The sequence below is a fragment of the Budorcas taxicolor genome, chromosome 23, assembly GCF_023091745.1.
Source record: "Budorcas taxicolor isolate Tak-1 chromosome 23, Takin1.1, whole genome shotgun sequence".
Taxonomy (NCBI): domain Eukaryota; kingdom Metazoa; phylum Chordata; class Mammalia; order Artiodactyla; family Bovidae; genus Budorcas; species Budorcas taxicolor.
Genome location: NC_068932.1, coordinates 30,805,932 through 30,950,110, shown reverse-complemented (window position 1 = coordinate 30,950,110; position 144,179 = coordinate 30,805,932). Strand labels below are relative to the sequence as shown.

General features: G+C 40.8%; 2 protein-coding genes across 3 annotated transcripts; both read right to left on the bottom strand.

Annotated features, from left to right (window-relative positions):
• Positions 1-32,665: 32,665 nt before the first annotated feature.
• On the bottom strand, positions 32,666-34,072 carry ADRA2A (adrenoceptor alpha 2A). Its single transcript, XM_052661144.1, has one exon. It carries the CDS (start codon positions 34,070-34,072, stop codon positions 32,666-32,668), a length of 1,407 nt encoding a protein of 468 aa, XP_052517104.1.
• Positions 34,073-60,868: 26,796 nt separating this feature from the next.
• SHOC2 (SHOC2 leucine rich repeat scaffold protein) lies at positions 60,869-143,401 on the bottom strand. Of its 2 annotated transcripts, none has more exons than XM_052660992.1 (9): positions 143,355-143,401; positions 113,443-114,367; positions 86,637-86,774; positions 71,998-72,128; positions 68,848-69,036; positions 65,642-65,764; positions 63,270-63,407; positions 62,613-62,730; positions 60,869-61,113 (listed from the first exon to the last, which is right to left on the bottom strand). In XM_052660992.1, the coding sequence occupies exons 2-9, from the start codon at positions 114,143-114,145 to the stop codon at positions 60,905-60,907; spliced, it is 1,749 nt and encodes a 582-aa protein (XP_052516952.1). In that variant the 5' UTR covers positions 114,146-114,367; positions 143,355-143,401; the 3' UTR covers positions 60,869-60,904. The 2 variants fall into 2 exon arrangements, with proteins under 2 accessions (XP_052516952.1, XP_052516953.1); XM_052660993.1 differs by lacking the exon at positions 143,355-143,401 and adding an exon at positions 142,802-142,848.
• Positions 143,402-144,179: the final 778 nt, after the last annotated feature.

Genomic DNA, 144,179 nt, shown 5'->3' with positions numbered 1-144,179 from the left:
CAGGACTGAAGCAACTTAGCACACACACACACATAATTAAAGAGAAAATGAACACGCAGTATAGTGGCACAGAGCTCAAGCCCATTAAAAGCTTTTGGCTACCATCATCTATATGCGTACCAGATTTCTAAGGAGTCCATGTCAAGTAAGATATAAATATTAATAAATCTCATATCCATTGATCCACATGGTAAAGGCAACTAACCATAAAACCACCAGAAGAACAGTCAATAAAATTGAGAATAGTCTCCCTGGAGAAGAATAGATGTGGTAAGGAGGTAGAAGGGGAGTGGAGGCAGAAAAAGGAATGCTTAAGGGCTCCCTGAACACACTCGAGTGTCAGTGGAAATGAAATGAGAATGAGCCTACAAGGCTCCTGAAGCTTAAACAAAGAGCAAGACACAGATCTTCTGGGAAGTCAAGATGGGATCAGTAAAAGAACTCGAGAGAAATTGAAACTGCCCAGAAGTAAAGCAGGCTGCATGCCCTGAGAGATCCATCCACCACCAGAGCTGGACTAGCGAGCTGCACCGCCACCCCTCAGTCCCATGCTGAGAGCCTGGTGCCACAAATCCACGGGACAATTCCTCAAACCCTCCAGGAGCTTCTAGAACTCGGAGCCACTGACGTCGGTGGCTCTCTCTGGGAATGGTCTCCAACGCGTAATTGTGGAGCTCCAGTCTGCTATCCAAGGGCCTCTCCTGGGGGACACTTGGCACATTGCAGGCTTAGTCATGACACATCAGACAATTCATTCAGATTTCTTCAATTCCATTATCGTGCCCTTAGGGAGCCAAACAGGAAAAAGAAACCAGTCCAAGTGCCGACCAGAGAAGCTGCCGTGCCCAAAGAGCCCTCCCCAACCCATGAAACCACAGGCTATCCTCCTGAACCTCCCAGACCAAGGGTGCCATGCTGACAGGATGTTCAGGCAGCCATGCTGCTTGGCTGGATGTTGGAACACCCTGTATACCAGTTGAGACAGTTCCCTTAGTACCCTCTGCCCCAGCCCCCTACCTTAGGCTTCCCTGGAGGGCCAAATGTCTAGCAACCAAAGGGTTAATGGCAGGCACATCAGAGGTCTGGTCTGCCCAACAGGCAGTCACCAGCTGTGGAATAGTTTGCCCATCATTCTGAACCTTCTGGTTATGCTCCCAGGACTCACGGGCCGCAGTGGTGCTTGCCTCTTGCCCAGGGGCTGAGAATTCTCTGCATGCTGAGCACAGCCTCCTGAGAGAGAAACCAATGCTTCCCCAAAGACAGGTGGCTCCATTCAGCCTTATATTTTATCTCCTGCCTGCCCCCCCATACAAAGGAAGACAGCTTAGACAAGAAAGAGGATGAAGAGGACAGAACCAGGAAGGGGTGGGAATACCTGGGCCCAGCTGGTGGGTTGAGTGTTGGACCATCTAGGGAGACTCGGCCCCAACACAGGAAGGAACATTCCATGTCCTCCTTCCCCTTGGAGATGGGCACTTATAAGTTCTTCCTATGGGGATAGTGAACCCCTCAAGGCCAAGGACAGATTTAGGGGTCAAGTAGATGGGCCTAACCTCAAGTCCTGACCCTGCTTCTCACTACCTGTGTACTTGTGAGGTTAACTAAACCTCTCGGAACCTCATTTTTTACATCTGTAAAATGGGAATGGGGCTTCCCAGGTGGCATTAGGGGTAAAGAATCCACCTGCCAATGCAGGCGATGTGAGATCCCAGGGTGGAGTAGGTCTCCTGGAGTAGGAAATGGCAACCCGCTCCATTATTCTTGTCTGGAAAATTCCATGGGCAGGGGAGTCCGTGGGGCTGCAGAAAGTCCAACACGACAGAGCAAAGCGACTAAGCAAAATGGGAATAAGGATAATACCTGCCCCACGGGGATGCTAGGAGGTTAAAAAGACATTAAAGCGCATAAAACACTTAGCCTGATCCTTGACATTCTGTACTGAATAAATGTGGGAGTTACACCTCCCTGGAGATACCCTGGCCCCGAAGCCTGGAACAGTGCGGGCTCTGACTAAATGCCCATCAAACTGAATCAAGTTAGATTCTGTCAGGAATACTCAGCACCGCCCAGGTCTGTCCTACAGTGGATTCCAAGGGTAGAGGCAACTGTCTCCTAGTACCCCCTCTCCTAGGTCAGCAGGAAGCAAGGCCAGGGAGATGGGGGCATCCCCATCCCCTCACTTCCCAGGGAAGACAAGCCCTCTGCACTTTATGGCTCATGCAGCTGCAGCTGCTTCAGAGTCACAGCTCCTTCCGCCCAGGGTTTGGGGGGTGCAGGAAGGGGCACCGGGCCAGCAGGTAGAGACCTCCCAGGAGGACTTGCTCCCATCTCTATCAGGCCCAAGCAGCTTTCGCCTGAATGTTCTGGCATCTCTCTGTCTGATGCCCTCCCTGTCCTCTGTTAAAGGGCCTCCTCAGCAGGGGCTTGTCGCAGTGAATCCAGAAGGGAGTTGGACATGCCTGTCACATCAGGCCCCAGCGGGCTCCATTGACTGCTTGACCAACCCACAGAGACAGGCCCACAGGCCCCTGTGGTCTTGAACACTAACCCCCAGCTGACCGGGGCTCATGGAGCTGGGCCAACTCAGACATCTCAGTTAACAGTCAGGCATCTCTTGTGTGCCAGGCTCTCTCCGCTGTAAGGGGAGAATGGGCACTCAGTCTGTGGAGGGAGGGAGGCAGCGGGATGGCTGCTCCAGTGCCCATCATCTGAGGCCGTGATGGACAGGGCCATGGGACCTCTCACAGATTTGCAGGTCTCCTGGGATGATTCAGGGGAATCCAGGACTAACACCCCATCTTCAGAGAGGTGCTCACAGACCAGTGAGGCGTTCCCAGGGGAGAGGACAGAGACTGCGGGAGAACATGGGTCGTTCCTGGTGAGGTGGGGGTCACAGGAAAAGCAGGCATGAGTCCCTGAAACACAGGGACACTGAGGTTTGCCCCTGGGATCCCGGGGTGCTCAGGGGAACACTGACATGGACGGAAGGACACCCACCTGCAGAGGTCAAGAGCTGGAGGAGAGAGCCCTGGAAGCTCTCACATGCTGTTCCCACTTCCATGGAGCTGGGGGTGACTTCAGACCCTGGAGAACCCCAAGTACTAGCGCAGGTACCCATCTCTGCAAGAGGCTTCTGAAGAGGCCACGCCCTAAGAACCAGGTCTGATTGCTTTCAGCCAATCATGGTGGTCCTTTGGGCTTAGATGGGTGATTCTGGCCAATGAGATGCAAGCCTGCTGGAGGGCCACTGGGCAAGGTTTCCTTGCCTGTAAGTGATAGCCACCAGTTGGCAAGCACATGGATGTAGCACCTGGAGATACTGTATTCGTCCAGTGATCCTGAGGAGTATCATTCTGGAGGCAGAGCTGACAGAAACTCAGAACAAGTGGAGCTGGAGTTCAGGGGCCACAGGGGACTCCTCCCTGCCTCTGGACTCCTCATTATGGGCAGAAATAAATGTCCTTACGCCCAAGTCCATCTGCTCACAGTTTTGTTACTGGCAGCTGTGGACCTCCTAAGAGATTTAAGGAACCCTTGTCCTCTCCTATCCCCACACTCTGCTTGAGGAACATCCAGAGCCTACCCAAACTATGATTGCCAAATAAAATGAAGGTTAGCAAGTAAAAATACATGACACCCAGTTAAATTTAAACTTCAGGTAAACAATGAATAATTTTTCTAGTATAAGTATGTCCTGTACTATAGTGGGCACATAGTTATCCTAAAAAATTATTCATTTTTTATCTGAAATTCAAATTTAAATGGGCATCTTATATTTTACCTGCAACTCTACGCCAAATCCATCATCTTCTCTTACCTAGATGCGGACTATGCTCCAAAATGGTCCCACTGTCCTGGGGGGCTTCTGGATGGCGGAGAAAGCAATTTGGGGGAATATTGGCTGAGAACTTCAAGCACCTGGGCCTCCTAAAAAGGAACTCCAGAATTAGACAAATCACCTCCCCAGCCCCAGGCAGCCTGGGACCCTCCTGTCCTACTGTGGGTGGGGGAGGGGAGCTGCCATTCCCCTAACTCTTAGCAGGACCAAGAAGAATGAAGATTCAGGCAAGAGGAAATGATGGAGGTCATTTCCCAGACTTCCTCATCAGCTCAATCCTGTCCGCTTTCCTCCCACTCTCTCTCCACCTGCCTCCTTGGGAGAAGAGGGGTTTGGAGTATTGGACTGACAGGTGGGCCTCCACTGGAAGGGTCAACTGCGTGGCTGGAGCCTGCCCACTTCAGCAGCTCTAGGGAGCCCCGTCGCCCCCACCAGCAGCAGGCCGCTCACACGAGTGCCTCTTAATGACAGGGCCTGGGTCACGGTGATACTAATCAAATGAGCCTTGACTAACAGCTCACTGCTAATCTCTCTGCGATTCAGTTCCCTCTTCTGTGAAATGGGGAGAAGAAAACCCCTTAGTTCACAACCACAGTTCACCACAAGGCAATTAGCACAACCGACAGAGTGTTCCTGGATGCCCACCTGTGGGGTCACATATAGAGAGGCTTCCCGGAGAAAACTCACAGAAGGCGGGGGGTGTCCAAAAATGAAAACAACAGAGGATAGGAGTGAGCCCTGGCCGTCTGTGGGGCAGAGAAGAAACCTTGGTGCCTGGGTCCACCAAAGGGTAGCAGGGATGTCACGGAGGGAGCTCTCCTTATACTTGCTGGGGTGGAGGGAAAGGAAAAGAAAAACCATTAAGAGTGTTTACTGGTTGCCCACTCATCTCCCAGCCCTCTTTTCCAACCAGACCCAGATTGACACTGGGATAGCCACCCTATATATATAAACACCGTGTGTTTTGGAAGAATTGAAACCTATAGCCCCAAGAGTAGGTTTGAGTTGGGCTAAGCTATTCAGTACATTCCATCCCCTGGCCAAAGTCATCGGTCCCATGTGACCAAAGCCCACATGACCAAAGCCCATCCAATCAGAGGAATCCCTGAGACTGTCACTTGGGGCTATGAGCCCCTCAGGCAGCCAGCAGTCACTGTGCATCAGACATACGTGGAAAGAACCTGGGTCCCTGGCGACATCATCAAGGCCCTGGATCAACCTGTCCTGCAGCCAGCCCACCTCCAGACTTTCTGGTTACATGAGCCAAACGCCACCATTCACGATTAAACCTTTCAAGCTGGGTGGGTGTTCCATTCCTTACAGTGATGGCAAAAGTTGTTACACATCTAGTTAAGTGCTGGGCCCTGAATTAAGCTCTCCTTACACACTGTGCAATGCTGGAATTATCACTCACACTGCACAGAAGGGAAACCTGAGGCTCAGGAAGTGCAGTCATCAGCCCAAGGTCACACAGCTGGAAGTGGCAGAGCTGACTCCAGGGTCGGGCTCCTGGCGCCTTCCCACCAGTTCCTTTAGGCCCCGGGACAAGCCAGCACCCTCACTGGACACTGTTGAGGCCATTCCAGAGGGAGGATCCTGAGGACTTTGTCTTTTTCAGGAAAAGTTGGATAGGGCAGAGGCCTAGACTCTGGGCTGGTGGAGCCCTGAATTCCCATCCTGGCATCCTAATTAGTGGCTGTGTGACCTTGGGGAAGGTGCTTCCACCTGCTGAGGCTTAGTTTCCCCATGTGGGAAGTCAGGGCTGAAATACGATCCCATTATATCACCTGTTTTTTGTTGTCCAGTCACGAAGTTGTGTCTGACTCTGCGACCCCATGAACTGTAGCACCCCAAGATTCCCTGTCCTTCACTCTCTCCTGAAGTTTGCTCAGACTCATGTCCATTGAGTTGGTGATGCCATCCAACCAGATATCTCATAACCATCTTATCCAACCATCTATTACTTTAAAATACTTAGGTTTGAATTGTTGTTCAGTTGCCAAATAGTGTCCAACTCTTTGCGACCCCATGGACTGTATAGCCCACCAGATTCTTCTGTCCATGGGATTTCCCAGGCAAGAATACTGGAGTGGGTAGCCATTCCCTTCTCCAGGGGATCTTCCCAACCCAGGGATGAAACCGCCATCTCCTGCACTGCAGGTGGACTCTTTGCTGTTTGTGCCACCAGAGCAGCCTGGTGTCTACCATGTCACTTCCTTCCTTCCTGTCCAGAGTCTGGGTCTCTTTCAGGCTCAGCACCCTGAGCACACCTCAAATAGACCAATGATAATCCAATGAATGAACAAGTACTGAAAGCTTTCTAAACCCAGGGCTGTTCTAAGCCCTTTGTATGTATTAACTCCAGGTACCATCCCTGTTTGTCAGATGAGGAAACTGAGACACAGAGGCTAAAAATAAAGACTTGCTGAAGCCTTTGAGAGAGAGACTGCCATTCAATCCGATAACTACTCTTGGATGCACAGCTACTGAGCGCTAGAATACGCCAGTTTGAATCAGGATACACTGTAAGTGCAAAATGCACTGTGGTGCAAAGCATTTAAAAAAATGTAAAATAGCTCATTAACAATTTTGTATTGATTTTATGTTAAAATGATAATATTTTTGGTACATTGGACTAAATGAAACATTATTAAAATTAATTTCAATTGTTTCTACTTACCTTTTTAATGTGGCTACTAGAATATATTCAATCATGTTTGTAGCTCACACTGTTTCTACTGGATAGCACCGCTTTGAGGCATAAATTGGGGGAACAGGGCATGTAAACATTTGAGTCAGGCCCAACACTGTTTAGAGGCTTCCCTAGTGGCTCAGCTGTAAAGAATCTGCCTGCCAATGCAGGAGGTATGGGCTCAATCCCTAGGGAAATCCTCTGGAGAAGAAAATGGCAACCTATCCCAGTGCTCTTGCCTGGGAAATCCCATGGATAGAGGAGCCTGGTGGGCTATAGTCACAAAGAGCCAGGTGCAACTAAGCGACTGGACAGCAACACTGTTATGAAGAAACTCGTTTTGTGTGACTTTCTGAGGGTGTATCTGCTTCCCAGACCCTGGAGTGGTGGTATTCAAACTGTGCATTGGTTGGCCCTCTCTGTTGGTCTTCTCTCTCTCCTGAGCCCTGAGAACTTGGAGGAGAGGCCTTGAGGGTAAAAGCCAGGGCATGGTGCTGGGTGCCCAGCAGGGCTTCCGCTAAAATCAGTGGAGGATGATGGTGACCGTGACCTAAGTGAAATTCTCACTGCGTCCCTTTGAGGGAGAAGCCAAGAGGGCCGGACCAGGCCCCGTGAGGTGTCAGCCAGCCCAGTCATATGCAGGCAGGTGAAGGAGGGCTCCAGAAGCACTCACGGTGCCTGAGCTGTCTCTCTTCTCCTGCTCAGCTCCGAGGGGCCTGCGGACCCCCTCCCTTGCTAGCTGCAGTCCTTCAAGCCCACCTGCCACGCTCCAAGATGGGATGCGATTGTAGCTTTGGGGGAGTTGCTTTCTCTCCCTGTCCTTCCAGTAAGTAGGAAAAGCTGGGTGTGAGAATGAAATGGGCCCAGAGCCCACTCAGCTCCAAAAGATACCACATGCTGCACAGACACACGTTAAGTGTAAAAGCTCCCCAAGAAAGGAGAAAGAGTGCATCGGCACGCTTCCCATGTTGCTTCCCCAATAGTGGCCAAGCCCTGCGCTGAGCACAGGCTGGGGCTCAGCCTCGCAGAGCTGGCGTCTGGCTGAGGAGGGACACAGTGGAGCACTCCCAACCCTGTGCGGAGCTCCAGGTGTCCTGGCCTTTCACACACACGGCCCCGGCCCCCACACATGCTGTTCCTCACCTGGAACTGCAGCCCCACCTGACAAGCTACCCCTTCTTCCCTCAAGCCTCAGCTGGGTTCAGGCTCCCCCTCCTCTAGGATGCCATCTTCCCCGTCCCCCGGTGGCAATGGCCCCTCAGCCTCAATCACACGGCCACACCCCGTGCCCCTCTCCACCCATGCCATCTTGCCAGCCCCAGGCTCACCAGGGGAGGCCTAGAGACACAGCCCTGCCCAGCAGGCTAGCTCAGCTGTGATGCAAAGGTAGGAAACCAGCCCCGTTTTATCTCAGCCATCCCTCTTTTCTTCCAAACCCGAACTAGAGGGTGTCTTATCAAGCACATTTAATCACTGCTCTTCCCCCTTTCTCTCATTACAACCAAGGTGATTTAAGCCCTGTCCTTGGCAGGTTGGAACCAATGGGACTGGAAACTCAAGTCACTTTACAACACAGCCTCGAGTTCCTTTATCATCATATCCAAATTCACCACCATAAACCTTCACCCAGACCTTTCCGTGAGCCAAGGACCCGGCCACACTGCAGAGTCACATAACCGTCCCCGCTCTGTGGAGCCTCATGGGCTCATAAGGGAACAGCCGCTGTATCCTGAGCTGTCCGTAACAGGGAACTGAACAGCAGGCTGTGGGGAACAGATGATGGAGAAGCTGAGTCTGTCTGGAGGAATCAGGGAAGACTTTACAGAGAAGGTGACGAGGAGCCATGCTGGGTCAACCCTCCCATCCGTGATCACCCCGCAGGCCCATAAAGTGATGAGCAGGTCATGTAGGACTGGGACTAGGGGGAGCTGGGTCGGTCTCCCTCCAGCCTTGGCCTCTGGGTCAGTGGGCTTCATTGCACATGATCACTGCCCAACACTCCCCTTCCTGGGTCCCCTGAATGCCTGCTGGGGTCCCTCTTCCTCTCAGTGTGACTGGGTCAGACCCTGCAGCTCGGCATCCAGTTGGAAAATTCCTGTACCATCTGCCTGATACAGGCTGGGACTGGCCACACTGTTGAACGGCGCAAAAGCAGGAGAGTCGTATGCCCAATGCCTCCCACTTTTCTCTCTTTCCAGCCCTCCTGCTACTGCCCAGACCCATGACAGAGAGGCCACTGCACCCCGTGGAGAGGGGGTCCCCAGGTTTCCATGGAGAGCCCTCTATGATGCCCACAGCAACTGTACCTTGAAGCCCAAGGCCTGCACTGCCCTGGCAGGTACCAAACAGAGCTGACCCCAGGTTGGCAAATCATTAGGTACCCCTTAAAAACTAGTTCTTCCTGAATTCAGAGGCAATTAGAGAGGACCTGGGATAGTGATCCTCAGCCTTTCCTCCAATGTCCTGAACCATTCAGTTCTGGCCCCAAACCTACCCAGCAAACTGAAAGCTCATCAGAGAGGTGTCTCCACCCTGTCTAGGGACCATCTGTGTTCTCGGCACACGCCGAGAGGCCATCCGCCATCCCAAACAACCTACCCCAAATCTCCCAAAAATCACAGGACTTGTCCTGAAAGCAACTCCATTAAATATTCTCCATCACATTAAATTTCCAGTGGGATTCTTGTATTTCCTACAGATAGGGCTCCAGGCAGCTTCCTGGCTGGTCACATAGCAATACTGGTAAGGTCCCAGGGGAATTCCCTTGGCACCATAGCTCCACAAATGACAGTAATTATCTTGATGAGACCAGATCAGACCCTGGTCCATTGCAGCCACTTTTCTTCATTGCCCTTCACTGCCGAAAGGACAAATGATGTCTCTTGACTCATCTAGAACAAACCAGGGACATCTACAGCAGGGCTATGTCTGTCTGTGTCGTGACTATTGAAAGAATTAGTAGTTCCCCGCCAGCCTCCTTGACAGCATGTTGAAAGACAGAAAAGATGGGGATGCTAAGGTAAAGAGGAGGGTGGAAGATTGTGAAATATATAGAGAGATGGTATATTCGCTATGAGAAATAATAGTATTATTAATATTACTGACAGTTACCATTCACTGTGCACTCAATACATACCTGGCACTCAACTCACACACAGCATTCATTATCCCATTCCACCCAACCTGTGAAGGGATAGTATGATTCCCATCTTACAGATGAGGAAACTGAGGCTCAGAGAAGATTAGTGACAGTGCAGACATTCAAGCAACAAATGGAAAAACTTGGATACACGCCCATGTTTGACTGAACCTCAAGCTCGCCACATCCGTCTGGTTGCAGACACCAGTCCTGGCTCCATTGCTTCCTAACTTGGTGGGGTCCTGGGCCCACCTTTCCATCCCTTTCTGTTTCTTCAGTTGTAGCAGGATGATTCTGTGATTGATTAGCAATGCCTGTGATGGACACAGACAATGACATGAAGAGAGAAATGATAACACTTGTGCTAGCCCCTATTTGAGGGATTAACTTAAATTCCCCACTCCCACCTGTCCAGGCTGTAGCCATTAAACCTTTAAAATAAAAGGTCAGTTGTCTCACACAGGGGTCCCATAGGCTGTGCCCAGCACAGCCCCCTATACACTCCAGAATGGTTCAATCTCTATTCAGATCCCAGAGTGAGCTTCCTGCAAAATAGACGCCAACAGCTCCCCACTCCCTCCAGCAACACACATGGCTGTTCAAATCCTGGACCCAACTTCGCCCTGGTCTCCTCGGCACACGGCCTTTCGTGCCTCCTTGCGCCTGCACATGCTGTTCCCTCTGCCTGGATCACATCTTCCTTTCTTCTTAGGCCTGAAGACACAGCGATATGTCACCTCCTCTGTGAAGTGAGATCCCTCCAGACTGACTCAGCCCCTCCATCCTCTGTTTGCCCACAGCTTTGTGTACAGTTCCTTGTTGCAGAAGCACACGTGTGAACACACAACTCAAGAAAAGCATTTTGTAAACTGCAGAGGACTGACTACTGGGCAGCTCCTAGTTCCTGATGAATTAGTGAACTCCTCCAGTGGAGAAAATCACCCTCTTTGCTCCTCTCGGTCTAGAAGGCACTGGTTCCTCCTCTCCTCCTTAGAAATGTTTTCTGAAATAGACAAGCTCTGTCTCGAGCTCCAGTGGTACCAACTTCAGGCACTTCGAACCCTAAGTCCTGATGTTCTTTCATTCACGGCTGCCCCCAAGTGATTCAGAACAATCACGTGTCTCCTTGAGAAAGAAGGTTACACGGGGCCCCAAAGTGGGAGATGGCTGGATTTTTCCCATGTGAACGAGTGACACAAGATAGGAAAATAGAAATGGACAGAGGACTCCACCCCACGGCTGACTGGCCTCACTGAGCTAAAAAGGAGAACGGGGTTTTACGACCCAGGCAAGAACAACAATGAATTGGCTGGTGGGGAGGAAAAGAGATGGAATTTTCTTGAGCTAAAGGGACTAAAAATAGTGTGAGGTTTTCCAAGAGGCTGTCGTGGTACTTCAGGATGTGGCTACAAAGCATTTACTCCAACAGCAATCGGCAAGCTCAAAGCCAAGGCCATTCCCTGAGACAGTCACAGTGCCGGTGACAGGCTGCTCACCCAGCTCCAGGGACCAGCAAGAGCTACACCGCTCCCATCTCCCCATCTTCTCATGGGTGCTCCCCCTGGAATTCCCTCCCTTCTCCCCTACACTGAATATCTTCCCCCCAAGCCCTGAGTTCCAGCCACTCCTCTGAGCCCCACTTCTCCAACATTTTCCACCAAAGCACCCCCCAGAGCAGAGAAGAAACTGTAATGGAAAGTTGGAGTGGGGAGAGGACAGAAAGCTGAGAATTGCCTGTCAAGGTCTCCACAAGCATGAAATGCCCTCCAAATCTGTTTTATCCTAAGAATGTGCAAAAGAACTCACTCTTCAAAAAAAAAAGAAAAATAGTCCAAGTTTCACTAAGTGTTTAAAAATCAATTTGTTCTCTGATCTCACAGTTATAGTGTCACCCCAGAAAGGAGAGCTGTGTTTACCTGTGACATCAAGAACTCAGTGTGGCCAGTGTGTGGTACCCCACAGCAACAGAACAAGGGCCTTCACTGAGGACCTCAGCCTCAGCGCTCCTTCAGCCGTTGAAGTAAATCATCCATCCAACTGTCCTTTCATCCATCCGTCCTTTCATCCATCCTTCCATCTGTCCTTTCATCCACCCATCCTTTCTTCCATCCATCTATCCATCCATTCATTCGTTCAACAGGCCTTTACTAAGCTCGTTTTAAATGCCTAGAACTAGTGATGAAGCCAGGAGGGTCTCAGGCCTCCAGGAACTGTCTCATAGAAGAAACATGAGATGAGGCATTTCACAGCTCTGTGACAAGCGTCCTACCAGGGAAAACCAGAGGTTTGGGGAACAGGGGGATAGGGATTGGAAAAGCCTTCGTTCTAGGGAAAACACAAGCCAATCTGCACCCCAGCCTAACAGCTGAGATCCACGTGTCCTTGGGAGTCAGTGAACCACTCCGTTTCCTGGCCTGTGAACTGGGTATAATAGCTTCGCACGGTTTTCACTGGGACTAAATGAGTTATTCAGTGCAAAGCACTTCCTCCTAAGTGTTCAATAAATATGATATATTAAGCTGAGGCCAGAAGAATGGATGGAATTGGGCTCAGGGATGGGGCCGAGATAAAGGAGCAGGGAGAAAAAGAGTGTGTTCCAGACAGAGGGAACAACATGTTTAAGAACAAATATTCAATAAATATTTGAACTCATAAATTCTTTAAGGGAAGTGAGAGTAATACAATCTCCGTAAGCCACGTCCTTTATCTATTGTTCCCCAGAATGAGTGTTTATGTGTTTGCGTGTGAGTGTGAGTGTGTGTGTGTGTGTGTGTGTGTGTGTGTGTGTGTGTGTGTGTGTGTGTGTGTAGCTGGGTAGCACCACAGCCAGGCAGCCACAGGCCAGCCCACTGCATTTTTCTAACCAGGTCGTCAGATTCTTAGGGGCAGAGATTGAGTCTTCTCCTCCTGAAGTCTCATAGCCCAGAGCCTTTAACTCCCCTGGTTTCTCAGTGTCCCTCTCTAACCCTGTTGGGGGCCCCCACCATTTCCCTAGTGACTGTTTAGAGGCCAGGGGCCTATTATGGTGGGGAAGGGAGTATGGATGCAAATAATGTGTTTGACTGATCACCACCTGCCCTCCTGCAAAAACAGATGAAGTTTGAAGGGTCAGTAGGCAACTTGAACTTAAATCCTGGGAAGTCTCTCCTCTGCCCCCTCTTTCTGCTCCATCACCACCACTTCCATCCTGGGGAAAGGCCTTGGCCAAGAACACTAGAGAGAGCTCATGGATGACATGAGAAATACAGGCGGGGGGCAAAGAGGCTTGGACTTTTGGTCAGAAGGCCTGGACTCCAGTCCCCGCTCTGTCAGCTGACCGCCCTGTGACCTGGGGTGGGTCTCCTGGGACTCCAGTCCAGAGAGCACGCTGGGGTCCCACACAAACTGGTTAGGGGAGCAGGGGTATGCAGTAGGGAAACCAACCATTCTGGCTTTCCCAGGACCTAGGGATTCCCTGGGATTCAGGACTTGCATGCCAAGGCCAGGAAAGTCTCAGACGCACGGGGATGAGATGGTCGCTCACAGCCTTGGTTCTCTCTCTTGGTTGCGCCTCCTCCCCTCCCCAGACCCAAGTCACACGTCAGCACAGAGCGGCCTCTGAGCCCTCTGGCCCCACGGCTGACCCACGGGACCCCATCTATGCGGGAGGGAGGCAGCGGAGGAACGAGACTTCTGAGTAGCCTCCATCGGGATTCCACAGGTTGGCGTCAGTCCATTGCTTGAGACGGGAGGGTGGGTAGATTCTCTTAGAGACTCAACGTACGACCAATCTAGTCTAGCCAGGTGACCACAGCCCCGACATCAAGGAAGGCTGGTCCACGCTGCTCTCCAGAGTCTTGGGGAGATGGGATTCATGACAACACCAGTTGGCACTGAGCCCTCTACTCCTCCCCACAAGAGCTTATTGGGCTCATCAATCTGAGGCTGACCCAGTTAGTCAATGCAGGGGCGAGAGGCTGCAGGGTGGTCTCAGCTGGGCCCCCACCCCACCACACCGGGAGCTCCAGGAGAGCCCCCCGGGCCTCTGCTCAGACCCACACAGGTTGCCCTGCCTTGGAGATCACCGCAGGCACCCTGCCGCCCTATCGGAGAGACGTGCTGTGTTTTCAATTACAGTCCCTGTTTCTTTCCTGGTTCGGGCTCGAATGCCAGGCTATATTAGGTCATGCCGAGCCGGCCCTGTTGTGCTTTCTCATTAGCCGTATCACATCGTATTTTTAGGGGCAGCCAAGACCAAGACAATGCCAGAGGGCTGCTTTTCTTCCTGAGTCCCCAAACACTACCTCCATAAAAAGATTATACTGGGAGGTCTAAGGGCCCCCGTGGCTGCTGCTGCAGACATCAGAGGCACTGGCTCTGAGACGAGGGGCAAGCGACTGGATGGACCAGAGGCAATGAGGGAAGTGATCCCTCTGCCTGTCTTTTTGTCCACTTCAGCCACCTACCATTACCACCCCAAAGCCATGTGGAGTTCATGGTTTCTCGTACCCTAGGACAAAAGGACAGAGATCCAAGACTCTCGTGAGGACAAGACTGCCTTCCCCAGAGCAGCCTCTCCTGTTCCTCCCATCTTTTTGCAGACCCAGGGCACTGCAATGTGAGGTTCCCATACTCCAGGGTCTTCCCTGTCCCTCACCACTACAGCAGGAACATCAAAGCTTGCAAAGCTCTGCTTCCTCCGTAGACTCATCTGACTTACCTGTGAGGGTGGTATTAGGATACCTATTTTACCGATGGGGAAACTGAGGCAGTGAAAAGGGAGGTGATGTGTCCTAGCCACAAAGGAGTAAGTAAAAGGGTTGGCCTCCACGTGGCCCCAGGGGCTTGGCTCGGCTCAGAGCCAGACCCAGATGCCCATTTTTGTCCACACACTGGAAACCAGGGAGGGCCATTGTTCCTTAGTTTCCTCTCCCTGAAGCTCACTACCCACCTGCAGAGCGTGAAGGGGTCCCACAAGTGCCAGCACTCTCTACACCTCACTCCCAGCCCAGCTTCCTCGAGCCAGAACAGTCACCTTCCAGGGGGCTGAGGACCAGGGAAGCAGAGAGAAAGCAAGTCCCACCTGTGAATTTCCACTTGTCTCTGCCCTCTGTCCCTGTCCAGGCTTAGATCAGTCTCTCTCCCTCCTTACACACAGACACACACACACGTGTGTATACAGATGCGTCTGGGATCCAGCATCCGAGAGAACCCCATGCCATCTCAGGTTGGAGGGGGAGGGGTAAGCCTGTTCCTCCAGGGGACTTTGCATGGAGCCAATGCGCAAGGCCAGAGGTGAGGGGTGGCTCCCAGGGAGGGTACAGTGGTCATCATGGGACCGAGATAATAGGAATGAAGGCCCATTTCAATGCAGCTGCTTGGAGAACAGGCTTCCCTGGTGGCTCAGATGGTAAAGAATCCACCTGCGATGCAGGAGACCCAGGTTCCATCCCTGGGTTGGGAAGATCCCTTGAAGGAAGACATGGCAACCACTCCAGTTTTCTTGCCTGGAGAATCCCCATGGACTGCGGAGCCTGCTGGGCTATAGTCCATGGGGCTGCAAAGAGCTGGACACGCTGAGCGACCAAGCACAGCACACACAGCTTGAGAACAGGGCTGCTGCCTTCAAGATTCCTTCATCCACGAGACCCTCAGGATAAGACTGCAGACAGAGAGCAGCAGGAGCTCCTCCAGATGTGTTCCAGGCTCTCTGAGCAAGCGGGGCCAAGGCAAACCATTTCCCCACAGCTCTCTGGCTTCCACCCCCTTCACGTCAATCACAGGTCCTGGGTCAGGACAGAGACCACCCAGCAGGGCTGGGTGCCCAGGGAAGGGCACCAGACCAGCAGGTCAGTCCACCTCGTGTAAGTGGCTGCAGTCACTTTCGCTTCCACCTCAAGCCATGAATCCAGGCTGACTCTTTCGAGGCGCAGTGCCGCCCTGGGGCACCTAAACACACACTGGACCACAGAGCAGGCGTTTAGCCTCCCTCTTTCACTGGCCACGACTTCTTTCCTCTTCTGGCTACTCCCCTCCCACACCCAACTTCTGCCCTCAGACTCTTCCTTCACAGTCAGTGGCCACTCCCACCCCGCAGAGAGCAAAGGCCCAGGACCAAAAGGCCCTACTAAACACTTTCTACATGCCGGGGCTGCAATAGATGCTAGAGGGGTAGAAGGATTTGCAGAGAACTGAAGCACAGTCTTAAGCCTACCCAGTGGTTTCAGGCTAGTTTGAGAGAAAGTAAAGGCTCAGAGACCCACCCCCTATGAAACCAAATAACAGGGCAAAACAAATATCCAGAATTCATCCCTGTACCTGGTGGAAGCAACACAGAAAAAGATCCTAAGTGAGAAAAAAACATGGAGGAATTTTAAGAGTTGGTGAGACCCCAGGATATCTAGGAAAGAAGAGAGGACTGTGGTTCCCAGACACTTCACTCCCTCTGGAATCGGCGTGTAGGGAACACAGGTCTGCAGACCCCAGTGTACGTGCTCTTGACCACAAGGCTTCCTCATTTTTCACTGGACTCACCTTCACACATTATTGGCACTTACAGGATTCATGCCCAATCACCATTGCACAGTTTTGAAGGCTGATCATCTATAAAAATGTGAAAACAGGCAGAACGTAAATGCAGAAAGTTGGAAACCCAAACGGCCCATGCTCTCAGCTCATATCGTTTCATTTTGCCAACTAGATCAAAGAAGAATATCCTCAAAACTCAACACACAAAAATATACACGCATTCCAACAACTTCAAAATCCTTTTCCTGGAAGGCTTACCCATGAAATAAATCACTGGGTGGCCATAGCTCCTGTTCAGAAACAGTCAGGATGTGGGTCATGAACTCGGTTGCCTTCAGTGCTGATGACTGGGTTGCAGCATTTGCTCAGCCAGGGAACTGTTATGAGAACACCTGCTCTGTCATCTTTTAGCAACACATGGAGAATAAGCTGGATCCTGGAAGCCCAGATGACCAAGAATCTTCCACCTCCTACCCTCAGCATAGAAGAATTCCAGGAATCAATGGATGATTGAAAGTTGCTCTTCACTCATCCAAGGAGCTGTGCCAACTCGTCTTATACATTCAACCAGTTGGCTCCCATAAAACAACAAACAACAAGTGGGTTATGGGCTTCCAACTTTCAGACAAGTTCAAAGAACTGATTAAGGCTATTGAAAACCAAACGCAATGTTATCAACCCAGTTTGGATTAGACAGTGTTGGATCCTAACACAAGGACCAAGTGACACCCAATTAAAGAAGCAAAACAACTAAATGCCCTTCAAAGTCAGGCAACCTTCGAAGACAGAGAGAACATACTTGTGGACACAGTGGGGGAAGGAGAGGGTGAAGCGAACTGAGAGAGCAGCAGGAAACATACATATTACCATATGCAAAATAGAGAGCCAGGGGGAATTTGCTGTGTGATGCAGGGAGCTCAGCCCAGTGCTCCGTGACCACCTAGAGGCAGGGAATGGGAGGGAAGTTCAAGAGGGAGGAGACACATGTATTCCTGTGGCTGATTCATGTTGCTGCATGGCAGAAACCAGCACGATATTGTAAAGCAATTATCCTCCAATAAAGTTTTTTTTAAAAAATCACATAGCCTTTGAGAATACTGATGAGGTGACTTTGACCCGAAGGTCACAAGGCTGGCTCCATTAGGATTTTCTTGGTGGCAGGTGACAGAAAACCCAGTTGAGATTGGTTTAAATAAAAGCAAGGGAATTTAATTGCTTATGAAAAATTTTTTTAAGTCTGGAGGCAGATCTTACTCCATATTCATCTGGATTGAGGGCTAAACCGATGTCATCAAGATTCCATCCCTCTCAGACTCTGCCATCTACCATAGTGAACCCAAGTGATAAGTGAACTCAGCCAGTCCCAACAATACTAGCAAGTCTTCTGTCTCTGATGGGTTCAGAGGTAGGACCATGACTACTGTGTTCTGAATATTTGCATCCACTCAAAATTTGTATGTTAAAATTCTAACCCCCAATATGATGGTATTCAGAGCTGGAGCATTTGGGAGGTGCTCAGGGCCGAAGAATTGATGCTTTTGAACTGTGGTGTTGGAGAAGACTCTTGAGAGTCCCTTGGATTGCAAGGAGATCCAACCAGTCCATTCTGAAGGAGATCAGCCCTGGGATTTCTTTGGAAGGAATGATGCTAAAGCTGAAACTCCAGTACTTTGGCCACCTCATGTGAAGAGTTGAGTCACTGGAAAAGGCCCTGATGCTGGGAGGGATTGGGGGCAGGAGGAGAAGGGGATGACCGAGGATGAGATGGCTGGATGGCATCACTGACTCGATGGACGTGAGTCTGAGTGAACTCCGGGATTTGGTGATAGACAGGGAGGCCTGGCGTGCTGCGATTCATGGGGTCACAAAGAGTCGGACATGACTGAGCGACTGAACTGAACTGAACAGGGCATGAGAGCAGAGCCCTGATGAATGGCATTAGTGTTTCTCTAAAAAGGACCCTGAAGAGTTCTCTTGTCCCTTCTACCCCAGGAGGATACAAGCCTTAAGCCCAGAAGAGGGTCCTCACCCAACCACATTGACCCCTGGATCTTGGGCCCTCTGGCCTCCAAGTCTGTGAGAAATAAGTTTTTGTTGTTTACAAACCACTCAGTCTGTGGTGTCACAGTCCACGTCACAGCAATGTGAAGGGACTAGGACAATGACGGTGATGTGCAGAAGGTCAAACAAACCCCAGGAAGGGCTCAGACTTGGAGTCTCACAAAAGGTACCCTACATCTACCGCCTCTCTCCACCTTGCGCCCATGGTCCTACACCCCTCCACTCCCCCACCATGGGAACTGCCCAGGTTCAGTGGTGCACATGAGCCCAGCAGAGAGTGAGTCACCCCTGTCAGCATCCTAGTAAGGCCCCAGGGATTGGGTCAGGGAGGCATGCCCAAGACATTCTGCACATGTTTCTGGGACAGAGAGCAGGCATCACTGTCACTGAGCAAGTATCAACAAGAGAAGCCAAGACCCAGAGGACAACAGCATGTGCCCAAGCCGAAAGAAAATGAATTGAGAGTCAGTGACCACGTTGGCTGCCAGGACAGCCAGAAGTCAGACACCAGGGCATAGGCAAGTGAGCTGCAGGGAGTGGTTCAGGACCAAGACTGTGAACAGCGAGTACAGCCAGAGCTGCTTGTGGGTGAGCAAGCGTGATGATAGGGAGGCCCAGATCCTGCCAGGTGCAGACTGCATGACAGAGAACCCAGAGCAGCTACTAATCCGGGCCCAGCGTGACCCAGACTTTGAGGCTTCCTCTTGCAGTCTCCATGGAGAGTGGCAGGGAGCAGCTGAGTCACCCAGAGAGCAAAGGCAAGGCTGGTGTCTCTGCTGCACACACAAAAGACCATTGGGATGTGATTGGGAAGCACTGAACCATGTGAGCTGATCAGTTCTGAGCATTTTTCTGGTCCTTCCCTGCCAGGTCAGGGCCAGTCTTAATGAGCCGAGACCACCTTTTGTGTTTGGGCTAAAAGCTGGGGCAGGAAAACCTACCCCTACTAACTCCACTGTCCCGAGTACAGACAAACTTCTAGATCACCATTCTGTTTTAACCTGTCTAAAATGGGTAGTTAGGCTCAGCTAGTAAAGAATCCACATGCAACGCAGGAGACCCCGGTTCAATTCCTTGGTTGGGAAGACCCCCAAAGAAGGGATAGCCTACCCACTCCAGTATTCTTGGGCTTCCCTAGTGGCTCAGGCAGTAAAGAATCCACCTGCAATGAGGGAGACCTGGATTCGATCCCCGAGTTAAGAAGATCCCTTGGAGGAAAGCATGGCAACCCACTCCAGTATTCTTGCATGGAGATCCCCATGGACAGAGGAGCCTAGCGAGCTACAGTCCATGGGGTTGCAAACGGTCGGACACGCCTGAGCAACCATGCACATAATGGTTATACACACACACACACACAAACATATATTTGCAGAATGAAATGGCTAGGCCACAGTACCCAGATATCTGATTCAGCATTATCCAGGATGTCTCTGAAAAGGTGTTTGGTTTTTTTTTAAAGATAAGATTAACATTTAAATCAATAGACTTTGAGTAAAGCAGACTGCCATCCATAATGTGGGTGGGTCTCACCCATCGGCTAGAGCCTTAAGGGAAAAAGACTGACCTCCCCCAAGCAAGAGGGTACTTGGCCGGCAGACCACCTGCCAGGAGCCAGCACGGGAGATCCCACCCATGACAAGGTCATGCAGAGAGGCCTGATGGGCAAGGCGAGTCAGGTCTCAAGGGGTCCTGTGTCTGAGCATCTACCCCAAAACCAAAATCTGTCTGTTTACTGTCTGCTATACTATACTCTTCTGACATAACAGGGGGCTATCCCCGAAAAAGTTAATTCAGAGCTCCAGTTAACAGTCTCCTGCATATAAAAAGAATGTCTCAGTTTAAACCCCTTTGATGGCTTTCTAACTTATCTGACTGGTCTGCCCGGACTTTACAACTTGTGGATTGTTTACAGCCCCCAACCGTGAGAGGCACGAAGCTCAAAACATCTTAAAGATATAGAGCCTTTTAGAGTTAAGAATTAGTTGGTGAAGAGTTTGTTGAGTTAATGTTTGTCGCCAGGCCTCCATACCCTTTGTCTTTTAGGCACCTGGGAGGATATTAATCAATGTAATCGGGATGCAGAAATAGGAATATAGTAGTTTTGATGTTAGCAATACTAGACTTTTGAGTTAATTAATTTTCTCTTTGTTATAAATCACTGTACTCCATTTCTTGTTATAAATTGTTGTATCCTTGCTATGTAAGAATGTAACTTTATTTAGTGCTTTCTGAGAGTGGCACCAGACTTTGGGAAGAACAACACTATTACCCTTATCAGAAAAGGGCCGTAAGATGTTAATTGGCCTTCTGGCCAGAAGATGATAAATCACCTAAGACTTGTGTATACAACTAGGTATGCAGAGAGAAAGCCTGGTCTCGATAAGAGTCAGGGCAGTTGATACTGCATAATTTTGTATTATCCATTGATCTCTAAAATCAAGAGTATATAAGGCCTTTCCGGACAATAGAGGATGGGCTAGTCACTGGACTGGTTTCCCCCGTGTCTTTTCTTACTCTATTTTCTGGCTGAATTCCCATCTGGGGCGTGGAGGCTCTCCATGTCTACTTACTTGCCCCGGCTTCTAAGATCCATGAAAGAGGGAGCCCAAGGCGGGGCACCCTCTGCTATTCAAATGGGCACCAGTGGCCTAACATAGATGGTGCAAATCTCTTGTCCTGAGGTTTTATTAGTTCTCCACGTAAACCAAGTTACTCAGCCTCTTTTCTCCACTAAATTTTCCTACTATACTATTTCCTCTTAATTTCTTTTATATTTCTAAATAAATAAGTTTTTCCTCGCCTACTCTGTCTCCCCTTCGAATTACCCTGGATCCACCGGGGCAGGACCCTGACAACCACCTGTGAACTCAAACTGCAGCTCTTTGATGGGCCTCCAGCCTGCCAGCCTACCCTATAGATATTGACCTTGCCAGCTTCCACAATTGTGTGAGTCAATTCTCTAAATTAATCTCCATAGATAGGCGGCTGTATTGTGCTTAATCACTTCAGTCATGTCCAGCTCTTTGCCACCCCATGGTCTATAGCCTGCCAGGCTCCTCTGTCCATGGGATTCTCCATAGGTTGGAGCGGGTTGCCATGCCCTCCTCCAGGGGATTGTCCCAACCCAGGGATCAAACCCAGGTCTCCTGCATTGCAGGCAGATTGTTTACCATCTGAGCCACCAGGGAAGACTAAGAATACTGGAATGCGTAGCCTATCCCTTCGCCAGGGGATCTTCCTGGCCCACAAATCAAACTGGGGTCTCCTGCATTGCAGGCAGATTCTTTACCAGTTGAGCTACCAGGGAAGCCCATAGATAAGCAGATATATAGGTAAATTCAGATACAGAGACACACACATACAAACATCGTACCGGTTCTGTGTCCGGAGAACCCTGACTCATACACCATCTCTCTGGGTTTAAAAGCTGAAACCCTTTTTCATATTCCCAAGCACTCATCCTACTGCCAAATGAGAAGTATATAGATATATAAAGACAAATGGATAGACAGACAGACAGACAGACAGACAGATAGATAGATATTGGGTTGGCCGAAAAGTTCATTTGGGGTTTTTTGTAAGATGTTATGGAAAAACCCCAATGAACTTTTTGGCCAATTGGTAGGTAGGTGGGTGGGTAGATAACAGATAGAAGAATGGCACCCACTCCAGTACTCTTGCCTGGAAAATCCCATGGACGGAGGAGCCTGGTAGGCTCCAGTCCATGGGGTCGCTAAGAGTTGGACACGACTGAGTGACTTCACTTTTACTTTTCACTTCCATGCATTGGAGAAGGAAATGACAACCCACTCCAGTATTCTTGCCTGGAGAATCCCAGGGATGGGGGAGCCTGGTGGGCTGCCATCTATGGGGTCGCATAGAGTTGGACATGACTGAAGCGACTTAGCAGCAGCAGCAGATACTATTAATAGAGAGAGAGATACAGTACTGCCCTCTGTGTCCTCCATCACGTCACACATCATTCACTCACTGTATCTGACAAATGTTTACTGGGTACCTGCTATGGGTTTCAGGTGCCGAAGATTCAGCAGATAACATAGCTCCTCCCCCTTTGGAACTTAAACTCTCAAACATATAAACCATGATAAACATGTAGAAATGAAATGATAGCCAGGCTGTGACATTGTGGGGAAAGGTAATATTTTACCCATTTCTCAGAGGACTGTGAGGTTCTGGAAAATGAAACTTGTCCAAATTGATACAGACAGCCAGAGATGGAGCCACTGTGTAACTCCATGTCTAACACCAGTGTCCAAGTTCCTCTTATCCAGGTGCTGGAGAGGTTGGGAGAACTTTAGGCGAGGGGATGCTGAAAGAGGAGAGATCATTCCAAAAGCAAAATATCCACATTTCTCATGCTTTCCTCTTGGTTTATGTCTGAAACTCTTCTGACAAAAGTTCCCCCGTGAAGTGGGTACAGTAGAGTTGGTGAAGACACCAGTCTTTGGACCCAAGCCATCTGAGCAAGAAGAAAGAGTGGTAGAAAGATGCTCCCTCAGAGCCTTGGAGGATGGGCTGGGCTAAGGGCAAGTCCAGGAGCAGCCCCTCTGATTGGCAGCATGATACCCTCCCCACATACCCCTACTGGCCACCTTCATGAGCAGGGAGGGATATTGAAAAGGAGTCAGATCCAAGGTTTAAGCCATGAAATAACTGTTGCCAAATCCCAGGTTCCTCCCACTACTAACGTTAAAGAGTGCTGGGGTGTAGCTTGGTTTTAATGTTTAGATGTGATTTTGCTAGGCAGCCAGGGAAGGATGGTGTGGTTTCCCACTTGTAGGAGAAGCAAAGTTATGGAGACAAGGGCAGAGTGCTATCATCAGAACACAGTAAACCAGCCTGGAGGGCAGCAAGGCAGGAAGGAGCACCAACCTGGCCACCAGGAGACTTCGGTTTCAGAGCTGCTTCAGGAGAAACCATCGTGGTCACTATGGATCTGGTCTGGGTCTTGAAGTTCGTCCAGTCCTACCCTCTTGCTCTAATAAAGAACACAAGGTCTTCCTTTCATCCGGCTGGAAAAAGAGAAAGCTAAGAGCCTGACACGTCAAATTACCATCACAAATCTCCCTAAAACAGCAGTTCAGAAGGCATGATGCTGGCACCACCCAAACCAGCCAGCCCAGCCCGGCTCAGCTTAGAGTAGCTTCACAAGCGAAAACAAGCCTCCAGCTTCCAAGCTGGAGCAGAAAAGACTGGCAGTATTGGTTTCTACGGGCTTCCCAGGTGGCACTGTTGGTAAAGAACCCACTTGTCGATGTAGAAGACGTAAGAGACAAGGGCTCAGTTCCTGGGTCAGGAAGATCCCCTGGAAGAGGGCATGACAACCCACTCTAGTGTTCTTGCCTGGAGAATCCCATGGACAGAGGAGCCCGGTGGGTTATAGTCCATAGGGTTGCAAAGAGTGAGACATGACTGAAGCAATTTAGCACACACACATTTGCCTCAGCCCTACGTGAGCACTGGCCTGGGCAATTGACTAAAATGCTAGCAACCATTATCTCCAAGTTACAGGTGGGGAAAACAAGGTTGGTCATCTGCTAAAGGTTAAAATCAAGGGGAGGTGCTGGAACCAGGATTATAATCAGATCTTCTGACTCCCAAGTCTTAACTTTAAAGTGTCCTTCTCAGAAATCCCAGCTGTTTCCTCCAAGACCCAGACTCGTTCTCTGGGAACTTCTGGGAGAGACAGGTCACTGGCAAATAATAAGCACATGTTGAAAGCATAAGGACTAGATTTCAAGCAAATGATCAGGTATGGAGTATCACAGGGAGGGGTGCACAGGCGCCATGAGTCTGCAGCTGAAAGTACCTCATGGCAGGCAGAGTAGACAGGTTTGCCAAGTTACAGGTTTCCTGAACTTGCAAACAGAGGGCTTTTCTCCTGGAGTGGCCTGGTTAAGCCTAGTGCAGGAATGAGGTGGGGGCGAGTCCCAGATTTCTGGATTATCGAATCTTCTGGTCCCAAGCAGAATCCACAGGGTGCTGAGGGCCTCCAACTCGCATGCTCTCGCATTGCCAATGAGCCTTTGGGGGCTCAGGGGACACACAGACCTCTATACTCATGGCCTCCACTAATCCTGATTGTGGTTAAGACAAGGCATGTGTGTGCATGCAGTTGCTCAGTCCTGACTCTGCGAACCTATCGACTGTGGCCAACTAAGCTCCTCTGTCCATGGGATTCTCCAGGCAAGAATACTGGAGTGGGTTGCCATGCCCTCCTCCTCCAGTGGATCTTCCTGACCCAGGGATCAAACCTGCCTCTCTCACGTCTCCTGCATTGGCAGGCAGGTTCTTCACCACTAGCGCCACTTGGGAAGCCCCAGAGATAAGGCTGCTGAGGTTCAAATCACACGGGGAGTCAGAGCAGGTCCTACGACCAGATCTACAGCCCACCAAGATGGACTGAATTAACCCTTCAAGATGGTTTCATGTAATCAGAAACAGGGAGCTCTGCGCCTGGGACTCACCCTCTAGAGATGGAAATCCACAGAGGGTAGGGGCGGTGGCGTACAGTATTTTGCCAGCAAAGACTTCTCTGAAATCCCAGTGTCTGGGTCTGCACCGTCTGCCAGTGCCTTCGGGTGACCTCAGGGGAGGCAGGAGCCCTGGACTTTCCAAGCTCCTATCATCTTTTTGCTACTGCTCCTGAGACGCCTCACCCCATCAGTCCCCACCCAGCAGCCAGAATATTGTTCCAAACAAAAACCCTCTGATCACTCTCATCCTCAGCTCCGAATCCCTCCAGAGGCTCTGCATTGCCCTCGAGATGAATCTTTCCAAGTGGCTGTGTGGCCTGGTCCCAACCCTCTCCAGCCTCTTCACCTTCTGTCAGTCTCTCAGGACATACGGTCCAAGCAGGGTGGACTTCATTCAGTGACCTGAACAAATGGTGCCCCTCTCTCACCGCCAGCCCCTTTGCCAGACCTACCTGCCCATCCCTCTGTTCTCATGCAGCGGCCATTTGTTGTTGTTTGGTCATGAAGTCATGTCCAACTCTGTGACCCCATGGACTATAACCTGCCAGGCTCCTCTGTCCATGGACTTCTCCAGATAACAACACTGGAGTGGGTTGCTGTTTTCTCCTCCAGGGGATCTTCCCAACCCAGGGATTGAGCCTGTGTCTTCTAAATAGGCAGACAGATTCTTTACCTCGGAGCCACCGGGGAAGCCTCCTCTGGGGCTAATGGCATGAAAAAGCATCCTGAAGGTGTGTATCTGTGAGCAGGAAGGCCAAGGGGTGCCCTCAGGTGCTGCGTAAGGAGCAGCCATGTCCCCAGTGTACCCAGGGCACAGATGGGGTCACTGACCTGGGCCAGTGCCCACCCCTCTTCACCGAAGCCCCAGTCTGATGGTCATCACTGCCAGGCAGCCCAGTGTCTGCTTCCTGGCCGCCTGAGCTGGGCCTCACAGGCATGAGGCCAGTCTAGAAGCGTTGGTCAAAGGGTGCCTGGGGCTCTCTCTCACCGGATGGGCCAGCTGGTGGTGTGTGGGTCTGTGTGTCGGTGTGTGTGCCCAGTCTGATCTGCTCATAACAAGCCCGACATACACCCTCCCGCCCATGAGGTCTGCCCAGCGGCCCACAGAGCTGGCCGTGGATACACTGAAGAAACGAGGTACTGGCCTCCCACCAACCTGTCTCCCCCAGAGTGGCATCGCTCAGCCTTTCTCAGATGGTGGGTTATGGGCCGGATGGTGCCCGCCTACCCCGTGCCTACTGCCTCTGCCGTTGCCCTCCTGCTCTGAGCCCGGGCCAGTGGCCGGTGCATGTGCCTGGGTTGAGGGCAGAGGAGGTGCTATCCCCCAGGCTCTCTCCATGCCCACTGGCTACAGTGACCCTGACCAAAGGCACCTTCCAGACATCCTCCCTGCAAACTGCAGCTCTAATATTTGAGTTGCAGCCTCTCCCCTCAGCCCCCTGACCCCTGGCAGCTCCAGGGTGTCACTGCCCATTGGTGCTTTAACCCTGATGTGCCTTGTACTGAGTGCCCTCTTAATCCCTCATCACTTACCTTCTCAGCGCACCATCTTGTTTTTCTCAGATGCAAATTCAAAGAGGGCCAAGTTCCTGCCCTTGAGCAGAACTGAAAGAGCCTGACAGGCCACTCCCAACTGGCCTTCCACACCCTCCTGAGCTCCCTGGGGTCAGACTCCCCTTCCATGGAGAACAGGACAGCGCTGCTAAGGAAACTGCAAAGAACTGCCTCTCCAGAATGGCCCACCCTTCCTCCCAGTCTCCTCCTCTGGCTCAGCTCCACTGCCTGGTAGGGGAGAGGGACTGCAGCATGGGGGTTGGGGTGGGGGGACACCTCACATCTGAGGCAAGAACAGGAGAGAGCAAACGCTTAAAACCCATCAACAGAAAAGTCTGATGAGACCCCTTGGCCCAGCAAGATCCAACAAGTATTTCTGCAAACACCATTCACTGAGATGCTCCATAAAAAAAAAATGCAATTCTGCAGTCCACGGAGTTTTGGAAGCCTAACACACCATATCATCTCCTCTCGGAGAATCACAATCCACACTGGCATAGTCAAGGCTGAGAAGACCTAAAGAAAAAGTACCTGTTAAAGACTGCTTTTTGTCTTTGCTTTCTTTCTGGCCACGCTGCACGTCAGATCTTCGTCCCCCTGACCAGGAATCAAAACCTTGCCCCTTGCATTGGAAGCGTGGAGCCTTGACCACTGAACCCCCCAAGGAAGTCTCGAAAAGGTACCTATTAAAGGTCACTGAACCAGCATTTCATCAGCTATTAATAGATGATGTGGATGGATAGACAGAGAGGCTGAGGATAGATGGGAGATAGAGACAGAGATTAATTTTTATAGTTATATAAGTACAATGAAACACAGTTTTAAATAGCAGGGATCCAGACCAACCATTTTCATTTTATAAATGAAGTCATGGGGGCTCAGAAAAGCTTTTACCCAAGGTCACACCACAGCACTAGAATCCAGGCCTCCTGATGCCTAGTCCAGGCTTTTTCCAACAGGCCTTGTTTCCTTTTTTTGCTTGACTCTAAACCCCAGGACTTCTAGTAATCAAAGAGATCGATTCTATTTTCAAGACAGACCCTGGTGTTTGTGATTAATCTCAGTGACTTCACAGGGCTTCCCTTGCAGGCATGCCCTCTGCTGAGGAAGGCGCCCTTTCCTGCATCCCAGACTCCAGGTCAACCATGGCGGGTGGCAGGGCCCAGGGCAGAGGCCTGCAGGTGAGGGTGACATTGAGCCCTGACTCTGGATACTGGGTCCTGCCACCCTGGTGGTTCAGACAGTAAAGAATCTGTCTGCAGTGCAGGAGACCTGGATTCGATCTCTGGGTTGAGAAAATCCCCTGGAAGAGGGCATGACAACCCAACTCCAGTACTCTTGCCTGAAGAATCCCCATGGACAGAGGAGCCTGGTGGGCTACAGCCCATGGGGTTGCAAAGAGTCAGACACGACTGAGCAACTAAGCAAAAAACAAAAACAAAAACAAAATCTTTAACAGGTACTTTTTCTTTAGGTCTTCTCAGAGTCTTGGCTAGGCCAGTGTGGATTGTGATTCTCCGATTGACACACTCAGCTTGGGTTTGGAAGTGGGCTTCTTGACAGGTGTTCCCAAATGGGAACAGACATTTGACAGGACATCCACAGGGATGAAGTTGGAGACACAAAATCTGGGGACTGACTTAGGCCTTGGGGCATATATAGGCCTGGCACTGTTCCACAGGGCTCAGCTGCTAGAATCAGAGCTGCCTTCCCACCCATCCTCCCTAAGCCTAAGTCTTGGCGTCTCTGAGCTCCAGCATCTTACTCCCTGAGCCCCCAGCTACAGCCATCTCTCCCACACCGCACATTCACAGCACAGAGGTGTGTGTGTGTGCACGTGCTCACTCAGTTGTCCGATTCTTTGCAACCCTATGGACTATATCCTGCCAAGCTTCTCTGTTTATGGGATTTCTCCAGCAAGAATACTGGAGTGGGTAGCAATTTCCTCCTCCAGAGGAGCTTCCTGACCCAGGGATTGAACCCACATCTCTTGCATTGGTAGGGGATTCTTTACCACTGAGTCACCAAGGAAGGAGCTGCCAATGCCAGAGACCCGGGTTCAATCCTGGTCTGGGAAGATCCCCTGGAGAAAGAAATGGCAACCCACTCCAGTATCCTCGCTGCAGAGGATTCCACGGACAGAGGCGCCTGGTAGGCTATAGTCCATGAGGTCACAAAGAGTCAGACAAGACTTAGTAACTAAATACACACACACCAGGGAAAACCCTCCTCCAGCCCTTTAGCAGAGAAGAAATTGAACTGAGAGTTTCAGGAAAGACAGACCCTTGGGGCTTAGGCTCAAAGGAGGCTGCCCTCCCCCAACTCCAGGCACTGGGTGGGAGTGAACCTGGCAAGACATGCTTCAGAGCCCAAAGCCAGTGGCTTTTGGTGCCCCAACCAAAGTCATGTAAAATAGAAGACTTCACCACAAAAACAGACCCAAGTAATCAGGATCAGATATAGACAGGAAGCCCTAGACTGACAGGCTTATCTCCTCATCTTTAGACTGAGATCCTTAAATCCCCACCCCCACCCCAGACCTATTGGACTGTGGCTCGAGGCCCCTGCAGTGAACAGTGGTGCCTCCAGCATCCTAGCCTTGGCTCCAGCCCTCTCTCCCCTCCCTTCCCCAGGCCTCATCCACCTCTGGGGCTGCTCTGCCGCTGGGGTGGGGCGGGGAGGGCCTGCCCCACACTTCCCCTTTCTCAGAGAGCAGGGCCGCTTCCCTGAAGACAGAGCAGGAACATCGAGCAGTGTTTGTATCTGCCCCTGTGTCTGGGACACAGCCCAGTCTGAGGGCCTGTCGGGCTAGCCTATCGTCTGGCACTGCTTGCCTTTGGGGCAATGGGTGCCTTGAGCAAGCTGGGAGAGAGAAGGCTGCTGTGGGGGTAGGGAGCAGGGCACAGCCCCAGACCAGGCAGCCTTAATGCCTAAGGCTGTGGCTTCTGAAGCTCCAGGCAAGGGTCGCTGGAGCCAAATGCCTGTCCACTGTCCTGTCTTCAGAGTCAGAGCATCTGATGCTGGAGGACACTCCTTCCCACCTCTAATAAAACCCCTCAGAAACATGGTCTTCCTCCTTCTAGGCCTCTCAAAGCCCAGATCCCTTCTAAGGGCTCTGCACCCTCCCACCTCTGCATACCTACCCTGACCCCTGTGCTGTGCTGTGCTTAGTTGCTCAGTCATCTCCGACTCTTTGAGACCTTGTGGACTGTAGCCTGCCAGGCTCCTCTGTCCATGGGGGATTCTCCAGGCAAGGATATTGGAGTGGGTTGCCATGCTCTCCTCCAGGGGATCTTCCCAACCCAGGGATCGAACCCAGGTCTCCTGCATTGCAAATGGATTCTTTATCACTTGAGCCACCAGGGAAGCCCAAGAATACTAGAGTGGGTAGCCTATCCCTTCTCCAGGGGATCTTCCCGACCCAGGAATCGAACTGGGGTCTCCTGCATTGCAGGCAGATTCTTTACCAGATGAGCTATGAAGGAAGCCCACCCTCACCACACCCCCACCCCAAAAAAGTTAATAAGGAGATATTGCAGGTGCTGCCCAGGGGGAACACCTGGAGGTGAACTGATGATCTGCTTCTGGGGCATCCAGAGCTGGGCTGCATGTATGTTTTAAGTGGCTGGTCTTACAAACCCGTCTACCCCCAGACTTGGACCTGTGGCTTGGGATTGCCCCTCAAACCCAGCTCCTGGGATGGTGACTCTCCTTTACCAGCACAGCCTTTTATAATACACACATGAGAACTCTTAATATTCCACTCTTGGTCAGTTGCTTCCAATAGAAGGTCACCCAGAGCTGTGGGACCCTGAGCAGGTCACTTCCTCTAAGAAGATGAGGGGTTAAATTCCTGGATTTCTAGACCATTCCAGCTTCAAAGTGCCATCACCATAACCACAGGGCAAGGGTCTTAAACCCTCCTAGACATAGGGACAGAACTCAATATTACAGGAATGCAACAGGAAGAATCCCAGCCTTTGGCCAGAGACAACTCAACTGATCAAATAATATGTGGTTCCGTTTAGGTTTATACCACAATTGCTTCATACACCATGCATGCATGCTAAGCTGCTTCAGTCGTGTCTGACTCTGTGACCCTATGGATTGCAGCCCACCAGGCTCCTCTGTCCACAGGATTCTCCAGGCAAGAATCCTGGAGTGGATTGCCATGCCCTCTTCCAGGGGATCTTCCTAACCCAGGGACTGAACCCTTGTCTCGGGCATCTCCTGCATTGGCAGGCAGGTTATTTACCACTGGCATCACCTGGGAAGCCTATACCATACTATGGGCTATGTACCACATGTTGTATATTATTACATTGTTAGGTCTGGTACATATTTTGGAGTATATGGCATAATTTGTGCATCTACCACACTTGGGGGATGTATACATTTTGAGGAATAACACATGTAAGGGCATAAAGACACCGCAGCACGCACAGACTTTGTGTGTATCTACACACTCGGAATATATCCAGTGCTCTGTAGATACAGCACACCTTGTGTAGAGACCCCACTGCTGGGAGCATTCTGCAAAGTGTTAGTGATATAACTCTGGCAAAACTCTGGGGTGAAGAGTACAGACCCTAAGACCTGATCACCCTGCATGCAGTACACTCCCCCAACTGTGGTTAACCTTGAATAAATCCCTTGCCCTCTGAGACTCAGTTTTTTTCACCTGTTAAATGGGGATCATAACAGTCCCTACCCTCATGGGCTTTGGGGGACAATTAAATGAAACAGAGCTTATAACAGACTCACCATCGCATCTGGCAAAGAAGAAACAGATGATAAATGGCAGCTTTGTTACTGCTTGGCCTTTTAAAAGTGTTTTATAATGCATAAGTATTTTTTAATTTCAAATATACATAAATTCAGATGTTTCCAGAGTCTTAATGCTTTTGAAAACTCAGATAACAGACAGACCATTTAATTCATATTTATTTCACATTTGATCTGTAAACTTTTTGTTAAAAAAAATCCACTGTCATTAGCAACATGTGCTGACATTAATTTTTCTTTAGTGAAATATGAGCGCAGGCCTTAAAGAGTCTCTGTCTAAAACATAGGGCAACTTGGATGTAAACAAGGTCTCCGCCCTTCTCCCTTGACTTTGGGAGTTTATCAATGACTTGATCTCAACCAGAAAAACAGGGAGGAAAAATGGACAACACTTTGATACTTAAGAGCTCTTGGGGCAAGAACTGTACAGTTGGGCAGGCCCATTTGTCTCTTCACACTGTTTACTTTGGGCAAATTGTATCAGGTTTGCTTCTTCCACATAATTTCCACTTCTCCGTGTCTGAAAACAGCAGGTAAAAGATTTCCCACAGTCAGCACTCTGAAGGAGGGAGTGGTAACACATACATCCAAGATGGAAACATACATATTTTTCAAGCAGTGGCCCCAGAGGAAGGGAGGAAGGGGACACTGGAAAGAGAAGGTTTTAAAGTGCAGTACTGGAGTGAAAAAGGGTGCATCCGAGAATCATGGCTTTATACACAGGGCTGCTGCAAGGCAGAAAGGTTCATTTACTTCTGTCTTGATCCATCTTTGTAATATTTACATAGGACAAGGCAATTATGCTGCTAGGCACAGGGGTGGGGAAATGGACAGAAATGTTTTCCCCCTCAGGAAATCTCATCGAAAGTCCAGTCCCAAGGGACAGTCACCAGTTGCTGGTGAAGAGGACACAGAGAGGGTAATGACACCAGAAAAGGGCTCACTTTGCCAAGAGGCTCACCCTGAACTAGACACAATGAGTCTGCCTGGAGAGCACCTCCAGTGGCCAGGATTCAAACATCAAAAGCCAAGAGACATTTGGGACTCCACCCTACCCCCAAGTACTATCAAAAATAGTGTATATTTACAAGGGGTGGGGGGACGGGAGGGCCTGCAGGGCTGCCCTGAGCATTTGTTTAAAAATAAGAGTTGGGAAAGGGGGAAAGCAATTAGCCAGGGCTGGGTAACCCCCACCCCCACCCCATCTGTTAACCCTTTGGGAGCCATCCATTCCCTCTGGGCTCTCGTGCTTGCTCTGAACGACTGTGACAGCTGGGCCCAGGGGAGGTGAAAATACTTTTAGGAAACAATACTGATTTGGGGCTGCCCAAGAACCCAGGAAGATGGCTCTGAGTGAGGAGCTGCCCTAACAATAATGAGGGGGTTGGAGTAGGGGTGTGGCCCTCGCAGCCAGTTCTTTTCTCAGGTAGGAGAGCGCAGATGCCCGCAAGAAGCGGCAGAGCTATCCTGGGGCCAAGAAACTAGGAACAGGCTGGACCCGGGTTTTGGCAGGACCACGTAGACGCGCCCCCTGGATCCCAGCTGCCTGCAGTCAGCGCAAGTCTGTTCTCCGGGAGCGGACTCCGCACTCACACGATCCGCTTCCTGTCCCCCCGGCAGAGGATCTTCTTGAAGGCGCGGCGGAAGTCGTGATTGAAGATGGTGTATATGACCGGGTTCAGCGAGCTGTTGCAGTAGCCGAACCAGAAGAAGAACTTGAAGAGCGTGGGCGGCACGGGGCAGCCGATGGCCGTGAGCGTGTAGGTGAAGAAGAAGGGGAACCAGCACACCACGAACACGCCGATGACCACCGCCAGCACGAAGGTGAAGCGCTTCTCGCGGTTCTGCCGCCCGCGCCAGCGCGACGCCTTGGCGGCCCCGCCGGAGCGCTCCTCCGCGGGCCCCGCCGCGGGTGCCCCCGGCCCCGTCGCCCCCGGCCCGCGCCGCGGCAGGCTGTCCCCGGGCTTCACCTGGCTCGCCCGGGCCTTGCCCTTGGCCCGGGGCCCGCGCTCCGACCTGCGGGACCCCGGGGGCCGCTCAGCGTGCTCAGACGAGGAGCTCTCCTCTAGGTCCAGCGCGTCGGCGTCCGGCCGCCCTGCGGGCCCGGGCTCCCCCGGGGCACCATTGAGCTGCACCTGCAGCGACTCGACCTCGGCGCCCACGGGGCCCACGCCGCCGCGCTCCGGGCCCAAGCCGTTGGGCCTGCGCTCGGCGCCCCCTGGCAGCTCGGCGGCGGTGGCATCGGGACCCCGGCGACTGGGCGGCACGCGGGTGCGGCGCTTGGCGATCTGGTAGATGCGCACGTAGACCAGGATCATGATCAGGCAGGGCGCGAAGAAGGAGCCGATGCTCGACGAGATGACGTACCACTTCTGGTCGTTGATCTCACAGCGCGGTTCGGCGGACGGCTGGCCACTCCTGCCTCTCTTCTTCTCGAAGGAAATGAGCGGGGGGAAGGAGATGACGGCCGAGATGACCCACACCGTGACGATGATGGCCTTGATGCGGCGCGGCGTGCGTTTCAGGTTGTACTCTATGGCCTGGGTGATGGACCAGTAACGATCCAGGCTGATGGCGCACAGGTGCACTATGGAAGACGTGCAGAAGAGCACGTCGAGCGCCAGGTAGATCTCACACCACGCCTTGCCGAAGTACCAGTAGCCCATGACCTCGTTGGCCAGCGAGAAAGGGATGACAAGCGTGGCCACCAGGATGTCCGCCGAAGCCAGAGACACCAGGAAGAGATTCTGGGGCGCCTTGAGCGCGCGGCTTGTGAACACAGCAATGATGACAAGCACGTTACCGAACACCGTGAACAGCATGAGCAGGCCGGCCAGGCACACCAGCGTCAGCGTCACCTGCAGGGAGTAGGGGGTGGCCCGGGCGCCGCCCCCCGGGGCCTCGGTCCCGTTCCAGCTCGCGTTGCCCGCGTCCGGCTGCAGGGAGCCCATGGGCGCGAAGCTGCCCTCGGCCAGCGGCTGCTCCTGGCGGAACATGAACGCGGGTGCCCACTCGCCTGGGCCTGCTGCCAGCTGCCTTCCGGCCCGGTGCCCGTGGGTCCTCCTCTTCCTCTCGCGCCCCGCTCGCCCCGCCGCACCTCACATGGAGAAGGGGCCTCAGGGAGGCCGGGCCCCGAGCTGGGGGACCGCTAGCGGCCCATGGGCCCGGCTCCCGCGAACCGCACCCGGTCCGCGCGCTTCGGGCGCTCGGGGTCGGCGCCTTCTCGCTCCCAGCTCCTAGATACAGCCAAGTTTTATTTCTAAGCGGCGGGAGAGAGTAGGTCGAACCGATGGCGAAAGAGAGATTTATTCTTCAAGAAGAGAGAACAAAAATCATCGGTGGCCTGATGACTTGGAAAGATAATAGGAAATTAAATATATCTGTTTATATATCTTTGACTCTTGAGCCTGAGCGAAAGCAAGAGGTCTTACCGTGTGCGGGGCCCGCCCCCAACCCAGGAGGCAGCCGAGGGGTGCTGATGCTGGCTTGGGGTCCTGCGTCTCTCTCCTTACATCTCCGAAGCGAACACCGACTCTCTCGCTTCCCCCAGACGCGGCGGGGCCGGCGGGGCCCGGGTTGGGGCCACGGTGCGGACTCTGCCGCCTCTCGGAGCGTCGCGGGACTTCCAAAGTTGAGTGCCCTGCTGGGGCTGGGGCGCAGCGCGCGGAGCTCGGAGGCGGCGGCGGCGGTGGCGGTGGGATGATGGGTGTGGGGGCCGCATGAAGGCGCCCCCGTCCTCAGGCAGACCCGGGCGGGTGGGCGATCGGCCCTCCAGGAGCCGCGACCGAGGCAGGAGGTCTCCTGGGCGTCGGCCCGGCGAGCTTCGGGCGCTGAGCGCGACGGGACAGGCTGGGGTCCGAGGGCAGCGTGAGTTTGGGGCAGGAGAGCAGGGCTGGGGAGAGAAAGGTGCTGGGGGTGGCCGGGCGGAGGCGCGCCGGCTGCTAGGCGTCTGCACTGAAGCCCGGGCCGCTGCTTCTCCGCCGCACTAGCCGTGGACTGGTTTTATAGCCCCAGGATCAAGCCGGCGTTGCTGAGCAGCCGGCGTCAGCCCCCACGTGGGAAACCGACCCTCCCCCGCCCCTTGCACCTCCCCTCCGCGGGTCTAGCGCCCTCGCCCAGCGCGGGACCCACTGGAACCCTGCCCCCCTGGTGAGACGGGCCCTTTGGGGAGGCGGATACCCTGAGCGAGGGATTTAAAGGGCGTGCCCGGGGAGTGCCTGCTGGGAATTGGCCAAGCATCTCTGGGCGCGCCGAGCAGAACACATTGGGCACCCGGGAGTGGCCACATCGAGCTGAGTGGGACTTGGGAGGAAAGGGTGTTGAGGTCCCCCGGATGAATCCGGAGAAGCAATTACCGGTACAGGTCGCATCCGGAGCAACCCCGCCCTGGGCCGGGCCACACTTTTCCTGCAAGTGCTCCGGGCGGCGGGGCGAGTGGGGCTGGTGAGAGGAAGGCGCACGTTCAGATCCAACCCCTTTGGCGGAAAGGGAGGCACCCCCCACACACACGCGCGGAGTGAGCTCCGCCAGAGTTAAGAGCTCCACTGTGGGGAGAAGCGGCCATTTGTGGTCCCAGCTGCAGAGCTGCTGCGAGACCCGAGCAGCCTGGGTCTGAACCGGCGCCCCCTAGACCACGGTGAGGAGGGGTCCTGGAGTGGAGGCGGCGCGCGGCGGCAGGGCGAGGGCGCACTGACACCTGCCGGCCGCACGCCGGCACCGCTGCGAGTCTACCCGCGGGCGCCCGGAACCTACTCCCGCCCCTGCGACTGCCTTTTCTCATCTCAGGGCAAGTTTGGGTCCAAGCTCGGGGACAGAGAACCCAGATTTTTTATTGCACTTTGTCATATTGCAGAAATCTTCCTAACGCGTACACTCTTGTGTGGCTCCCTCTCCCCGGCGAGAGTGAGGCTTGGGCTGATGAAGACACATCAGGAAGAGGGCTCTGATGCCTGCAGAGCTGGCAGCCCACCCTGCCGATACAGGGCAACCCACGTTTCTCGCAGATCCCGGAGGCCTGGATCCTGCCTGACTGGTTGCTCTGCTCTGGTCTTCTCTGAACCATTGTGTCTTTGTTGAGGCCGAAAGCTAAACTTCGCCCCCCACCACATCCGCATTTCAGAGCATGCTGCCCGAGAGAAAAGAGAATGTTTTCCACGTTACCTCTGATAGGAATAGAATGGAGAGGGGGTGAGTGCAGTGTTCCTCTGCATGCTCGGTGTCCTGACATAGATTTTAACGGTTGCTAGAGTACCGGCTTGTGTTATCTGCACTTTTCAAATAAACAGTAGGCAGTTTAAGGGCAAGGCCCAGGAGGATGGGAACTGTCAGCAGGAGAGAGATGAGACCTAAAGAAAAGTTATCTTATTTAAGGGCCTACTAAACCAAAATACCTTATGCAGTCAATCAAGCTGGAAGTTCTAAGGATGGAACAGATTGCTTCTCTGCCCAGCAGGATTCAGGCTCAGGACTGAGGACTAAATTAAGGACCTTGAGCATCAAGGCTGAGCATCACTTTCAACACCAGCTGATGTCTACAGTCTCCGCCAGTGATACAGTAATCAGTGTGGTTGCTCTTGAGGTAGATAGTCCTGAAGTCTGTGCTTTTCAAAGTATTTCACAGGTGTCCCCATGCAATCATTCCTCCAACTGGATGATCTCCCTTTCCAGATTTAATTCTGGACATCAGCTGGTGTTGAAGGTGATGCTCAGCCTTGATGCTCAAGGTCCTTTCTAATCCCCTTTTCTGGAGCACCTGAAGAAAGTTAAGGCAATCTTTCCTCCCTCTGTTAAGTCCATTTTCCATCTTCTATCCAAGTCTCAGCTCTGCATCTCCTGAGAGAAGAGATATGGAGAGATTGCATGAGACTCAGTTGGAAATGTGGTCATGCTCACCTCTGTACAGAAACTAGGAGCCCCAGACCTCAAGTATGAATGCTAAGAGAGACAAACATGAGAGCCCATGACAATCTGGGCTTCCCTGTGTTGGTCACAGACCTTAGGGCCGGAGTTTTCATAGATCATCACCGCCTCTCTCCACACCAGCTGCTGACACACATCTCTCCTTCCCATCTCATTTCAGGAGCAAAAAGGGAAATGAAAATAGAGGCCACAGGGCTTTCTTTTCTTGGAATCTCTGCTGCTGGCCTGTGTATAACATCTCATGTCACATTTTCTAAATGCTTCCCAAACAGCCAGTCAGCAGGCAGTCAGCTTCTTAATTCCTGGGTTTGGAGTCTTTTCTCCTAAAATGGAAACAGTCTTTTCAAGGAGCTAGGGTCTTAGAGTCCAATTCAGGACAATTATTAATAATAATGATGGCTGTCTTTTGCTGAGTTCCTAGTACATAACATGTCTAAGGCTGGCTACAGAGCCTCTTTATATGCAGAGTTCTTCCTCTTAACATATGTGTTTGTCTCTCCGTTGTGTTCAACTCTTTGCAACCCCATGAGCTGTAGCTCGCCAGGCTCCTCTGTCCATGGAATTCTCCAGGCAAGAATACTGGAATGGGTTGCTGTTCCCTTCTCCAGGGGATCTTCCTAACCCAGGGATCAAACCTGGGTCTCCCACAGTGCAAGCAGATTGTCTGAGCCACCAGGGTAACACATGTATCTATCACCAAAGGCTCTGGCTCCTTAGCTTGACACTCAGTGTTTGTATCTCTGAGCTTCAAAAGGCTATGTGGATGCTATTAGTTTTTTGATAGAAGATTTAGTGCTGTGCTTGCTGAGTGAGACAGCACTGAGCAGAGAGATATCCACAAAGACAATAATTTCTATCCAGGCCTGTATATCTGCATTGCTTGGGAAGGTGAAATTGACTTACTAGTGCTCCACCAAGGTAATTTTGATTCATCAGGGCTGTGATGGAATGCAGACTGTGTATTTTAACAAACCTCCTTGGGAGATGCTAACATGCACACTCAGTGAAGATTCACTGCTCTAAGTAATAAATAATAAATCTCATTGGGGGCAGGCATGATGAGCAATTGCCTTGGGGGGGGTGCATAAAGGTGGTGTCTAAGGAAGGGAGAGCTGCCAAGGATGGGCTCCAGATTAAGAATAACTGTCCTGGTTCTTCTGGGTCAGCTAGGAGGGTGTCATATTCTTCCAGGAACCAGAGGCGTCACAAACAGTTGAGAGCCACTGTAAAGATGGAAGTTGGCATTTCTGGCCTAAGGAGAAGTCACTCTAGGGCACACAAATGGAGGTCCACTATTATTTCTACTATTAATAAAAATACATACTACAGAGGAGCTGAATTTTCCAAAGATGGCATACAAAATGGGCAACAGGCACATGAAAAGATGTTCAACATCACTAATCATCAGAGAAATGCAAATCAAAACTACAGTGATTATCACCTTACACTGGTCAGAATGCCATTCTCAAAGTCTACAAACAATAAATGCTAGAGAGAGTATCTAAAAAAGGGAATCTTCCTACACTGTTGGCGGGAATGGGAATTGGTACAACCACTATAGAGAACAGCAAGGAGGCTCCTTACAAAGTTAAAATAGGACTACCATATGGCCTTGCAATCCCACTCCTGAGCATATATCTGGAGAAAAACCATAATTTGAAAAGATAATGTACCCCAGTGTTCATTGCAGTGCTATTTACAATAGCCAGGACATGGAAACAACCTCAATGTCCATCAGCAGAGGAATGGACAAAGATGTGGTGCATATACTCAGACGTAGAAAAGAGTGAAATAATGCCATTTGCAGAAACATGGATGGACCTAGAGATTATCATCCTAAGTGAAGTAAGTCAGGCAAAGGAAACAAACATCATTTGATATCACATATCACTTACATGTGGAATCTAATTTTTTTAATTATATAAATGAACTTATTTACAAAATAGAAACAGAAAAAAAAAAAAAGCTTGTGGTTACCAAAGGGGAAATGTGGGTGGGTGGGGGGATAAATTATGTGTATTAACATACACATATTACTATATATAACCAACAAGGACTTACTGTATAGCATAGGGAACACTATTCAGTATTCTGTAGTAACCTATATGGGAAAATAATTTGAAAAAGAATGAACATATGTATATGTATAACTGAATCACTATGCTATATACCTTAAACTAATACAACATGGCAAATCAACTATACTCCAATAAAATTTATATATACATTTATATATCCTATATGTATATATTACATATATGTTTAATATATAATTTACCATGACTTATCAGGTTGTATTGGTTTCAGGTATATGGCATAATGGGCTTCCCTGGTGGCTTAGACAATAAAGAATCCACCTGCAATGCAGAAGACCTGGGTCTGACCCCTGGGTCAGGAAGAGCCCCTGGAGAAGGAATGGCTACCCACTCCAGTGTTCTTGACTGGAGAATGCCATGGGCAGAGAAGCCTGGCGGGCTACAGTCCATGAGGTCGCAAAGAGTTGGATACGACTGAGCAACTAATACTTTCACTTTTTCGTATAGCATAATGATTCGTGGCAGCATTATTTACAGTAGCCAAGATATGGACGCAACCTAAGTACCCATCAATAGCTGAATGGATAGAGAAGATTTTATATATATAATGGACTATTACTTATCCATAAAGAAATCTTGCCATTTGTGACAACACTGAGGGACCCTGAAGGTATTATGCCAAGTGAAATAAGTGAAAAATAAATTTTGCATGATTTCGCTTATAAGTTGAATCTAAAAAACAAATGTATCAACGTAACAGAAACAGAGTTATAGACACAGAGAAAAAACAGGTGGTTGTCAGAGGGAAGGGGCTGGAGGAGGAGAAAAATAGATGAGGGAGATTTAGAGGTTCAGGCTTTCCAGCTACAAAATGATTCACTGGCATGAAATGTACAGTGTGGGGAATTTAGTGAAGAATAATGCAATATCTTTGTATAGTACATGGTAGCTAGATTTATTATGATCCTTTTGAAAATCATAGAAATATTGAATCACCATGTAGTAAAACAGGAACTATCATAGCATTGTAGGTCAGTTATCCTTAAAAAACAAACTCATAGGAAAAGAGATTAGAGTTGTGGTTACCAGAGATGGGGTAGAGAGAGAGAGAGATCGGATGAAGACATTTAGAAAGTACAAACTTCCAGTTATAAGATAAATAAGTACTAGGGATGTGCAACACGAGAAATATTGAATTGCTGTATGTTATGTATGAAAGCTGCTGAGAGTAAATCCTAAGAGCTCTCCTCATAAGGAACATTTTTTTCTATTTCTTTAATTTTGTACCTGTATGAGATGATGGATGTTCATCAGACTTACTGTGGTAATCTTTTCATGTTGTAAGTCAAATTATTGTGCTGTACATCTTAAATATACACAGTGCTATATATCAATTATATCTCAATAAAATTGGATCAGTAAATACTGTTCATTAGCACTGACCCCATATCAGGCATAATGCTGAGCAGTTTATATACTCTATATTATTTTATGTAATTCCCAAGACCACCCTCTACTGTAGAGGTTATTATCTGCCTTGACAGATGGGGAAAATAAGGCTCGGAGAGGCTAAGCAGACAGCCTAGCTAACAGAGACCAGGATCGGACGTGGACCTTGTGTTTCCTGATTATAAGCCCAGTGAACTTCCTATGTCCCTTTCTGGGGACCTCTCCCTCTACCACCCTGACAAAGCAGAACCTGCAGAGGTTTATCAGAAGTGAGAGCACCATTGGCCTGGCCCACCCTCCCTGTTTTCCTGTCCTCCCAGTTCATCTGTGGCTACTAGAGCAGGACAGTACAGGGCAAGACACGTTCCTTTGTCCCACCTCTGATGCCTGCGGTATTGGAGGAAGTGTCAGGCACACTGCACAAGACTGAGCATTCCCCAGCATGAGGGAGAGCTACCTGGCCGTGAAGCCCAGGAACAACTGGCCTCCCCTTGGTAGAATCAACTGCTCCTTCTCATGGCCCCATACATATTTTCTCCAGAGTTTGGGTGAGCCTTCATTGCCCAAGTTTACCTGTTCTAGTAAATGGCAACCCACTCCACTATTCTTGCCTGGAAAATCTCATGAACAGAGGAGCCTGGTGGGCTACAGTCCATGGGCTGCAAGAGTTGGACACAACTGAGAGACTAAACTTACCTACCTAGTAAGGGGAAAGTACTGTGCTATTCATCTTGGCATTCCCATAGCATACCTAAAACAGGCTTTTTAACCATCAAATTTATGCAACCGACCCCTTGGGGATCCAACAAGACTCAGGAAGGACCTAGGCATTTACTTGTAGCTGGAACTTCCCTGATGGCACAGATGGTAAAGCGTCTGCCTGCAATGCGGGAGATCTGGGTTCAATCCCTGGGTCAGGAAGATCCCCTGGAGAAGGCAATGGCACCCCACTCCAGTACTCTTGCCTGGATAATCCCATGGACGGAGGAGCCTGGTAAGCTACAGTCCATGGGGTCGCAAAGAGTCGGACACGACTGAGCGACTTCACTTTCACTTTAACAAATATCCGAGTAATCCAGTAAATACCAAAATGTAAGACGCAGGAAGTGACAGTTAGAACTGGACATGGAACAACAGACTGGTTCCAAATAGGAAAAGCAGTATGTCAAGGCTGTATATTGTCACCCTGCTTATTTAACTTATATGCAGAGTACATCATGAGAAACGCTGGGCTGGAAGAAGCACAAGCTGGAATCAAGATTTCCTGGAGAAGTATCAATAACCTCAGATATGCAGATGACACCACACTTATGGCAGAAAGTGAAGAGGAACTAAAGAGCCTCTTGATAAAAGTGAAAAGAGGAGAGTGAAAAAGTTGGCTTAAAGCTCAAGATTCAGAAAACGAAGATCATGGCATCTGGTCCCATCACCTCATGGGAAATAGATGGGGAAACAGTGGAAACAGTGTCAGACTTTATTTTGGGGGGCTCCAAAATCACTGCAGATGGTGACTGCAGCCATGAAATAAAAAGATGTTTACTCCTTGGAAGGAAAGTTATGACCAACCTAGATGGCATATTCAAAAGCAGAAATATTACTTTGCCAAAAAAGGTCCATCTAGTCAAGGCTATGGTTTTTCCAGTAGTCATGTATGGATCTGAGAGTTGGACTGTGAAGAAAGCTGAGCACCGAAGAATTGATGCTTTTGAACTGTGGCATTGGAGAAGGCTCTTAAGAGTCCCTTGGACTTCAAGGAGATCCAACCAGTCCATCCTAAAGGAGATCAGTCCTAGGTGTTCATTGGAAGGACTGATGCTGAAGCTGAAACTCCAATATTTTGGCCACCTGATGTGAAGAGTTGACCCATTGGAAAAGACCCTGATGCTAGGAGGGATTGGGGGCAGGAGGAGAAGGGGACGACAGAGGATGAGATGGCTGGATGGCATCACTGACTCGATGGACGTGAGTCTGAGGGAACTCTGGGAGTTGCTGATGGACAGGGAGGCCTGGCGTGCTGCGATTCATGGGGTCACAAAGAGTCGGACACGACTGAGCAACTGAACTGAACTGAACTGAACTGAAGATGTATTAGCATAGATATTTGATAAGTATTTGTATGATGAATGAAGGAAAGAAGTTGTGAATGAATGGATACAATTTAAAACTAAGTTACCCAAAATATAAGAAGTCCAGAAAACGGTGGCTAGATTCCAAAATAAGGATTTAGTTATCTTAACTAGTGCGAGATAAAAAAACATAGATGCTCTCATTTTCTATCTCTAGCTCTACCTCCCTTTCTATCTATATTTTTTTCTGGAAAGGAACACATAAGTATTGGAAGATGACCTATTTATGACTACCAGCCAAGCAAATTACCAATACATGTAATTTAGCTTATACTAAATTATCTGTTTTTCCTGGAATTACATCTATAATTAAAGTGCCAGGTAACATTAAAATTCTTCTTGTGTGTATGCACGTGTGTTCAGTCGTGTCTGACTCTCTGCAACCCCATGGACTGTAGCCCGCCAGGCTCCTCTGTCCGTGGGATTTTCCAGGCACGAATACTGGAGTGGGTTGCCATTTCCTCCTCCAAGGGATCTTTCCAACCCAGGGATCGAAACTGCATCTCCCATATCTCCTGTATTGCAGACAGATTCTTTACCACTGAGCCATGGGGAACTTCATCTAAAAAGAGCCAGAAAACTGGATTGGAGATGATATTATAGCATATTACTATTTTTTGAAGACTAAGAAAAAACTACATCCTCATTAGCTTGGACTCCTAGGCTCTCACAAATCAAAGTTCAGACACACAAACACAGGCCACACACCCATGCATATGGACCATATGGGCACACACACTCACCCATCTGAACATGATGGACAGGTGGGGAACACAGTGTTCCCATTGCCGCCCATGCCCCACACACAACTGGAACGAAATGCTGCGATGTTACTAACATCTGTCAAGTCACTAAATTGCTGACATGGTGGCGGGGAGGAGGGGCTGGCAGTCACTAGAAAAAAATCCATTGCTTCCTCTGAGATATTATTTAATTCTTCTACTTTCTTGCTGCCAGTGCTGGAGCTCTTTGCAAGCACATTGTTCCTGAAGGTGAATGGAATCCAAAAGAAAAGCATCACTTTCAAGAGTGTTGTTGGAAGGACTGGGCTTATTTACCACCTTCCATGTTTCTCATCACTGACTGTTAGATCTATCCTGCTATTCCCATGGAAACAAGTGTGAAGTCTGAGCATCACCTTCATCTTTTTTTTTTCCCCCTAAGGTGCTAGCCCATCCTGCTTCCACCTGGAAGATGAAGCCAAGTGATTTCTGCCCCTACTGGGCCTTCTGGCCAAGACCCAAGATAATAGTCTGTGCCAGGATCACCTCTATCTTAAGAATGCCCAAAAAGGTTTGGCTCTCATCTGGATCTTTGCTGCTGCCGACCCTGCAAGATAAATGTGTGTTTCCACTAAAACTTGACTGCTGAGGGTGGTGCACACACATGAAACTTACCACTACCTCCTGAGTTTTCCAGGTCAGTCCTCGCAAATAAGGGCTCTTTCACACCACATTCAGGTGCATTGTCTTGCCTGCTTTGTCCAAAAGCATAAGAAAAAGCACGCTTGAATCAGTTATGGCCAGTGATGGCTATTTATGGCACGTGGCTATTTATGGCACAACAGGTGAGCTAGAGCCTCTGGCCCTTGGGGATAATGGAGATATTTGTGACCAAACTTAATAACTTTAAACTAACATTCGTTAACCTAATTAAGTAAAGTGAATCAACCTTTCACATTTTCACAAAGAAACCATGGAAACCCCATGAACACACACATACACCACACACACACACACACACACACACTGTTTAAAAGGTAATCTGGTCATTCTGCTCCCTGGAAATGATTTCTTTTTTCCATTCTCCCTAGTTAATGATACCAGCAAAGCACAAGCTTTTCCCTCCTAAAGGGGCCCCTGCCTGCCAGCTCCAGGGAGTGAAGTCATTAGGAATTCAGGCTTTGGAGTAAGATAAACCTGGGCTCTGTTCCTACTTCTGTCATTTAATAACTGTATTAACTTACTTAACTTTCTGGACCTTGGTTTTCTCATACAGAAATGGGGAAAATAGTAATAAGCATCTCAGGTATGCTCTTAAGTGAATGTTTAATAAATGAATACCTGGAATATATATAACACAATGTTCAGTATTTAATAGATGTTTTGTTGCTGTTCAGTCACTAAGTCGTGTCTGACTCTTTGTGACCCCATGGACTGCAGCACCCCAAGCTTCCCTAGATGCTTGACATACACTAAGTGTATTTGTTTATTTGGCAAAACTTTCTCCTTTATTAACCTGATTCTTTCTCAGACAGATGCAAAGATACTTGAAGATCTGCCCCTTAAATTTTGATAGTTAATACATTGGTGTGAAAAATAAGAATTAAAAACTAAATAAAAGTAGGAACATGTGACTTCACATTTTAACAGATATTTATTCCTTTTTGTGTATGTGAACAGCCAAGAACGGGGAGAAAGTCCCTTGCCTTAAGACTATACCAAACTGAAAAGCTTCTGCACAGCAAAGAAAGCCATCAACAAAATGAAAAAGCAACCTACAGAATGGGAGAATATATTTGCAAATCATGTATCTGATAAGGGGCTAATATGCAAAATATATAAAGAACCCATACAACTCACTCACAAAAATTTAAATAAACACTCCAATTTTTTTAAATGCAAAAAGGGGATAAATAGACATCTTTCCAAAGAAGACATGCAGATGACCAACAAGTATGAGAAAAGGTGCTCAAAATCACTAGTCATCAGGGAAATGCAAATCAAAACTACAATGAGTTATCACCTCACACCTGTTATAATGGCTGTTATCAAAAAGAAAAGAAAGGGAACCTTGTGCACTGCTGATAGGAATGTAAATTAGTGCAGCCACTATGGGAAAAAGTATGAAGGTTCCTCAAAATATGAAAAATCGAACTGCATGTGATTCAGCAATGCTGCTTCTGAGTAAAACACTAACTCAAAAGGACAGATGCACCCTCACATTCACTGCAGCATTATTTACAAAAGCAAGATATGGAAACAGTCTGTGTCCATCAATATATCAATGGATTAAAAAAAAAGTGGTATGTATATATGATGGAATACTACTCAGTCATAAAAAATGAAAGAAATCTTGCCATTTGTGACAACATGGATGGACCCTTACACCATTACACTAAGTAAAATATGTCAGACAGAGAAAGACAAATACCATATGATCTCACATATTCATGTGGAATCTAAAGAAAACTCAAGCAAACAAACAAAAACCAAGTGCATAGATACAGAGAACAGATTGGTGGTTGCCAGATGTGAGGAATAAGGGGTGAACAAAACGGGTGAATGGGAAAAGGTACAAACTTTCAGTTAGAAAGTAAGTCAGTCATGATATGGAACTGGTACAAAAATAGAAATGTAGACCAATGGAGCAGGATAGAAAACCCAGAAAAAAAACCCATGCACCTATGGTCAGTTAATCTGTGACAAAGGCAAGACTATACAATGTTGAAAAGACAGTCTTTTCAACAAATGATGGGAAAACTGGACAGCTACATGTGAAAAAAGAAAGAAAGAAAGAAATTAGATCATTCTTTAACATCATACATAAAAACAAGTTCAAAATGGATGAAAGACCTAAATGTGACACTGGACACTGTAAAATTCCTAGAGGAAAACATAGGCAGAACACTCTCTGATATAAATCAGAGCAATATGTTTTCAATCTGTCTCCCAGAAAAATGGAAATAAAAATAAACTAAAGGGGCCTACTTAAACTCAGAAGCTTTTGCACAGTAAGAAATAATAAACAAAATGAAGACAGCTCACAGGTTGGGAGAAAATGATGCGACATACAAGGGATTAGCCTCCAAAATTTACAAACAGCTCAGGATGATTAGCTCATTTCACACGCGAGCAAGGTAATGCTCAAAATCGTTCAACCCAGGTTTCAGCAATATGTGGTGAACTGAGAAATTCCAGATGGTCAAGCTGGATTTAGAAAAGGCAGAGGAACCAGAGATCAAATTGCCAATATCTGTTGGATAATAGAAAAAGCAAGGGAATTCCAGAAAAGCATCTACTCTGTTTCATTGACTACGCGAAAGCCTTTTGACTTTTCCAGCAAACTGTGAAAAATTCTTAGAGATGGGAATACCAGACCATCTGACCTGCCTTTTGAGAGACCTGTATGCAGGTCAAGAAGCAACAGTCAGAACCAGACATGGAACAACAGACTGGTTGAAAATTGGTAAAGGAATATGTCAAGGCTGTATATTGTCACTCTGCTTATTTAACTTATATGCAGAGTACATCATGTGACATGCCTGGCTAGATGAAGCACAAGCTGGAATCAAGATTGCCAAGAGAAATGTCAATTAACCTCAGATATGCGGATGATACCACCCTAATGACAGAAAGTGAAGAGGAACTAAAGAGTTTCCTGATGAAGGTCAAAGAGGAGAGTGAAAGAGTTGGCTTAAAATGCAACATTAAAAAAACTAAGATCATGGCATCTGGTCCCATCACTTCATGGCAAATAAAAATGGAAACAGTGGCAGATCTTATTATCTTAGGCTCCAAGATCACTGTAGACTATGACTGCAGCCATGAAATTAAAGATGTTTGCTCCTTGGAAGAAAACCTATGACAAATCTAGACAATGTATTAAAAAGCAGAGACATCGCTTTGCCAACAAAGGTCCATACAGTCAAAGCTATGGATTTTCCAGTGGTCATGGATAGATGTGAGCTCCTGCTGCTGCTGCTGCTAAGTCGCTTCAGTCGTGTCCGACTCTGTGTGGCCCTATAGACGGCAGCCCACCAGGATCCTCTGTCGTTGGCATTATCCAGGCGAGAATACTGGAGTGGGTTGCCATTTCCTTCTCCAATGGATGTGACAGTTGGACCATAAAGAAGGCTGAGTACCGAAGAATTGATGTTTTCGAACTGTGATGCTGGAGAAGACTCTTGAGAGTCCCTTGGATAGCAAGGAGATCAAACCAGTCAATCCTAAAGGAAAACAGTCCTGAATATTCATTGGAAGGACTGATGCTGAAGCTGAAGCTCCAATACTTTGGCCACCTGATGAGAAGAGCTGACTCATTGCAAAAGACCCTGATGCTGGGAAAGATTGAGGGCAGGAGGAGAAGGGGGCTACAGAGGATGAGATATTTGGATGGCATCATCAACTCAATGGACATGAGTTTGAGTAAACTCTGGGAGATAGTGAAGGAAAGGGAAGCCTGGCATGCTGTAGTCCATGGGATCACGAGAGTCACACATGACTTGGCAACTCAACAATGCCTCTTTACTTCTGATAATTTTCCTTGCTCTCAAGTTTGCTTTGTCTGAAATTAATACAGCTACTCCAACTTATTAGTATTAGCATGGTGTATCTTTCTCCATCTTTTGCCTTTAATCTTTATGTATCTTGATATTTAGAGTGTGTTTCTTGTAGGCAACATGTATTTGGTCTTTTTTAAATCTACTGTGACAATCGCTTTTCATTGGCTGTTGAAGTGATCATTGATATAGTTATATTAACATCTAACTTCATTACCATTGTTTTTTTGTCTTCCATGCCTTTTATGCTTTGAATGGAGCATTTTATGATTCCATATTCTCTTAACATATAAAGCATATATTTAACTTTTTTTAGCTGTTGACCTACTGTTTGCAATATTTATTTACAACTAATCCAAGTTCCCTTTCAAACAACACAGATCACTTAATGGGTAAGGCAACTGCTTTATAAGAGAGTATTTCCAATTCCTCTCTCTCATCCCTTATATATAATATTGCTGCCATTTCTCTTATCCATAATCTATAGTCTCCAAATATATTATTATTGGAACAATTATGTTAAATCAGTAAAGAAAAATGAAAGATTTTACCTTCATTTATTCCTTAATGCTCTTCCTTTGTGTAGATTGTTTCTGACCTATATTACTTTTCTTCTCCCTTAAGAATTTCTTTTAGTAATTCTTGCAAGGGAAGTACATTGGTGACAAATTCCCTAAATTTTAGTTTGTATAAAATTATTTCTTTTGAAGGATAATTTCAGATACTACAGAACTCTCAGTGGTTGTTTTTTTTCTTCCTCTCAACACAGACAGTATTTTACTCTACTCTCTTTTGAGAAATGCAAAAAAGCAAAATCACTGTCTGGGGAGGCCTTACAAATAGCTGTGAAAAGAGAAGTGAAAAGCAAATGAGAAAAGGAAAGATATAAGCATCTGAATGCAGAATTCCAAAGAATAGCAAGGAGAGATAAGAAAGCCTTCCTCAGCAATCAATGCAAAGAAATAAGAAAACAACAGAATGGGAAAGACTAGAGATCTCTTCAAGAAAATTAGAGATACCAAGGGAACATTTCATGCAAAGATGGGCTCGATAAAGGACAGAAATGGTCTGGACCTAACAGAAGCAGAAGATATTAAGAAGAGGTGGCAAGAATACACAGAAGAACTGTACAAAAAAGATCTTCACAACCCAGAGAATCACGATGGTGTGATCACTCACCTAGAGCCAGACATCCTGGAATGTGAAGTCAAGTGGGCCTTAGAAAGCATCACTACAAACAAAGCTAGTGGAGGTGATGAAATTCCAGTTGAGCTATCTCAAATTCTGAAAGATGTGTGAAAAGAGCTGCACTCAATATGCCAGCAAATTTGGAAAACTCAGCAGTGGCCACAGGACTGGAAAAGGTCAGTTTTCATTCCAGTCCCAAACAAAGGCAATGCCAAAGAATGCTCAAACTACCACACAACTGCACTCATCTCACATGCTAGTAAAGTAATGCTCAAAATTCTCCAAGCCAGACTTGAGCAATACGTGAACTGTGAACTTCCAGATGTTCAAGCCGGTTTTAGAAAAGGCAGAGGAACCAGAGATCAAATTACCAACATCCACTGGATCATGGGAAAAGCAAGAGAGTTCCAGAAAAACATCTATTTCTTCTGCTTTATTGAATATGCCAAAGCCTTTGACTGTGTGGATCACAATAAATTGTGGAAAATTCTGAAAGAGATGGGAATACCAGACCACCTGACCTGCCTCTTGAGAAACATGTATGCAGGTCAGGAAGCAACAGTTAGAACTGGACACGGAACAGACTGGTTCGAAATAGGAAAAGGAGTATGTCCAAGGCTGTATACTGTCACCCTGCTTATTTAACTTATATGCAGAGTACATCACGAGAAAATGCTGGGCTGGGAAGAAGCACAAGCTGGAATCAAGATTGCCAGGAGAAATATCAATAACCTCAGATATGCAGATAACACCACCCTTATGGCAGAAAGTGAAGAGGAACTAAAAAGCCTCTTGATGAAGGTGAAAAGAGGAAAGTGAAAGAGTTGGCTTAAAGCTCAAGATTCAGAAAACGAAGATCATGGCATCTGGTCCCATCACTTCACGGGAAATAGATGGGGAAACAGTGGAAACAATGTCAGACTTTATTTTGGGGGGCTCCAAAATCACTGCAGATGGTGACTGCAGCCATGAAATTAAAAGACACTTACTCCTTGGAAGGAAACTTATGACCAACCTAGACAGCATATTAAAAAGCAGAGACAGTACTTTGTCAACAAAGGTCCAACTAGTCAAAGCTATGGTTTTTCCAGTGGTCATGTATGGATGTGAGAGTTGGGCTGTGAAGAAAGCTGAGCACCAAAGAATTAATGCTTTTGAACTGTGGTGTTGGAGAAGACTCTTGAGTCCCTTGGACTTCAGGGAGATCCAACCAGTCTATCCTAAGGGAGATCAGTCCTGGGTGTTCTTTGGAAGGATTGATGCTAAAGCTGAAACTCCAGTACTTTGGCCACCTCATGCAAAGAGTTGGCTCATTGGAAAAGACTCTGATGCTGGGAGGGATTGGGGGCAGGAGGAAAAGGGGACGACAGAGGATGAGATGGCTGGATGGCATCACCAACTCGATGGACGTGAGTCTGAGTGAACTCCTGGAGTTGGTGATGGACAGGGAGGCCTGGCGTGCTGCGATTCATGGAGTCACAAAGAGGTGGACACGACTGAGCGACTGAACTGAATGAAATTTCCCTGCGATCTCAATACTCGGAGACAAATCTAGTAAGAGTTGTTTTGTTTTGCTTTGCATTTGTTGTTAGGACATAGTGAAAACTTCCGAGTTCCTTACATGCAGGACCAGAAAACAGAATTTTGGTTGTTTTGTGTGTGTGTGTGTTTTATGGCATATATCAGCCTCTAATAGAAGTTTTACTATGTTCACCACTTGCCTTACTCCTCTAGAACATAAGTTTCATTTACTGTGTTTTTTTCACTAATATATCCTGCACCTACATCAGTGACTGGCATGTTAGTGAATACTCAAACATTTGCTGACTGAATGCCCACCATTTTTTCAAATCCAAGTCTAGGGTATAGAAAAACAAAGGAGCTTGAATGCAGAATCCTCTGTCAACCACACCACAAAAAATAATTATAAGAACTTTAATTTGGATTTATACCTTGCAGGCTACCTGGATTCCAAATGGTCTTGGAAGCAAATGAAATGTGGTTGCAACACCTGTCACTCCATTATTCCCTTGGATTCAATTAAACTTATCAGGATGGCTAGCCAGGAAGCCACCTTTCTTAGTTATTACTCACAGAGCTCCAAGCATTCAGCTCTCAGAAAGCTACATCTAGAAAGGGTAATGTGTTCACAGATAAGCATACATCACAAAGTCAACATGATTAAGAGTCAAAAGAACACTGTATTAGTAGAGGTAGTCCCTAGTTCCACTGCAGTATGTATTAGTTGACTTAACAACCTCTTTGGGCTTGGTTTATCCTTAAAATAGGTAATGTCTTACCTACCTGAAAGGGAATGGTCCACGTAATTTCTTTGAACCCCCAACTCTAAAGTCATTATTAATCCTTTATTTTGTCCAAAACAAATATTTTGTAATATTCACCTAAGATCAATATGAAAGATTACCTATACAAAAACTGTATCAGTTAAGTATATAAATTACACATTACAGACCTAAGACTGGTACTTGGCCTGTGGTTTGTATCCTACATTTGGTTTGAAAGGATGAGAAGTGTGGGACTCAATCTAAATTATTCAAAATTCTGACTTACAATGTATGATTTTTCACATTAGTAGATTCTAATGGAGAAAAAAATGTTTGATTTGGCTTTCTTACACATTATAGACTTAAAGTCTGGCACTCTGTGGCTGTATCCTGCATTTGGTTTAAAAAGATGAGCAAAGGAACTCAATCTAAACCGTTCAAAATTCTGTTATAATGTATGATTTTTCAAATTAGCAAATTCTTAGTGGAGAAAAAAAAATGTTTGCTTTGGCTTTCACCTGCTTATCTTGTGTAAATCAAGGCCTCACTTTAACAGCTTTCACTCAAGTAACCGATTTCAACTGGGACGGCGCAGATGATGTGGTTAATGGGGAGCTGAGTAGGAAAAATACCAACTAAGAAGTTAGAAGACCCGGGCCCTAATTTCAATGTTGACCTGACACTCAATGTATAACTCATTTAATTAATTACCTTGTATATTCCTTCATCTTGAAAATAAAGATAATGGAGTCAGATTTACATGAAAACTAAAGAGCAGCAAGGGAATAATGAAATTAGCTTACTTAAAGTGACAGCAAACTGATCCTTACACCCAAGTATAACCACAACCAAGAAAGTGGGAAGCATGATTACCAGTGTTATTAAGATACAGAAGCTAAATCCTTAATAAAATTGAATCCTCAGTAAAATTCATAGCCCATGGAATTGTAGTAATTCAAATTATTTCAAGATTCACTGCTGGATAAATAATAGCGGAGAAAAGTTATAAAATAACGGCCATGGCAGTTTGGTATAAGCAAAATCTTCTTGATGTTAAAATTTGCTTTAAAGATTTCCCTTGAAAGAATTATTTGTATGTTTTAAAATATTTTTAAAAGCTGGTGTTTGCTACCTGGTATTCAAGCTGGAGAAATGTCATCTTGACGAAGACTGAGTGGGCTGTATGTGTAAGTGCACGTGTGGTATGCATATAAAATTTAAAAAGTAAACCCTAATACTCCTACATCTCACCTATGATAGCATCTAATAATGTAATGATGAATTATGTTTTTGATAAGACATAATTGGGAAAAGTAACATAGGCTGTTACTGTAGAAAACCACAAAAGTAGAAAAGCTTTGCTTTTTGTTTTCATCTGCAATCCAAATTAGGAGTTACTTAGAGTTCTTGACTGTACAGGGTTCAAGTTGACATCAAATATCAAAATGTGTAGCTTACTTACTTATATCTACACTGATGTTCGTGGAAAGAAAAAGAAATCATCGAACATTTTGAGGGGAACTGGTAATCATTCCAAACCTAGGTTCATTCATAACTCCTTATGTTAATATTTTATTCTCTATAAAGCAGCCTATCAGTACTTTTTAAAAATGCAGTTCGTGTTCTCAATTGCCTTAGGATAGCCTTTATTCAAGCAGTAACAGGAGGTGCTCTGGAGGTTGGAAAAATTGAACTCTCAATGAAATCAGCTATTAATTTTTTTTAAAGTAGATTACTCAAATAGGTGTGAAATTCATTAGACTGCAATCACAAAGGCAAAAATTTGTGTCTGTAGTGTGTGTTTGACAAGATATATGATAAACATTGCTTTGTGTCAAGAAACAGTGCTAGTTAAAAGGCATGGAACCTATAATAAATAAAAACATAACAGGGTTGAGTAAAACATAACCACCTTCCAAATCAAGAAAAAACAGAGAACTTCTTTACAAATCAGTCACCTGCCTGAGTTAAAAGTGAACATAAAGTTCACTTCATTTGTTTTCACCATTGTGCTTTCTCATATTCATAAATATGTGCTCCCATACACATATATATGACAAGTGTGATTGAGGAGTTAAATTTGTATTTTAATCTAAATTTAAATAACCACATGTGGTTGGTTAGTGGCACCTATTTTGGACAGTGCAGGGTCCTAGAAAAATAAGCATAGTAAGTAAAATGACACTGAAACAGAATACACTGAGAGGTTAGAAAAACTAAACTGAGTGAAATTGACTATTGTATTTCAAAAATACCATATTGTTTCCTTAACACTTTTACTACAGCTACTTCTCAATTTCTGCAAGTTCCTTCCTGTCTGTGCAAAAGTAATTACCACTTATGTGCTGGATCATCTGTTTCCAGGCCTGACTTCTAAGCATTAGATGTATCTAATTGCTTACTTGACATCTCCACTTAATATCCCACAGGTACTAAAACACATCTTCCCCTTACATCCAAACAAAGAAATTAGCCCTCCTGCAAAGTTCCATAGTTTAGTAAACACAAGCAGGTACTTAAGTCAAAATCCTAGAAGTAACCTGTGATTCTCTAACCCACTTTTTCCAACCAATCATCAAGTCTTACTAACCTTTCTTCCTTAGATTTCCTTAAATGTTTCTTTCCATCCCCAATGCTACAATCCCAATCAAAGCCACTGTCATCTCACCCAGATTACTCAGCCAGCCTCCCATATGGCCGCTTGGCTCCTAGTTTTGATTCCCGCCAAAACCATTCTTCTCAAGGTAGTGAGTGATGTTTTAAAAACATGTATCAGAGAATGTTAAAAGATGACAGTTAGTCACATGGTACACGGGACTAATATTTATTGCCTTCCCCGATAAGTTTTCTTCAGCCAATTAAGTAGTTCCCACTGGGTAAGTTCTCTTTTACCCTTAGCATTTTCATTTTCATGAACATTTGAAAACATAATTTAATGTTCTTTAATAGCCAATGTTAAAACTTCTTCTAGGAATCCTATACTATTTCCACCTTTTAATTACCAAGATATCTTAAAAACAGCAGTTTTTTGTGAAAGGTTACAAAACAGAACAAAAACTATTTTCTTCACAAAGGCTCAGAGAATGGGGGAATTACCTCATCGGTCAATGTCTTCACCCACAAGCCAGTCTTCTTTACGAGATATATTCATTATATACTCTAATTGTTTTGTTTCTTAAAAAATCCCCCAAATCCTGTAGTTTGGGATTTTATAAATAAATAATAAATATGAACAGTTAAATAACTATACTGAAGGTCACTATTACCATAAAAAATAATTTGTTGCATTTTTGTGCAGCTATTTTTGTATATCTTATGCATGCCATATGCTTTACTAAAGTTTTCCAGAAGATTCAATGGTAGTGAAGAGTCATATATCTTAGTTGCACATTTTTGTGGTTCAATGACATTGCAAAGGCTGATTTCATGTCCAACTTCAGTTAAACACAGGATTAGAACTTAAAAGATTCAATAGCAAAACATTTAAAAGTACATTATTTATATTGAATACCTTACTACATAATGACTAAAAAAGTCAGAATTTTTATGTAGTCAAAATAAACAATATAATTCAGGTTGAAAAGTACATTTTCTGAAGACTGTTTCTGCCTTTTAGCCTAGAATCATAACTCAGAATAGCCATGTATTTATCACAGCATAAACCATGTTAAATATCAGTGAAAGCCTGACCTTTACTAGAAGTCAAAATGGTTAAATATTGTTTTCAGGTATCATTTTTGTGGTGTTCTATTCCTTGCAAACTATGTACTATGCAAATTATCATGTATTTAATTTTAAAAAATGTACAGATCTAATGTACAGATTAAAACAGAATCAAGAGACCATCATCATATAAAATACTTTCATAACTTTTTCTGAACTCTGTTAAAAATGAATTTTGAGGTGAGATATGAGGTTCCAAATAGGAAAAGGAGTACATCAAGGCTGTATATTGTCACCCTGCTTATTTAACTTATATGCAGAGCACATCATGAGAAACGCTGGACTGGAAGAAACACAAGCTGGAATGAAGATTGCCGGGAGAAATGTCAATAACCTCAGATATGCAGATGACACCACCCTTATGGCAGAAAGTGAAGAGGAACTAAAAAGCCTCTTGATGAAAGTGAAAGTGGAGAGTGAAAAAGTTGGCTTAAAGCTCAACATTCAGAAAACAAAGATCATGGCATCCGGTCCCATCACTCCATGGGAAATAGATGGGGAAACAATGGTAACAGGGTCAGACTTTATTTTTTGGGGCTCCAAAATCACTGCAGATGGTGACTGCAGCCATGAAATTAAAAGATGCTTACTCCTTGGAAGAAAAGTTATGACCAACCTAGATAGCATATTCAAAAGCAGAGACATTACTTTGCCGACTAAGGTCCGTCTAGTCAAGGCTATGGTTTTTCCAGTGGTCATGTATGGATGTGAGAGTTGGACTGTGAAGAAGGCTGAGCGCCGAAAAATTGATGCTTTTGAACTGGGGTGTTGGAGAAGACTCTTGAGAGTCCCTTGGACTGCAAGGAGGTCCAACCATTCTAAAGGAGATCAACCTGGGGATTTCTTTGGAAGGAATGATGCTAAAGCTGAAACTCCAGTACTTTGGCCACCTCATGCGAAGAGTTGACTCACTGGAGAAGACTTTGATGCTGGGAGGGATTGGGGGCAGGAGGAGAAGGGGACAACCGAGGATGAGATGGCTGGATGGCATCACGGACTCGATGGATGTGAATCTGAGTGAACTCCGGGAGTTGGTGATGGACAGGGAGGCCTGGCGTACTGCAATTCACGGTGTCACAAAGAGTCGGACATGACTGAGCGACTGAACTGAACTGATAAAGACAAATATTAAAATAAATGTTTTGAGCCATATATGAAACATTCCCTTTGGTACTGGAATGAGATTTTATGTGCTAGCTAGCTAGCTAGACTTATTGAAAAATAATTCCTACAAAATTGTGAAAAAAAATGATATAGATGACTCATGCAAATGTTATTTGTATATTAAGCCTGATCATAATGGAAGGTTAAATTCACCATATATATATAATGCCAGAATGATAAAAAGTAAATAATACATGGAATCTAAATTATAATGGTAACTGATGAAGCATCTACAGATGCTGATTAATTAGATTTTTAGAGTAAGATCCTTTTTAGTAGTACCTATAACAAACTGATTTTATTGTCATTAAAACATCATCTGTTAGGATTGTTAGGATGGAGCTCTAATAATTTGCATCAAGAGATCAGATCTCTCCACTCTCCCAACCTAGTGCCCTGTACAAATGGGGGAGGGGGGACGGAATGCCCCTTCCTCAAGATTCTTTACTTCCATCTGTCAGAAATTTGACATAGTATCATGATTGTTAAAACAAGACACTTTACTGCCATCTGCTGAAAAACTGTCAGAATAAATACACAAATCTATGACTTAACTAAATTCCCCTAACATGCAGCAGTGTTGTATGCTGCACAACATGCAAAATTCATACTACTTTCAATAGTGGACACTATTCCTCCTACCAAACTTTAAAAGGCCTCCATCTGAAATACTAGAAACTACTACCCAGTTGAAGTCTTGACCACAAACAGGTATTTATATTCAAAACAGTTTATATTTAGAATGTATACTATCAACAGGATAATACCAGGTGTGTAAAGAAAAAGTGTTTTAAAGGTACTAAGGACCAACTACAGTTCAAACCTTATTTGTATTTTAAAGTTAAAAATTAAACTCACAAATGTTTCCTTACTGTTGGCAGGTTTAAGAAGGCATTCTATTCACTAACAAGTACTGATATCTGTTTTATAAAATTGTCGTAATACTTTAATAAATAGTATTCAAGATACTCTCTTAGACATCAGATCAGTATCACAACTCTTACATATTTAAATTCTCAGAGATTTGACAATTAACCAAAGATTGTCAAGTGTATTCCAGTTACCCAAATTGGCTCTTAAAGGCTAAACTAACCAAAATGAAATAAGGCAAAAGTTTTAGCTAAAGATATGTGGTATATCTTCCCTGATGGCTCAGCAGGTAAAGAACTCGCCTGTCAATGCAGAAGACACAAGAGATGTGGGCTCAAATCCCTGGGTTGTGAAGATTCTCTGGAGGAGAAAATGGCAACCTGCTCCAGTATTCTTGCCTGGAAAACCTGATGGACAGAGAGCCTTTGATCTACATCCAAAGGTTCACAAAGAGTTCGACATAACTGAGTGATAATACATGGACTGGATGTGGTATATCATCTTATACCATCTTCCAGTATAAGCAAAAGGACATCTTTCTTCACAAGTTATTTAGTTAAATCTGAAAACTGTAAGAATGTATTCTTCTGCTTTTATGGGTTATGTCATTTGCTTTCATCTAATTTTTAATCATGCAAGAATAACCATATACCCTGGTTTTCCAGAGACATTTCTGATGTATGGTTATTGATAGTGCCCCCTTTCCATTTCCAAGTGTCCCACTTTATACCCTTTAACCTTGACCCCTTCTTACTCATGCAAAATGACAAATTCTGCAAGCTGAAATCTGAACTCAATATGTATGAATACCTTAGCAATAACTGAAATGAAAAGCAGAAGTCACCAGAAAAGTTATCAGAGAAAGACTAGATAAATTATGATGTATAACAGTTTATCTATTTTAAATGATTCATTCATCTGAAACTGTCACCACATTGTTAACTAGCTATACCTCAATAAAAAATTAAGTTTTAAATTCAGACTTTACAATGAGATAAATTACAAATATGCAAATATATTTATAGAGCTCATTCCAATTGCATCCAATTGCATCATCCACCTTTCAGTAAAAGTACAGATAAATATTTTATGTGTTTTTCCTCCTGCAAGAATTTCTATCGTCTATTGTTTTCATTTGTATCCATCAAATCCATAAATTACTTAGCATCTCTCCCTTCTTTCTGTATGAAATAATCATTTGGGATTTTAAAAGTACTAAACTACCACAAAGGAATTTTTGACATTGTCACTGTCAATTTGCTACTATCTATATTAACAAAAAGCAAAGTTTAGAGCAATATTTTTTAAAATGTAACATTCTATGACGTTCTTTTATTTACTGAGCCTCACAGAGAGATCAAACCTAATTTCTTTAAAAGAAAGGACCATTGCTGGAGATGGCAATTAGTCCCACTGCAGTTTAGGAAATTATCAGCTTATATGCTGATATCATTCAATAATATCCCTTATTATATTCAAACTATTTAAATATTAAATATCCTGACTGCACAAGGAAAATTGGGAAATTAAGAGTCCATTTTAGCTTCATGTTAGAAGTAATGAAATCCACAAGCTCTCCAAGGTGACAGCCATTCATGTGACACACTTTATGCATCTTAAAAAAATTGTAATTCCTTAGCTATAGATGGTTTGTCTGTGACTTCTACATGTAGGGTTGTGATCACCTTGCATTTCTGTTATAAACTAACATAAATGAATATAGGGGAACAAAAATATTTCAAAAACTGTATCTATTTTCATTTTTAAGAAACAATACCCATTAAAAAAAAAAAAGACATTCGGTTATGCCTTTAAAGTTCAAGTTCCATTATCTTAAGATATAAACACACTTTGATATGAGATTTTTATAAAAACCACACATACACACAAGCTTCAGGTAGAGCTGTAATAAACAAATTCCTTTTATAAACACAATTTTAACTGAAAAGCCACAGTAGATGGAAAAAAAATAGAAGAAAGGATATTACCTGGTAAAATCCAGTGACATCTACAATAGTTTTACAGCACATTTAAGCATTCTACGGTTTTATATCTTTACCTGCCTTCCATTTCTTAGTTGCTCCTTAAAAAATTGCCAATTACGACTACAGGTTCAACTTCAAACTTAGTCCTGATTTTGAGTGCCAGGAAAAGCAAAACAACATTCCAAATTTCCATCTTAATGTTATAACCTCACTTCAAAAATGGTTTTAATTAAATTACAATGCCCATCTAAATAGAAAGAAAAAAAGAAAACCAAGCAGCAACATGTAATTATACATAATAGTTATTCCTTATATGGGAAGTGTTTTTTAGGATGGTATATCTAGAATGCACTTGCTCTGTGTCTTTTCAGTAATTAAATTGACTTAGACCAACACTATCAAAAGTAAGAGTACTGTAATAAGGGGCACACATTTACAATACTGCTAGCCTTAAAAGCAGTAAAGCAAAAGAAAATATACCAAATAGCACATGCATATCTCACAGAACTTCCACTGAACTATCAATGACTTTTATGCAATGTGCTCTTTTCTGTAACTGTATTAACAACTACCAAAAAAGGAAAGATGAGACTGAAATCAATGGTACTGAACTGAATTGTTTGAAGCCAGTGCCCCATTTGTGGGGAAAAGTGCATTTAATTCAGCAGCAATATAGCACAGTGTGAAGATATTGTGCTTAGACGCAGATATTCCAGAACTGAAAGATGTACAAGGCAAGTCAAGATATAAAACCATAGTACACTGTTAAATAACCTTGAAACATACATATTGCAGTGTTCAAAGAAAAACATTCATTTCATTGTACAAGGCTAGGGAGAAATCCTTAAAGTTACCTATCGTAGTTTATGATATAATAAATACATATCTATATAGCATTGTATATACATATATAGAATGTGTTTATGTGTATCTTTTTCTTTTTTTGCCAAATTATTCTGTTAGTTTCTGTGGATCTGCGACTTTCAGGAATGAAAACTCCTTTGCACTACAAGATTCTGTTCCCCTAAGCTTCAGAAAAGATATTTATACTAGAAAAGGTATCAATACTTTCCCCCAACCCAAAGACTTACTTCAGACATTTTGCTTCACAATTGATCAGAGAAACACAATTAAAGGAATTCAAAATTTTTTGACTGTTATCTTTTCACTTTGCCAGCTGTTTCAACAAGCAGATATCTTTTAATATTTAAATCAGCTGATGCAAATTCTTTAGCAGAGGATATAAACAAGATTTTGCTGATCAAAACAGAGCAAATCAAAACCAAAAAAAAAAAAAAATCCAGTGATTTACTCTGACTGTAAACAATATATAAAATTCAAATCTCAAATTTCAAAATAAGTTAAAAGAAAAATTCTACCTTCAGGGCCTATAATACTAAAAAGATCTGACAACTGGTAAGGGGAAAATATATATGAAAAGTTCCAACAAAATTGCTTGCCCAGAATTTTTGCTAAGAAAAAGTATGTCTAACTATACTACCTCTGGCCCTTAAATTTAATAATTTCATAATTTGTTGGCAAATGTTTTAAGCAAACTGGCATATCATATTATACAACAGAAAAACATCCATCAAGTTCAGCAAAGAAAACTTATATAAGCTTTTTGTACAGAATTTAAAAAAATCTAAATGGCTATGATTCCTCTATTAGCAGAAACACATAAACATAGTCTTTATAAATCTGCCAAATATATCAATATCTACATAAATAGATACAGATATAGATATGAAACATTAATGGCAGTCTATTTTTGAACAGTGTGTGGGACCAGCAGATTTGTATCAGACCATGGCACGATATGGACCCTGCATCTTTAGGAACTGAATGATAAAAGAAGGACCCCCAGCAACAATCTGAGGTGGAAGATGGCTGAGTGGACAGTTCTCAATACTCATGATTGAAAGCTTGCTGCAAAGAGCCAGCTCAAAGGGAAGGCTATGCAGGTTGGGGTTGTCATTCAAATACAGTTCTTCTAGATTCTCCAGTGTACCTGTTATAAAAAATAATTTTTTAAAAATTAGTTATTATTTAAAAAGCTCAGCTGAGCACGATCCTTATCCTGGGTTATCATGCATACTGAACACACAGTGCCTTTTAATCTCTTTTAGTTTTAAAACTCTCTACAACCATGGATCTCAAACTTTCCTGCTTATTCAAATAAACAAGAGATTTTTAAAAAGTGATATCCAGGTCACATGCTATACCAATAAAAATCTCTTCCTTTATGTTTGGTTTTCAAGCTCAGTTTCTTTGAAAAAATATATACTATATCTCCAGAGACTCTGTTCAGGATAGCTTGGCATTCATGTATTTTAAATTCCAAAAATTATATAATCAACTTACATAGTAAGTGCCTATAATTACTCTCATGTTGAAGAAAATGTGATAATCTCTCTTAGTAATAAATTTCTCAAGTGAAAGGTTTTGTTACTTTGTATAAATCTTTTGCTAAGAGAGTTACTATATATCTGCCAGTAAGGCAAAAGTCAATTTATGTAATCTTTTAAAATTTTTCCTTAGACCATCTTAGGATACTCATACTTTCTAGGCAAATAATCTCAAGCAATTGTATATGGCCAGCTGGATAAACACACTAAAAATAAGTATATACTTTATGAGTTTCCAGTTTTTAAATTTCAAAATTGTAATATTTGATAGTGGTATATAATAGAACTAATTTAAAAAGTCACTAGATATTGGATTTGTTTACATTAAGATTTTATGTATTATTCAGAGCAACCTTACAGAAAGTTACTAGAATCCATATTTTATAGATAGGAACTTGAACCTTAGGGAGGTTCTGTACCTTATTCAATCCAACAAAACCAGAAGCAAGTAGAGCCAGATTTTGAATTGGCTATTGTACTCCAAAACCATTCTTAATCACTAATCTATAGTGCCTCTGAAACAGCATGGTATAGATGAGAGAATAACAAATGGGATTACTAATTTTAGTACTATGTGACTGTAACTGATTAAAACTCTCTGTAACATGAAGCAACTTGCACTGCATAAAATTCAAGGTGTTCATATTGACAGTATGAAATAATGGATATGAAAACACTTGGAAAATTCTAAAGTAACTCTCAAATATTAACATTAATCAAATATTAATATCAATCCTAAAACCTCACAAGGGAAAGTTCTTTTGGCATAAGAAACTAATTTAATTCAAGCTTGTGTAATTTTTAAATTTGGAAGAAAAAGAACTCCTCCAAATTAACATTAAATCTACTGAAATACAAGTATGCTAAAACATTCTCAAATATTATGTTAAACTCAATTCCCCATGAGAAAACCTAATAAAAACTAACCAACTACTACTACTACTAGTGCTCTATAAAAAAAAAATCTTTAGCTTGATGTATGTAATTTAAGTTGACAAAAATAGATTTGTTTTATTTATCTGAAACACTGCTTGAACACATGTTCTAATAACTAATAAAAGCATGTTATTAGTACAGAGTCAAATATCCAAAGGGTTCATACCAATTTCCTCAGGAAGATGAGTAAGTAGGTTCTCTCCAAGGCCTAGATGTGTAAGATTGGTAAGGTGACCAATGCCTCTGGGAAGAGTGGTCAGTTGGTTGTTTGTCAAGACTAATTTCTAAAAGGTTAACAAAATAAAAGACAGTTACATGTATGTTTCCTATACCTATAACTAATGTAAATTTTTTAAAACTACATATACTAAACCAGCAAGATAAATTTACAGGGAAATGAGACTGACTAATATTATACAGTAGTAGTGTAATACTAGTCACTCAGTCGTGTCTGACTCTCTGCAATCCCATAGACCGTAGCCCTCGAGGATTCTCTATCCATGGGATTCTCCAGGCAAGAATACTGGAGTGGGTTGTATTCCTTTCTCCAGAGGATCTTCCCAACCCAGATATTGAACCTGAGTCTCCTGCACAGCAGGCAGATTCTTTACCGTCTGAGCTACATATTATATAAAAATCACTAAATAAGTTTTTCTTTCAAACACTATCATTTGTTAGGAAGACAAAAGCAGCCAGGTTACATGAACATAAAATTCAGTTCTAATAGGAAAATCTATTTGGTCCAAGAATTAAAAAATGTACAATTTGGAATGCATCCCCAAAACTTTAATTATATACCTATAAAATCATCACAATGTTTTACCTGCAAATCCTTAAGATAAGCAATTTCGTTTGGCAAGGATTCTAATTTGTTCTCCTCTAGATCCAATTCTCTTAACTTCCTGAGGTTTCCAAGGCCATGAGGAAGCTTCTTTAGAAGATTGTTTGATAATATTAAAACCTAAAGAGAAATTATTGATAATGTTTGACAACTCACAAAACAGAAATATATTATCATCGTGTGCCTTAAAATTAAGCAATGTTAATTTTCTAAACAGTGAATATTAAGGGTAATATCTAACTATATAACAAGACATTAAACTTACTATTCTAAAAAAAATTACTATAGTTACTGGAAACAAAATAGTTTAAGTCAAAACTAATGAAAGCAAAAGGAAAGAATTTAAACTAAATTACAAAAAATATGAAAATTATTAACTACTCACACTAAGATTCATACAGATAATGGTATTTTGATACTGAATAGTTACAAATATCTATCTAATAGGAAACCAATTATTTATTCAAAACTCCTTACAAGCAAACCATCATTAAAGGTAGATAACAACTGACTTCTAAACTGCCTATATCAATCCACTAGTTATTATTTGTAGTAAATTTATTACATTGCAGGGCATCCTACAGTATCTTGAATAAGGAGGGGAAAAAAGGTTGAAGAAGATACAAGTCTTCATTCTCAGAGAAGTTATAGTGGAGGGAGGTTAGGTAGGGAAACAATACTGAGTATGGGGATAGTGAGAAGAGTACTAATGGAAACATCTAAGTAAGGTTCTAGCTAAATTTTTATGCCCACTTATTTCTTCCAAAGTTATACTACACACAATGAAGTAAATATATTCAATAAGACCAAGAAAATGACAATAGTAGCTATCACTGAGTTTACTACTATTTGCATGCATGCCTGCATGCTAAGTTGCTTCAGTTGTATCAGACTTTTTGTGACCCACTGGACTGCAACCCCCCCAAGCTCCTTTGTCCATGGAGTCTCCAGGCAAGAATACTGGAACGGGTTGCCATGCCCTCCTCCAGGGGATCTTCCCAATCCAGGGATTGAACCCATTTTCCCTATGTCTCTTGCACTGGCAGGTGGATTCTTTACCACTAACACCACATATTAAATGAAAAATGTGCATTATTGCATTTAGTCCTAATTACAATTCTATGTGGAGAAGGAAATGGCAACCCACTCCAATATTCTTGCCTGGAAAATCCCATGGATGGAGGAATGTGTCAGGCTACAGTCCATAGGGTCACAAAGAGTCAGACACAACTGAGCGACTTCATCAGCACTAGCACAATTCTACGAGGAATATATTACTATCCCCATTACTTTCCCCAGCTGAGGAAACTGAAGCTTGGGTACATTAAATCCATAAATAGTTAAAAGTGGAATTGTACCCAGATCTATTTGGCTTCAAAGTTCCTGCTATTAGCCATTACACCATACTTTTTCACCTTATTAAATACAATAATAAAAGAATAGAAAAATTAGAATTTTTTAAAAAATATGAGGACAATTTTAGAAATTTTACTATTAGTAAGTTTTTTCATCAAAAGAGTGAAAATGCTAGGGACTCAGAGGCAGGAGAAATCTTTGCCTGAGGAAGTAACAGGAAGATAGATCTTTGTTGTTGTTCAGTTGCTAAATTGTATCTGAGTATTTGCAACTCCATAGACTGCAGGGATCTTTAATTGTGAGAAATAATTTTAAAAGAAAAATTTTAAGGGGATGAGAAAAGAGCATTCTAGATATTGGGAACAATAAAGGTACAGAGCTAGAAATATGCACACGTTGCCAACAAAGAAACCAATCAATTCAGTTAGTAAATAAAAGAGGAGGTGGGTAATTAGGATGAAGAAGTAGGTCAGAATTATATGAAGGGTACTGAATGCCAATATGAGGAACCCAGAATTATTTTAGAGGACAATGGTATAGCATTCTTAGAAACAGAGTTAAGAAAAAAAATACAAAAGATGCTGCACTTTAGAGACCCTTTCTTTCAAAGATACTTTATAGTATTCAAACCGACTGACTTTTAGTGGGCAAGAGTAATTCAAAAGCATTGAGCCCAGATAAAGTCAACACCTCATCATCCTAATACAGCTGCATGTTTAAGAGAGCACTACATTTCTTTTTTTAATTGACTGAATCTGGACTATTTATTTATGACCATTTCACGTGGCATACAGGACCTTAGTTCTCCAACCAGGGATCAAATCCACACCCTCTGCATTGGGAGCGAGGAGTTTGAACCACTGCACTGCTAGGGAAATCCTGAGAGCACTAACATTTCTAATTATGATCTTCAATTATGAAACTGTTTAATTGGAAACTTCATGAGTGAGGTAACTGTGGAAAAGTCTAATGAGTTCTAAATGCTCTTTTATACTCACCTCAAGAGAAACAAGACCAGACACATCCTCAGGGATCTTTGTGAGCTGATTGGTAGCTAAATTCAATTCTACCATACTGGTCCAAGTTCCAAAATCCAAGGGAAGTGATGTCAACTGATTGTCCTGACAGAGATAAAATGAAGCATTCAAGGTAAAACCACAAAAACAAAGCTCCATATGTAACTCCCTATAGAAAGAGAATTCTTAAACAGAGAAAGACATTCCTTTTTTTAAATATCTTAATGTAGAAAGAAAAAAAAAGGAAAAAAAAACTCACCCTCCAAAATTTTCCACACAGTTAAGTTTAGTCACTAAGTCGTGTCCAATTTTCATGACGCCATGGGCTACAGCACGTCAGGCTTCCCTATCCATCACCAACCCTGGAGCTCAAAATGATGCCCATCAAGTAGGTGATGCCATCCAACCATCTCATGCTCTGTCGTCTCCTTCTCCTCCTGCCTTCCATCGTTCCCAGCATCAGGGTCTTTTCCATGGAGTCAGTTCTTCACATCAGTTGGCCAAAGTACGAGAGTTTCAGCTTCAACATCAGTCCTTCCAATGAACACCTAGGACTAATCTCCTTTAGGATGGACTGGTTGGATCTCCTTGATGTCCAAGGGACTGTCAAGAGTCTTCTCCAACACCACAGACCAAAAGCATCAATTCTTCAGCACTCAGGTTTCTTCATAACCCAACTCTCACATCCATACATGACCAATGGAAAAACCACAGCCTTGACCAGATGGACCTTTGTTGACAAAGTAATGTCTCTGCTGTTTAATATGTTGTCTAGGTTGGTCGTAACTTTCCTTCCAAGGAGTAAGCGTCATTTAATTTCATGGCTACAATCACCATCTGCAGTGATTTGGGAGCCCAAAAAAATAAAGTCAGCCACTGTTTCTACTGTTTCCCCATCTATTTGCCATGAAGTGTTGTGACCGGATGCCATGATCTTAGTTTTCTGAATGTTGAGCTTTAAGCCAACTTTTTCACTCTCCTCTTTCACTTTCATCAAGAGGTTCTTTAGCTCTTTACTTTCTGCCATAAGGGTGGTGTCATCTGCATATCTGAGGTTATTGATATTTCTCCCAGCAATCTTGATTCCAGCTTGTGCTTCCTCCAGCCCAGCGTTTCTCATGATGTACTTTGTATATAAGTTAAATAAGCAGGGTGGCAATATACAGCCTTGACAAACTCTTTTTCCTATTTGGAACCAGTCTGTTGTTCCATGTCCAGTTCTAACTGGTGCTTCCTGACCTGCATACAGGTTTCCCAAGAGGCAGGTCAGGTGGTCTGGTATTTCGATCTCTTTCAGAATTTTCCACAGTTTGTTGTGATCCACACAGTCAAAGGCTTTGGCATAGTCAATAAAGCAGAAATAGATGTTTTTCTGGAACTCTCTTGCTTTTTCCATGATCCAGGAGATGTTGGCAATTTGATCTCTGGTTCCTCTGCCTTTTCTAAAACCAGCTTGAACATCAGGAAGTTCATGGTTCATGTATTGCTGAAGCCTGGCCTGGAGAATTTTGAACATTACCTTACTAACGTGTGAGATGAGTGTAACTATGTGGTAGTTTGAGCATTCTTTGGCATTGCCTTTCTTTGGGACTGGAATGAAAACTGACCTTTTCCAGTCCTGTGGCCACTGCTGAGTTTTCCAAATTTGCCGACATATTGAGTGCAGCACTTTCACAGCATCATCTTTCAGGATTTGAAATAGCTCAACTGGAATTCCATCATCTTCACTAGTTTTGTTTGTAGTGATGCTTTCTAAGGCCCACTTGACTTCACATTCCAGGATGTCTGGCTCTAGCTGAGTGTGAGTGATCACACCTTTGTGATTATTTTTGTCGTGAAGATCTTTTTTGTACAGTTCTTCTGTACAAAATGATTCTTGCCACCTCTTCTTAATATCTTCTGCTTCTGTTAGGTCCCTACCATTTCTGCCCTTTATTGAGCCCATCTTTGCATGAAATATTCCTTTGGTATCTCTAATTTTCTTGAAGAGATCTCTAGTCTTTCCCATTCTATTATTTTCCTCTATTTCTTTGCACTGATCACTGTAGAAGGCTTTCTTGTCTCTTCTTGCTATTCTTTGGAACTCTGCATTCACATGGGTATATCTTTCCTTTTCTCCTTTGCTTTTCACTTCTCTTCTTTTTACAGCTATTTGTAAGGCCTCCCCAGACAGCCATCTTGCTTTTTCACATTTCTTTTTCTTGGGGATGGTCTTGATCCCTGTCTCCTGTACAATGTCACGAACCTCCGTCCGTAGTTCTTCAGGCACTCTATCAGATCTAGTCCCTTAAATCCATTTCTCACTTCCACTGTATAGTCATAAGGGATTTGATTGAGGTCATACCTGAATGGTCTAGTGGTTTTCCCTCCTTTCTTCAATTTAAGTCTGAATTTGGCAATAAGGAGTTCATGACCTGAGCCACAGTCAGCTCCCAGTCTTGTTTTTGCTGACTGTATAGAGCTTCTCCATCTTTGGCTGCAAAGAATATAATCAATCTGATATCGGTGTTGACCATCTGGTGATGTCCATGTGTAGAGTCTTCTCTTGTGTTGTTGGAAGAGGGTGTTTGCTATGACCAGTGCGTTCTCTTGGCAAAACTCTTATTAGCCTTTGCCCTGCTTCATTCTGTATTCCAAGGCCAAATTTGCCTGTTACTCCAGGTGTTTCTTGATTTCCTACTTTTGCATTCCAAGTCTATGCCCCAACCAGTACTGCTGAAGAAGCTGAAGTTGAACGGTTTTATGAAGACCTACAAGACCTTTTACAACTAACACCCCAAAAAAGATGTTCTCTTCATTATAGGGGACTGGAATGCAAAAGTAGGAAGTCAATAAAAAAAAAGTTTGTTCACTACAAATTAAATCGCTGGACAAGCCATTTTTCATTTCTTTATTCCTTTTGCAATAAAATTTATTTTCCTTACTACAAATGTGATTCATTCATGGTAGAGAATATAGATAAGCAACAAGAAACTAAAAATCACCCACTGGGAGAAAATATTTGCAAATCATATAACTGACAAAGCATTTACATCCAAAATATATAAAGAACTCCTGCAACTCAACAGTAAAAAAGAAAAACCCAAACAATGCAATTAAAAAATGAGCACAGCATCAGGAAGAAACAACTGCCCACTAAAAGTACTAGTTAAAGTAGTTATTTTCCCCTAATACAAATAGAGGCTTACCTTCATATTCAGCTTACTTAATACTTTTGCTCTGGAGAAAATTCCAAATGGGATTTTGTTGATTCGATTGTGTTCCATGTTGAGGGAATAGATAGTGGAAAATTGAGATGGACCACCTACTGGATATAACTGAAAGCAATTTCTAGCTAAGGTCAAACTATTCAGTTTCACAAGACTTGATAAAAGACTCTGTTAAAAACAAAAATGAAATAAGCATAAGAATTAGAACTATAACAACACTTACTCTGTAGAACATAGAGCAGCAGTACCAAACAAATGCCTGGGAGAGTCTTGCAGGTAACAAATGACAGAGCTGGTTGGGCCGGTTCTGTAATGCCTCATCCAGAAGGAAAGTCACTCACTACTCCCCTCTAGCTAATTGTTACCTTGCAGGGATGTGTAGCCAGTATAGTCAGATTTTCAGAATTTAGGAAGAAACAGGAAATTCATTTACTTATATTAAATCTCCTTTTATTCTTTGGCTTTATTTAAAATACTCTACAGGGTAAAGATAATGTATCTGTGTGTAAGAGGTGTTTCATGAGTGGCCAGTTTGAGGCCTCTCATACAGGACCTTACAGAGGACTGGTATCAGACAGTCCTGGGTCTGAGTCCTAACTCCATCACCTGCTGTGTAATCAGTGCTATCCAAGTCTTGGTTAAGTATCTATCTCTAAATTATTATTAAGATTAATATAATACCTGACACAGAATAAGGTATCATTTAGTAATTTAAATGTTCCTTTTAGGAATATTAAATTCAGAAGGTAACAATACTTTTTTTATATTATATAATACATTGCTTTTCCATACTGTAAATTTCTGAGGGAATATACATCTATCAAACAAGTATTCACTTAGCACATAACCCCATATTCCCTCTTACTTCAATCCCCCACCATGTAACCACAGTACTAGGTGTTTAGTATTATAAAAGGATCTCTACCATCAGGAAGACTAAATTCCATTTCGAGAAATAAAGCACACAGATAGGAAAAAGAAAATAATACACAACTCTATAAAATCAATAATAAATTATACAGAATAGGCTCTTGCTATTCAAAGTCTGGTTTAAGGAAGAGCAGCATCCTTATCCCCAGAGAGCCTGTTAGAAATGTGGACTCTTAGGCCCCACCTCCACAGAATCATAATATGAATCTTAAGATTTCCAGGTGATTTGTATGTTCATTAATGTTTGAGAAACATTGGTTCAGGCTATAAAAGTTTTAGATCCTGGCCCCATCTTTTAGTTGTTCGTTACTTTGAGCAAGTTATCTCTCTGAACCTTTGTTCTATTCATTTGTAAGAGGATGTTGTCTTGTTTTATAGGTTGTAGTAAAGATTTTTTAAATAAATAAATATATATATAAGTAACTTTATAAGTCACTTCTTTATTTAAATTCAAAGAAAAGGAGAAATACTGGAATAACTGGAAAAGCAGAAGACAGTTGAAAGTGAGTCAAATCTTAAAGGATGAAAAACCATTTTAAATACTCAGAGAAGCAGAGAACATTTTGGATTGCTGTAAGGCGGTTCTCCAACCTTTCCATTCTAAGGTCATACTGTGAAGCTTTGAGGTTGCTGACCATTGCTGCAGAGGCAAACACAGCTGGGTTCCCATCTTAGGTCTTCTACTTACCAGCCTTGTAAGCTTCAGTGAATTAATTAATCAATATATCTCTCACTATATCCCCAGAAAAAAATATTTCAGGGTGACAAATTTGGCCAAAAACATGACTTCTCAAGTCTTATTTCTCTATTTGATGAGACCACTCCAATAATCAGTAGGATTACAGTGAAGATATAAATGAAATAATACATGTAAAGCTTCCAGCCTTATGCCTTGAGTATATGTGCTTAAATTTATTAAGTTCCTTCTCCTTTCGTCTTTAGGTATCCATTAAAATTAGTCCATTTTCAGACAGTCTTCAAATGGAAAAGTATATAGTGATTTTGCCAGCTCCGATTTCAGCAATATAATGAGCCCCCTTTGAAAACCATTTTCCTGATTTTTCTTGCCAGCTTGAATATCTAAGTGCTGTTTAATGGTTTTTATTGTTTTTCTTATTATTATAAAAGCAGATAATTACACATTTGCATTAAGAATATGCTACTTCCAAAGCACACAGACTACTTTTAAATAAAACTTAATGCTTTCCAATGTTTGAACAAGGCCTATCAAGGATTTCATCCATACTTCTCCATCTGAAAATGGGTATGTTTAAATATACACACACACCCCTTCTTCCACAGACAGACTGAAGAGAGCTGTCTTCTTTACAATTCTCCTATCAAAAATAAATCCTGACTTATTTCAGTCACAAAGTTATATGAAAGTACTCAGCACATGTCTTTATCCTAAGATACCCAATAATTATGTTTCCCTTCAGTGACAATATGACTGGATATATAAATAAATATTAAAATTTCTCACTAGGTGAAACTTGGTATATACCTAGTCTTTACATTTAGACATAATGACATTGTAAAAGTGGTCAGTCTTACTTAAACTCATAAATCACACCCTAAAAGAATGCCAACAAGATCTAATTAATGTATTACTTATTTGCCTTATTATGGGATATGAATCACTGTTAAAAAAGACGATGACATTAAACAGTAGAACTTCACCCATTTTCAAGTGAAGAATTACCATTATCACAGAAATTTAAAAACCCAAACAGTCTAGCTGTCAGGGCTTACAATCTGTGGATTCTATTCCTAATCCCAAATTACTACTTACTACTAACAATAGTGCTCTTTTGCCACAGGTGAGATACTGTCACAGTAGTTTTAATGAACTGGTCCAGACTAGAAACTATACAAGGTATTTTTAATTATTACAAAAAAAAGACTTTGCAAAGTTCAGTCAATGCATTAAGTCCACAATTCTACTCATGTTAGAATACTACAGTAAAATATGCTTGAATAACTACAAGCAAACTTACTAGTTGCTGGGTATGCTAAAACATACCTACTCTTTCTTTTTTGGAATTTTTTTATCTCAGTGATGGGATATGTATCCACAGCATACCCATTATTTAAGCAAACTCAATCATCAAATTATTTACCAAGCTGTAAAGACTGATTAATCTTCCCTTCATTATCTTACAGACTCGTTTCAAGAGTTTACCGTAATTCACTTCTTACCTCTGGTAAAGTAGAAATGTTATTGTTCTCTAAATTTAATTCTTCAAGTGCACTGCATTTTGCCAATGATCTGGGTATTGCTGACAGTCTGTTATATCTCAGACCAAGACGACTTAAACTGGACAGATTTCCTATGAATATTAAAAAAAAAAAGGAATTTTTTAAAAAATCTGATAAGCCTGTCACTCTCCCAGGCTATCAAGCAATATTTATGAATTATTTTCAAGTACTATTTCAGCAAGATCCTTAAATTTTTGTACCAAGAAACTACACACTACACTCTACCAATTAGGATGAAACTGAAGCCACTTTTGTGTCCACCATCTTAGAGAAATAATGAAGTACACGGCTACAAGTCAATTTTTAAAATCAATTATTTAAAGTATTGGCACACTTAAATAAAATATTAACCTTTAGACAAGGCCCAGTTGAATAACATCAAAGCAATAAAGGATAATTACTTAAAATACAAGATGTACAATTATTTTGTGAGATCAGAAAGGTTCAATATTTTTCATGAGTTTTAAGTATAAACAATCCAAAATTTCTCTAAAAAGTTGACTTGATGGTTAAAAATTTCTCAAAATAATTTTTTATGAACCAAAGTGGAAGCTATAGTCTCTCTTATTATCTAAGCATATTCAGCTGAGCATATTAGTCACTACTGAATACCTAAAATAAGCAGAGCAGAGAAGCAGACATTTTATACTTCTATAGCCAAGACCCATGGTAAGCTACATATAAGCTACATGGATGAATATGATGATATCTGCTATCACAGGTTTAAATCAAATTTAATTTTCAAAATAGTATAAATTCATTTGATACCAAAAAAGATAAGAATGAGAATTTAGTTCAATGTATTTTTTTTTTGGTCATGGCTGGTTAATTTCTGATTCAACAATGCAATTGTTGCTATAACCTTTTTAGCTGGGCTAGGTTAAATGTTAGCCTCTAGTTTTAAATTCAACAGTATTACCAGTGTTAGAAATTAAAAGGATACCTCATTTTATTATACTTTTCTTTATTGTGCTTCACTGATATTGTATGTTTACATATCAAAGGTTTGTGGCAATCCTACTTTGAACAAATCTACTTGTGCCATTTTTCACAAATGCATTTGTTCACTTAATGTCTCCGTGTCACATTTTAGTAATTCTCGCTATATTTCAAACTTTTATGTTATTATTATAGTTGTTTTGGAGATCTATGATCAGTGATCTTGGGTGTTACTAGTGTAATTGTTTTGGGGTGCCATGAACTGCACTTATTTAAGATGGTGAACCTAACTGATAAATGCTATGTATATTCTTTATGCTCCATCAAACAGTTAGTTGCTTCCTTGTCTCTCTCCCTTTCCCCTGAAATACAACAATATTGAAATTAAGCCAATAATGACCCTACAGTGACTTCTAACCAAGTCAAAGTTAGAATTGCACGTCTTTCACTTTAAATCAAAAGCCAGAATTAACTGAAGGAAATCAAAAGAGCTACTCTATAACCTGAATGATACTTTATCAATAAAGTATTTTTAATTAAGGCATGCATAGTCTTTAGACAAAATGGTACTGCACACTTAATAGACTACAGTACTGTATAACATAACTTTTATATACACTGGCAAACAAAAAAATTTATGTGACACTTGACTCTGATAGTTGCTTTGTTGAAGTGGTCTGAGATGGAATCGACAATATCTCCAAAGCAGGTCTGTATAGAAGTGGATGCCTGTATCACACAACATTTTGGAGATAAATATTTTGGTGCCTTTCAGCTTTCAGCAACTGTCTTGATGTCTGTCAATTTCTTTCAAATTTCTGCTTTGACTATTTTTCAGAAAATCATTGTATGAATAACTTTCTTAGATACAACATTACTCCAATACTTACAGAAAACATGTATTAGCCTACAGAATAAGTTAAGCCTTAAACCTAGCAGAGCAGTCACCTTGTCTCATATTCCTCATCTAGTTATATTCATTTGCATCTTTTCAGCCTGGTAGGCTGCAGTCCATGGGGTCGCTAAGAGTCGGACATGACTGAGCGACTTCATTTTCACTTTTCACTTTCATGCGTTGGAGAAGGAATGGCAACCCACTCCAGTGTTCTTGCCTGGAGAATCCCAGGGACGGTGGAGCCTGGTGGGCTGCCGTCTATGGGGTCGCACAGAGTCGGAAGCAACTGAAGCGACTTAGCAGCAGCAGCAGCTCTTGCTGAAGAAAATAGTGATCAAAGTTGTAAGAAATGCCTAAATGGAGCTAATTTTTACCCTTTACATTTTTAATAGTTAGTTATTGATATCAAAAATACTCTGATAAGTCTATATACCATAAGTCTAGCCAAGTGCAAAAAAACCTTAGCAATCATTTCAATTCCTGCAATTAGAACTATTCCAGAGGTATGGTATACTCATTTTCATTACGTTCTTATAACAGTGTTTGGAAACTGGGTCAAGAGTTCACTAGTTATGATCAATTAAGATTCCAACAGGCAGAAAACTGAATTAAAAAGCAACAGTAAAAACAACCACTTAGAAAAGACAAAATTAACTTTGTCTTTACAGGGCTTCCTAAATTAAATAAGGATGCTTCACTAGTGTCTTTCTAATGACACTCCAGGGATATGTATCAATTTTGGAGGTGGGGGGAAACAAGCAGAGAACTGGATCAATTTCCAAAGTTCCAGAGAATTCAGAGATCAAAAATAAGTGCAAGAACATTATTATTTCTATCAGTGAACTATGACATTGTAGTGTTAGTTGCTCAGTCGTGTCCAACTCTCTGCGACCCCATGGCTTGTAGCCCACCAGGTCCTCTGTCCATGGAATTCTCCAGGCAAGAATACTGGAGTAGGCAGCCATTTCTTTCTCCATTATGACATTAAATATGATACAAATATTACTTGGAAGTTTGGCTGGCAAAAAATAATCTGCTTTATGATGAAATTATAGTCAAGTTTCTAATAGCAAAAAATGGGGACAACCTTTATGTTCAAGAATTGATGCATAATTTTTTAGATTGAAGACATCACAGGGTAATACCAAAAACAAAGGATATTCTATATCTACGTGTCCCTGGGTAAGTTACTTAACTAAGACTACCTCCTCACCCATAAAGTGAGGATAATGTCAAATATCTGACAGGGTTGCTCTAATAATTAAATACAATGTGTGTAAGATACTTAGTACAATGACTGATATGAAATACTCAAAAGATAATTTTATTCTATGGTACTACTATAGTCTGCTATATTCTGTACCTATTAAAATTATTCTACAAAAAATCTTTTAAGATATGAAAGACTGTTATGACATTAAATGAAAAAAGTCAGATAACAAAATCATGTGTTTTGTATGATCTGTATGATTACGTACACATGCAAAGAGTTTAAGTTATCTCTACATGATAGAAATAGATTAATTTTTTTCTTTGAACTTATCTAGAATTTCCCATAATTTCTTAATTTTAAAATGTTCTTCTGATAAAGAAAAATTCTGTAATTCTGAAGTCAGTTTAATTTTAAAAACTGTGATATCTTTATACCATCCTTTTATTGAATGAATAGTTTACATCATGGAGAAGCTTTATATTAACACAGAGGTAAGATGTTTGGACTGTGAGGCTCATTTTCTCCATACAGTGAGGATATGAGCTAAGCTGTGGAAAAACAGAGCATGGTGGTTTGAAGTTTCAGACAGTCAACCGCCCCAAAAAAAGACAAGAGATAAAAAAGATACCCAAGCACACCAATAAGAACCATCTGAGAGTACTCAGCATGGACTTTAGCATAAGACACATGAAGTGACTTAATGGCAGAGCCAGAATCAAACTCAACTGGCTCCTTATCAAGTAATCGTTTTTTGTGAATTTTATCGACCCTGATCCAGTGAACTTGTTTCCTCCTGACACAGAAGCATGATATGTTCATTCTTGCCTCCATGCTGTTTGACTGTCCTTGCTGTTAAGCTCATGGAATGCATTTTTATTCCATACTAAGTCCAGCATATTTGTTCATGAAGTTTTCTCTGGCCATTCTATTAAGATCTTATTGATCTCCCTATAAACTGGACACATGGCTACATGCTGTTTTCATTATACATTAGCGCTTTAGTTACAATCTACATTGTTGGTTGTTTCATGGATTAGTTACTTTCCCCAATAGACTGAAAATCCTTTAAGTAAGGGAGCTTGCTATGCATTTCTACTGAAATTTGCACAGAATTTCAGTGCAAAGCACACACCAGGCTTTCATTCATGCTTTCTTATTAATTAAAGACGCTAAAATATTTAACTATTTGTCCTCCTTTCCATTAGGAACAAGGTGCAAAAACTCAAAATTATATGAGAGACTCATTAAAAGCTTTTTTTTTTTTGACCCATTCTCAACTTATAAAATAGCATGTCTCCAAAACACAGATGTTAAGTGGACATCATTTTAAAGTACATAACGGATTTGCCTAGTCTACCTGACTAAAAATTAGTTCTTCTAAAAATATTCACTTTAATTTTTTCTGGGATACCCAATGACTAAGCAGCCCAGTTTTAGATATCAGAGAATGAACTAACCATTGCACTCCTCTTATCCCACCAAATAAATTTTCAATTACAAAATATGTAAGTGTAACTTACTTTACTGCCCAGAAAACCATGGTGTGTAATCCAATATGTACCTATTGAGATCCTTCTCTTAAGCTTTTACTTATACATATACAAATACAGGATTTTTTAAAATGTTTCTCTATTTGTCTTTATATAAATGGGATCATTTTGCACACTTTTTCTCCTAAATAACAGGTCATAGAACTATTTTCTTGTTCAGTAAATGCAGATATACTTCATTTAACCATTGTATCCTATGATATGTGTAATTATACCATTATCCAATCATCCCCCAATGGACAGCATTTGTTTCTAATATTTAAAAAGGAATTCTATAATGAACATCCTAATAGGTATCTGTGTGTACATGTGAAAATATTTCAGATGTATCAAAAGATAGCAATATCTTAAATCTTATCAGACAGTGCCATTAGATATATCAATTTCATTCCCACCAAAACTGAAGGGCAGTCCCCATTAACTCACATCCATTCAAAATGGGGAAGGAGGGAGGGTATCAATATTTTATTCCTTGCCTATCCCATGCCCATGGCCACTACAAGACTGGTAAAGAGATGGAAATTTTCCCATAATCAGTGATAATGTCTGAGTACAAAGAATTTCAAAAATCTTCTGATAAAATTTTAATTTGCTATACCAAGTTGAAGATAAAACAGGCACTCAATCTTAAAAAATAAATAGAAGAAGCTCATCCCGTCTCTCCTTCATACCACTGCTTTCCCTATGTAATAAAGCTGTTCCATGGTAATAAAATGGCTGAAGCATTCACCAAAAGGTCTATGAAATGCCTAAACTTCTTTTTCCCCCAGTGGGACTGAAGAGGATGAACTTTAAAAATTGTACTCTCTGAGAATATGCTATTCTGATGAAGCAATTAACATCTGCAAAGGACTTGTCACTTTCTTGAGAGCATGGTATGCTCAGAGTCATCCACATTTTGCCAAAATCCACTACTCTCAGCAAAATAAAAAAGGTAAAAAAAATTAATGATGAAATATCAACACTCTCTTATGCCAGGAAAAAAAAAAAAACTTGACATCAGAAGTCTGGCATTTACTGTGATTCACCCCCTGTAGTGGTTTCAACTCTAGCCTCTTTCAGTAAGTGGTTTTAACCACAAAGTAAACTGCAACCTAGAAATCAAGCCACAGCTTGCCTTAATATTGAGCCACTGTGACTAAGAAATAAAATCAATGTTGCCAACACTTATAAATGTAGGCTGATCACTGTCAATCACTGGCATTTAGCTTTCTAAGTGCTTAACTTTGACAGTAAGTTGCTCTGTGTTCTGAATATGACAGCTTGTTTTCTTATACTGTCAGACTGTTAAAATATGGAAACATTAAATTGCTACAAATTAAAATTAATGTTTTTAATTTCAGCAAAGGAAATCAGCATTTTTAGGTTAATTTACTGTAACTTTTGAGTAAGACTTTAACTCAAACAGTCTTTATCTTATTTTAACAAAGTAGCAAAAAATCAGTAGAAAAGGCACACAAGTTCTAACAATGAAATAATGCTAAAGGTACAATTTTTTTCCAGAAACATTAAACTGAGAAATTGAAAATAAACTTAAAAGTTATAAAAAATGTAAGACCAGGATCTCTAAAACTCTTAAGAGGAAAACATAGACAAGACACTCTTATATAAATATCTGCAATATCCTCTTTGACCACCTCTTAGAGAAATGGAAACAAAACAAAAACAAGTGGGACCTAGTTAAACTTAAAAGCTTTTGCATAACAAAGTAAAGTATACCCAAGATGAAAAGACAACCCTCAGAATGGGAGAAAATAATAATAAATGAAACTAACAAAGGATTAATCTCCAAAATATACAAGCAGTTCATGCAGCCCTATGCCAGAAAAGCAAACAACCCAATCAAAGAGTAGGCAGAAGACCTAAGCACACATTTCTCCAGCGAAGATATACAGATGGCCAACCAACACATGAAAAGATGCTCTACACTGCTCATTATTAAAAGAAATTCAAATCAAAACTACAATGAGGTACCACATTACACTGGTCAGAATGGTCATCAAAAAAATCTACAAACAATAAATGCTGGAGAAGGTGTGGAGAAAAGGGAACCCTCTTGCACTGTTGGTGGGATGTAAATTGATATAGTCACTATGGAGAACAGCGTGGATATTTCTTTAAATACTAAGAATAAAACTACCATATGACCCAGCAATCCCAAATGGCCATATACACTGAGGAAATCATAACTGAAAAAGACACATATACCTCAATGTTCACTGCAGCACTATTTATAATAACCAGGACATGGAAGCAACCTAGATATCACTGACAAATGAATGGATAAATGACAAATGAAATGGAATATTACTTAGCCATAAAAAGAAAAGCATTTGAGTCAGTTCTAGTGAAGTGGTTGAACCTAGAGCCTATTATGCAGACTGAAGTAAGTCAGAAAGAGAAAACCAAATTATTGTATATTAACACATACATATATGGAATCTAGAAAAAAATAGTACCAATACACATATTTGTAGGGCAGGAATGGAGACGCAGACATAGAGAACAGACTTTGGACACAATGGAATAAGGAGAAGGTGGGCCGAACTGAGAGAGTAGCACTGAAACATATACATTACCATATGTAAAACAGATTGTTGTGTAACACAGAGAGCTCAACATAGGACTCTGTGACAACCTAGAGGGGTGGGATGGGATGGAAGTTCAAGAGGGAAGGGACATATGCATTTTTATGGCTAACTCATGTTGTGTGGTAAAAGCCAACACAATAGTGTAAAGCAATTATCCTCCAATTAAAAGTGAACTTATTAAAAAATATTCTTAAAAGTAAAAAACTCAAAAGAATGCCACCATTAAAGAGAAAATTAGTAAAGTTGTTACATGTAAGTAGAGCTGTAATTTCCTAAAATCAATTACTAAAACTCCATTTGTTGATATAATCATAATTACTGTAACATTTCTTCAGAGCCCAGTGTAACAAAAGGCCTCTGTGAATTATTCTGTGCTCTAGCCTGGAAGGCAAAGTCTTCTTATAAATTTCTCTCACTTTGAAAAGAAACAGAAAATAAAAAATTTTTCCTATTTCATACCCCCCTCTCCCTGATTTCATAAAACCACTAGAGACCTCAGAAGGCTTTCAGTTCAGTCGCTCAGTCATGTCTGACTCTTTGTGAACCCATGAATCGCAGCACGCCAGGCCTCCCTGTCCATCACCAACTCCAGGAGTTCACTCAAACTCACGTCCCATCGAGTTGGTGATGCCATCCAGCCATCTCATCCTCTGTCGTCCCCTTCTCCTCCTGCCCCCAATCCCTCCCAGCATCAGAGTCTTTTCCAATGAGTCAACTCTTTGCATGAGGTGGCCAAAGTACTGGAGTTTCAGCTTTAGCATCATTCCTTCCAATGAACACCCAGGACTGGTATCCTTTAGGATGGACTGGCTGGATCTCCTTGCAGTCCAAGGGACTCTCAAGAGTCTTCTCCAACACCACAGTTCAAAACCATCAATTCTTTGGTACTCAGCTTTCTTCACAGTCCAACTCTCACATCCATACATGACCATTGGAAAAACCATAGCCTTGACTAAATGGACCTTTGTTGGCAAAGTAATGTCTCTGCTTTTGAATATGCTATCTAGGTTGGTCATAACTTTCCTTCCAAGGAGTAAGCGTCTTTTAATTTCATGGCTGTAATCAGCATCTGCAGTGATTTTGGAGCCCAAAAAAATAAAGTCTGACACTGTTTCCCCATCTATTTCCCATGAAGTGATGGGACCAGATGCCATGATCTTCATTTTCTGAATGTTGAGCTTCAAGCCAACTTTTTCACTCTCCTCTTTCACTTTCATCAAGAAGTTTTTTAGTTCCTCTTCACTTTCTGCCGTAAGGGTGGTATCATCTGCATATCTGAGGCTTTAAGACTCTAAATATGTTTTTGAGCACTCTTTTACTTAACAGCAATCAGCTGTGCCCCTCTCCCCAGTTCCTTCTGCCTCTTCTCCAGAGCCTGAGTTGTCAGTAATCTTGGCACTGCCCAGCCTGAAAGTAAATGGCATTGCTTATTGCCAAAGAGTGACAGGTACTCTAGAAGTATTTATATCTTAAGCAAAAAAGAGAGTTAAAAATATCTGGATCTACTTGCGAGAAAAAAAAAAAGGCAAATAATTAAAGCGATTTTTGGAAAAGTGACTGTAAGGTGATAAAACATTTTATTTTCAATTGTAAATTCAGTGCAAGTTTCTTTGGTCCAGGGAAGAGAACAGGGCAACTCCTGCGGGACTAGCATCAACTCTCCAAGACAGGTGTTGGGTTTTTTGTTTGGTTTTCATTTTAAGTTATACTTTTCAACTAGTAAACCAGGGGGGAAAAAAAGGAAAGTATCAGAATTATACTCCAGCTAAGTTTGTCACTGTAGGTTTGGGGTGAATTGCTCTTCTCCAATAGATGACAGAGAGAATCTCAAAGGTCAATTATGACTGTTGAGATTTGTAACAGATCAAGACCTGCATGTTCAGATTTCTCATCAAATCTCAACCTTCTACAATACAATCAAAATATGGGGGATGAGAGGGATGGAGAAAGGCAAAGAACTATCTTAATAAACACGGTATATGATAAATGACTATAATATTATAAAAACTTTCAACAAATAACACTTAACTCGCTTTGCTATTACTTGGGATAACAGCTGTATTTAGTTTGCTGACAACTATCAAAGCGTATTTATATTTATTATAAAAATTTATAAATGAGATATATAAATTTTTATTATCATTTATGTTTTAGTTCCTTTTGATTTCCAATACATATTTGTAATCTGACCATGTAGAGTGTGTTAGAAGTGACGCACTTGTGTTTTTCTGATATAACATGTCAATTACTCAAGATTAATAATGAAGTCAAACGTTTTCATATTAACAAGCACACTTGAAATATAGAGGAATTACTTCTGACAGAAATGCAAAATTAAGAAAGCCAGGAGAAAGAATACATGGAGACACTATCCTCTGTCAGAGGTAGTGAATCCAAAGGACCCTAGTCTTACTAACTGGATTGTTTTATCATCCTCTACAACTTATGCTTTCTCTATTTGCCAACACTAATTATTTTAGTACTTTATAACTGCACCCCCCCCCCATTGTTATTGAGCAAGATAGGGAAACCAATACATGTATAAAATATTAAATAATGAAATACTGTTAGAATATTTTAGAGTAAGAACAGGACCCTACAGGGCCTTTCTGGAACAGACCCCTCCCTCAAATCCTCTGCCGAAGTACCCAGATAATAGTATCTGATGCACATTTCCTGAGTCGTTTCACAAATGCTAAGTTGGAGAAAGCTCTTGAGAGTCCCTTGGACAGCAAGGAGATCAAACCAGTCCATCCTAAAGGAAATCAGTCCTGAATATTCATTGGAAAGACTGATGATGAAGCTGGAACCCCAATACTTTGGCCACCTGATGTGAAGAAATGACTTCTTGGAAAAGACCCTGGTGCTGGGAAAGACTGAAGGCAGGAGGAGAAGGGGACGACAGAGGATGAGATGGTTGGATGGCATCACCGACTCGATGGACATGAGTTTGAGCAAGCTTTGGGAGTTCATAATGGAAAGGGAAGCCTGGCATGCTGCAGTCCATGGGGTCACGAAGTGTCAGACACGACTGAGCAACTGAACGGAAGAACAGGACTGATTGATAACCATGCCCTCTATAGAACTTGATATATCCATTTGATTAGTTGAAAGAGTAGAGGAAATTATGTGTATATTTAGGAAAAAAAGTTCTAAGCAGAGAAACTGAGAAGTACAAAGACCCTGAGGCTGGAACTTGCCTGATATGCTCAAGGAACAATAAAGTATCTGCATCTACAGTATCTTAGGAAATACACAATAATTAAGCATCAATGGGAGAGATAAGGCCATAAATTTATAACATTTCAAGCATCTTTAATTTCAGTTGCCCTGATTTGCTAGAGTAAACAACCTTTACTTTTCTAAGACTGAGAAGCCTTTAATTTTACAAAAGTCTCTTTTTAAAGAGCCTTTATGTGTCATTCACTGAAAAGTGATCATGTTAAAATGCATTATTCTTTCTTTTCTCCTTTACTATCAAAATCAGTTTCTTGTTTAAAATAAGCAAACTTACATATTTCAACATAAGAACATACAACAAAGTAAACACGTCAATAGGTGATTTATACTGAAGTAAAAATTAAACCTTTATTACTGAACTGATTCAGAGTATCCCAAGGAAATGGGAACCTGAAAGATTAACACTTAGAAATATAGTAGAGTTCTTGAACTTTAGAAATAAAGAAATAACTCTTTGGGTGGCCAGAAACAAAGATTAAGTCATTATAATGAGGAAAAAACCAATTAGACCAGCCTCATACTGTTGCATATTCAATTCTAGAAGACAAAAGAGTTACCTTTTAGGTCTCCTGAGATGCTCAAGGAAAGGAAGTTGAACCCAGTGATTTTTATATCCATCAAAGAGTTCTTTAAATATAAAGGTTACAAACATACAAAAACTAGAAAACTACTGTTAGTAAGTCTTCCCTGGTGGCTCAGATGGTAAAGCGTCTGCCTACAATGTGGGAGACCCTGGTCTGATCCCTGGGTGGGGAAGATCCCCTGGAGAAGGAAATGGCAACCCACTCCAGTACTCTTGCCTGGAAAATCGCATGGATGGAGGAGCCTGGTAGGCTACAGTCCATGGGGTTGCAAAGAGTCGGACAGGACTGAGTGACTTCACTTTCACTGTTTAGGAATGATTTCTGAGAAAATTACTGTAAGACTGACTTTAACCAACCAAAAAATAACTTGAACAACTATGGCAACAGCTAGCACTGTTGGTGAACAATTAAGACTAAACTAGAGACTGGCTTAACAAGATATACCATAAATGTTGCACGTCCTAACAATGTAACTAATAAAAATTGGGAGGAAAAAATGACCAAAAAGGGCTAGCAGTACAATAAATTCACTGACTACCTCATCCACATTACTCAACAAAAGTAGAATACATATTCAATTGCACATGGAATACTTATCAAGATAGACCATACACTGAGCCATAAGAAAAGTCTCAATATATTTACATGATTCAAGTCACACAAAGTATGTTCTCAACCACAATGAAATTAGAAATCAGAAACAGAAAGATCCCTGGAAAACTGTTAGAGGTTGGGAACTAAATAACAAACTTTTCAGTAACATATAGATCACAGAAAACAAAAGGGCAAATTAGAAAGCATTTTGGACAAAACAAAAAATAAAACACAACATGTCAATTTGCGGGATGTTGTTAGTGGTACGTAGGGGGAAATCTTATAGCACTAAATGGCTGGGAAAGATTGAGGGTGAGAGGAGAAGGGGACAACAGAGGATGAGATGATTGGATGGCATCACTGACTCAATGGACATGAATCTGAGTAAACTCCGGGAGTTGATGATGGACAGGGAGGCCTGCCGTGGTGCAGTCCCTGGGGTCACAAAGAGTCGGACATGACTGAGAGACTGAACTGAACTGAACTGACTCTGAGAAGAGAAGAAAGATCTTAAATCAATAATCTCAATCTTCCACTATAAGAAACTAGGAAAAGGGCAAATAAAATCAAAGTAAGCAGACAAACAGGAATGAGAAAAGTCAAAGTGGAAATCAATGAAATAAAAACAAAGGGAAAAATAGAGTAAAATCAATACTTTGAGAGAATCAATGAAACTGATAAAATTAATAAACCTTTAGCCAGACTGATTAGGAAAAGAGAGAAGATATAAATTGCCAATATCAGAAAAGAGAGAAATGGCATTACCACAGATTCTATAGACATTGAAATAATAAGCAAATGATATGAACAATTTTATCCCCATTAAATGTGACAACTTAAATGAAATGAACACATTCTATGAAAGACACAAATGATCAAGTTTTCTCAAGAATAAACGGATAACCTAAATAGCCCTATGTCTATCAAAAAAACTGAAATTGTTTTAAAAAAACATTCCAATAAAGAAAAATCCTGACTAGGTGGCTGCATCAATGAACTTTATCAAATATTAAAGGAAGAAATAAGCCAATTTTATACAAACTTTTCCAAAAATTGAAGAGTAGGGAAAACTTCCCAACTTACCATATACAGTCAGCATTACTCTGAAACTGAAACTAGACAAAGGTTTTATAACATTACACACGAACATACTGTTTATTCTTGTTGTTTAGTTGCTAAATCGTGATCAACTCTTCTGCAGCCCCATGGACTGCAGTTCTCCAGGCTCCGCTGTCCATGGGACTTCCCGTGTAAGAACACTGGAGTGGGTTGCCATTTCCTTCTCCAGGGGATCTTCCCAACCCAAGGATCAAACCTGGGTCTCCTGCACTGGCAGGTAGATTCTTACTGCTGAGTCACCAGGGAAGCCCATATCGTTTATTAAAAATTAGTAAACTTAATTTTTAAAACTCCTACCAGAATGTATCTTTTTTCATTATTTCATCTTGGTAAGAAACTTCAATCTTATTATCCGGGTTTTTGTCAAGTTCAGGGAAATAGTATTAAATTATATTTTATAGCTTCATTGTCTTACCTCTATTCTCTTTCTAGAACTTCTAGTGCTGTCTCCCATGACTTTTTTCATTTATTTTGTGTTTTTCTGTCTTTTTGTTCTAGACTCGAGGGGACAAGAATCAGAAAGATACAGGTTCTAATGGCTAGCTATTATAACCTGAAGAGGTCTCAGATTAACTTTTCTGTGAATAGTTGTTATGTTACCAGAGACAGTCTACTGTAATATTTTTAAAAAATTCTGCTACAATTGCTTCTGCTTCAAGTAATGAAGCAGAAAGTAATTCAAGGTAATTCAAGCAAACTCTCCCATTGCAGAAAACTAAGAACACTTCTAAAACACAAATCAGAAAATGAGCATGATAATGACTAGCAGTAACCAGGCTGGAAACCAGCTGGGAACCCAGAAACAAGCAAAGCATGGGAGATTTTTGTCCTAAGACCACTCTCCTAAACAGAAGATGTAACTGAAAGGCAAAGGTATGTTTTGCCAAGAGTCAAAATCTAGAGCCTGCCAAGGGTGAAGAGTCTAGTAATCAGCATCAACTAGGACCCTACAGGGCTGCACCCTAGCATGAGGGGTCAATCAGAATTAAAACGGCCCTCCAATTACTCTGCAGTTTGCCTCTGAATCACTTGAGAGGACCAGAAAAATCACAACCCTTAGAACATGGATGGACTAAAGTGGTCACTCTAGGTACCTGAGAGAAGCAAATAAAAATTCTCTGGAGAAAGATAACATTATCATAGGCCTCATGCAATTTAGTAATAGAACCTTATAAAAATTCATTACTAAAATTACATAAACTAAGTACAGAATACTTTTTAAAATAAACCTAATAGTTTCTTCATACCACAGTGATAACTAAAAGCATCCAAAAAGTTTTAAATTCCCTCTATTGTTTGTATAAATTTGGGGGCATTCAGAAATATAAACAAGAATTTATAAATATGGAACACATCAACTTTCTGTAGTTTGACTATGTCGTCAAAACACATTATGCATTTTGAGACATCTTTTCTTTTAATCCCTCAATATTACATATGAGCAAATTTTAAAATGTACTTGCCATGTTTTAAAAACTAAACAGCAATGATCTTATTTTTCAGTGTGGTCTATTTTAGCACAGAAGGGACCACACCCTACACAAGAGCATGCAACATTTCAGAAATAAGCAAAAACAGAAAACGCACCCATTCTGCAATTTAAGCACAGTTATAGAACATATACACATTACTCAATATTCTATCTTGTTTACCATTTAACTGAGCTCATGTCCTAAAACTTATTTTCCTTTCCTAGAAATGGAAATAAAAAATGATTTTAAAATACTATCTTTTAGAAGTTTTACCACTTCAACAATGCTGAATTTTAATCCTTTAACTTTATCTATTGAAATAGATTTTAATGTCCAAGTAGCTAGAAATAATATTAACAGTATCTTCTTTCTTTTTTCATACCAATAGTATCTGGGAGGTCTAACAATTCATTGTGCTGCAGATCAAGGTTGGTTATCTGTGTGCAGTTTCCAATCTCCTTTGGAAGATGTTCAAGTTGATTGTGAGCTACATCCAGCGTAATGAGGTTACATAATTCACCTGTAAATTGATCAACATAAAAATGTAAGAATTTCTGGGAGATAAAACATTTTATATCATAACTATATTTTTCCTCACAAAGTAAAAGTTAAACAAAACCTGAAACTCTTCTTTGAAAATGGCATCTTACAAATACTGAATTATGTTGTACACCTGAAGCTAATATATGGTTTTATGTCAATTATACCTAAAGAAAAAAAGAAAATGACATCTGATAACATTAACATGTTGACTGTAAATCATTATCAACCAATATTATATATTTTTAATTAACAAATTTAACATTTACATTTGTACATTCTATACTTCAAAAAGAGCTTACTAATTTTTAAATCAAATTCAAAATAATATCAGATAGATCTTAATTTGAGGGTCACCTTACCTCAAAATATATATGCTTTCAAATATGCATGTGTTCTGATGTTATATAAATATGTAAAGTGAGAGTCAGAAATCAAAAACTGCTTCTTAATTTAGTATTACTCCAAAAGGATACATATTTTTCTCCTCATTCTGTTTGAAAGGACTGTACGGGCAATTTAGATTATTCTTAATGTTTTTCTGTCTTCAAAAACTTATTTATAAAAGCTCGATTGGCTCTCTCATGATTTTTCCTTTTTTGGGGGGGTGAAGTTGGAAATACTGAGCAAGTAAATGTGAGAGTTGGACTGTGAAGAAGGCTGAGTGCCGAAGAATTGATGCTTTGGAACTGTGGTGTTGGAGAAGACTCTTGAGAGTCCCTTGGACTGCAAGGAGATCCAACCAGTCCATTCTAAAGGAGATCAGCCCTGGGTGTTCTTTGGGAGGAATGATGCTAAAGCTGAAACTCCAGTACTTTGGGCACCTCATGCAAAGAGTTGACTCACTGGAAAAGACTCTGATGCTGGGAGGGATTGGGGGCAGGAGGAGAAGGGGACGACAGAGGATGAGAATGGCTGGATGGCATCACTGACTCGGTGGACACGAGTCTGAGTGAACTCGGGGATTTGGTGATGGACAGGGAGGCCTGGCGTGCTGCGATTCATGGGTTCGCAAAGAGTCGGACACGACTGAGCGACTGAACTGAACTGCTGCTGCTGCTGCTAAGTCGCTTCAGTTGTGTCCAACTCTGTGCGACCCCATAGACGGCAGCCTGGCAGGCTCCCCCGTTCCTGGGATTCTCCAGGCAAGAACACTGGACTGGGTTACCATTTCCTTCTCCAATGCATGAAAGTGAAAAGTGAAAGTGAAGTCCCTTGGTTGTGTCCGACTCTTCGCGACCCCATGGACTGCAGCCTACCAGGCTCCTCCGTCCATGGGATTTTCCAGGCAAGAGTACTGGAGTGGGGTGCCATTGCCTTCTCCGGAACTGAACTAAAGAGAAGTAAATAAAGTGCATAAAACTAAAAAATGGGTGTAGGGCATATTACTGTCACATCCTAACCCACAAAGAAAAAACAGATTAACTAGATTTCAAAATTGAAAACTTATGTGTATAAAGGACACTATCAAGAGAATGAAAAGGCAATCCACAGAATAGGGGGAAATATTGACAAATCATGTATCTGGGAAGGGATTAACAGCCCAAATGTATAAGGAGCTTCCATAATTCAACAGCAACCAAAAAAACCAATTTAAAAGTAGGTAAAGAAACTGAACATTTTCCCAAAGATATGCAAATGAACAATAAACACATGAAAGCTGCTCAACATCACTAATCATTTAAAAATGCAAATCAGTTACATGAGATACTACTTTACACCCCTGAAGATGGCTGTAAACAAAAGCAAACAACAAAACAAAACAATGTTGGCAAGGATATGGAAAAATTGGAATCCTTGGGCTTTACCCCCAGGAGTCCCACTGCAGGTTCTCAGAGTGAAGATGAAAGTCCCCTCCTATTCTCACCTAGGCATATCATATTCAAAATCATATACAGAAAATCAAAGATAAAATTTTGAAGGAAGACAGAGGTGGGGGGGGGGGGGCGGGGAACTTTACCTATATAGGAACAAGGTAAATACACTGGACTTCTCTTCAGTAATGATGCAGGCAAGAAGAAAATGGAATGGAATACTTACAAAGTGATGAGAGAAAAAAAAAATCACCAACCTAAAAGTTTGTACCCAATGAAATTATCCTTCAAAGTAAAGGAGAAATAAAGACCTCCTTAGATAAACAGAAATGAGGGAATCTGTCACCAGTAGACCTGTCTTTCACGAAATATTAAAATAAGTTCTTCAGAAAGAAGGAAAATGATGTAAGTCAGAAACTTAGCTCTACACAGAGAAAAGAACAATAGAGAAGGAATAAGATAAAATAAAATCTTTTATATTCTTAAACTCTTAATCGATCTAACAGATAACAGTTTCTTAAAAGTATGAAGAGCAACAATATACTGGGTAACTATACATTAAGGATAAATGAAATGAATGACAGCAGTGTTATAAGGGACAGGAGAGAAGAACTGGGAATATTCTGTTATAAGCAACCACAGTGAGTGGTATAGTGTTATTTGATGGTGGACTTATATTAGCTGTAAATTTATGCCGCAAACTCCAGGGCAATCACAAACATACATACATACAAGCAAAAAAATAATAATAATAATACAAGTACAAATGATATGCTAAGGAGAGAAAAAATGAAATAATACAAAATGCTCAATTAAACCCAGATAATGCAGAAAAATGATTTAAGACAAAAAAAAAAATAGAGAACAAGTTATAGAAAACAGTTCCAAATATGGCTGATATCAATCCAACTAAATCAATAAACGCTTTTAATATGAAAGTGAATGCAAGACAGAGACTATCAGAGGGGACTTAAGAAATAAGACCCTGCCCCCCAGCCCCACTAAACAGTACAGTCTTTTAAAAACCTACTTTACAGACACAGGTGGATTAAGAATAAAGGGATAGATTGTTAATGTTAATCAAAAGAGAGCTGAAATATTTACACAGATTTCAGACAAAGCCAACTTCAAAGCAAGGAAAATTATCAGAGATACAGAAAGCATTACATAATGATAAACAGAACAATTCTCTAATAAAAAAAAAAAGCCTTAAAGTGTAAGCAGCTGTTTATCTCCTCCGCATATTGTGTAGTACCTAGTACACAGCACTATGTTAACTGAAAGAATAAATGATAACTGGGGAAAATAAAATTTAGATGCTAATACTCTTCATGCCAGAAGTAACAAATGTTTTCTGTATTTGCCACAACTTTTCTAATAATACTCAAAGTTGTTTCAATTCCTATGAAAGGAACTCCTACTACTTTCAAGGAAGATGCACAAATTCAAGTATATAAGAGTCCCAGCACATAAATAAAGCAAGTTGAGAGGAGACTATGGCTAACTATAGCTTATATGAAACAGATATGATTCAACTCAGCACAATGACTGCTATATTACAGGACTCCTCAAACTCAATACTGAAATATTTTAGACCAGATAATTCTTTGCTGTAGAAAGGTGTCCTGTGCATCAGCAGCATGCCTCGTCTTTTTAGCCAAAAGATGCCAAGAGCACCTCCCCACCAGTCATGACGATCATCTAGACATTAACAAATGTCCTTTGTTGTGTAACACTGCCAAAACTGCCCCAGGCTACCACTGCAATGTTGCGATGAGAAATACTGTCAATCCTCAAATGAATGCATTCACTCAAATACTGTCCAATCCTAACACTTTTCAAAAAAAACCTAGAAATTTATATTTTCATATAAAATCTAATGTTCAAATACTAACAACTAATTTTTAGGTTAAAACAGAACAAAACACTGCGTTATCAAACATATCTGTGGACTTTTTTTTTTTTTTTAACAGTATTCAGGATACCAGTTTGATACCCATGAACACAGAAGCAGATGAATTACCAGTATCTTATGACAGGAACTTATATATGACTATCTAACATTAAACTAAAAAATAACTTTTTAAAATGCAGAATATAATTACTTTGATTCAAATTAAGTTAAATCCTTTTTGATTTATGTAAATCACCATCCATATGATAACTGAATTATTTTGAGCATATATTCTCTCCAGAAAATCATCCTCTAACAATACAACACTGCAACATCAGGAAATCATGTTAACTCTGATACATTAAGGAGAGTGTCATCTACTAATACTTTTTTCTCACAATCTAGTAATTATGGTTTTGAAAATGCTTAAAACTCAGCAAATATGATTTAATTTTTTAACAGCATCAGCACACAAAAATAACCTGATTTTTCAGTTTAATCTGTTAGTCCATGAACTACAATAAACTCATGAGTAAATTATATATATTGCTGAGTTAAATTTGAAACATTTTTAGATTTTCCCCAAAACCCATGTATACATTTTAAGACATGAAAAACATTTTCCCTTTGGAACTGAATTTTTTTCAGTCCAATGAAAAAGATCTAAAAAACTTCAGGGACGTTTATAATAAAAGACAGCTTCCAGGAAAATCTAAAATATTTTCAAAACTAATCCAAAATGTCCTATTAAATGTACAAAACATTTTTAGTGTGGGGGGAAAAAAGAAGCTTAAGATCTCTCTTCTTTAGAGCAACACTCATAACTGCTCAAGCTTTTTTTCTTCATATGCAAACAGTCAGAAACATCTGACAATTCTGAATATATGATAAACTCTGCACTAGTCAATACTGTGCCAGGATAAGACCTTGTGTTACAATTCAGAAAAGACAGGATATTAAATATTGAAGGAGTTCATAAAATACTTTCATATTATTTATTATTTCTATATTTTGTCCAGTTATCTAGTACTTCTAAACATTTATTTTACTATATATGATCCAAATTGCCGGGAGCCAGCATGGGGAATCCCGCCCGTGGCAAACGTCATGAGGAAGAGGGCCTGGCAAAAAGCAAAGGCTGAGATCAGGCTTTAGGGGTACTCCTGGATTTTCCTGAGCATCTACCCCAAAAACCAGAGTCTGCCTGCTTTATTGTACTGTGCTCTCCACTCTTCTGACATAACAAGGGGCTATTCCTGACCACCTTTCTCTGGAAAGAGTTAACTTAGCACCCCAGTTAACAGTCTCCTACATATAAAAGCACTGTTTCAGCTCAAACCCCTCTGATGGCTCTCTAACTTGCCTGACAGAGACTTTTACAACTTGTGATTATTTACAGCCCCTCAACCGAGAGAGACAGAGAGAGAGAGAGAGAGAGAGAGAGAGAGACAGAGACAGAGACAGAGAGAGAGAGAGAGAGAGAGACAGAGAGACAGAGAGAGAGAGAGAGAGAGAGAGAGAAGAGGCACACAGCTTAAAGCATCTTAAAGATACAGAGCCTTTTCTAAAAAGCTAAAAATTATACTGGTGATGGGTTTTCATTGTTGAGTCAATGACTGCTGCCAGGCCTCCATATTCTTTATCTTTTAGGCACCTGGAGGATATTAATCAATGTAATTGGGATATAGAAAAAGGAATATAGTAGTTTTGATGTTAGCAACACTAGACTTTTGAGTTAGTGAACTTTCTCTGTTATAAATCACTGTACTCCTCTTTCCTTGTTATAAATTGTTGTGTCCTTGCTATATAAGAATGTAAGCTTAATTAGTGCTTTCTGGGAGTGGCACCAGACTTTAGTAAGAACAACACTTTTAAGGCAAATAAGTTTTCTGGTTGACAGACCCTTATCAGAAAAGGGCCATAAAATGTTAATAGGCCTCCTGGCCAGATGATGATGTAAATCACCTAAGACTTGTGTATACAGCTAGGTATACAGAGAGAAAGCCTGGTCTCGGTAAGAGTCAGGGCTGCTGACGCTGCATAACTTTGTATTATCCACTGATCTCTATGTACAACCAAAAGTATAAAAAGCTTTCCCAGACAATAAAGGATGGACCAGTTTCTCAGACCAGCTTCTTGAACGGGTTTTCTTGGAAATCTGGCTCCCCCCGTGTAGACTCTCTTTCTCCCTCTCCCTCCGTCTCCTTTGCAGGCTGATCCCTTGGAACATGGAGGCTCACCTAGTCTATTTATTTGCCCTGGTCTCTAAGACCCACCTGAGAGGGAGCCCAAGGCGGGGCACCCTCTGCTATTCAAGCAGGCGCCAGCGGCCTAACAGATGGTGCAAGTTCCTTGCATGGAACTTTACTGGTTTTCCACGTAAACCAAGTTATTCAGCCTCTTTTCTCCACTAATTTTCCTACTACATTATTCTTTCCTAATCTCTCTGTATATTTCTAAATAAATAAGTTTCTCTTCGCTGACTCCATCTCCGCTTTGAATTCCCTGGATCCACCAGGGCTGGACGCCGGCACCAAATATTACTTTAAAAATTTAAATTCATTTCAGATGGTTCTAAAGAATAATAATCAATATCTTAACAGTGACTCGTCTCTGGCTAGGTTTAAGAGTGGTTTTTCTTTTCTACTTTATGTATTTGTATTTTGTGATTTTTCAATGTTTTTGTACATCTTTTAATCTAAAGAGGAAAGTGGAGAGGGGGACAGATTCAAGACATAAAATGAGCAGTCTCTCCTACACTATACATGAAGAGCAGTTTTCAAACCATAAATAGAAGTTTCCTGGCTGTGGAGCAGATGTACCTTTTAGTGAAAATGAATGTACCATGTTATCATATTGATGACACCAGCCATTCATAAGAAACATTTTATGACTCACATTCCATACTTACTAAGCAATTTTTTTAACTTTGACTTCCTAGAGAGAGAACATAGACTTCATTGATTCACCCTACAAATGTTTATTAAGCACCTACTGTGTGTTAGACACTATTCTAGGAATTGAAGACACAATCGGGAAAAAGAGGGACAAGGCAAGAAAAAAGTTTGCTGCCCTCAGCAAACTTGTATTTTAACAAGGAAAAATAAACAATATATAACCAAGGTGAGGGTATAAGGAGAAAAGGAAAAATATACCAATTTGAATGCAGAGTACCAAAGAATAGCAAGGAGAGATAAGAAAGCCTTCCTCAGCAACCAATGCAAAGAAATAGAGGAAAAGAACAGAATGGGAAAGACTAGAGATCTCTTCAAGAAAATTAGAGATACCAAGGGAACATTTCATGCAAAGATGGGCTCAATAAAGGGCAGAAATGGTAGGGACCTAACAGAAGCAGAAGATATTAAGAAGAGGTGGCAAGAATACACAGAAGAACTGTACAAAAAAGATCTTCATGACCCAGATAATCACAATAGTGTGATCACTCACACTCAGCTAGAGCCAGACATCCTGGAATGTGAAGTCAAGTGGGCCTTAGGAAGCATCACTACAAACAAAGCTAGTGGAGGTGATGGAATTCCAGTTGAGCTATTTCAAATCTTGAAAGATGATGCTGTGAAAGTGCTGCACTCAATATGTCAGCAAATTTGGAAAACTCAGCAGTGGCCACAGGACTGGAAAAGGTCAGTTTTCATTCCAGTCTCAAAGAAAGGCAATGCCAAAGAATGCTCAAACTACCACACACAACTGCACTCATCTCACACGCTAGTAAAGTAATGCTCAAAATTCTCCAACCAGGCTTCAGCAATACGTTAACCGTGGACTTCCAGATGTTCAAGTTGGCTTTAGAAAAGGCAGAGGAACCAGAGATCAAATTGCCAACATCCGCTGGATCATCGAAAGAGCAACAGAGTTCCAGAAAAACATCTATTACTGCTTTATTGACTATGCCAAAGCCTTTGACTGTGTGGATCACAACAAACTGTGGAAAATTCTGAAAGAGATGGGAATACCAGACCACCTGTCCTGCCTCTTGAGAATCCTGCATGCCGGTCAGGAAGCACCAGTTAGAACTGGACATGGAACAACAGACTGGTTCCAAATAGGAAAAGGAGAACGTCAAGGCTGTATATTGTCACCCTGCTTATTTAACTTCTATGTAGAGTGCATCATGAGAAACACTGAGCTGGACGAAGCACAAGCTAGAATCAAGATTGCTGGGAGAATTATCAATAACCTCAGATACGCAGATGACACCACCCTTATGGCAGAAAGTGAAGAACTAAAAAGCCTCTTGATCAAAGTGAAAGAGGAGAGTGAAGAAGTCGGCTTAAAGCTCAAGATTCAGAAAACGAAAATCATGGCATCTGGTCCCATCACTTCATGGGAAATAGATGGGGAAACAGTAGAAACAGTGGCTGACTTTATTTTTTGGAGCTCCCAAATCACTGCAGATGGTGATTGCAGCCATGAAATTAAAAAATGCTTACTCCTTAGAAGTTATGACCAACCTAGACAGCATATTAAAAAGCAGAGACATTACTTTGTCAACAAAGGTGCATCTAGTGTCAAGGCTATGGTGTTTCCAGTGGTCATGTATGGATGTAAGAGTTGGACTATAAAACAGCTGAGCACCGAAGAATTGATGCTTTTGAACTGTGGTGTTGGAGAAGACTCTTGAGAGTCCCTTGGACTGCAAGGAGATCCAACTAGTCAATCCTAAAGGAAATTGGTCCTAAATATTCATTGGAAGGACTGATACTGAAGCTGAAACTCCCAATACTTTGGCCACCTGATGCGAAGAGCTGACTCATTGGAAAAGACCCTGATGCTGGGAAAGATTGAGGGCAGGAGGAGAAGGGGACAACAGAGGATGAGATGGTTGGATGGCATCATCGACTTAATGGACGAGTTTGGGGGAACTCCAGGAACTGGTGATGGACAGGAAGGCCTGGCATGCTGTGGTTCATGGGGTTGCAAAGAGTGGGATACGACTGAACAACTGAAATGAACTCAACTGAGGATGTATAAAAGCTATAAAAGAAAAAAAAGCAAGGGAAAGAGTCTGATGGTGGGAAGGAGATATCAGAGGTATTGATAGCAAGCAGAAAAGGAAAGTAACCCCAATGGAGTAGCATTTGAATATACACACCTGAATAATGGAAGAGGAAAGAAACAATGAAAATATCTGGGGGAAGCTGAGTGAACAGCAAATACAAAGAATCTGAGGCAAGAAAGTAGTTCAAAACCCAACAGAAAGCCAATGTAATTGGAATAATGAGTAACAAAGAAAGTGATAGATGAAGTTGCCCAGAGTCAGATTTATTTAGTCTTGTAGGCTAAGGTAGCAACTTAAACTTTGACTAAGGAAACAGTGGTGTCAGTATTAACAGTACGGTTTTCTTTGTTTGTTGGAGCAATTTCAGGTTTACAGGAAAACTGCAAATTAAGTAGAGAGTTCTTATATACCACCTTCCCCATAGTTTCCACTATTACTAACATCCAACATTGTGCATTACAGTTGATGAACCAACATTTATAGATTATCAACTAAAAGTCCATATTTTACACTGACATCCATCCACTCTTTGTGTTGTCCAGTTCTGTAGATTCTGGTAAATGCATAATAGCCTGTACCCATGATTATAGTATCATATATAAGTTTTACTGACCTAAAAATAAAAATCTTCAGGGTTTCACTACTCATTGATCTGACTCTCCTGTACTAGGGCCCCTGGCAACTACTGATTTTTTACTTCTGCCTTTTCCAGAATGTTGTATAGTTAGAATCACATGATACACAGCTTTTTCCAGATTAATTTCTTTCATTTAGAAATATGCATTTCGTTTACCACTGAACAATATTCCATTGTATGGGTATACCACTTTATTATTCACTTATTTATTGAAGCATATCTTGGTTACTTACAATATATCTTGGTTACTTACAATTTTTAGCAATTATGAATAGAACAACTAAAAATATTTTGTGTACAGTTTTTTGCATGGACGTAAGAGAAGGCAATGGCACCCCACTCCAGTACTCTTGCCTGGAAAATCCCATGCACAGAGGAGCCTGGTAGGCTGCAGTCCACGGGGTCACTAAGAGTCGGGCACGACTGAGCAACTTCACTTTCACGTTTCACTTTCATGCACTGGAGAAGGAAATGGCAACCCACTCCAGTGTTCTTGCCTGGAGAATCCCAGGAATGGGGGAGCCTGGCGGGCGGCCATCTATGGGGTCGCACAGAGTCGGACACAGCAGTGACTTAGCAGCAAGTTTAACTCATTTGGGTAAAGATAAGCATGACTGATAGATTTTATGGTAAGACTGTGTTCAGCTTTGCAAGAAACTGCCACTGTCTTCCAAAGTGGCTGTACTCATTTGCATTCCAACAGTAATAAATGAAGTTTGCACCAGGATTTGCTATTGTCCAGCCCAAAACAACGGAATAAAATTGTGGTATATTCACACTGTGGAATATTATACAGTGGTGAAAAACAGGAACCTCTAACTACATATATCAATATGATAGCTTAGTGAAGAACTGTAAACCTGTTTCTGTTGTTGTTGTTCAGTTGCTCAATTGTGTCCAACTCATTGTGACTCCATGGACTAGAGCATGCAGGCTTCCGTGTCCTTCACTATCTCCCAGAGTTTGTTCAAACTGTCCAATGAGTCCATGATGCAATTCAACAATCTCATCCTCTCTCACCCCTTCTGCTCCAGTCCTTGATCTTTCCCAGCATCGTGGTTTTTACCAATGAGTTGGCTCTTAACATAAGATGGCCAAAATATTGGAGTTTCACTTCAGCATCAGTCCTTCCAATGAATATTCAGGGCTGATTTCCTGTAGGATTGACAGGTTGAACTTCTTGCATTCCAAGGGACTCTCAAAAATCTTCTCCAGCATCACAATTTGAAAGCATTGATTCTTCGGTACTCAGCCTTCTTTACGGTCCAACTCTCACATCCATACATGACTACTGGCAAAACCATAGCTCTGACTCAGTTCAGTTGTGTCCGACTCTTTACAACCCCGTGGACTGAAGCACACCAGGCTTCCTTGTCCATCACCAACTCCTGGAGCTTGCTCAAACTCATGTCCATCGAGTCAGTGATGCCATCCACCCATCTCATCCTCTGTTGTCCCCTTCTCCTGCTGCCCTCAGTCTTTCCCATGATCAGGGGCTTTTCCAATGAGTCAGTTCTCTGCATCAGGTGGCCAGAGTAATGCAGCTTCAGCTTCAGTATTACCCTTCCAATGAATATTCAGGGTTGATTTCCTTTAGGATGGACTGGTTTGATCTCCTTGAAATCCAAGGGACTCTCAAGAGTCTTCTCCAACACCACAGTTCAAAACCATCAATTCTTCAGCACTCAGCTTTCTATACGGTCCAACTCTCACATCCATACATGACTAGTGGAAAAACAATAGCTTTGAAAATACAGACCTTTGTTGGGAAAGTAATCTCTCTGCTTTTTAATATGCTGTCTAGGTTGGTCATAACTTTTCTTCCAAGAAGCAAGCATCTTTTAATTTCATGGCTTCAGACACCATCTGCAGTGATTTTGGAGCCCCAAAATATAAAGTCTGTCACTGTTTCCATTGTTACCCCATCTATTTGCCATGAAGTTATGGGACCAGATGCCATGATCTTCGTTTTCTGAATCTTGAGCTTTAAGCCAACTTTTTCACTCTCCTCTTTCACTTTTATCAAGAGGCTCTTTAGTTCTTCTTCCCTTTCTGCCATAAGGGTGGTGTCTTCTGCATATCTGAGGTTATTGATACTTCTCCAGGAAATCTTGATTCCAGATTGTGCTACAACCAGCCTTGCATTTCACATGATGTACTCTGCATCTAAGTTAAATAAGTAGGGTGACAATATACAGTCTTGATGTACTCCTTTCCCAATTTGAAACCAGTGTGTTGTTCCATGTCCAGTTCTAACTGTTGCTTCTTGGTCTGTATACAGATTACTCAGAAAGCAGGGGAGGTGGTCTGGTATTCCCATCTCTTTCAGAATTTTCCAGTTTGCTGTGATCCACATAGTCAAAGGCTCTAGTGTAGTCAATGACGCAGAAGTAGATGTTTTTCTGGAATTCTTTTTTCTATGATCCAGGAGATGTTGGTAATTTGATCTCCGATTCCTCTGCCTTTTCTAAACCCAGCTTGTACATCTAAAAGTTCTCAGTTCACGCACTGTTGAAGCCTAGCATGGAGAATTTTGAGCACTGTAGTGTGTGAGATGAGTGCAACTGTGCAGTAGTTTGAACATTCTTTGGTATTGCCTTTCTTTGGGGCTGGAATAAAAACTGACCTTTTCCAGTCTTGTGAACACTGCTGAGTTTTCCAAATTTGCTGGCATATTGATTGCAGCATTTTAACAGCATCATCTTTTAGTACTTGAAATAGCTCAACTGGAATTCCATCACCTCCACTAGCTTTGTTAGTAATGATGCTTCCTAAGGATCACTTGACTTCACACTCCAGGATTTCTGGCTTTAGGTGAGTAATCACACCACTGTGGTTACTGGTGTCATGAAGATCTTTATTGTGCCCATCTTTGCATGAAATGTTCCCTTAGTATCTCTAATTTTCTTGATGAGATCTCTAGACATTTCCATTCTATTGTTTTCCTCTATTTCTTTGCACTGTTCACTTAAGAAGGATTTCTTATCTCTCCTAGCTTTTCTTTGGAACTCTGCATTCATATGGGTATACCTTTCCTCTTCACTTGCCTTTCACTTCTCTTCCTTTCTCAGCTATTTGTAAGGCCTCCTCAGACAGCCATTTTGCCTTTTTGCATTTCTTCTTCTTGAGGATGGTTTGATCACTGTGTCCTGTAGTATGTCACAAACCTCCATCCATAGTTCTTCAGGCACTCTATGAAATTGAATCCCTTGAATCTATTTGTCACTTCCACTCTATAATCATAAGGGATTTGATTTACATCATACCTGAATGGCCTGGTGGTTTTCCTTACTTTCTTCAATTTGAGCCTGTTTTTTGCAAGGAGTTCATGATCTGAGCCACAGTCAGCTCCTGATCTTTTTTTGTGCTGTCTGTATGGAGCTTCTCCATCTTCAGCAGCAAAGAATATAATCCATCTGATTTTGGTATTGACCATCTGGTGATGTCCATGTGTAGAGTCATCTCTTATGTTGTTGGTAGAGGGTGTTTGCTATGACTAATGAGTTCTTTTGGCAAAACTCTGTTAGCCTTTGCTCTGCTTCATTTTGTACTCCAAAGCCAAACTTGCCTGTTACTCCAGGTATCTCTTGACTTCCTACTTTTGCATTCCAGTCCCCAGTGATGAAAAGGACATTTTTTTTTTTTTGGTTTAGTTCTAGAAGGTCTTGTAGGTCTTCATAGAACCATTCAAATTCACCTTCTTCAGCATAGTGGTTGGGGCATAGACTTGGATTGCTATGATATTGAATGGTTTGCCTTGGAAACAAATTCTGTCATCTTTGAGATTGCACCCAAGTACTACATTTAGGACTGTTGATGACTATGAGGGCTACTCCACTTCTTCTAAGGGATTCTTGCCCACAGTAGTAGACACAATGATCCGAATTAAATTTGCCCATTCCAGTCAATTTTAGTTCACTAATTCCTAAAATGTCAATGTTCACTCTTACCATCTCCTGTTTGACCACTTCCAATTTACTGTGATTCATGGACCTAACATCCCAGATTCCTATAATATTGTTCTTTACAGCATTGGACTTTACTTCCATCACCAGCCACATACACAACTGGGTTTTGTTTTCACTTTGGCTCAGCCTCTTCATTCTTTCTGGAGCTATTTCTCCACTCTTCTCCAGTAGCAGTATTCCAGATGCAAAAGGCAGTGGGACACATTGCCTCTCATTTCCAGAACTTAGACAGGTAAAATATTCATCAAACAGACAGGCAATTTTTGGAGGAAAAAGGTTTTACCTCCCTTCTCGAGACTGCAAGTATTGATAATTAAAATGCTTAAATAAGGAATTCTTGAGCATTATTGAGAAAATTAAATTTGTGGGGTTTAACCAATAACAAAGAAACATTATTATACAAACATGTGAATACACTATGAGCCTAAAACACAACAGAAAATAAACTATTACTACAAGAGCATTAAGTCAGTCAGTCAGACAAGATTCTTGTGTGCACATTCTCTTTACCAGACATAATACTAGACACTAAAGGCACAAAGACACTGCAGTACACTAAATGCCTGTTTTCGTGAAATTAAAAATTAGTAGGAGACTACATGTGATTTGAGGACAGCTACAGAGGGTCCTGTTTACTAAATTTCAACATTAAAGAGTCTTTCTTTTGGATCTTCAAGACCAAGGGAAGATACAAGGCAAGATGAGAGAGGAGACCTGGAACCTTCAATACCAAACTAAGGAATCTGGATCTTTTTGATCAAGTAATAAAACAAAATTTAAAGCTTCTGAATAATGCATGATAATCAGAATGCTATTCTAAAAAGACTATTTACTCATAGATTTGAAAGGATGGATAGCTTAGGAAGCATAGTCTATTAGGAAACTACTGTAACTAGCTCACATGAAATAATATGAGGGTCCACACAAAATCAATAGTAGTAGAATGAACAGGAGGGCTATCTCCCACTAGGAGAGCTATAAAGAGAGATGGAAAAAGCAGTATGAATGAAATAAGACAAGTAATTATCAAACTACATATGGTAAAGCCCATATACAAATTGTTGGAAACCAGAAATAAAGAAAAATATTAAAACTATACAGAGTAAAAAAGACTTTACAAACAAACAAATATAACAGAAAAACTCTTGTCAGAAACCAGGCAAGCCAAAGGAAAAAAAAAAAAAAAAAACATAGGGAAAGCAGAGCTATCTTAAAAATAATTAATAAAAAAGAAAATATGCCAAACTAGAATTTTGTAACAGGGAAAAAACCCATTAAAAATGAAAACAAAATAAAGGCTTTCAGACACACAGAAGCATAAAAAATTCAATCAGAGTAGACCTGGGCTACAATACACATTAAAAGAAGTTCTTTGGGCAAAAAGAAAATACCAAATAGAGATTCAGATCTACTCAAAGAATGAAAAGCACTAGAGGAAATAAACACATGGGCAAATATCAAAATTTTTCAGCATTTTTAGTCTCTTTAAAAGATAACAAAAAAGGATGATGACACATCAAAAGGCACAGGAACCAACTAACACAGAGTTCACAATAACCAAAGATGGAATAATTTGAGCAACAAAACGGTAAAGAATAATATTGGATTGAAACCCACAGAATAAATGAGTCCAGACTGATATAATTAACTGAATAAATAAATGGGGGGGAAAGGACAGCTCTTCTTTATAGAAAAATTTCAATTAATAAATACAAAAGAAACAAGGGAAATTTTTAAAAAGCATCATTCAGTTCAGTTCAGTCGCTCACTCGTGTCTGACTCTTTGTGACCCCATGAACCGCAGCACACCAGGCCTCCCTGTCCATGACCAACTCCTGGAGTTTAGAGAATATAGTAATAACTGCTTCAGGGAAGATCTACCAACGAAAGCTAAAATTTATAAACAAAAGGTGAGGGAGAAACAAGATACTGACATAGTCCAAAATCGGTACTTCTCAAGGTAGTTATTAATTTAAAGGAAAAAATTATTAACTTCAAAGTGGAGCAGTATAGCAGAAACCACCATAACCAAGTGGTCTAGGTCAAAATTACCAGTAATGAGACATATCAACATCATGTATCTCTTGATATGATTCAATGGGAAAGGTATACAATCACTTCTATGGTATTCTTGACAAAATCTCATAACTTTAAGCTAGTTATAACAAAATATACCAACAAAAAATGAGTTATATAAAGTACCCCATCTGTATACTTCAAATGTAGCCAGTATTTAGTTATGGATATGTACTGTAAATGCTAGACTAGTTAAGAAGGCATGAAATGAGGGGGAAAGGAAAAGTAACAAATGGCACAAAAAGAACACAGCCAGCGAGATGACAGATTTTAACCAACTACATTGATAACTATATTAAATACAATGGCCTCAGTTCAGTTCAGTCGCTCAGTTATGTCCGACTCTTTGTAAACCCATGAATTGCAGCACGCCAGGCCTCCCTGTCCATCACCAACTCCCGGAGTTCACCCAAACTCATGTCCATCAAGTCGCTGATGCCATCCAGCCATCTCATCTTGTCGTCCCCTTCTCCTCCTGCCCCCAATCCCTCCCAGCATCAAAGTCTTTTCCAATGAGCCAACTCTTCACATCAGGTGGCCAAAGTATTGGAGTTTCAGCTTTAGAATCACTCCTTCCAATGAACACCCAGGACTGGTATCCTTTAGGATGGACTGGTTGGATCTCCTTGCAGTCCAAGGGACTCTCAAGAGTCTTCTCCAACACCACAGTTCAAAACCATCAATTCTTCAGCACTCAGCTTTCTTCACAGTCCAACTCTCACATCCATACATGACCACAGGAAAAACCATAGCCTTGACTAGACGGACCTTTGTTGGCAATGTAATGTCTCTGCTTTTGAATATGCTATCTAGGTTGGTCATAACTTTCCTTCCAAGGAGTAAGCGTCTTAATTTCATGGCTGTAATCAGCATCTGCAGTGATTTTGGAGCCCCAAAAAATAAAGTCTGACACTCTTTCCACTGTTTCCCCATCTATTTGCCATGAAGTGATGGGACCAGACGCCATGATCTTCGTTTTCTGAATCTTGAGCTTTAAGCCAACTTTTTCACTCTCCACTTTCACTTTCATCAAGAGGCTTTTTAGTGCTTCTTCACTTTCTGCCATAAGGGTGGTGTCATCTGCATATCTGAGGTGATTGATATTTCTCCCAGCAATCTTGATTCCAGCTTGTGTTTCTTCCAGCCCAGCGTTTCTCATGATGTACTCTGCCTATAAGTTAAATAAGCAGGGTGACAATATACAACCTTGACGTACTCCTTTTCCTATTTGGAACCAGTCTGGTGTTCCATGTCCAGTTCTAACTGTTGCTTCCTGACCTGCGTATACATTTCTCAAGAGGCAGATCAGGTGGTTTGGTATTCCCATCTCTTTCAGAATTTTCCACAGTTTATTGTAATCCACACATTCAAAGGCTTTGGCATAGTCAATAAAACAGAAATATATCTTTTTCTGGAACTCTCTTCCTTTCTAAACCCTTCAATTAAGGCAAAAACTGCGAGACAGGATAGAACAAAGACTTAGCCATATGCTGCCTACAATAAACCATTTTAAATATATATAAAGACAAAAAGTTAAAAGGCAAGAAGGGATATGGCTATATCAATATCAAATAAAAATAGAATTCAGAAAAAGAGATACTACTAGAAGTATTACCAGTGATAAAGAAAAATGTTTCAAAGCGCATAAATTGCTCATTAGAAAAAGAATCTTAAGCATATAAACAATTAATAAAGTTTCAGAGTACAAGAATAGGATAATAGCACTAATGGGAGAAAAAAACAATAATATCACTAATGGGAGAAAAAATTCTACTATTATATAGTTGGGTATTTCAATACTCATTTCTTACTAACTTAAGAACAAAGTAGACAGAAAATTGATAACAGTATGGAAAAAATGAATATCATCATCAATCAATTTGACCTTGCTCCAAAATAACAGCAAAATGCATCTTCTTTTCAACTACACATAGAACACTTACCAAGACAGACGATATTTTATAAATCAATAACAAAAAATAGGTAAGTCCCCACTGGTCCTAGTGGTTGCTGCTGCTGCTGCTAAGTCACTTCAGTCGTGTCCAACTCTGTGCGACCCCATAGAAGGCAGCCCATCAGACTCTATATTTTCATTGCTGAGGGCGCAAGTTAGATCCCGGCTCAGGGAACTAGGATCCCACAAGCTGCATGGCATAGCCAGAAAGTTGAATGGAAACGTCTCTGAAATACTTGAAAACTGAACAATGCACGGCTAAATAATCCATGGGTTAGAGAATAATAAGAGCTATTTGGAAAATATTTTAAACTAAATAATAAGGAAAATACAACATATCAAAATTTATGTGATGCTGCTAAAATAGCACTTGGAGGGGAGGTTCACAGCTATCAACACTTACATAATGAAAGGAAGAAAGGAATGAAATCAATCTAACAATTTAAGACAAAGGACACATTAAACCTACAGTAATAGGAAACAAGATAATTAAGCATAGGAAACAAAAAAAAAAGGGAAGATAACAGAGAAAGAAATCAAAAGCAGCTTTTTTAAAAAAAAAAACAATAAAAGCAATATCAGGAATGAATGAGAGACATAATAATACATATTTCAAATTTCAAAAGTATAATAAGGAACTAAATGAACTTTAATTCAAAAACTTTAATGCCAAAAAATTTTACAAATCAAAAGACAAATGCTCTGACAGATTTCAAACTACCAAAATTCAACTAAGAAGAAACAAAAAACCCAAATAACTTTCCATTAACTTGCCATTTAAAACCTTTCTACAAAGAAAACCGTCCCAGATTACAAGACTCTTAAATTCTTCTAAACATTTCAAAGAAGTAAAAGTTAGTCGCTCAGTGATGTCTGACTCTTTGCAACTTCATGGACTACATCCTGCCAGGCTCCTCTGTCTACGGGTTTCTCCAGGCAAGAATATTGGAGTGGGTAACCACTTCCTTCTCCAGGGTATCTTTCCAACCCAGGGATCAAACCTGGGTCTCCTGCATTGCAGTTAGATTATTTACCATCTGAATCATTTGAAAACATAATACTATTCTATACAAACTCCTCCAGAATATAAAAGAGGAACTCCTCCAGAATATAAAAGAGGAACTCCTCCCAACTCATTCCACAGTATGAAGCCAGAGTTGCCCTGATAGCAAACCATTACAAAAAAGAGAAAGGGAAAAAAGGAAATTACAGATCAATATCCATGAGAAGTACAGATGCAAAAATCTTCAAGATTTAGTAAATTAAATCTAGCAACATACAAAAAGACCCTATTAAAATGTATCTAACAGGCACTCAAATGTTGGTGAATAAATAACTTAGGTTTATTTCATAAGTTGTGGCTTACCCTATATTATCATTTGACTCATTAAGGACATGACTGAGTGACTGAACTTAACTAAAGGACATTTACATTTTTAAATTAACTCTTGTTCCTGAATTTATAGGGTCATTTTTCAAGCATTCAGAGCAATAAAAACCAAATTAAGTCTTACTAAAATACATGTGCAAAACAACACAATTAACAAGGGCTGGAAATTTTTATTACACAAGCTTGAACAGATTTAGGGACTTATATCAGAATACACATTATTTTATTTGTATAAATTTGTCTTAGAGGCCTAATTCTCCCTTTCACTCTAAAGAAAACTTTAGTAATTCTTCTAAGCAAGTGCTTCTGTAACTAAGCAACACAGTCTGTATTCTTTCAATGGCTAGCATGCTATCATTAGAGCACAAAGATCGCCCCCTTCCCTACACCACAGCAGAGTGGGAAGTCAAACGTATCCTCTGGTTCAATCAGATGGTTCAAGTGCTGTTTTTTCCCCTCTGTTATCTCCTCCTTTAGCAATAATAATAACTTTTCCAGGTTTCAGGTGTTTATATGAAACATCTGACAATCTGACAATGGCACCCCACTCCAGTACTCTTGCCTGGGAAATCCCATGGACAGCGGAGCCCGGTAGGCTACAGTCCATGGGGTCGCGAAGAGTCGACCCGACTGAGCGACATCGCTTTCACTTTTCACTTTCATGCACTGGAGAAATGGCAACCCACTCTAGTATTCTTGCCTGGAGAATCCCAGGGACAGAGGAACCTGGTGGGCTGCCTTCTATGGGGTCGCACAGGGTCAGACATGACTGACGCGACTTAGCAACAGCAGCAGCAACTAAGTTAACAGTTCATTTCCAGGTCTGTAAGGTTTCTTGCTGATTTCCAGTGAAAAAAAGTTATTTATTAACAACTATGAATTCCCTTTCCTGATTTCTCTTGCCTGCCAAACTAAGTTACTCATTAGCACTTGTACAAAACAGTCAAATGAGACCATTAAATAATGCTACCTGGACCATGAAAGCAACTGCAGCACCCCTGAGAGTCCTGAGAGAATTTCAAGAATTTTAGGAACGAAGGGTCACAATTTGAGTTAATATTAAAAATTGGGTAATAGTGTTGGGCTTCATTAAACTCACTTCAAGCCACATTTATTGACAGTATTGGTCGCTCGGTCATGTCCGACTCTTTGCAACCCCGTGGACTGTAGCCTGCCGGGGACCTCTCTCCATGGAATTCTCCAGGCAAGAATACTGGAGGGGATAACCATTCCCTTCTCCAAGGTATCTTCCCAACCCAGGGATCAAAACTGAGTCTCCTGCATTGCAGGCAGACTCTACCATCTGAGCCACCAAGGAAGCCCTTCAACATTTATTGAAAGCCTACCATTTATTAGCTATAAAAATTTACAGAAAATTACATAATAGGGAATTAAAATCTCTAAGGTCTCTTCAACTTTTTAAAAAACTGATTCTTAGTATTTATATATTGATTATACACATATATACATTTATTATATATTACTTGACATAAAATATAACTGCAGTACTATAGTATAAACAGTAGAAAACTGACTTTGTTTTCAATAAGTGTTAATGGAGTCATATGGGTTAAAAAATTGCTATTTCTTTTTTTTTTAATTTTTACTTTATTTTACTTTACAATACTGTATTGGTTTTGCCATTCGTTGACATGAAAAAATTGCTATTTCTAATTTCTCATATATCTGAATGCTGTGAGTTTTTTTAATAGGTAAAAATGATCTGGGTTCTCAAAAAGCATGTATAACAGCAGATCATTCTCAAAGACAATTTACCCACCCAAACTGTGTACAATGCAAATGACCTAGCACTTCACTGAACAGAAAATATAGGATGAACAGTTTTTTTAAAAAAGACTCCCTCTAACTCAGCTATTTTATAAAGAATAATGAATAGGAGGAAGCTTTAAACAGAAGAAATTTTAAAACTAGCCTTTTAATTCACTGAAGGAAAAGTTCTAGAAATATTGAATGAATGTCTAGTGTGTGCTTTTAGTCACATCCAACTCTGTGACCCTCTGGACTGTGGCCCACCAGGCTCCTCTATCAATGAGATTTTTCAGACGAGAATACTGGAATGGGTTGCCATTTCCTTCTCCAAGAGATATTCCCGACCAAGGGATCCAACCCGGGTCTCCTGCATTGCAGGCAGATTCTTTACGCACTGAGCCATGGGGGAACTCCTATAGTATTATTAGTAAGAGACAAAGATGGAATTTATTTCTGGTTTCAAAGAGTAATGACTTCCTTTCTAGAAGAATAAAACCCTTTAAAACTTCATTGTTCAGAATTTCCTGAACTAAAGTGACCAATTATTCAAAATGAAAACCTGATAACCTTTACTCTAATTTACTGAAACAAAAAAAATTTACAAAAGCACATCTCTAACATGAAACTCAAAGGAACCAGGCAGGGAAGAGGATGGGGTAAGAGAGTGGTTATTTATTGTTTTCCCTCTGAAAATATGACTTCTTGAGTGTCCTGGTGTTCAGTGAGGAGTCTTTTTCAAGATTAAAAATGGTGAAACGAGATGTGGGCAGGAAGAATGATATACTGATCTAAAAGAGAAAGCAATGCCTAAGGTTTCCATCTATCTATTTAACACAAAAAGATAGTACATTTACTTTATCTGTCCACACCTTATCATACAAAAGGAAAAAAGTAAATTCAGTATCACCAAATGAAGAGTTTTCCTGACTACTCTCTAATATATTATGATCTTCATATCTTTCAGTATCCTTTCACTGTTTTATGCCAATGTTCACCCACGTGAAATGCATCATTGGTATCAAATCACATGGCATTAATAAAGATGCCATTAATACTTAATGGTATTCAGTTTTTAATATAATTTCCCTATAAACACAACAGAGCTGCTAAATTCCAAATATGCTATTTAAACTAAATACTACTACGCTATGTTTCACAAATTTCAAATTTCTCATATTTATCAAATATACTGCTGAACAAACCGGATGGCATCAATCAAGGTTTTTATACTCATAAAAACAAAGAATAAGCACCATATATATATATATATATATATATATATACATACATACATAAAATAATGTAGAGCTAAACTTCTAAAAATGGAAGTTTAACAAATGGTAATTAGTATATATAATGAATATAATGAACTGTAAATTCTCTTGTTATGAGCTTCCACAGTAAGTCAGATTACATTAAAGATGTAGAACTTTTCAAAATGTCAAATTCCATTTCATTTGATCTTGGTGCATGAGTCTTTTTAATAAGCATTCTTAAAAGAGCTCAGAATTTGCGGAGTAGTGGGGGGTGTTATAATTTAAAAAGCAGTAAAGCAAGATCTGCATCACAGAAAACAGTTATTTCTGTCTTTCCTTTGAAACAAAAGATAGCTTTCAAAAATTAAAAACAATAATCACAGAACTATAAATAAAAAACATATGAGATACCACTTCACACTCATGGAATGGCTACATTAAAATAGCTAACACAAGTATTGAGGATGTAGAGGAATTGGAACCCTCATACTCTGCTGATGGAAATGTAAGATGGTGCAGTAACTTAAGAAAATAGTCTAGTAGTTCCTCAAAAGATTAAACAGAGTTACTATATGACTCAGTAATTCCTCTTCTAGGTATACACCCAAGAGAAATGAAAAAAAAAGTCTATACAAAAACTTGTACACAAATGTTCACAGTTAATTTTATTCCTAACAGTCAAAAGGTGAAAGCAACCCAAATGTTCAACAACTGATGAGTAGATAAATAAAATGTGGTATAATATACAATGGAATATTATTCAGCAATAAAACAGAACAATATATTGATAGATGCTACAGTCTGGATGAATTTTGAAAACATTTTGCTAAGTGAAAGAAACCACTCACCAAAGACTATATATTTTATTATTCCAATTATTAGAACTGGAGAATTCCATGGACAGAGGAGCCTGGCAGGCTACAGTCCACAGGATCACAAAGAGTTGGACATGACTGAAGCGACTTAGCATGCACACGCCACAATAGGCAAATCTACAGAAACAGAAAATAGATTAATGCTTGAATAGATCTAAGGGATTGGAAGAAAACAGGGCTGGGGTGGGGTGATTGCCAAAGAGTAGAGTTCTCTCTGGAGTAATGAAAATGTCCTGTAATTGTTTGTGATAGTGAACAACTCTGTGAACATGCTAAAAAACCACTAAATTGTATTCTTCAAATGCATTAATCATATGGCATGTAAATTATATCTGAATTAAGCTATTAATGTGTCAACATGAAAGCAAATTTGGAAAACAGCAGTGGCCACAGGATTGGAGAAGGTCAGTTTTCATTCCAATCCAAAAGAAGGGCAATACCAAAGAATGTTCAAACCACCATACAATTGCACTCGTTTCACATGCTAATAAGATTATGCTCAAAATCCTTCAAGCTAAGCTTCTGCAGTACATGAACTGAGAACTTCCAGATGTACAAGCTGGATTTAGAAAAGGTAGAGGAACCAGAGATCAAATTGCCAACATCTGTTGGATCATAGAAAAAGCAAGGAATTCCAGAAAAACATCCACTTCTGCTTCACAGACTAAAGCTTTCACTGTGTGGATCACAACTATAAAAAATTCTTAAAGACATGTGAATACCAGACCACCGTATATGTCTCCTGAGAAACCTGTATGAAGGTCAAGAAGCAACAGAACCAGAGGTGTAACTATGGACTAGTCCAAACTGGGAAAGGAGTGTGGCAAGGCTGTATATTGTCACCCTGCTTATTTAACTTATATGCAGAGTACATCATGGGAAATGCTAAGCTGGATGTATCCCAAGCTGGAATACCTCCAGGAGTAATATCAACAACCTCAGATATGCAGATGATACCACTCTAATGGCAGAAAGCAAAGAGTTACTAAAGATCCTCTTGAGGGTGAAAGAGTAGTGAAAAGGCTGCTTTAAAACCCAGCATTCAAAAAACTAAGATCATGGCATCTGGTTCCAACACTTCATGGCAAATAGAAGGGGAAAAAGTGGAAAGCAGTGACAGATTTTATTTTCTTGGGCTACAAAAATCACTGCAGATGGTGACTGCAGCCACAAAATTAAAAGATGCTTGCTCCTTAGTAGGAAAGCTATGACAAAGCTAGACAGCACACTAAAAGCAGAGACATCACTTTGCTGACAAAGATCCATATGATCAACACTATGATTTCTCCACAGTCATGTACGCATGTGATCACTGGACCATAAAGAAGGCTAAACGCTGATGAACTAATGGTTTCAACTGTGGTGCTAGAGAAGATTCCTGAATCCCTTGGACTGCAAGAGGATCAAACCAGCTAACCCTAAAGGAAATCAACCCTGAATATTCATTGGAAGGACTGATGCTGAAGCTGAAGCTCCAATACTTTGGCCACCTGAGGTGAAGAGCTGACTCAACTGGGAAAGACCCTGATGCTGGGAAATACTGAGGGCAGGAGAAGGAGGGCACAACAGAGGATGAGGTGGTTGGATGGCATCACCAACTCAATGGACATAACTCCAGGAAATAGTGAAGGACAGGGAAGCCTGGTGTGCTGCAGTCCATGAGGTTGCAAAGTCAGATGGCATCCACTTCTAGACACAGGAAGTAGTACAGTGAGACCTAGAGTCAGACTGTGACTTTGCCAACTTCTTACCATATGACCTTTAGTAAATTATCTAATCTCACTAAATTTTCAGTTCCTTTTGCAGTACAATGAGACAAATACTTATTTCATTGGATTACTGTAAGAATTTAATGAGATAACAGATATAAAGTTACATGTAAAAAATAGTGTATGTTATACGACATACTGTGCTCAAACAACAGCTATTCTTATTATTACAATTATTTTATTTTTATTAGACCTTTATTTTCTTGTTCCCATAAGGAAATACATAATGCAGACTTCTGCAAGGTTTGTCCCAAATCCACGCATCTAAGTTAAACCTTACAAATTTTAATTCCTTATAAGAAATATTATTTTATTTTTTAAAGCAATTTACTTTCTATCTGATGCCTTGCCTGGAATATAAATGACATTTATGAAGTTACTATTTTTATAGAACTACAGAAATTAAAAGACCACAAAATTCAATGTCACAAATGGTTGGGGGGGGTACTCATTAAAAAACAAATTCAGTGTGTTTATTTTTAAAACTGCACATTCAGAAATAAAGGTCCAAAGATTAGGCAGCCACAAAAATCAACCTTCTAATTAAATAAAAATTGCCAATAAATACATTATAGTAAAAATGTTTTATCCATATGCTTAAAAACGAAGTGAAGTAAATTTAAGGAAGTCCTATGAAATAATTTCCTGTTTAAGAAATGAATGTTCTTAATTCCCAGCTAATTTGATAACATTTCTACAGAAAGTCCTTAATGAAAAACTCTTCATATGAATGAAAGTCAACATTTTAGAATGAAGTGTAACATGCACAAAACAACACTAAGTACAAAGACAGCAAATAACATTTTATATTTCTACCTAAAAATTCAGCATTACATTCCCCAAAAACTTATAATTCTATTCTACAATGAATCACATAAACAGGTCAAATTTTGATCGAATCGAGTATAGAATCAAAAGTCATTCAACAATCACATTCCTATCTGAAAACATGGAAAGGAGCCTTTCCACTCAAATTTTCAGGAATATTTTAATATCTCATAAGAGTGTCACACTTTATAAATCATTGCTTGAGAAAACTGATCATGGATTTTCAAAAATATTTAATTAAACCAAAATTGAATTAAGATTTTAAGTGTCTAGTTAGAGCTAAATATAATAGAACACCATACCTAAAATATAAATTACATTTTTTTCAAAGCTAAACAAAAATTTTTTAAATGCCCACAGAGTATTATATCTCTACAAAGCTGCACAGCCTAAAAACAAAGTTTCTTTTATCACTCATGATAAGACCAACACTTAAGGCAACAATATATTTAACTAACCTGTTTTATTCAGAATAAATCTTTCACCCACGAAAAAGGAAACTTATCTTTAAAAGTTACATACTCAATTTTTATGTCAATTTTTTGAACTCACATAAAAAGGGCCTACAAAGACAACACCTTTATCAATTTCTCAAATCTGGTAAATCAACAGTTTACTAATTTTTTTTAATTAAAAATATCAAACAAGTAACTTTTTGCTGACTTGTTTACACGTCTGTATTTCCTATTTTTTATCCTACTATCCATTCTTTTAAAAGCATTCCCCCTTTTTGTAGTACATATAGCTTTAGGTGTAAAAATAAGAATAAAAGCTATCAAAATACTAAGTGTTGACATTAACTGTAGCTGCCTCTGTACTTTTCTGCATCCTTAGATTGTTTTTAATGAACATGTAAGTACTTTCAAAATGAAAAAATTTTTTCAACTTGCTTACCACCCAGCTTCTTCACAAGAGTCTTATATACCAATCTTTGGCGGTAAATTAGGTAGAAAAGAGATGTGAATTTAAACAAACATTTTCAGGTAAAAAGAAGAATGTCAGAAAATGGGAAAACATAGCCTTAAAACATCTTACATAATGCTATCCATAAATACTTTAAAAGCAGGTGGTAACAACTAAAAACTTTGGCAAAAGTTTTTATCTGCTTCAAATTTACTATTTCCCAATGAAAATGAAAGTAGATTAGTTTTGTGTGGAAAAGGCCCAATTGCATTTACATTCTAAGTCATTTTCTAGGTCTATAAAATGATCTCAACCACGTACTATTAATATCACAAAACCGATTAAAGCAAGCTAAAGACAGAACTTAGAAACTAACTAGTTTTTGTTTTTTTTTTAGGCAAGTTATTAGAGACACTTTCTGATACGGAAAAGAACTCAACAAAACTATTTAGCATAATAAATGCTATAAATAATAAAAGTAATGCAAGGCCTCTTACCAATTTCAGCAGGTAGTTGTTTGATTTTGTTCTCTCGAATGCTAAGCATGCTGAGTTTTGACAGGTTTTTGATGTCTTTTTCCACAGTAGTTATACGATTAAAGCGAAGGTAAAGAGTGGTGAGAGAATCTAGCCTATACACCACTGAAGGAATTTCTCTCAGTTTATTATGCCGTAAATCAAGCATCCGGAGCTTCTTCAAGTTATCGAGAGAGTCAGGCAAACTGGTAAGTGAATTTTCACTTAGAGCCAGTGTCATGAGATTTACTAGACAGCCCACTTCCGCTGGGAGGGACTGTAATTTGTTGCTATATAAATAAAGTTCTGTTAATTGAGTCAACTCCTTGATTGATGATGGCAATATGTGTATAGACCTCTTGGATAAGTCCAAACGCATTGAGTTCTCTTCCCGGCATTTGTTGAGCTCTTTAATCACCTCTGCATTGCTAGATTTTTTTCTAGTCCCAGGTGCTGGATTTGGTCGTTTGATCGTATTATCAACCGAAAAAGCCACCCCTGGCTGGGCAGCACTGGAGTCCTTCTTTCCATCTTTGGCATCTTTTCCTTTGGTCTTAGGTTCTTTTTCTTTGCTCTCTTTTCCAAAACCTCCAGAGGCTTTTGCCTCCTTTTCTCTTTCCTTGGCTGATGGTGCTTTGGGATCTTTCTCTTTAGAGTCTTTTTCTTTTCCTAAACTACTACTCATGGTGACTCAAGCTAGGGCAAAAACTACATGAACTCCTTTTATTTACCAACAAAAGAAATTCAAAGGTGAAGAGACAAAGATCCTACACAGTCAAAAAAGGTGTTCGCTTGAAGAAGTAATCTCCATCTGTTACATGCTGGATCTAAAACCACTATGCCCATTTCTGACAACTCATTCCAACTGGTAAAATGGTGCTGGTCAATCAATGATTCATTAGAATTCCTGAAATATAATACAAAGAGAGTATTAAATTACTTTAGGTTATAATTTATATTAAGTAAATTGGTGCTGCAAACAATCTTACTGACAATTTTGCTATGTTCCTATGATTTGAAACAGTAAATAAATATTTATTGAACACCTTCTACTTTGCAAAACCCATTAAAAAACTATAAAAATTAATAAAACAGACTCTAACTTTGAAGAATTTACAGTGTAACAGGAAAAGGTAAGATAGGAACAAGTAATCAAACTGCAAAATTCTAAAGTGACGAAACATGGGAGAAATCACCACAGCAGCTAATGCCTAAGTGCTTTCTATGAACAAACATCACTGCAAGGAATTTACAAACATTAACTCTATATCAGCTCTGAGATAAATCCTTATCCCTATCTTACACACAGGAACAACTGAGGCACAGAAATATCTTTAAATAACCAGCTTTGCGATCTTGGCAAAGTAATGGAACTAAGATTCCAAAATGGTGGTACACTGCCTATATGCCTAACTAACACAGTAAAACTGCTGTATCTGCAGCTAATTAACAAATAGTTTCAAGCAAAAGGAAAGACTTGAAAGGCAATAATGACAGAATGGAGAGCAGTGGAGTAAAGGAGCAACATTGAGATACATATGGAAAACAGCAAATACATCAGGAAAGGGGCTCTAAGGACCCCTTTTGAGAAACAATAACAGAGCAATCTCCATGAAGCCTATTCTAGGAACTGAAAAGGTAGCTTTTTCAGTTGACAGTGAGAAGGATTAAGGGTTCTTAGAAATAGAAACAGTTCACTGGTAAAAATGACTGACCAAAATGACCCACAAAGGTTGAAAATACAAGGGGAGACAACATTAGGCTAATAAGATCTATTCTTGGCATAAGACTAGACTGATAACATCACATTTAATAATTATTTACTCAGAAAAACATATCAATAAGCCATATATACTAAATATATTCCCTAGTCTTACCTTAAATGCCTATGTGAAAGCTTTACAATACTGAATCTTAAATTACAATAAAAGACTTCTGATTCCATACAAGTTAGAATAATAATTCCATACAAGGTAGAAAAATATTCTGGTTTTCACATTAATTGTAACTTAAAACCCTGACAAAACACATGAAGCAACTAGCAGGATATTCTGAAAGGTAGATGAAAGCAGACAGACTGGTTAGTAAAGGACAGGGAAGCCTGGAGGGCTGCAGTCCAAGGGGTTGCAAAGAGTTAGACATGACTTGGTGACTGAACAAGAAGAACTAAAGAACAAACGGAGATAAATACAATAAGTGAAATAAAAAATACACTAGAAGGAATCTACAGCTGAATAATTGAAGAAGAACAGACAAGGGACATGGAAGACAGAATGGTGGAAATCACTGCCATGGAAAAGAAAAAATAAGAATAAAAAGAAATGAAGACAGTCTGAGAGACCTCTGGACAACATTAAATGCACCAACATTCACATTATAGGGGTCCCAGAAGGAGAATAGAGAGAGAATGAACCTGAGGAAATATCTGAAGAGATAATAGCTGAAAACATCCCTTACATAGGAAAGGAAACAGTCACCCAAGTCCAGGAAGCTCAGAGAGTCTCAGGCAGAATAAACCCAAGGAAGAACATGCCAAGACACATAGTAATTAAAGGAAAAAAAAAAAAAAGCAACAAGGGAAAAATGATAAATAACATACAAGTGAATTCCCATATGGTTATCAGCTGATTTCTCAGCAAAACTCTGCAGGCCCAAGGGGAGTAGCATGACATATTTAAAGTGATGAAAAGGAAAAACCTACAACCAAGAATATGCTAGGAGTTCCCTGGTGGTCCAGTGGCTAAGACTCTGTAATCCCAGTGCAGGGACCCAGGTTCAATCCCTGGTCAAGGATCTAGACCCCACATGTCACCACTAAAGATCTTACTAAGACGTGATACAGCCAAACAAATTAAAAAAAAAGAATACTCTACCCATCAAGGCTCTCAGTCAGATGTGACAGAGACATCAAATGTTTTACATTTTACAGACAAGCAAAAGCTAACCAGCACCACCAGACCAGCTCTGCAACAAATGATAAAGGAACTTTTCTAGGTGGGAAACAGACCAGCAAACTTAAAACAACCTTGCACATATGTTAGACTGCTATATCAAAACCGCATGGGAACAACAAATCCCAAAAGTACAATCAACAGACAAAAAAGAAAAAGCAGTCCAAACACACTAAAAATGGTCATCAAACTGAAAGAGAAGAGAAAAGAGGAAGGGAAGAAAAAAGGCCTATTAAAAACAAACCCAAAAAAGTAAGAAAATGTTAATAAGAAAACCTTTTTTAAGAAAATGGTAATAATTTTTTTTAATAGACTTAATTAAGAACAGTATGGTAATAAGAATAGTATGGAGGTTCCTTAAAAAAACTAAAAATAGAGCTACCATAAGATCCTACAACCCCACTCTTGGGCATGCATTAGAATCCAAAAGGACACATCCACCCCTATTTCAGTACTGTTTACAACAGCCAAGACATGGAAGAAACCTGTGTTCAACGACAGAGGACTGGATAAAGAAGATGTGGTATATATAGTACAATGGAATATTACTCAGCCATTAAGAAGAATGAAATAATGCCACTTGCAGCAGCAAACATGGATGGATCCAGAAACTGAGTGAATTAAGTCAGAAGGAGAAAGTGAAATATGCCATCACTTCTATGCAGAATCTAAAAACATGATACAAATAAACTTATTTACAAAACAGAAACAGGCTCATGGAGAACTTATGGTTACCAGGGGAGAGTGGTAGAAAGAGACAGCTAGGGAGTTTAGGATTGACACATACATACAGTTATATTTAAAACAGATAACTAACAAGAATCTACTCTGCTCAATATTATGTAACAACCTAAACAGGAAAGAGTAGCTATATATATATATATATGTATAACTGAATCACTCTGCTGTACTCCTGAAACTAATACAACATTTTCAGCCACTATATTCCAATCAATATAAAATAAAAAGTTTAAAAAGACAGAAAACATATAAATTGCAGAATGATAAAGAATGGTTCCATCTGTATAATGTTTCAATACATACAAATTAGTACATATGGCTTGTGAACACATTTATCATACCATGGACAGTCCTGTCTTTTTTCTTTTTAAAAATATTTTTTACTTTGAACCAATATTATACCTCTTCTCATTGTTTTAATTTGTATTTCTTGACATTCATTTTCAAATGTTTATTGGGCCTTTGTATTTCTACTTGTGTAAATTCTTTAATTCTTTGCCAAAAAAACACATACATTTAGACACAAAAAGGATTGAGAAACATCAAATTCAGGATGGTGGTTTCTAAGCTGTGGTTCCAAGGTGGCTTCTAAGTTGCCGTTGTAAAGACAAGTAAGTAGAACGCTAACCCAATGTTTGACAAGTGGATTTCAGTAGAGTCCAAAGTTATGTTTTCATTTTAAAGCAAATGGGCAAATGAACTCTGAGTCCTCTTCTGGCTGTATAAAAGATTTAGAAAGCCATCTTCTTCTAGTTATTAAAAGAATATTTATTTAACAAACAATGAGAAATAATACCTATCAAACTGATTAAAAACTAAAAAAAGAACTGTGCTGGTGAGGACACAGAGACACTCAGACTCTCATAGACTGCTGATGGGCATACAATCCAGTAAAGACTTTGAAAATGTGGCTTCTTCATAATATGATTAATTTGGCATCTTTTGTTTGAATAAAAATATAAATGTATGTGAGAGTTACAAATCTGTGTAATAACACAGAAAAAAATTAAACGAATACACCCTCAAACTGTTCATTTAACTGCTTACCTCTCTCTCTGGAAAAAGATACTGGGTGATGAGAGAGAGACAAGAAAAGGAAATGCCAGGGAATGAGGTAAAGAAATTGAAGTTGAGATCAAATCATAAAGGGCCATGGATACTGAGCTTGAGTTTGGACTCTGCCACAAATTCTTCATCTAGGATCTTACACATATCACATGGAGAACACTGATGAAACAGATATGCACTTTGAGCCCGACTTCTCAGGAAAGGAACTTATGTATCTACATCTGTCTCAGTATAGCAAATCTGTTATCAAGTCTTCAGTTAAACCCTTTCCCAAAAAGCACATCTCCATTGCCTCTGCTTTTACCTGTCCAGTCCTAATGGTACAAGACTTGCTACCTCTGTTCAGATAGGTTGAGAAATTTATAAACTACTATCACATGATTATATTTGATTTCCAAAGTAACCATCTGTTAAGCAGGCACCCCAGGAGTGTTACTCTCATTAACAGATGAGTTAACTAAGGTTTATGGAAGTTAAATTATCTGCCCAACAGCATGGTGTGAGTCTGACAATAATAACACTAGAGGTAGCAGCAGATAATGTTTATTTAGTACTTACTACTTGTCAGGCACAGTGCTAAATGCTTTTAGCTCTTATCTCATGAAGTCCTTCCAACAATTCTGAGGCAGATTAACGTCCATTTATAGATAAGGAAACTAAGGCTCAAGAGTAATCAAACAACTTGTCAAAGATCACAGAGACCATACTTGACTAAGTCACAAGGCTAACACAGTTCCAACTCCAAAACCCATGTCATAACCACTATACTATTTCAGAATACACTAAAGGGTTATACATAACCATGTAAATAATCAGGATTGACACAGGAATCAAGGAAAATTTTTAACAGAGCAAGATTTAAAAAGGTAGGAATGCCTTCTATAGTCTGAAGAAATGCTAAATTAAAAAACCCAATACAGAAAATCTAAATATCTTTACAAAATTATTCTCCCTCCATATAGATCACACTAGTAGTTTATTAAGAAATCTGAGCAATTGAGAAATTTCTGAGCAAATGAGAAATTTCTTCCAATAATGTATTATACGCCTAAATGCATTAATTCATATAACTTTCAACAAGTTCAATTATTTTCTACTGAGTGGTATCTTCCTGAAAAGTATGATAAAAAGAATATATTTTATAAATTAATTTTAATTCAGTACCTTACAGTTTAACTCTACAACCAATTAGCTCCACTTTTCCATTAATAGAATATATGAATGTTTCAATAACTGACCACTAGAAAGTGATAACACAGCTCAACTTAGAAAAGAGCCTGACTCATACATCTGTGGCCCATGCGCTAATTATTAAAAACTAGTACTGACTAGTCCCTTCTAGTAATAGTGTCACAGGATCCAGCAATCCCACTCCTGGGCATGTATCAGGAGAAAACCGTAATTCAAAAAGATACACATACCCCGATGTTCACTGCAGCACTATTCACGCTGGTCAGGTCATGAAAACAATTTAAATGTCCATCAACATAGAAGATGTAATACATAGCACACAATGGAATACTACTCAGTCATAGAAAAGAATGAAAAATGCCATTTGCAGTGACATGGACAGAACTAGATAGTGAGTGAAGAAAATCAAAGACAAACAGCATATGATACTGTCTACATGTGGAACCTTAAAAAAAATGTACAAATGAAACTATTTAGAAAACAGAAATAGAGTCACAGATATAGAAAGCAAACTTATATTTACCAAGAGGGACGTGGGGGAGGGATAAATTGGGAGATTGGGAGTGACATCTACACACTACTATATATAAAATAGGTAACTAAAAAGAGTCTACTGCATAGCACAGGGACCTCTACTCAATACTCTGTAATGATGTATATGGGAACAGAATCTTAACAGTGACTATATGTGTACATATAATTGATTCACTTTGCTGTACAGGAGAAATTTATAGAGTATTTTAAAGCAACCATACTTCAATACAAAATTTAAAAAGAGTACATGCTTATTTTCTAACTATTATCTCCTGCCTAGGACAAAGAGAATTATTCCCATAAGTGAGGGGGGGAACTGGATGTTCAGAGAGTTGAGGAGTTCTAGCTATATTAAATTTGACTCGCCTTATAACCTAACTCAGTCTCTATCCTGTATTCTAATGTTAAATGTACATATCTGCTAGCTAATTTCTGATCTAAAGGAATTTGGTTAAAAGTACTATTGAAAAACATAGATTTTTTGCATGATACAGGATGCCCGTGGCTGGTGCACTGGGATGACCCAGAGGGATGGTATGGGGAGGGATGTGAGAGGGGGGTTCAGGATGGGGAACACGTTGTATACCTGTGGCGGATTCATGTTGATGTATGGCAAAACCAATACAATACTGTAAAGTGAAAAAAAAGAAAAACATAGATTTTAAAGGGGGAAACTATTGTACTTCAAGGATTCAAAGAGAATTCTTTGAGAATTTATACAAACTCACTGCTACCTAAAAACAAACAGGAGGAGGGACTCAGTGGCAAAAATAGTAGATCAATTGTAAAGAGTCTTCAAGGACAAAAACATACGACCAAGAATTAATACTGAGTTCTAACAATATAGTTCAGTATAAAAACAGGTAAATATTATTAAACATGTAAGAACTGAAGGATTATTGTTCCTATGAATTGCTCTTGAAGAAAACACTAGTTAATATAATTCAAACATCCAAAAGATAAACAGAAAAACTATGACCTCCTGGGCCTCAGTGCCACCCACCAATGGGCTAACACCAAGACCCTGAGACCCCACAATCAGAGACTCCAGGATCCAGCTCTACCTACCAGAAGGCTGGCACTAGCACCAGGACTCAGGCTTACCTACTGATGGACAGCACAAGCCCCAAGATCCTCTGGGCCTCAGCCCCACTCACCAGTGGGCCAACATCAGTTCCAGAACTATTGTGGCCCCACAGCCAGTCTGTAAAGATTCAGCCCACCCACTGGCAGGCCAGCACCACCACAGGACTCCTCTGTCCATGGAGCCAAATGTGCCAGCACCCAGCCTTACCTACCAGCTGCCAGTAGCCTCCACAAAAAGTGGAGCCTGGCAACCAACCAGGCCAGCCACATCTCAGAGTACCCACAGAAGGTAGCCCACCACAACACAAAGGCCAAAAGAACTCACACAGAGGACATTTTTGGAACTTAAATCTCTGGTGACTACAGAGGAGTGTGCTATGGGGACCTATAAGACATTTTCTATATAAGGCCACTATTCCAAGATCAGGAAATGTAACCAACCTATTGAATAAATAGACACAAAAGCAGGAACCTGGGATTCCCTGGTGGCTCAGTGGTAAAGAGTGTGCCTGCAATGCAGGAGATACAGGAGAAACAGGTTCGATCCCCCCAGTCAGGAAGATCCCCTGGAGAAGGAAATGGCAACTCACTCCAGTATTCCTGCTAGGACAACCCCATGGACAGAGGAGCCTGACAGGCTACAGTCCATGGGGTCACAAAGAGTCGAGGCAATTGAGCACAAAAACAGGCAAAATGAGGGGGAACATGTTAAAACCCCAGAAGAACTAAGTGAAGATAAGGAATCTACCCGATAGAGTACACGGTAATGAGATGCTCAAAGAACTTGGGAGAAGAAGGAATAAACACAGTGAGATTTAACAAAGAGTTAGAAAATATGAAGAGCAACCAAACAGAGATGAAGAATACCATAAATGAAATAAATACATTAGAAGGAAACAACAGCAGATTAGATGATGAAAAGGAAAAAAGGAGTGAGCTAAAAACAACAACGGAAATCACTACAGCTGAAAAGAAAAAAGAATAAAAAGAAATACTGACAGTCTAAGAAACCTCTAGGACAACATCAGCATACTAACATTCACATACAGAGATCCCAGAAATGTGTATGGGGTGGGGGTGGCGGGGGGATGGGAGGGACAAAGAGAACATATCTGAGGATAAAACAGTTGGCTACTTCCCTAACCTAGGGAAGGAAACAAGATACCCAGGTCCAGAAAGCATAGAATTCTAAACAGGATCACTCAAAAGAGGACCACATCAAAGATATCAAAGATACATGGTAATTAAAGTAGCAAAAGAGATAAAGGGAGAATATTAAAAGTAGCAAGGGGAAAGCAACAAGTTATACACATAAAACTACCAGCTGTTTTTCAGCAGAAACTCCACAGACCAGAAGAGAAAGAAAGGCATGATATATTTTAAAAAAGGAAAGAAAAAAATCTACAATCAAGAATACTCTCCTGAGCAAGGCTTTCATTCAGATTTGGAGGAAAGAGCAAAAGTTTTACAGATCAGCACAACCTAAGAGTTCAACACCACAACCAGTTTTGTAAGAAATGTTAAACAAAAGGCCACAACTAGAAATATGAAAATTACAAAAGGAAAAGTCTCATTGGTAAAGGAAATATATAACAGACTGATAAACCGTGTCAGTTCACTTCAGTTGCTCAGTTGTGTCCGACTCTTTGTGACCCCATGAATCGCAGCACACCAGGCTTCCCTGTCCATCACCAACACCAGGAGTTTACTCAAACTCATGTCCATCGAGTTGGTGATGCCATCCAGCCATCTCATCCTCTGTCGTCCCCTTCTCCTCCTGCCCCCAATCCCTCCCAGCATCAGAGTCTTTTCCAATGAGTCAACTCTTCGCATGAGGTGGCCAAAGTATTGGAGTTTCAGCTTTAGCCATCAGTCCTTCCAATGAACACCCAGGACTAATCTCCCTTAGCATGGACTGGTTGGATCTCCTTGAAGTCCAAGGGACTCTCAAGAGTCTTCTCCAACACCACAGTTTAAAAGCATCAATTCTTTGGCGCTCAGCTTTCTTCACAGTCCAACTCTCACATCCATACATGACCACTGGGAAAACCATAACCTTGACTAGATGGACTTTTGTTGGCAAAGTAATGTCTCTGCTTTTGAATATGCTATCTAGGATGGTCATAACTTTCCTTCCAAGGAGTAAGCATCTTTTAATCATGGCTTCAGTCACCATCTGCAGTGATTTTGGAGCCCCAAAAAATAAAGTCTGACACTCTTTCCACTGTTTCCCCATCTATTTGCCATGACGTGATGGGACTGGATGCCACGATCTTAGTTTCCTGAATGTTGAGCTTTACGCCGACTTTTTCACTCTCCTCTTTCACTTTCATCAAGAGGCTCTTTAGTTCGTCTTCACTTTCTGCCATAAGGGTGGTGTCATCTGCATATCTGAGGTTATTGGTATTTTTCCCGGCAATCTTGATTCCAGCTTGTGCTTCTTCCAGCCCAGTGTTTCTCATGATGTACTCTGCGTCTAAGTTAAATAAGCAGGGTGACAATATACAGCCTTGACGTACTCCTTTTCCTATTTGGAACCAGTCTGTTGTTCCATGTCCAGTTCTAACTGTTGCTTCCTGGCCTGCATATAGGTTTCTCAAGAGGCAGGCCAGGTGGTCTGGTATGCCCATCTCTTTCAGAATTTTCCACAGTTTAAAAGACAAAAGTAGTAAATATAATCTGCTACAGTTTGGCTGGGAAGTTCTGATTCATCCACCATAGTCCCCAGACATTGCTCCTTTGGATTTCTATTAATTTAGGCCTTTACAAATTCTCTTAATGGAAAAAACTTCAATTTCCTGGAAGACTGTAAAAGGCACCTGAATAGTTCTTTGCTCAAAAGGATAAAAAGTTTTGGGAAGATGGAATTATGAAGTTGCCTGAAAAAAGGCAGAAAGTAGGGGAACAAAATCATGAATATGTTGTTCTATAAAGTTCTTGGTGAAAATGAAAAATATATCATTTACTTAAAAACTAAAAAAACTTTTTAGCCAACCCAATATATAGAGAACATTCCATCCATGAGTAGCAGAATAAGCATTCTTTTCAAGCACATATGGAACATTCTCCAGGATAGACTATAAGCTAGGCCACAAAAAAAAGTCAGTAAATTTAGGAAGACTAAAATTATATCAAGCAACTTTTACAATCGCAAGGCTGTGAGAATAGAAATCAACAAGGGGAAAAAACTACACAAATACGTAGAGGCTGAACACACTAAACATCAGTGGATTACTGAAGAAATCAAGGCAAAATTTTTTAAAAAAGAAAAGAAACAGATAAATGAAAATACACTGAACCAACATCTATGGGACATAGCAAATGCACTAAGAGGGAAACAGTGATACAAGCGTATCTCAGGCTGCATTAAGAATCTCAAACAACCTAACCTTACACTTGAAGGAATTAGAAAAAGAAAAAGTAACAAAACCCATTGTCTGGTGGCTCAGAAATGGTAAAGAATCTGCCTGCAATGCAGGAGACCCAGGTTCAATCCCTGGGTCAGGAAGATCCCCTGGAGAAGGGAATGGCAACCCACTCCAGTATTCTTGCCTCAAGAATCCCATGGACAGGCAAGCCTGGCTGGCTACAGTCCATGGGATTCCAAAGAGTCAGACATAACTGAGCAATTAATACATATTTACTTACTTAATGTCAGCAGAAGCAAAGAAATCATAAAGATCAGAGCAAAAATACATGAAACAGAGACTGAAAAGCAAAAAAAAAAAAAAAAAGAAAGCTATGGAAAAGATCAATGAAACTAAAAGTGAGTTCTTTTAAGAGATAAACAAAGTTGCTAAACCTTTAAGCAGACTCATCAGAGAGGGCCCAAATAAATAAAATAAAAAATGGAAAAGACGTTATAACCAACACCACAAAAACAAATGATCACAAGAGATTACTATGAACAATCATATGGTAATAAAATGGACAACACAGGAAAAAAAGGACAAATTCCTAGAAATGTACAATCTCTCACAACTGAATCAAGGAGAAACAGAAAATATGAACAGACTAATTATCAGGAATGATATCAAATCAGTAATCAAAAAATCCTCAACCAACAAAAGTCCAGAATCAGACAGCTTCATAGATGAATATTACCAAATATTAGAGCTTCCTTGGTGGCTCAAATGGTAAAGAATCACCTGCACCGCAGGAGACCCAGGTTTAAGCCCTGGGTTGGGAAGATCTCCTGCAGAAGGGAATGGCTACCTACTCTAGTATTCTTGCCTGGAGAATTCCATGGACAGGGGAGCCTGGTGGGCTACAGTTCATGAGGTCACAAAGAGTCAGAGACGACTGAGTGACTAATACTTTCACTTTCACAACACTTTATGCTGCTTTATACCTTTAAGTACACCTCAATAGTTATAGCTTGATCTGTATCTTAATCTCTTTGGTATAAAAGATGAGGAAATAAGCATAAAGCTATAATAAACACAGATGAACAAAACACACACATTAAAGGAAAAAGTCTGATATTAGATCACAGAACAGAATAAAACTGTGCATACTAGATTCACCCTCATCCTGCCCAAATGTGAAAGGATGAAATTGAAATACATGCAGATTCTGTATGTTCAAAATGACACAGGGATTATATCGGCACAAGGATATTCACCATAGAACTATATGTAAACAATAATATATTCAAATAACCTAAATGCCCATCACCAAGGCCATGGTTATATAATTATTTTTTATTCAATGAAATACTTTGTAATTACTAAAAAGAATGGTCAACAACCATGTACTGGTAGAACACAATTGAGACAGTAAAGCTTTCTGGGTAATAGTTAGAACTCTGTAGACAGACTGCTGGAATTCAATTTCCAGTTCCCCAACTACCTAGCATTTTACTTAAAGTGTCTATGCCTCAGTTAATCTCTTTGTAAGAGGAGGATAAAATAATACTACATACCTCTCAAGATGTGGCATGAAGACTGTGATGAAGATTAGTAATAAGTACTAAAATGCTTATTACAACAGGCTCTAGAACATACAAAGCACTGCAAAAATATTATATTAATTATAACTAAGTGAGAAAAACCCAAGTGTAGAACAGCATACTGGGCTATTTATGGGAAAATATATATATAAATATATGCTTATATGTACAAAATACAGAGGTACACACAAAACTGATAGTGGTTTTGTAGGAAAGAAAACTAGGCAGAAGTCTCAGAGTAGGAGAAATATTTGCTGCATATGTCTGTATCTTTTGGACTCTGTATCATAAGCATATATTGACCAGACAGAAATCAGTACTTAAATTACCCTTAAAAATCTTAAGGAATCTAAGATAACTGAACACAGTGCCATTTTTTTATTAGTTCTTTGACCACTATGCCTAAGGTACATTTACTCAGATCTTAGGTTACAAACAGCAAACTCTCAGAGACAAATGTACTTCTTAAAAGTATCTATGAAAGCTCAGACATTTAATATGTTACTGTATAATATACAAAAGGAATTTATCTTTAGAGACATTACAAACACAAATGTCAAAAGGTGTTCAAAGAAATGTGCATATAAATACCAAACATTAGAAATAACTTACATGCACATCAACAGTGTCAATAAATTATGGTGCCACACGATAGAGTATCAGACATTTAAAATGATAAGCATACACACATAAATTTAGGTATAAAATTACAATTTTGCACATAAATGATAAACAGTAAATTATGGACTCTTCAAAGTTCCCTGGACTGCAAGATCAAACCAGTCAATCCTAAAGGAAATCAACCCTGAACATTCATTGGAAGGCCTGTTGTTGTAGCTCCAATACTTTGTCCACCTGATGCGAAGAGCCAACTGCAAAAGATCTGGATGCTGGGAAAGACTGAAGGCAAAAGGAGAAGGGGGCAGTGAAAACAAGATGGTTAGATAGCATCACTGACTCAAACAGACATGAATTTGAGCAAACTCTGGGAGACAGTGAAGGACACAAAGAGTCAGAAAGAGTCAGACACAACTTAGCAACTGAACAACACCAACAACAAACTATGGACTCTTTCTACACAAGAACACAGATATCCTTCATTCCTTTTCATTGTTATAATTTGTGGTATGACTACACCATAATTTACTTAATCATTTTCTTATCAACTGACATTTAGGTTATTTCTATTTGCCTTCTCGGGGGGTGGGTAGCACAAATAATGCTTCACTGAACATAAATCTTCATACACAGGAACCAGTATTTCCATAAGGCAGGGTCCTGAAAGCAGAACTGTTCAGTCAAAACTAAAGTGCATTTGAAATATGTATGCTAGTGTTAGCTGCTCAATCATGTCCAACTCTTTGCAACCCTCTGGACCGTAGCCCACCAGGCTCTTCTGTCCATAGATTTTTTTCAGCAAGAATACTAGAGTGGGTTGCTATTCCCTTCTCCAGGGGATCTCCCCAATCCAAGAACTGAACCCTGGTATCCTGCATTGCAGACAGATTCTTTACCGGCTGAGCCACCAGAGAAGCACTAAAATATGTATAAGTAGTTCTAAACCATCTTCTTCCAAAGAGAATGCATAAATCTACTACACTCTTTCAATCTTGACAATCATTATTCTTTCTCATTTTTATCAACCTGATGTATGAAAAATGACATTATCTAATCTGTATTTCTTTGATTAGTGACGGTGAAGAAATCTTTCCATTCTTCCACTGTTTGTGGTATTCAGGCAAAATACAGACTATAGCTACATTATGTATAATACTCATCATGGTTTTAATTTTTCTTAATTTGCCAATATTTAATCATTGGAGGAGAAGGAAATGGCAACCCACTCCAGTATTCTTGCCTGGAGAATCCCAGGGACGGAGAAGCCTGGTGGGCTGCCATCTATGGGTTCACACAGAGTCGGACACGACTGAAGTGACTTAGCAGCAGTAGCAATCACTGGAAGTTTCACATACAAATTCAGACTACTACTTCTCATTTAAAAAAAAATTTTAAATGCGGGTATCACTGGGTCAACATTTATTAATGATAAAAACCAACTAGTGGTGAACAGAAGTTGTGCCCACACAGTGCTCTCCAACTCAACAATCTCATATATAATCCCTACTGAGTTCACCCTTTATGTTACCTGCCTGATCTCTTGCAGGAATTTAAGTTTAGCATTCCACTACTATTGAGTTACTTGACTATATACTAGTTATGAGAATTCTTCCTATGAAGGATATATATGTGTGTGTGTGTGTGTGTGCACATATAGGTAATTATATATAAAGTATTTCTTGTCTCAATTTTTTAACTTAATGATATTGTTCATATACACATATATATATAAATCGTAAAGTCTTAATCAAATGATAGCAATGTTTATCCTTGGTTATAAGAATGGCTTTCACTTTTATTTATCTTTGTATCATTTTTTAAAATATATACAAGAAGAATTCCCTCCTTTTATAATCAGTGAGAGGGGAAAGAAACAGCTATGTTCATTTTGAAACAGAGGATGATAGTTCGGTTATGTTCACTTTTAAACTGACAAAGAAAACTCTAACATACAATACTAGAGGAGAGCGACATAATAATCAAACCCATTTAAATTAGTCCACAATAGTTCATGAGGAACCAAATATAGCCAATACTTCAGATCTGAACTGTAATGTACACTGCTCTTACAAGAGATATTCAAAAGTGCCTGGAGTGATCTGATTCATATTGAAGTTATAAAACCAAATTTCTGAATACTGGCAGTTCAGAAACCAGCTTTTTCTTCAATTATGAATATTTTATAAATATAAAAACTATAGTTTCATTCAGTCAACATTTAAAATATACTAAATGCCATGAACTGCATAAGGTGCCAAGTATGCAACCATATAATAAAGCATATTATCCTTACCTGTAAGCTAACAAACAAGTGTAAAGGCAAAAACAGTGTGGTAAGAACTGTTAAAGCACAAAGGCACTTACGAGCCTTGGAAAGGCTTCTTCTTAAACAGACAACACCTAAGAAGAGATCAACTGTAAGAGTGGGAGAGGGCCAGGAATCCTAAAGTCATACTGACTCCTCTCTCTCCTTCATCTTTCATATCCTAACAATCACTAAATCCTACTCGTTCTTCCCATAAAATTACTCCTGACTCTTCAACGTCTCTTCATTCTCAATGCCACTACCCTGAGCCAGGTCCACTGAACATTCTCCTGTAATAGCTTTGTAACTGGTCTCAAGCATCCACTCCCAACCTTATTCTTATTCTAATCACTACACTGTAATTAAAGTAATCTTTCAAATACTCAGGGATTTCCTGGTGGTTCAGATGGTAAAGAGTCTGCCTGCAATGTGGGAGACCCAGGTTCCATCCCTGGGTCAGGAAGATTTACTGGAGAAGGAAAGGCAACCCACTCCAGTATTTCTGCCTGGAAAATCCCATGGATGAAGGAACCCGGCAAGCTATAGTCCATGGGGTCGCAAAGAGGTGAACACGACTGAGCGACTTCACTTTCTTTCTTTTCAAATACTCAAATCTAATCGACCAACTGTCCAAATTAAAACACCTGGATGGGAAAGGGGGTGGTCCCACAAACATAGCCCTCAAGATAAAATCCAAAATTCTTAGCAATAATTCTCAAGCCTTTCATGATCTGGCCCCTGACTTCAGCCACAATTCCAACATTCCCCACCTTGTCCTCTGGTCACATACACTTCTTTCCAACCCCCCAAGTTCTGCTAGCTCTTGTCCCTAAGACTTTACAGGAGCTATTTCATTTGATCATAAACCAGCATAAAATGATCTTAGTTCGTTTTCAAGGCAAACCATTCATATTATAGTAATACAAATCTATGCCCCAACCACTATGCCAAAGATGAATTGGAACGGTTCTATGAAGACCTACAAGATCTTCTAGAACTAAAACCAAAAAAAAAAAAAGTGTCCTTTTCGTCTGGGGACTAGAATGCAAAAGTAGGAAGTCAAGAGATACCTGGAGTAACAGGCAAGTTTGGCTTTGGCATACAAAATGAAGCAGGGCAATGGCTAACAGAGTTTTGCCAAGATAACGCATTGGTCATAGCAAACATGCTCTTCCAACAACACAACAGACAACTCTACACACGGACATCACCAGATGGACAATACCAAAATCAGATGGATTATATTCTTTGCTGCTGAAGATGGAGAAGCTCCAAACAGTCAGCACAAAAAAAGACCAGGAGCTGACTGTGGCTCAGATCATGAACTCCTTCTTGCAAAAAACAGGCTTAAATTGAAGAAAGTAAGGAAAACCACCAGGCCATTCAGGTATGATGTAAATCAAATCCCTTATGATTATACAGTGGAAGTGACAAACAGATTCAAATAGATTACATTTGATAGAGTGCCTGAAGAACTATGGACGGAAGTTTGTGACACTCTACAGGAGGCAGTGATCAAACCATCCCCAAGAAGAAATGCAAAAAGGCAAAATGGCTGTCTGAGGAGGCCTTACAAATAGCTGAGAAAGGAAGAGAAGCGAAAGGCAAGTGAAGAGGAAAGATACACCCATCTGAATGCAAAGTTCCAAAGAATAGCAAGGACAGATAAGAAAGCCTTCTTAAATGATCTATGCAAAGAAACAGAGGAAAACAATAGAATGGAAAAGTCTAGAGATCTCATCAAGAAAATCAAAGATACCAAGGGAACATTTCATGCAAAGATGGGCACAATAAAGGATAGAAACGGTATGGACCTAATAGAAGATATTACAAAGAGGTGGCAGAACTGTACAAAAAAGGTCTTAATGACCCGATAACCATCATGGTATGGTCGCTCATCTAGAGCCAGACATCCTGGAGTGGGCCTTAGGAAGCATTACTATAAACAACACTAGTGGAGATGATGGAATTCCAGCTGAGCTATTTCAAATCCTAAAAAACAATGCTGTTAAAGTGCTGCACTCAATATGCCAGCAAATTTGGAAAACTCACCAGTGGTCACAGGACTGGAAAAGGTTACTGCAATGCCAAAGAATGTTCAAACTACCTCACAATTGCACTCATTTCACATGCTAGCAAGGTCATGCTCAAAATCCTTCGAGCTAAGCTTCAACAGTACATGAACAGAGAATTTTGCAGATGTACAAGCTGGATTTAGAAAAGGCAGAGGAACCAGAGATCACACTGCCAACATCTGCTGGATCATAAAAAAAGCAAGAGAATTCCAGAAAAACTTCTACTTCTGTTCCATGGACTATGCTAAAGCCTTTGACTGTGTGGATCACAACAAATTGTGGAAAATTCTGAAAGAGATGGGAATACCAGACCACCTGACCTGCCTCCTGCGAAACCTGTATGCAGTTCAAAAAGCAACAGTCAGAATTAGACATGGAAAAATGGACTAGTTCAAAACTGGGAAAGGAGTATGTAAGGGCTGTATATTGTCACTCTGCTTATTTAACTTATATGCAGAGTACATCATGGAAAATGCTGGGCTGGAGGAAGCGCAAGCAAGCTGGAATCAAGATTGCCAGGAGAAATATCAATAACCTCAAATATGCAGATGACACCTCCCTTATGGCACAAAGCAAAGAAGAACTAAAGAGCCTCTTGATGAAAGCGAAAGAGGAGAGTGAAAAAGCTGGCTTACAACTCAACATTCAGAAAACTAAGATCATCGCATCTGGTGCCATCAGTTCATGGCAAATAGATGGGGAAACAATGGAAACAGTGACACACTTTATTTTCTTGGGCTCCAAAATCACTGTGGATGGTGACAGCAGCCATGAAACTAAAAGTTACTTGCTCTTTGGAAGAAAAACTATTATAAACCTAGACAGTATATTTATAAAGTATAAAATATTCTATATATTTATATTTATCAGTATATTTATCACTTTGCTGACAAAAGTCCTTCTAGTCAAACCTATGGTTTCTCCAGTAGTCATGTACAGATGTGAGAGTTGGACCATAAAGAACGCTGAGCGATGAAGAATTGAGGCTTTCAAACTGTCATGTTGGAGAAGACTCTTGAAGCGTGCTTTGGACAGCAAGGAGACCAAATCAGTCCATCCTAAAGGAAATCAGTCCTGAATATGGTTTGCAAGGATTGATGCTGAAGCTCCAATGCTTTGGCCACCTGATGCGAGGAGCTGACTCACTGGAAAAGACCCTGATGCTGGGTAAGACTGAGGGCAGGAGAAGGGGGTGACAGAGGATGAGACGGCTGGATGGCATCATCGACTCAACAAACATGGGGTTGAGCAAACTCAGGGAGATAGCGAAGGGCAGGGAAACCTGGTGTGCTATACAGTCCATGGGGCTGCAAAGAGTCGGACATGACTGAGCAACTGAACAACAATACAAACAGGTTTACAGTTCTTCACTGAGCTAGCTCCATGCACCCTTCAGATCTCAGTTTAAAGATCAGGGGAGTCCTTCCTGACTATTCAAAAGCATTTCTGAATACTGTCTCCCCTCTCTGTGCTCCCACTTAAAACTTCCCCTATCAGAGTATTTTTCACACTGTATCATACTTGTCAGATTAGCTATTTCACTCCCTCATTTAAAGCAGTGGGAAAACAGGGAGCTTACTGTCTTTTTCACAGTTTTATTCCAATAGTTATAAAATAATACCTAACAGTTTAATTTATTGAAAGAATTGTTGAGTATTTGTTAACTTGGGCTTTATCTACCCTACTAAATAGCAGACTTCCTACAGTTTTACTCTAAAGTACTTTACAACTTCAAAAGCACTATGAACTTTTTATTAAGCACACAATAAGCATATAGTAAACACTTGCTGAAACCAGTTGAATAAGCAAAGACAAAAATCTTGTCTCATTGCATATTCCCCTATACTCAACTTAAAATTAAATCACTCAGATTTTTTAATGAATAACTAAAATGACAAGATTTCAACTATTTTCCTTTGTTTATAAAGATCTGAAATGCTCCTTATATTCTTTTACTAGTTGAAAGAAATAAACTGCTCTCCCCTCCAAATCACATAAAGCTATGTATTTTTGTAATTCTAGTTAAAAACAGAATCTTCAAAACTGGAAGACCAAAGATTGAGAAAGTACCCAAAATTAACATGTTCAAAGGAACGTTACTGTTCAGAGAGAAATGGAAAAACACTGCCTTAAGCAGCATGAATGAACATGATGCAAGAATTAATTTTTATGTAGGCTAAAGAAATAGCTCTAAATAAATAAATTGTTCTATATTAGTCCATGTTAATTAGAATCAAGGCAAGAGTGCACAACTCACAGCATCTCTAAATTCATTTTCCCCCCTTTTCTAAAGAGGCAAGGTGCAATAGTTTGGCCTAAGATGCACGGAAACTAAATTTTATACAGTAACAAATACATGAGAGTTTTTCAAGAAATCTGGTGTTCCTTCTTATGGGAAAGCACAGATTTATTATGTAATTTTGATTCTGAGCAAACAAAAGTTTTGAGCAAAGAACTGAAAATCTGTTTACTCAACCTAAAAGTCAAGCCATAATTGAGATTACCGCTCTCTTGTACAACATTTCACTATATACATAAATTGTTAAGATTCTCCAGCAAAATAAAAGGAAGAGGTGGGATAGGGGGAATTCAAATGTCTCAATATAACTAAGATATAATAATGTCATATCTTAATCAAACTTAATCTGAAAAGTTCTTAGGCCACACAGTCTAAAAAAAAAAAAGATTTGTGAATATTTGCTTTAACAGCCTCTCTTTCCCAGGAACTCAAAACATGTCACACAGAACCTAAGTATTCTCAAAGGACACTTACTCTTTAACATGGGCTAATTGGCAATAAATCAAAAAGTTGGTTACCTAATTATCAGTGTAAAGCAAACGAGATAAAATGTAATTGCTATCTTAGGTTATATGCACTAAGGTGACTACAGTACTTCAAAAGTATTTTCAACTTAGAATTTGATTTTCAGTACTTTTAAGCTAAAAATTAATCTCAATTGCTTTTTGTGTGTATAAAACCACACATTTCTTCACTAGATCTTGTCTGATCATAAAGTCTGACCATTACTCCTTCTATAAACTATCAGAAACTGTCAGGAAAAAAATATAAACAAAAATAAATTTACCACACACAGCAAGATTAAAGGAGTGTGGTCTCAAGGCAGGCATATTACATTTAAGAGTCAGTATTTAATAAGTTGCCTTTATTATAAAACAAAGGTTTTCTCATATTTCTATAGTTCACTTTTTAGACTATTCAGATGAAGACCAGTATGCTCAGTTCTTTATCTATTCATCCTAACAGCTGTTAAAACAGGATTTACATTTGGGGGCCTTAATAATATAATCTCATTATCTCTGTATTACATTTTAAAAAATACCCCAAAGCAAAAGTCTTCCTCATACAAGATCAAAAGAAAAACATGGAACAGTCAAGCCCAATTTAACTTAAGGTTAATAAAGATTTTCTCCCATAAGAACCTACTCTAAATATGGAAAGGCAGCCCATGCTTATAGATTTGAATATATATTTTAAAAAAAAATTTTTTTTTGCAATTTAACATATTAAATCTAACCAGTTCCCAACTGGTTAGATGTACTATCTACTACTGTGTGACTATAACTGCAAAATATGAGTCCCACATAGTTTACAGAAGCTTTAATGTAAAAAATTCTTACATCATAAAAATGTAAATCATTTAGTAATTTGCAGGTAGCAACTGATTTATTATTTAAATTATGCCAGAAAAAAAAAAAAAACATTATTTGGCCATACTTAATTTCAATTACTCTCAGAAGCAACTCAAATATTATCAAACTCAGTTATAAAAGCTGGGTAATGATACAGTCAGAAAAAAAGATGTATCAATTAAGAAATTATTTGTTATTTTTACACATGATCTACGTGGATTATTCATTTTCAAAGAATTCGAACATAATGGGCATCCCTGGTGGCTCAGCTGGGATCTGCCCGCAATGCAGGAGACCCTGGTTTAAATCTTGGGTCAGGAAGATCCCCTGGAGAAGGGATAGGTTACAACTTCAGTTATATGAAACTTAATTTTAACTTTCTTTGATAAAACAAAAATCTTCAAGAGCTTACTACAGGGTCATTATAAAAGTATCAATTAGCATAATATGTGTGTGTGTGTTTGTGTGTGTGTGTGTGTGTGTGTAAATATCAGGTATAAGTGAGCTCCAATTGAAAAGAGGCCAGATAAGTTTATTTTTGCATGTAGACAATTAGTCATGCATTAAAGCACTACTCACGGAGCTAACGCTATAAAAATTACATAGCTGACTTTAAAAGCAAATTTATTAAGTCCTTCCTTTCTCATATCACAAAATCTTTAAACTGAAACATTTAACTCTAAAATCCATTTGTCTGATAATAATAATTAGCATAGATCAACTCAGTACCTTTTTTAATTAACAAAATAAGCTGGTAAAAAGTATGTTTTATAAAATGCCTTGACAGTATACTATCCTGAATAATGGATATAAACTAGTTTCATACTTTACAGTTAGTTTCTAATCAGTTTCAATATCTATTTCTCACAGTCTGATACAACGCTGCAACAGTAGGGTTGCACAACATTCTGGGGGAAATGTATAAAATTATTTACATTGAAATACTTAGTCCTGTACACAAGCATCATGACAATTTCACAAGAGTTGTCAACTTTTTAAATAAAAATATTAATAAATTTTAATAGAATTAACTGTTTGTTTCAAAAACTGTGACTCCATTTTAAAGAATCATTGTTCTCAAGTCCCAAAACAATTTTTGCTTTTCATGCCTTATCTGCAACCTAAAACATTAACTGATTTATGTCACTGACTCACCCATTGACCATCATTATATTTGATCATCTTTAGGTCTTTCCTGCCCAATCCAAAGCCCAACACAGTCTCACGTTCTGGACCTTCAATACACTTTGTTCTTGTCCTAAATACTCATGTTCTGTGTGTACTACTATAAGCTATTATATAACAGGAGGTGGGATAAATTAAAGAATACTGCAGCACTATAAGCCATTTAGCATGCTGAGTTTCCACAGTTGCTTAGTGGGTGTTCTGAAACTAGGCCATATTTCTAGTATTAAGAATTTCAAATCCCTACTTCCAAAGTACAGAAATAAATGTTTTCAAAATTAAATCATAAAACCTTACTATTTTAAGCTGCCTGGTATATAAGTATCCCATTTCTATGACTTTAAAACTAAAATTAACACATGGTAGATAAACCAATATTTGTTTTAGCAACAAAATAAGGAATAACCAGCTCTTTTACCTATCCTTATATAGTCAGAGAACACAATCGATTACAAAACTAAGACAATAAATTTATGTGAACCAGAACTAAAGCCCTTTAAGTGAAATATCAAATTCTTTATCCCAGAAGACATAAAAAGAACAAAGCTGAATTAAAAATAATATACTTCAGGTCATCCAAGATGCAACATTCCACAGACTTCTAAAACAAGTAATTATGACCTCCAATCTAATTTTTCCAGTCTAGGTTACCAAAAATGCCAAAAATTAACAAGAAAACTTACTGTTTAAGGACGTCCCTCATAGCTCGGTTGGTAAAGAATCTGCCTGCAATGCAGAAGACCCAAGTTCAATTCCTGGGTCGGAAAGATCCTCTGGAGAAGGAAATGGCAACCCACTCCAGTATTCTCGCCTGGAGAATCCCATGGACAGAGGAGCCTGGCAGGCTACAGTCCATGGGATCACAAAAGTCAGACACGACTTAGCAACTAAACCACTACTCTCTTTAACAGTTTAAAAGTTGCTTTATGTCATTCTGTCATATCACTGCAACAGGTATGTTTTCATTCAAAACTGATAAACATGTTGTTATTCAGTTTTACGTATTTCGTACCTCAGTACACAAAGAAACACACGGTGGGTATAAAATCCAAAAACTTTTAAGGCAGTAATAATATACTGCACTGAATCAGGACTTTTGATTATTTTCTTCAACGTAATTTTACTTAATAAATACTTATAATATCTACTATGTTTCATCTCATTAAGCAAATCTTCCCAATAACAAAAGGCTAACATTAAAACTTGTTATCATTTTAGATGGAAACCTTTCTGAAATATAGTATCTGCTCCTGTGTCATTATCAAAATTTACCAACAGCAACTAATACCTTTGTCATGACCTTATGTCATCATTTTTGCTATACTATTCTACATATAAAATAAATGGCATCTTAAAAGATTTTAAGTATTTATCACATTAATTTGCCTTACGCTGATATTTTTTAATGTCTTACATCTGCTTTTTAAGTACTTTACCCTTGCTCTTATTTTCAACTTTCATAAGGCCTCTAGGAGTACCCCAGTCCTTTCTACATTTGGCTACCAAACCTTAAAATAATTGTACATTATAAAATTTTAAAGATCCCTCAATTAAGGCCTAGGGGGTTCTAAGAGCAGAAAATGTGTTTAAGAGCAAAAGCACTATGATATCTTTGTCCTTTTTGGCCTGTTTGTTTGGGGGCCCTAGACAAATTTTCTATTAGAAGCCTTACAAGGTAGACATTGTGTACTGGAGAAATGGTAGTAAAGAGCACAGAAATACTTGATGCTCATCATGAAGCTTACAGTAATGCACAAAAGACAAAGACATTAAACACATCATTACAAAAATGATGAGTATTATAAAAAGGAAATAACAGGTGGGAGACCTTAAAACAGGAGAATCTAACTAGAGATCAAAGGCTTCCCCAAAGATGTGATATTGGGGTTTGACCAGCAATTAGGAGGTTAGCCAGGTTAAGAGAGCAAGGGGTTGTATCCAAGGAGATGACACCAGAAAGTTTTAGTTTCCTAAAAGATAACCTTGAGATAAGTGAGACGTTATAACATTTATATGGGAATTGCTAAAATGTGAAACATTTAAAAAGGAATTTCTCAGATTTCTATAATGAAAATAACAGAAAGGATTGCTGTGCTTAGTGGCTCAGTCATGTCCGACTCTTTGTGACCCCCATGGACTATAATCTGCCATTCTCTTCTGTCCATGGGGATTTTCTAGGTAAGAATTCTGGAGTGGGTTGCCACGCCCTCCTCCAGAGGATCTTTCCGAGAGATCAAATCCAGGCCTCCCACATTGCAGGCAGATTCTTTACTGTCTGAGCCACCAGGGAAGCTCAACCAACAATACTGGAGTGTGTAGCCTAACCCTTCTCCAGGAGATCTTCCTGACCCAGGAATAGAACCGGGGTCTCCCGTACAGCAGGCGGATTCTTTACCAGCAGAGCTATCAAGGAAGCCCCAACAGGAAGGACTGAAAAAAAGCCAAGTATGAGAATTTTTAAAATGGGAAACTACGGGCACGCTGGGAGAGCTGAAGAGCCTTCATTTCATCCTCAAGTAAGTATTAAATCATACTGCATGAAAAATTACTTTTTAATAGTCAAGTTCAGAGAACTTTTAAATCTTAAAAAACTTTTAAAGGCATACAAAAACTTCTAGCAGGCTACCAGGATATAACTACTGATCATACAGTCTGACTTTTAAGCAAAGAGTGGCACTCTGAATAAGTATGGAAAGAGGCTATTTTTAATGTTCTTAGAAGAGTGCATTTTAAATATCTGCAAAATAACTCACCATGAGTTCTAAGGAAGGAAATTCATAAATGTTACTCTTAACATGATACATGAAGGCTGAGAAAAATATATTTAAGTATGATATGAGAAAAATACATTTAAATATGATTTGGAAACATTTTATCATTATCCAAGTTCCATGCTTCAGAATTATTTCACGTTAGGCTGATATGTTCTTCTTCTATTTAACTATGAAAATATACTTAGTTAAAAATTTTAAATAATAATTTGGAGCAGATTCCTAACATTAATGCAGATCCACAGTTCAAGCCTCAAATTAAATGAGGCACAAAAGGCATACAATCTCTAAAAATAATAACTTTAATGAAAGCCTACTGTATCACTTAAAATATTAACATTAGGTCATAGATGGACTCCAAATTGTTATTCCCTGCAATTCTCCAAATGGACCTTAACATCTCTAACTTCTATGCTTTTTCTAGCCTCCATCCAACTTATTCCTCAAGATAGTTCAGGTTGTATCCTTCAGTAAGCACTGTTGATTATACATGCAGTCTGAATTGATCCATCTGAGTTCTTCAGTGTATACTGCTACCAAAGCACTTGTCACACTGCGAAACAATTCACTACTGTTTGCCCCCTTCATGCAACAAACCATGAACTTACTGAAAGCAGGAAACAGCACCTTTATCTCTGTGCCTTCACAGACCGGGACACACAGCACTCAGGAGAAGGTCTGTGACATGAGTGAGTGTGAAACCAGTGAGAAACACTCACACAACAAAATTCAAAGGTTAATTAAAAACTATCTACAAAACTGTGAAAGTCCTGAAGGCAGTGTTGTACAACACAAATCTGGAAACAGAGAAAGCCCAAATTTAACTGATGAAATTAACTCCAAATTCTAGACATCATCCATGTCAGAACACATCATTTCTACCTACAAGGCATTAGAAAAACTAAAAGAAAAATATTTATCTGTCAATGGTGAAATTACTTAACTAAACTTGCAAGGTTTATAAACTGGGGGCAAATAAGATGCTTAAATTGTGTGTTCACAGTGCTATGAACATTAGAAAATAGACAATCCAAAATATTTCAGAGCAGTCTTTCACATAGGAACAAATCATACCCTCTTTTAATGTTTTAGCTTCAAGCAATATGTTCATTATTTCCAATAAAAGAAACTTTAACCTTTTCTAGCATGAACTACTTTCTGTGACCAGTTACGATATTTACAAAAGTTGGAATGAGATACATAGTGTGAAATAATCTAATTAGTTCTTTAAATCTTGATAATGGGAACATCATACTTTCTCAAAAAGCACATATGTTAGCAACATCTCAAAAGCTGAAGAGCCCTCTGCAATTAGAATATGCTTTTCATACATTAGAACTTTGATTTGCTGAGTAAAAGATGTGCTAAAAAACTGGGAACCAGGAGAAAATGCCAAAGAAGAAACATTATGTTAAAATAATGCAACTACATATTTTAGAACATGAATCAGTTTCTTAGACTTACGCATGTTCTCTTCTACCTGCACTGGTTGACAATTACATTTCAGAGCACTCCAATACTTGAAGCACACTATAGGCCAACTTGTGACAGAAATTTTTAATATTTTAAAAGTCAGAGTTGATAGTAAAATACAAAATTTAACAGAAAAAAATATTTCCAGAAAGATATATAGTACACAACCTTGATACAATGTAAAATTCAGAAGACAAGAATAGCAAACCTGACCTATATATGCCTAATATGAGATATGTAATGCAGGAAATACAAGTCAAATAATAAGCAAAAATAGCAACAAATTTATTTGCAGTACTCCTTTTTCAAGTATCCCATACAAGTACTTTATCATTCTGCTGCTAAATTACAGCCCATTTCTAATTCATCTATAACAAAATATTTACAGATTCCCCACGGATCTTATTAGGAAATATCAAAGTTTTATATCTAAGTTTCCTCTCCTAATTGATATCTTATAATCCAGTTCAAGAATACCTTCACTAAGCCCAAGTTATAGAACCTCAGAACTCACTGAAGGACAGGAGTCAACTTGTTTTTCTTTTGTTGTTTTTTATTGTTTTGAGAGTGTTTTGGTCTTGTGATTTTTTTTAATTACTATAAGCATATATTCTATGCTTTTTCATTCATGAAAAATACACAAATGATACAGTGAACTGAATCCTATGAAGATATAGTCTTTCATTTAATCTTCAACCTCCAAAGAAATTCATCCTTAAATCTGCATGCCCAGGTTAGTGTATATTTTTCAGTTAAAAAAAAAAACCACAACAGATTCTGGTATTCTTTTCTCATATGATATTTAAAATCTAAAAACTATTTAAACTGTTTAAAGAATACAAGTCTTACAGAAATATTAAATTACACAACAAATATTGATAATACAGCATATTTTTAAAACAAATATGACTGCAATTTAATTGCCTGGATAACAAGGAATTTCAATTTTCACGCTTGCCCTCAAAATCCATACAGGTAAAGCAAGGCAAAAAAAAATATACCAGCAGTTATTCAGAAGCCATCTTTGGGAGCATTCCACCTAGAATTCCAGTTTATTATCTCTCTTGAATATGGGAGAAGCCCTCTCCCAAGTCACTGAAGAAACAAAAAAAAATTCAAAAAGTGTAATTCCAGCCAGCATAACAAAAGAATTTATGATTTTAGTGTTCTGTTTGAAAAGTGAAATGTTTCAAATTTCTGACTGGTTTCTAGTTCACAAGTTGCTGTGTCTTACTTGTTACCATTATCCAAACAGTTCTGATCAACTTTCTGAATATGGTAGCTTAAAAACTCAAAAAAACAAAACACCTCAGCTGCAAATTATTAATGTATTTCTTAACATCATTCTTTAATCCATTACCACTCATAACAAATAAAAGAGAAAATTCTTAAAAACAGCTGAAAAATTGTATCAACAATCAGAAATCAGAAAACAAATGCCAACCTGAGATCAATGTGTTTTTTAAAAACTGAACAAATGTTGGGAAAAACTAGTAACCTTAGAGATAGGCCATGTCCGTTATTTCCAAACTGGCATTTCAAGAATATAGTTCTATATGTCAGCTTTATGTTACATTTAAACCATTAGACAAAGCCTTTATTTCTCTGTGGTCTATTTTAAAATGCATACGCATAATTAAAACTTTTACAATGTGCCTGAGGTCCAAATTAGTATTTAAAAGATTATCATATTCAGTCTAAGATCCTTATGTAGGTAGGGAATGGTCATTTACATAATTATTCCTAATAATTCTTGTCACTGTCACACAGAAAACATAAACACTTAACAAATTCAAACTATGAACTGTAAGCTTGGTGAATGTCACAAATTGTACTCAATAGCTAAATCTCCTCAAATACATAGTAACAAACAGTTACAAGGGCTACAGCATGTAAAGGTGAGGGCAGAGATTAGCAACTAATAAACTGAGGTCTTTAAGCCAATCTTTCAGGGTTGATGCTGTAAAAAATACTTGGTGACACAAGTGTACTCTAAAATTCTGAAAACCTAACAAAAAATAGTTTTAGATACAACTTTATTACTCCTGAGTACTGAGTAAGAAGAAAGTGCTGACATTTACGAAGAAGTGTACCACACTGCACAGGTGTAAGCTTAGATATAGACTGGTGGTGGTACTTATCATGAGGGAGGCAAATACTACGCAGTCCACATCTGCAACACAATTTTGCTTCAGCATCCCTAGAGACTTAGAAAACATTTTTTGGGTAGATTGCAAAATATTGCTTCCTCTTTTATTCTCATCACCCCCATTACAGATACAAAGCAACAGACAAGAAAATCAAATCACCAACTCAAAGGGCTGAAAGCTTAAACACACACAGACACACACACACAAAAGCATCTTCTTTCCAACTATTGAAACGGTATTCATTTCACCTGTTTGTAGAGCCACACTAACACAATTACACAAACCCTCTGCTGATTTTTGAGGAAAAAAAAAGAAAGGAAGGCAACTAATGGCTTGGAGTCATTCTTGTACCTAAAAGAGAGGAGGGAGGTGGTACAAAACAATGGATACTGAGGGGCTGGGGGAAGATCGTTTTGTCCCGAAGCCTCTAGCATTGGGGGGCGGGGGGTGGGGGGAAGGCGGGGAGAAGAGTACTTTTCCTCTACCCCTAAAAGCCTCCGCGGAAAAAGGTTGCTATTAGGCATGTCCAACAGAGCACTCTTGGATGCCTACAACTCGCTTCACCAAGCAACACACCCAAAGCCGACTCACCACTCTTCACGGAACCGAGACGGTGAGCGCGGTGGGCTTCGGGGAAGGGGCGAGGAAAGACTCCACCCCGTATCACTACCGCTGCGCCAAGGCCCCCGCCAACGATTCGCACGCCCACGGGGCGCCCCGCAGCCTGGGCCCGGTGACCCCAGGAGCCTAGTGGAGCGAGACTATCCTCCGGGCGGCCCCGGCCCCGGCCCTTGCGCCGGTTAGTCCTCGCCGGGTGCTGTCCCGGCCGCCCGCCCGCCCGCCGCCACCGCAGGCCCGGCCCCAGGACACTGTCAGCCGGCCGGCTCGCTCTCGGTGCTCGGCTGCGGGGCCCACAGGAGAGTCAGGTCCCAGGGCCCGGGCCTCCCGGCGACAGCACCCAGGAAAACGGCGGCGGCGGCGCCTCCTAGGGCCCCGGCACCTCGGGCCTCGCCCCGGCCCCGCCGGCTCGCGCCTGTCAGGACGCGCGGGGCCTCCCCCTACCGACCGACCGCCCGACGGACAGGAAGGAAGGCAAGAAGAACCGGCCAACAGGCACCCTCCCGCCTCGGCGGCCCCTGGTTACCGTCAGGAGCCCGGACTTCGCCATCCTCCCCTCGCTCGCCCTCCTTCCTCCTCCTCCTTGGAAGCGACGCTGCCCAACCGCCGCCCCCCGCCCGCCCCTCCCCCACTCGCCCCGCCCCGCCCGCCCCTCCACACACTCTCGCTCCTACCGCCCCGCCCCACCTCTCGAGTGCAGGCCCGTCAATCGCCGGGGAAGAGAAACAGGCGGGGCCAGGGCCGCCAACGCTGCCCAATCAGACAGACGCACTGTCGCCAGCGACGCTACCCAATCAGAGTGAGGTATTGGCGCCAGCTTCCCTCTCTGCGCCCTTTTTCTTTCCTCTGCTCCTGGACGCCCTCTCTCCCGCCTACTGGGCGCCGCTGGCTAGCTGGGCCACAGAGAGAGCCTCCAGCAGGGTAGAGCGACAACTCTCAAGCGGAAGTTACTGTTGACGCTAAGGCAGCCATAACGGATAATGGCAACGGGAGTTTCCTGGCCTCCCGTCTCCTGTGTGACGTAGTTTTCCCTTCGCCCAGACTCACAGTTGCCCTGGGCAACAGTTGAGCCGTCAGGGAAGAGAAGCATCTGTAAGTAGGCCCAAAAAAGGACCAAAGGTGACCAGACATCCCATGTAAAACAAGTTAATTCCTATTCCGAACTACCTTCCCGGTTGCGGGATTAGAGAGAGCAGGTTTCCCGGCCCTTATTTTGCTGGGACGTCTGGTCACTTACCTAGGTGGACAGGAGTTTAGAGCTCCGAAAATCCCTGTCTTGCCCGGAAGTTGCATTTGACACTTCTGAATGAGGTCATGGCAGAAGGATGGGAATAGCTTGCGCCCCCCTTAC

Bases quoted from the DNA above. Each gene is read 5' to 3' on its own strand.
- ADRA2A (XM_052661144.1), bottom strand. From the start codon at position 34,072: ATGTTCCGCCAGGAGCAGCCGCTGGCCGAGGGCAGCTTCGCGCCCATG.
- SHOC2 (XM_052660992.1), bottom strand. From the start codon at position 114,145: ATGAGTAGTAGTTTAGGAAAAGAAAAAGACTCTAAAGAGAAAGATCCC. The intron at 72,129-86,636 runs GTATGAAAAAAG...TAATATTCATAG, and splicing joins AGACCTCCCAGATACTATTG to GAAATCTGTCCAGTTTAAGT. The intron at 62,731-63,269 runs GTAAAACATTGT...TTAACCTTTTAG, and splicing joins CTTATCTTAAGGATTTGCAG to AAATTAGTCTTGACAAACAA.